This window comes from Acinonyx jubatus, chromosome C2, assembly GCF_027475565.1.
Source record: "Acinonyx jubatus isolate Ajub_Pintada_27869175 chromosome C2, VMU_Ajub_asm_v1.0, whole genome shotgun sequence".
NCBI classification, from domain to species: domain Eukaryota; kingdom Metazoa; phylum Chordata; class Mammalia; order Carnivora; family Felidae; genus Acinonyx; species Acinonyx jubatus.
Window position 1 is genome coordinate 144,151,704 of NC_069384.1, and position 113,146 is coordinate 144,264,849.

At 43.9% G+C, this 113,146-nt stretch overlaps 1 protein-coding gene and 1 long non-coding RNA gene across 3 annotated transcripts; one reads left to right on the plus strand and one right to left on the minus strand.

The window, feature by feature from the left end:
- Window positions 1–22,583: 22,583 nt before the first annotated feature.
- On the plus strand, window positions 22,584–112,253 carry TGFBR2 (transforming growth factor beta receptor 2). Of its 2 annotated transcripts, XM_053221554.1 has the most exons (8): window positions 22,584–23,246; window positions 59,799–59,967; window positions 65,172–65,362; window positions 79,421–79,531; window positions 92,148–92,947; window positions 94,642–94,783; window positions 106,454–106,581; window positions 109,589–112,253. In XM_053221554.1, exons 1-8 carry the CDS (start codon window positions 23,153–23,155, stop codon window positions 109,766–109,768), a joined length of 1,815 nt encoding a protein of 604 aa, XP_053077529.1. In that variant the 5' UTR covers window positions 22,584–23,152; the 3' UTR covers window positions 109,769–112,253. The 2 variants fall into 2 exon arrangements, with proteins under 2 accessions (XP_053077529.1, XP_026896657.1); XM_027040856.2 differs by lacking the exon at window positions 79,421–79,531 and having other exon boundaries at window positions 22,595–23,246.
- Window positions 39,501–41,632, minus strand: LOC128315320 (uncharacterized). The gene is made up of 2 exons (XR_008298040.1): window positions 41,473–41,632; window positions 39,501–39,870 (listed from the first exon to the last, which is right to left on the minus strand). It is a non-coding gene; the product is annotated as an uncharacterized LOC128315320 (long non-coding RNA).
- Window positions 112,254–113,146: the final 893 nt, after the last annotated feature.

Here is a 113,146-nt window from a genome sequence, read left to right on the forward strand (position 1 = left end):
TTCTCCCTCTCTTGCTTGTGTGCACGTGCTCTGTCTCTGTCTCTCTCATTCTCTCAAAATAAGTAAATAAACATTGGTAAAAACAAGAATGAAATCTTTCCATTTGCAACGACATGGATAGAGCTACAGTGTATTATGCTAAGTGAAACAAGTCAGTCAGAGGGACACAATGATTTCACTCATATGTGGAATTTAAGAAACAAAACAGGTGAACATAGAGGAAAGGGGAAAAATAGAGGGAGGCCAACTATAGGAGACACTGAACTATAGAGAACAAACTGAGGGTTGACGGAGGAAGATGGGTGGGGGATGACTTAAAAGGATGATGGGCATTAAGGAAGGTACTTGTTGTGATGGGTAATGAGTATTGTATGTACGTGATGAATCACTAAGTTCTACTACTGAAACCAATATTATGTTAACTAGTATGTTAACTAGATTTTAAATAAAATAAAAATTTGAAAAAAAAGAACGAAAGAAGATGCTACCTGAAAAAAAAGTAGGAAAAATATGTATGTATGTATGTATTGCGATGGAAATAAAGAAAAGGAAATTCAGACAAGTTAAGTCAGTTCCCCAGGATTATACAACTACTAAGTAGTATAGTTGGGGACAAAACCCAAGATGTACATTCATGACGCAATCTGTTTTACTTTGTAGAGTGAATGGGTATGAATGTACTCAAATATATAAGCCTACAGTTATACAATTTTTTACATTATAGAGATCGGGTAATCATTGACCATTTCAGTTCATCAACTCTTAAAACTTGCATGTGTGTGTGTGTGTGTGTGTGTGTGTATACACATGCACATATATACATAATAATAATATATTAATGTAATAATTATTATTATATATAATATATTATGTAAGTTTTCCTTTTTATCTATTTCTTTTACTAACTTGTTAGAAACATAAGGTTGTGGGGCATCTGGGTGGCTCAGTCAGTTAGGCATCTGACGTCAGCTCAGGTCATGATCTGGCAGTTCAGGAGTTCAAGCCCCCATATTGGGCTCTGTGCTGACAGCTCAGAGCCTGGAGCCTGCTTTGGATTCTGTGTCTCCCTCTCTCTCTGTCCCTCCCCCATTCAGGCTCTGTCTCTGTCTCTCAAAAAATAAATAAACGTTAAATTTTTTTTTAAAAAAACAAAACATTAAGTTGCAATTTGTACTATGTCACCAGGTCACATTTGTACTATATGATGCTAAGTTCCATGAATATATTTTTAGGCTGAATCCTCCCCTTTTTGTGTGATAAGAGAGAAAATTCCCTGAAAAGACCACCTTCCTAGAAACCATTAACAGTTACTTACATTTCGACAGAAAGTGATTTCTCAGGCTCTCACAGAGTGAGTTGTGTGCCTGGAGGCTAGTGTCCCATTATCTATTCCACTGCCTTCAGTGGGGAGTGACCTCGGATCAGGTGTGAACCTGACTGGTTTCAATGTAATCTCACTCTTCTTGCTAAGGAAATGTTCAGGAATGATCATGTGGCTAGATTCTGGCCAATAAACCATAGGAGAAAATTGGTGGGGGCTTCTGGGAGTTTTCCTAACTCATTTGGGAGACTCATAGGGATTCCAATACTCTGCCCTCCCCGCCCCAGGAATAAGAATTGAAAAGCAGGTTTCCCCAGGGGTTGCTGCAGCCATCGTGAAGCCAGGAGACAAGAAATGCTAACGGCAAAATCCATACACAGAGGAGAGTCTAAGGAGAGAAGCATAGACGAATGCAGCCGTAGGAGATGCTGTGGGTACCCTGCCCTGACCCCACACTGACACATGCCACTGCTGGGAGTGTTGGCTGCAGAGAGCTGACAGCTGCTATTTTCTCCTGAGAATTGCTGTCTGTGGATGAGATGCCCGACTGCCCCCTCCCAAAAGGTATGCACCCTTCCATCCCTAAAATAACGGACAGCAAATGACTGACTAGCACAGGAATACAAGAGGCTACCTTCCTAACTCACAGTTGAGACTGGCTATGTGGTACCATTCATGCTACAGAGGATATCATGTCTCTGCTTAGCTCCTCTTTCTGCCTCTTGATTTATTCACTCCCTTTCTCCTGAGGGTTCTTCCTCCACAAACCATTTGGACTCAAACCCCTGTTTCACATTGTCTTTCTTGGGAACCCAACAGAAGACAGTGCCTGAGAGCATGGTTAAACCGTGCCTGACACCCGCCCTCTCTGTTCTTCCAATTGTGTGAACCAGTATGAGCTCTTGTGTTTGAATACAGTATGGTTAAGATTTTTCTACTACTTGTAGCTGAAACTTCCTGAGTTAGGACATGGAGGCTAATGGATTTTACTGGGAAATCTGGGTCAGAAAACACACACAGCATGAGCTGCAGGTTTTCATGGCTGCTATAAGACCTAGAGCAAAGTGATCTTGGACTCAGGAAAGAACAAGGGTATTCCTGGGATAATAATTTCTGAGGGTATGTTGAATATGAGAGATCTTATTTGCATATGCTAGGAAGTTAAGCCAGGTGAGTGAGATTTGTATCTACCGACAAAATTGTATGACCATTGAGACACATGGGGGGGAAGGGGAGGAGTTGGGTCCAATGTCCAAATATCTTCACCACCATCTTACATTACAATAGAGAAACAGCTTAATCCTAAAGGGAATTACCTGAGAAAGGTATTCTTGAACTGACCTTGAGATTAGGAGGTTACAGGACCCATGTCCCCATCCCCAGGATATAGCTAGGTGTTTATCCCCCATGTTACAGGCCTGTGCTGACCAGTACACTGGCCATTTGTCACATGTGGCTATTGAGCATTAAAATGTAGTTTAAACTTGCATGTGTGATAAAACCTGAAATACACAATGAAAATAAAATACTTATATGAAGTATCTCATTAACAATTTTTATTAAATTATGCTTTGAAATTATAATATTTTAGATCTACTAGGTTATTACAATTAATCTGACATGTTTATTTTTATACTTACTAATGTGGCTCCTAGAAATATTAAAATACAAACATGGCTTCTATTAAATCGCTGTTAGTACTTATCTGAGCAGTTGAAGGCATAGGGCTGTGTCATACTAATAACATAGGAGCCAGACTTGGAAGCTCATGCCAAAAATTCATTAAGGTGCAGGAGTTTGGGTTTAGAGCTAATATTAGTATGAAAACATGACTAACCAGACAGCTAAAAACTAAATATCCAGGATATCCAGGGAAGTTTAAGTCACCGCATGCTCAATCTAGTGTTTTACAAAATGCCGCTCAACAATTATAACTGCTTATTTTTTATTTCCAAAATAAAAATGGCTGAAACGACATTAAGGTGCAACGTGGCAACAGACTAAAAGGCGTTTGCCAACAAACTTACAGGAAAATGCACAGAGCACAGGATGGAGAGGATGTGAAAGAGACGTGAAAGAGACAACCGTTACAACGAATGATACAACGTGGGAAGGTGCTGTGCAGTTGAATAAAAATACTTGTCTCTGTTTACACTATTTACTAAATCCCTTTGTGACACAGAGATCCATGAAGAAATACATTGTGGGAAACTATTACAAGAGATGATACATTGCTTAAAATGTTTTGGAGAGGAGCTGTGGCTGTTTTGACTGGAAAAAAAATAGATTCCAAAGCAAACTGGCAGGAAACCTTTCTTTTCTTCAGTGATATTTGTTGGCTGTGGTAGTGTGTCCCAGTAAGGTACTACAGTCCCCAGCCTCCTTTGCAACTATGTACAGTCAAGTGACCACATTCTGGACACTTAGATGAAGACATTAGATGGAACTTCTGGGAGGCTTCCTTGAAAGAGAGAACAGAAAGCTAGAAATACAGCCCTTTGGATCTTGCTCTTCCTTTTATTCCTTCTTGGGCCCAGATGTGATGGCTAGAGCCACAGTAGCCATCTTGTTGCTTTGAGGATGGAAACCACAGAAAGGATATGGGAGCAGAAAGAGAAAAAGCTTATGACACTCTCGAAGGTGAGTCTCAGGGCTTTTTCTGTGTGCGATAAAATTAGTGTGTTTCCACTTTTTTTTTTTTTAACTGATAAAGGTAATTAAAATTTTTTGGAAATCCCTGGCCTCTGGAAGAAGATAGAGTGTCCAGGATTGGAATTGGGGAATGAACTGAAAAGGGAAAGTAAAACAGACCACAGGAGGATAGGAGGGGGTTTGGGGAGAAGGAGGACTCTCTTTTAGAACCGCACCAACCTCCATTAAGGGAATAATCAAACCTGACCACACCAAGGGGCTCTTTCTTGTTTCAGTTCCTTGGAGGCACCCTAGAGGTATCTTGATAAAGATAAAATAAAAGTCCTCCATGATCAGGCCTGGCTACCTCTCTGGTCTCATAACCTGCCAATCACTCTTTCTTTTGGTCTGCCATTCCTTTTGAAGACTCGCTCAAACATTAATTCTTTATCAAGAGCAAAGTCAAGTGGAAGAATCAGAGAGATAAAAGCAGATAAAAGTAGATAGGCAGCATTAAAGCCATTTAGCTACCCGCTTGCGAGCAAGACCGAGAAGTCCTATCACTGCCCTATGGTTAAATTTTGATTGTGAAAGGTTATAAAACTCTCTTAACAGTAGAGCCAATAGAAAGAGTCCATTTATTTCACAGCGTTGTGCTGCCAGCTTCAATAGCAGCCTCATCGCTATTGAACTCACTTTCAACACAACAGTCAAAGAATGGATTTTTTTTCCCCTCTTAAATATCAATTCCTTGCCTGTGAGCTTTACATATGGATTTCAGTTTTTGAACCAGAACAGTCAAGAAGCATCTCCATATCATCGCCAAACAAATCCCTCAATTTTTCCAAAGGCAGATCCCCCAAATAAACTGAATTTAAGGCTGCTTGAACTCTTTATAAAATCTGAACCAGAAATCTTTGTCAGGTTTCAGTAATCCCTTCCACAGATATAGTATCAAGATCTCCAAACTGCAAACTTCTGCCTTCGTCAGGAAAACATAAATGAACCTCATAAGTATACATGCACGTGTGTGTATATGGTTGTGTGTGTATGCATATAAATGCTTAGAGGTAAAAGAAAAGGCTCCCTTAGAAACATTTCGTTTCTAAGAAAAGGAACAGAGCTCCACCGGTTATTGGATTTAAGTTTCCACAATGAATAAGAGGGTCATGTGTTCAGAATCCCAGCTTTAGCTGCAATTAAATACTGACCTTGTTTGTCTTTCTTATGAAGGATTTGTATTTATGCCCGAATCCTGACTTGACAGATACGCAAAGGAGAATTAATTGTACGTAGATAAAATTTCATTTTTCTTCTTTAAGGTTAATATTCACACCTCGCTTCCTAAAATTCTTAAATGGTTTATAGCCAAGAAACACAAAATTAGATATAAAATTATAATACTTCAGGAATGTAACTGAAAAGGAGCACAAGTAATAAATCCTATTATTGTAGCTGGATAATGCAGACGAGGGTCTATATTTACACTATTTGCAATGTGATCTTTTATTTGGAATAGGTTTTAATTTAAAATGTAATTAAGATTATATCAGTAAGGACTCTTTATATTGTACACCATAGGAAGCCCAACTCAAATGTAATGAAAGACTGTATTGACTCACAAAATTGGAAAGTTCAGAATTAAGGCAAGCTTTGGGTTTTGTTTGACCCAAAGACTCACAATATCATCAAGCCTCATTTTCCTTCAGTTCTTTCAGCTTCTCCCTCCTTTGTGCTTTCATTTCATCCTTAGGCTGGCTTGCCTCATGGTAGGAAGATGGCTGCCAGCGTTTTCCAGAACTCCATACTGGAGTCTTCATTTCCAGGTGAGGGATACTGCTTTTCCCCAAACCATGAGTTAAGAGTGTTAAGCTTCACATTGTATCATCCTTCAGTGTTTTAGCATCTCTAAAACTATAAATGTCACAGGAAGTTAGAATTATCTTGATTGACCTGGGCCAATTCTGACCTCTAGACCTAGGGGCCTGGTTAATCTCACATAAACCTTATGTCTGCTATTCAGGGGAAAGGGAAGGGAACAAATTTTCGAGAGGCCACCAGAATATTCATTACCAAAGAAGATAAAAAAGATATATATTTCTAAAGTGCAGTATTTACTTGCCTTAATGTCATGTCCAGTCATAAAACCATGACAATGTAAGGTCCCAGCACGGGAAAAACTCACAGATTTGATGGTGTAAAACTTACCCAATAAGGAATCGCAGTCTGGGGAGGAGATGGTGAAGTGACCAATAAATGTACCATTGTGTGGTAAGTACTGTGAGCAATAGAAACACAGTCTTGGAATTATCTGGGGCTTCAGAAGCTTGGATCTGAGTTGTGGATGCCTTCGACACATTTCCTCGGCAACAAAATGGGGATAAGATCTTATTATTCGTGGTGAGTTCAGCTGCAAGTAACACGAAACAAAATTCAAATTCTTTCACCGTAAGAACAATTACCTCATGTTACAGAAGACCAGAATTGATAATTCGGTCACTTGATGGCCTCATTAAGGACCAAAATTCCTTGTGTATGTTGGTATTTTCCTTCAGTATTAGCCTTCTGTGTTTGCTAGATGACCAGCTCCTCATGTAGCCACACCCATAAGACCAAAAAGGAAGTCACGCATCTCTGTGGAGAGCAACAAAACTCTTGGGCAGAAGCCATTTGTCACCTTGCCATCAGCAAACATCTTGTTTGGCCAGAATTGTACCATATGTCCACATCTTAACTTCTGTCTGCTGGAGGTAGTAGAATGGTATCCTTGGCCCAGACTCATCAAGGTTCATCCTCTTGAAATACACAGAGAAAGGACTTTATCCCAGAACATGCGGATAAACAAAACTTTTAACCAAAATTCAGGAAGGAAAAGTTATGTAGAGCTGGAGGTGGAGACAAGCATGGGCCAGACAGATTTGGGAAAATCTACCCAAATGCCCACTGAACCAAACTCACAGTTAGTGTATGAAAGGAGCTTATCCCACAGTTAGTGTGCAGTATGTGCAAGGGCTCAATAAATAGTTACTAATGCTGCTATCTATAGAAGATTCGTGTGATGTGGAAAAAAATCACACTAGAGGATGCACCAGTCTGAGTGTTGAAAACAGAAGCGTTGTGAACTTTCCTAGATGACAAATGACAAGGGAAGGAAGGGGGCCAGAGGCTATGGGGCTGGAGATAGTAGATAATTAAGTAGTTGCTAAGGACTTAGTTTCCAATTGGATCAGGAAGTCTAGAAAGATTGAACTTTCTGGTATGACACAACAGTATCTGTGGATAGATGTGTCATTTGCTAGGACGAGAATAAAAGGGAAGTGTCTGGTTAGATTGTAGGGTAGAGATGCCAAGTTCAGGGATGGGAATTATGAGTTTAAGGTGTCTTCAGAACATTCCAGTACAGACTTAATTGTAGTACAATCTGCTACTGTTTATTTAGTAGTATGTCATTCATTCATTCAACAAATATTTACTGTATACCTACTGTGCCCTTGGGTCTGAGCTCAATCCATTACAAGCATTGTTGCGTAATCTTCTTAAAATTATTTATTTATTTATTTATTTTTGAGAGAGAGAGAGAGAGAGAGAGAGAGAGAGAGCAAGCAGGGGAGGGGCAGAGAGAGAGAGAGAGAGAGAGAATCCAAAGCAAGCTCTGAGCTGTCAGCGCAGAGCCTGATGTGGGGCTTGAACCCACAAACCATGAGATCATGACCTGAGCCAAAACCAAGAGTTGGACTTTAACTGACTGAGCCACCCAGGCGCCCCATGTTATGTAATCTTCCAAACCCTGCTACAAGATAGTTGCCCAGTGATCTCCAACCATTGCTTTTGAAGCCAATTTGGAATCCATTCACTGGCGCATCACTGATAGTTAATTACATTGTTGGCAGCAGCATCCTCAAACACAAAAGCCACATTGTTTATGTTAACTCAGGAGTGAGGTTTTCTCTTGTTATCATTAGAATCAGACCTGCAAACTCATTAACTTTGTCTCATTTATATACGCTAAAGAACCTGAAAATTAAGTGCATGAAAATGCATTGAGTGAAATAGACTGATAACATATCACATCCAAATACATGCAAAAAAAAGCTTAATGTTGGTGCTATTTTGATAATAAATTATATATATATATACACACACACATATATAGAATTTATTTTCTGTATATTTATTATATATATAAAGTTAACATCTGTCAGAGCTTTATAAGTTATAAAGAGTTTTCATAGACATCATGCTTGATTCACAAGAAAAGAGAGTGAGTGAGACATAACCCCCCCTTTTTTAATGTATTTATTTTTGAGAGAGAGAGAGAGAGGAGAGGGAAAGAGGATGCTAAGTGGGCTCTGTGCTGACAGCAGAGAGCCTGATGTGGGGCATGAACTCACAAGCCACAAGATCATGACCCCAGCCAAAGTCAAAACGCTTAACCAACCGAGCCACCCAGGCATGCCAAGACATAACCCTTTAACTAAACTTATATTTTAAGATAATTGTAGATTCACATGGCTATAAGACATAATACAAAGAGATTCCAGGTACTCTAAATCCAGTTATCGATCAATGGTAACATTGCAAAGCTATTACAATATTTCAGCCATGATATTGACGTTGATGCAGCCAATAGTACTAGTCCATGGTATAGATGTATCACAATGTATTCAATCACTCACCTGTTGAAAGGTATCTGTGTTATTTCCACTTTGGGGCTACTACAAATGTTCTTGCCCCTTTTTCTTTGTGAGCGAATATCTTCATTCATATGGGATAGATGCCGAGAAGTGGAATTGCTCAGTTATGCCGCAGTTGTAGATTTAGTTATTTAAGAAACTGCCACATTGTTTTCCAAAGTGGCCATACCATTTTACATTCCCACCAATAATGTTTGAGTGATCCAATTTCTCCATGTCCTCGCCAACATTTGGTGTTGCCCCTATTTTTTATTTTAGCTATGCTCACAGGTATGTAGTGATATCTCATTGCGGCTTTAATCTGCAATTCCCTAATGGCTATTGTTGTTGAGCATCTTTTTATGTGCTTATTTGTCATCTGTGGGTCGTCCTTGGTCAAATGTCTTCTGGTTTTGTTTGCCCATGTCCTTACTGCTTTGTAGTGTTATACATTCTCAAATAACTTTGAGAATTCTTTATATGTTCTAGATAGTTGTTCTTTATCAGCTATGTGAATCATAAATATTTTTACTCACCTGTAGCTTATCTATTCATTTTTTCAAAGGGTCTTTCATAGAGCAGACATTTTCATTTTGATGAAGTCTAATTTATCAACTCTTTTCTCTTATGGATGTCCTTTTGTTCTCAAGACTAACAATACTGGGCTAAAGCTACATTGCAAAGATTTCTCCTCCTATGCTTACTTTTCCAAACTTCGCATAGCTTTACCCTCTACATTTAAGTCTGTGATCCATTTTGACTCAGTTTTTATATAAGATAGGGGAGTTAGGTCCAAGTTTTGCTTGTTTTCTTTCGGTTTTGGTTTTTACATAAGGAAATCCACATGCTCTAGCATGATTTGTTGAAAAGGCTATCTTCTCTCTGTTCAATTGCTTTTGTATGTTTGCAACACATCACTTGGGCACATTTATACGGGTCTATTTCTGGGTTCTGATTCACTGATCTATGTGTCTTCCTCTTTCTGCCATTACCATGCAGTCTTGATTACTGTAGCTTGAAATCAGATAGACTGAGGCCTCTCATTTTATTATTCTTTTTCAAAATTGGCTTAGGTATTTAGGTTCCTTTGCCTTTCCGTGTACATTTTAGAACAGGTTTTTCTTTCAGGACATTTTTCAATGCTAACAAAAGATCATGCTAGTATTTTGACAGGAATTGATTTAAAAGTGTATATCAATTTAAAGAGAATTGGTGTCTTCACTACTTCCAGTATTCCAATCAGTGGATCTTGTGTGTCTCTCCCTGTATTTGGGCCTCTCCTAATTTCTTTCATCAATGTTGTGTAGTTTTCAGCATACAAGTTCTGTACGTGCTTTGTTAAATTTATACCTATGTGTTTCATTTTTGAGCTATGTAACTGGCATTGTAGTTTTCATTTCAGTGTCTACATGTCCATTGCTACTGCATAGAAATATAATTGATATTTATGTGTTTATCTTATATCTTGTGACCTTGCTGAACTCACATTATTTCCAGGAAAGTTTTTGTAGATGGGATTTTCTACATAGACAATCATGTCATCTGAAAATAGGGACAGTAATTTCTATTGTTCTATTCTAATTCACTGATTTCATTCTTCCATCATTTCTAATCTGTGGAATCCATCAAATGAGCTTTTTATTTCAGTTATTATATTTTTCAGTTCTAAATTTCCATTTAATTCTTCTTTATATTTCTCGTTCTTTGCTGAGTTTTCCTGTTTTTATTTTTCATTATTTATTTTTAGGTATATTTCTAATTTCTTATTGAAGCATTTTTATCATGGATGCTTTAAAATCTTTGGTAGATAATTGTAATAGCACCATTTTCTTGGTGTTGGCGTTTGTTATCTTTTCCCATTCAGTTTGAGATCTTCCTGGTGTTTGATATGAGTGATATTCTAGAGAAACCTGGGCTTTTTAAATTATGTTGTGAAACTCTGAATCTTGTTTAAATCTTCTGTTTAAGGGTTTTGTTTGTTTGGTGTGTGTGTGTGTGTGTGTGTGTGTGTGTGTCTGCTTGGCTTTCAATACTGCTCCAATAGGTTGAGGGGCACCACACTGTTACTGACAGGTAGAAGTCAAAGTCCAGGCTGCCCATTTGACCTCCACTGACACCTGGATGTGGTGTGGGGAGACTCTCATTGCTGGGTGCAGTTAGGAGTTCCAGCTCCCATGTGGTATCCACTGACGGGAAAGTAGAGGTGGCCTTCTTACTCCTGGGCAATAGTAAAAGTCCCGATTCTCCATGAGCTCTTGTCTGATAGCACCCCAACGGGAAATGGTAGAGACACTTTATCACTGCAGGATAGGGGTAGAAATCCAGGCTCTCTACATGGTCTCCACTCACAGCACAGAAGCAGGAAGGGGCAGAATGGGGCGCTCTACTGGCCAGTGGTGATGAAAGTCCTGTCTTTCTACTTGGCCTTCTCTGACCCCACCTTACTTAGTAGGGGGGGTTGGGATCCCTCATTAAAACTACACAAGCATGGAAATCTATGCTCCCCTTTTGGTCTTTGCTAGTATGGGTGGAACCACAATATCTTATGTGGTATTTTGATGGAGTATAGCAGTTACCGTCTACAATTTTTCTGTTTTGCTGGATTGCCTCCTTTCTAGTCTTTTGGCTGGGGTTTTGTTTTTGTTTTTTAGCCTTACCTGTTGATGTTTCCTGGTTGTTGGCTTCTTTAGCTCCGAGTATGAGCTTTTGGGGAGGGGCAGAGGGGAGGACTGAGAAACTCACCACCATGTGGTTCCTCAGGTTTGAGGTCCCTAGTTGGTTTTACTTCTTTCCACCTTCCATAGTCTTCCTATGTTTTCCTACATATAGAGTCCAAGGTTTTTACTTGTGCTAATCAGGAGGTATAGGGAAAAGTAGCTCTAAGCCATCTTTGAAGTGGAAGTCTGATGTGATTATCAACTTGACTTTAAACTTAAAATCAATCAGGCTCAGAAATGTTGGATAAATTGCTCAGGGTCTCCAACCTAGAAGGTGGAAGATAGGAAAAAAGGGTCAAGAATAAGGACTCTGACGTGAGATGGATTGGGTCTGGTTCCCAGATCTATCATTCACTCTAAATATTATTAGTAAACTTTTTTTTTAATCAAAAACCCCTTTGAAAATCTGATGGAAGCTATGATCCCCTCTTTTGACAAACACGTGTACATGAATTCATACAAATTGTTGCACATCATGGTAAATTCCATGAATTCCAGATTAAGATCTCCTGTTTTGGAGAAAAGTATGCTATAGGCTTGCATGTAGGGAAGAGAGAGGCCACACTTATGAAGCAGCAGCAAAGAATCACATCCTAAATGGTTATTCACTGGTCCAAGAACTGACCTCAGGATCAGACGGCTGTGAGGCCATGCAGCAAGGAGAGGGTAACCATGGGGGCATCATGGGAGTGCCAAGAGTAGGGGGTTAAACTGGATGGTATCCCCCTACCTTACCAGCGCTCTACTGTCTACCCCCACCGCATCTCCCATCCCAGGAGTCTCCAGGGATGACTCTCCTGGACAGGCAGTTCCACTGGGCTCCTCTGTGTGTGAAGACACTGTCCACTAATTGTCAATCACCATGATGCATGGGCTGTAGAAATGCTCCCAGGGCATTCTGGCTCCAGAGCACTCTGGCCCCTTCTGGATAAGGAGCAAGTGACAGTACTTGAAATTTTGGTGTGGACTTAAGCATATCTGTATACCCTGAGCCAGGAGCAGACGTGAAAGCCCAGTGTAGGGACATGTAAGTAAGCAAAAAAGAGAGCTGAAGAAGTCCCTGAGGAACAGAAGAAAGAAAAGTCAGGTAACCAATTGGTGTTCTGGCTCTTACTAGCTGTGTAGCCTCAGGCAAGTCACTAATGTCTTGGAATCTCGCTTTCATCGTCTGCAAAATGGAGTTCATAATTCTCGCCCTGTCAACATCATGTGGTTTTCGTGAGGCAAAAATAAGATCTGGTGTGTGGGGACTCTTTGTGAATTGGAAAATACTACACCAGCATTATTTTTAGGTCTGGCTGGAGATTGTACACTTCACCCAGAAGTAGAATTTTATCTACAGAATCGTTATTTTTCTGTAAAAGATATTCATGTAAAAGCCCTGATTTGAAAACCTATAAAAGGTCTATGGTAAAACCAAGATCGAGTTTTCTTTACTTAGAGAAAAATGTCCTGGGGAATATGGGTGTTCCCCATGAAAGAAACAGTACGTTTCATGGGAGCAGATGGTTGAGATGAAGGAAAAGTAGAGCATAAAAAAGGTGTCTATAAAATCAGTCAAATAAAACATGAAGTGTTGGGAAAATAGCCCAATGTTTTAATTGTCTTTCGGGAGTTAATTTTGTGTGTGGAGGCAAAAGATAATGATAAATTTCAAAGGCAGCCTCTCTGAACTACTTCCTCTGGAATTCTAAAGAACGAGTAGCATTCTGATAGCCTGTAGGTGAGGAATGACTGCAAGAAGCAGATGGTTTGATGTTGTTATGACTTGGCGATAAGCATTCACCATGGCAATTCTAAACAAGAACCAGTGGGTCTATTGTCAACTTCAGGAAGGAGGCACCCCTTTGAAATGCCCGAAGGCACATGTAGCACATGCTTTTCCAATGATTCAGTGGGTTAATAATTAATCACCTCTTGAGACTTTTGCAAATGATTATGCAAGAGCGCATTTCACACCGTGAATTCTTCACCTCTGATACACTAAAGCATAAGTGTTTTGTTACCAAATATTCTTTGCAATTGTTCTTAGCTGTTAAACTAAAGCTTCTGCGTTTATAGAACTGCTGTGAACTGACTCAAGGCATTTTGTCATTGCCCAACAGTTGCATATGTTTGGTGGATGGGGGAAATTAGAAATGGGTTGAGACCCCAAGGTCTCCCCATATCCTTGCCACCAGGTTAACACTTAACACTGGAAGCAAGTCTCAAACTGAATTCTGCTACACGTATGTATATTTATTAAGTAAACCAATATCCACCTCCTCTGTGGAAAAGTGAAGTCTCTGCTCTCTGTCCTTTCACACACTCTGCAAGTATTTTGCAGGAAATAGTCACTCCAGGAAAATGTGACCGTTTTCTAGCAGTAGGATTCAGTTAATCTGAGATCAAGGGTCAGAACCTTCCAACAGAAGCCAAACACAGGATACTGGGTTAGGCCTGGGGCTCCCTCTTTAAGCCAATTTATATGTCTTGAGCAACAGTCATTTCACCAACAAAAATTCATTTCTGACTTGCACATGACACTTAGCAAACCGTCTGGAGTTGATCTAAGATAAATATGGCAAAAACTGCTTAGGGGTGCAGTCTCGATAAGAGCTTTCTAGATGCTACCGTTACTCACAAAATATTTCCCTTTGACTAGGGTACAAAAGTTTTATCAGAAAATCTCAAATATTCATCGAGTCTAATTAGCACACATGCGTATTGCATGCTCTGAGATGTGTAATACCATGAAATCAAAGTATAAATTAAATGTAGCTCTTAATATGGTTATATCATTATTTTTCTGAGACCAACTAAATAAACTCACGTTAAGGTATGATTTTGTAAGCCGATGAACCAGTACCACTAAGTAATTTTGTATTTCTGTGAAATGAACAATTAAACAGTTTGTTGTAATTCAAAGCGATAACTTAAGTTTGACTAAGTGTCTAACATTCAAGTCTTATAATATCATTTGGTTAATAACAACTTATTCAACTGAATGATAATCATAATAAAATCTTAAAAATAAAAAAGGAAACCTCTTTTGTTGCACTTTTCTTTTCTTTTTTTTTAAACTTAAAAATCAGAGATGAACATTTACCAGGGTGAAATTGATCAATGTAACTCTCAAAAATATAAACGTTCTCTTGGGAGATAAAATCTATTTTCATTTATTTGTACCATTTTCACTTATGGGAAGCATTTTTCAACAACTTAAGAGGAAGTTTATGCTGGTGTTTAAATTCCATGGCAGGTATTTCTAGCCTCATTTGGTAGTCAGGCATTGAGGGTGTTATGGATTTTATCTCCCAGATTCATAATCTGTAGAGTCTCAGTTTTTTAATATTACAGATTATGGAGTCTATTCATTGCATCATCTTATCATTCACGGGTATTTATTGAGCAACAAACATAAATCATGCACAGGAAGCTAAAGATGTGACAAACACAGTTCCTGCCTCAAGACTGCCACAGTCTATGGGGAAATCTAAGGGGTGGCCACTGTAAGGACAGTAGATGACAAAGTGGCTTAGAGCCTGGGATATGCAGCTGGTCTCTACTGGGCTGGAATTCTGGCTCTGTTGTTACTTAACCCCTGTGTGGTTTAGTATCCCAACCTGTAAAGCGGGTATGATAATACCATGTACCTCATAGGATTGCAGTGAGGGCTATGGGCATTTATTTATATTAAAAACTCAGAACAGTGTGCAACATAAAATGTGCTGGGCGACCAATGTTGGTTACAATTATTAAGCAGCATGTTTTGGAAACCATCTTCTGCAAGACTATCCCTCTGCTTCATCCCATGTCAATTCAGACACCAGTTGCTGCCAAAATGAGCTCTTTATATATTTCTTATCCATTGATTTCCCTCCATTCCCATGCTCCTTTGGCTCAGACTTGTTATTTCACATTTTTTTTCCTGACATAGTCTTACACCTTCAGATGCATCCTTCAGACTTTTAATCACTATTTTGAAAATCTTATCTGATTAGTTCTGATCATCTCCCTCCCTTGATCAAAATTTCCTTCAATGTTTTCATCACCTGACATATGAAATATAAACTCTTTAGCTTGACATAAAAAAAAAAAAAAAAAAAAAAAAAAGGGCTTCTCCAAGCCCAGGCTACTCTGGGCCACTATTGGGTTTTGAGATTCCCTGTTAATGTCCGCAACTAGATAACTACTAAAATGAAATAACAAAATTTTGGTTCACTTACACGTTTGCTACGTATAAGCAAACATATACACGTAAATATGCATTTCTTTATGAATGCAAATACATAAAAAATGTGATTGTGTGATTTCCAAGATAATTGGAGAAATCATACAGTTAAGGCATAATTGATGTGATTCTGTATTTGGTACACAGATTGACAGCCATGTGGTGACTGGAACATCTCCTTCCTTCCATTTCATTAGTGGACTTCTCTGTATTAGTTAGAATTTTGACTGGAACTGACAGTTGACATGATATCAGTTACGATGTCTTGTGATTCTGCAATCTGGACTGGGATCACCTTGCTGATTTCTAACCCCTCTGGCATTTGCTGGGGCTGGGAAGTCCAAGATGGCTTCTTCACTCATGTGTTTGATGCCTACCAGGAGGATTGGAAGAGCTGGTGGCTGGTTGGGTATCTTTCTCCATGTGGCCTCTTATGGGGTTCACTTGGGCCTCCTCACAGCATATGGCTGCAGGGTATTCAGACTTCTTACCTGCTAACTGGTTTCTGAGAGAAGTCTCTCTTTGAGGCCAGCCCTAGAACGGGCACTGCATCATTTCTACCATGTTCTATAGGCGAAAGTAAGTTATAAAGCTAGCCTGGATTCAAGGAGAGGGAAAAGAGAAAATAGGATCCATCCCACCTCTTGAGGAGCAACCGGAAGCCAGTGAGGAAAGGAAAGGGTCATAGCCATCTGCGAAGACTACCTACCATACTCAGATAATGTCTAAGTTGAGGTGGTTACTTATATTGGTTCCATAGTTCTACTTTGGGATACTTTTGGCCTTCTGTCATTGTTGAAAGGTGACTGTATCCCTGTAACTGCTTCAGCCTCCCCTAATTATGTTTAAAGGTAAGAAACAGGAGCGGGAAGAGTGGCTTTCCTTGGAAAGAAAACTTTCTCACAAGCCCCAGTAGTATTCCTTTTTATATTTCTTTGCCCAGACAAACCAGGACAGGCTCTTTCCCTAAGACACAGTTAAATCCATATCCTAAACAAAATTAGACTCTGATAACAAAGCAGGAAGGGGAAGAATAAATTTTGTGCAAGCCAGCCATGGTGTTGGCTGTATTCTATAACTTCCTAAATAATCAAATGTGTAGATGATGCCAAGAATCTAAATTAAAGCTGCCTTGCCCTCCTCACCTCCAGCCCCATGATGGACCCCATGATGGTTTTTGCCTGTGAGAACCCTTTGCCTCTAGTGGGAGGAACTCCACACTCAAAAGGCAAAGAACATGAATTCAGGGAGGGGGGCAGAACTGGGGCCAAAAAATACAACCTAAAATCCCTTCAAATCTGTACTCTGGGCATTTTAAACTCCTTGTATTCCCCGGCCCAGTCTACGCTCGTACTTCCCCTTGTCTTCTCATGGCTGATCTGTGTATCTGCAACATGCTTCCTCAGGCCTTCATGGCCTGACCATGCTTCAGGATTCAGCTCAAAAGGCACTCCTTCCCTGCGGTCTTCTCTCCCTCTCAGGCTGGTTCTTGGACCCTAGTGCCTGCTTCTGTCGTAGCCTGAGCTTATCACCGTTGTGACAATTATATTATCAGGGCTATTCATATTATTTTTCTACTTATCTATGTTTCACATCGGATGATAAGGACAGCCTCCTGCCCTTCAGTTAAGGCTGGGATTACATTTTCTGAGTCCTCATGCTTTCAGTGCTTAACACAGTATTTGGGTCATAGTACAGGATCGAATGCTGGCAAGATGCATAAATGGATGGACACCAGGTTGAAATTCTGTCCTGAAGGCAATGGGAAGCCATTGAACAATTTTAAATGTGATTGCTACTCTGGTATCTTTGGAGAAGAATATTTGGTCACAGGGGAAGATGTAGTGGGATGTGGTGAAACTAGGGAGGAAAGCCGGTGAAGAATCTAAAGTAATCCTCGTAACAAGAGGCAGAACTAAAACATGCAAATGGGGGATGAGAACAGAACAGACTCAAGAGATATGCAGAAAGTAAATAGATAGACCCTAATGCCCACTTAGTTCAAGAGGGTAAAATAGAAGTAAACTCTTAGCTGATTTTTAATGTTTCTAGCTTGGGCTATCCATTGGAGTTGGAGCCTTTATACAATTTTCTCTCAATTTCAACTTTAGAAAGAGGTAAAGGAGGAGGGCAGGGTCAGAGAGAGAGGGGGAGAATCCCAAGCAGGCTCTGCACTGATCATGGAGGCTCAGTCCCCTGACCCTGAGATCGTGACCTGAGCCAAAATCAAGAGTTAGATGCTCAGCCAACTGAGCCACCCAGGCACCCTTTTTAACATTTATAAAAAAATTTTTTTAAAGATAGAGCCTTTTCTCCATATGGGGAATGTACCAAGGGGACATGCACTTTGGAGTCCAATTGTAAAATTACGAGTGTATGCGATGCCAGTGGGACATCCGTGAAGAGTCGAGTAGGCAAATGGAATAATGTTAGCTTAGGTGAAATCAGAGCTTGATGATTAGATTTAGAAATCATCATGTATTAGTGAAGCCATACAGATGCATGTGTTCCCGGGAGGAGGGAGAGAGGGGCAGAGAACAGAGTTGGTAAGCACTCGCATGAGACCAATGAGCGGAGGAAAACACACCTGTCAAGATATTGAGAAGGAACAGCAGGAAATTGGGCGCACTCATCTGCTAGCACTCCCATCGCAAAATACCATAGACTGGGCAGCTTAAACAGCAGAAATCTACTTCTCACACTTCCAGAGGCTGGAAGTCCAAGGTCAAGGCGTTGGTGGTTTGGTTTCTCCTGAGACCTCTGTTCTGGGCTTGCAGGTGACTGACTGCCTTCCACGGTGTCTTCACCGGCGTTTTCTCTGTGTGTGCACTTCTGCCTCCCTGGAAACTCTTTTTATGACGATATCAATCGCATGGGGTTAGGACCCTAACCTCATGAGCTCTTTCAATGTTAATTATCTCTTCAAAGCTCCTATCATCAAATTTAGTCATATTGTAGGTTAGGGTTTCAACGTATGAATTGGGGAGGATATTATTTAGTCCATAACATAGGAATGGAAGAGCAACACTGAAGTCAAAGGAGAGAGAATGCCAAGGGAGAGAGGTGAGCAGGCTCCTACTATACAAGGTAATAGAGCAAGAAGGCAGGTAAGCCCCTGATTGGAATACGCCCATCCGTGGCACCAGTCAAAGACAAGATGTGAGCTAAGCAAAAGTACTTTCCAATGGAGGGGTGACTGCCATGGGCTGACCAATGAGTAAGGGAGGAAGTAGTGATAGCAGAGGTGGGCTCTCACCAGCCCATAGTCACCCAAAATAGTGTGATGATCAGGCTGGTCAGGTGGTTGGGATCGACCACTTGATCAACTTATTCTAGAGTGTAGACTCTGGAGCTAGCCAGGCGTCAGTGTAAACCTGGGCTCTGTCCCTTACTAGCTACGTGAACTTTGCCAACTCTCTAATCTCTCTAATCCTCAGTTTCTTCACCCGTAAAGTGAAACTCAGATCAGTACTGCAAGGACGTGCTCCCCAATGTTAACAAGTGATTATATTTGGGTGATAGAGTGAAGGATCTTTTCATTGATTTCTGCCTTTGGCTTATCTCTATTTTAGGTTTTTTTCCACCTAAAGTGAGTATACATTATTTTTGCAATTTAAAACACAACTATGTTTTCTCCAAAAGAAACAATTCCTGCTTTCTCTAAACATGTGGTATAATAGCAGGTTTTATTAATATCTGTAGAGAACTTCAAACAAGGGGATGGGTGAGAAAAACAGATATTCTCATTTTTTTTCCATTTATCGAAGACAGGAAACATACATGGAGTACTGCAGGGCGCAAAGTGTGGTTCAAAGTTGAAAAATGAATAATCTATGTTTCCAAGGGTTTTACAAGTATGTGTGTGTGAGGGGGGTAGAATTCCAAAAAAAATAATGAATAATTATAACACACTCCGTGTCAGAATGGGATAAACATTACAAAATAGGTCAAATAAACGAAATGCTCCTCAGGTTCCCTCTGGGAGAGGAGAGATCATTTGAAGCTGGAGGAATCACAAAATATTTGCTGGAGGAGTTAACATCACGTAAGATTCTGAAAGGGGTGGGTGGTTCTCACACATTCAGTATTGTCTCAATGTTCATTGGCCTGTTTCACAATAGAAGGAGAATTGGTCAAGAGATAAGAGCTGAGAATGCAGAATATGATTGATCTCTATGAAGAGCAGTCTTCTGTCAACTGCTCTGGTTGCCAGTAACCTCAGCAGCTGTGTGTCAAAAAGTTGAGGGGAGTGGAAAGTTCTGGCTTATCACAACTGGAAAATGCAGGGCTTAAATTAACCATTTTGATTCAGTGCAATTGTGTGTGTGTGTGTGTGTGTGTGTGTGTGTGTGTGCGTGCGCGCGCGCACTCGTGCTCAGAGGTTGTGAAACTGGAAATGTGAAGACACTCAAGCCGTTTAACTTTGGTTCAACTTGGTTTTTATTGTTTTTCAAATTGGTAAGGGCCTAAAAATTACTCTTTGTTTTTTAAGTCCCGAGGAGTTGGGGTTTTAATTTTTGCTTCTATCTGCAAATGGCCCCAAGTTTTGCATATGTCTATTAACTGAAAATTATATTGAGTCAAATATAAAACTCTGTGTGAAAGCAATGTTTTAACTGAGAGTATCAGACTTCTTTTACGGGGAGAATCCCAAAAGGAAGGTCAAACTGACAAATTTTTAAGATGGCCAAATTGCAGTATGTGTGAGTTTACAGGCCTCTGATTTCATCGGGCTGATGGTTTCTAAAGGATGAGTTTGCATTTGGCAATGCTGAATTCAGACTCTCAATTTCACAGGAGATTGGGGATTAAATCAGAAATGTTAAAGGCAAACAACATTAAAGTCAACATTACTAACACATGATGGCAAAGGCCCTCCAGTTAAATTCTCTGCCACGGAACTGAGTATCTTAAACCTGGCCTCTGACAATGTAAAACATCTGTCTTTGCATTAAATATAGGGGGAAAAAAGCCTTTGGGATCACCTGGGCATTTATTTGCTTCTCAGTATGTCTGGAGGAGTAAGGAGGTATATGTAAGCTGTCCAGAGGAACTTGGGCAAATTTAGAAAAAAAAGAAGAAAGAAAATACCCACACACTTCTCCTTTTTAAAGAAAAGGAAGTAATAGTGACATCACCTGTAGCTAAAAACTAGCCTGTTTACATCTCAATTTATTAGGTAATAGAATGCCTTCTCCAGAGTTGTGGAATAAGTAGGGCACTGAAGTCCAATTTTCTTCTAAATCTTTATTAACTCATTCTTTCGTTTATCCAACAGCTATTTATTAAACACCTGTTACATGCTAGGAACTAAGCTCACAATGGTGAGCAGAGGGAAAAATTTAATCCCTGTCCTCAAAAAATTTGGACTTGAGCTGGGGAGAGGAATAGAAGTGAAAGAGTGACACCGATAATGACACAACGATACCTGTAGTAGGTGTTAAAAATGAGAAGCATAAGGGTGCCAAGAGAACATATAATAAAAAGTCTATTCTGAGAGGTTAGGGAAATCGTGTCCATCAAGGAAGTTGGGATTTACCAAGAAGACGAGGAATTGGCTGGGTGAAGGAGAAAGGAAGAACAGAGAGAAGGAAGGGGGCCCTAGGGGTGGCTCTGTACAAGAGGAGTAGTGGACATGCTCTAGGGAATTTGGAGAAGGCTCTCAGCAGGAGAGGAAGGGAATTGAAGGATCCAATTTCTACCCTCTCTCAAGAGCCGTGGGAAGCCACTGAATGCATTTAATCAGAGGACTGGGATAATTAGGTGTGCACTTTGAAAAATGGACGTTAGCTCTGATTTGAGAAAGTGGGTGCCCAGAATGGCCAAGACTGGGGATGGGTGGTTGGGAGACTCCCGCCCAAGAAGCAGATTTTGAACTCCACTTTCCTTGGTGGCTCAAGAGGCACCAGCTTTGGCGAGGCTGTGGTTGAGCAAGAAGATGCCCAGCCCCTCCTGGTTTCCCTGCACTTCCAGCATCTGGAACACAAGAGGGCTGGGAAGTGGCCTTTTCCTAAGAGACATTCAGAGGCAGCTTCCGTGTTGGGTGGAACAATGGTGACAAGGCTGACGGCTTCAGGATCAAGCAAATGAACTCTTAGATTGACAGGGAGGTGTTCCGGCGTTCGGTTTCCTGGGAGAGCTATTTGCTTTTATTCCCAATGAACCTGGCCACCTGCCTCTGCAAATGGTTCTCTCAGATAAAGAAAATAAGTTCATTGTGTAACCTGCTGGAAGATCTCCTGACCAGAGAACCGGACACGGTTGGAACTGGGATGAGCATATAATTCCCTACCCAACCAAGACGCTTGGGAAAGGAAAAGGGGCTCCTTGAATGATCGAACTTCAAAACAGGTGTGCACATGGATCTTTTCGGGCAAACCTGGTCACCCCAGCAAGAAGGGAGGGTCAAAGTTGCCCCAGCTTTCCCTTTTGCAGAGGCGCTAAGGATCGTCCCTTCACAGGCAGTATTGGAGTGCAAACCCTGGCACTTCTCTCACTCCTGGGCCACTTTGATATTAACATTTACTGCCATACTCCATCCATTCTGCACATGAAATGTCCCACCACTATCCCTCTGTGGTGGCTGCTCCCTCCCACTCACTGAAGCGCCCCCACCCCCACCCCCCAGGAAGGGGCAGTTCAAAACGGGAGGCAGCACCCCAGAGCTCCTCGGAAACGCTGCAGCTTGGGGGTCCTGGATCAGAAATTTTACATTTTAGCAAGATACTCACTTGGTTAACACGCACATTAAAGCTTGAGGGAAAAAAAGGGGGGGGGGAGGGAAAAAAAAAAAAAACTTCCGGACTTGGACCTACAGCAAGGAAAACATTTCACAACGAAACAAAAGTTTCTCGAGGCACTGCTTGCTATTTTATTTGAAACAAAACTGCGCTCACGCCTCAGATTTCGGCATCCGCTCGCGGGGGCCGCACTTGGGGGGCTGAACACACGAATCCGGGGCACCCGGGAACAATGCAAAGGGGGGTGTGCGGAGGGGGAGGATGCTTGGTGCCGGAGCTCGTGCAAAGCGTGCAGACTCGCTGTGTTCGGCTACTTTCTGAGACGCGTGCCCTTAGTCACGCGGGGGGGGGGGCAAATGCTCGGAGCCAGCACTCCTGAGGGCGGCGGGGGCAGCTGAAAGTTTGCCAAAGCCCTCGGAGGGGCCGGTCTCAGGGACGTGATTGGCAGGCAGCAGAGAGAGCGAGGGCTGAAAGCCGAGCGGAGGGAGAAGGCTCTCGGGCGGCGAGAGGTCCTGCCCAGCTGTTGGCGAGGAGTTTCCTGTTTCCCCCGCGGCGCCCGGGCGAAGTTGAGTGAGTCACTCGCGCGCACCGACCGACGACACCCCCGCGCGCGCACTCGCCGGGGGCAGGAGCCGGCCTCCTGCGCAGCTCCCCTCGGCCGCCGGGGGCCTCCCCGCGCCCCGCCGGCCTCCAGGCCCCCTCCCGGCTGGCGAGCGGCGCCGCATCTGGCCCGCGCATCTGCCCGGCCGGCCGGCGCAGGGTCCCGAGAGGGCGCGGCGCGGGGGCGCAGCCGGGGCTCCGGGAGGCGCCGTCCGCTGCGCTCCGGGCTCGGTCTATGACGAGCGGCGGGGGCTGCCATGGGTCGGGGGCTGCTCCGGGGCCTGTGGCCGCTGCACATCGTCCTGTGGACGCGCATCGCCAGCACGATCCCGCCGCACGTTCTGAAGTCCGGTGAGTGCCCCCCCCCCCCGCCCCAGGCGGGCTCGGCGGGGCGCCGGGGGTCCCCGCTGCGCTTGACAGGCGGCCCCGGGCGCCCGGCGCTCGGGCGGAAACGGGAAAGTTCCCTCGGCGGCACCCACGCAGCCCGGCTCCCCGAGGGGCGCCGGGGTGTGCGTTTCTCTTTCAGAAGAGGAGGAAAGTTCGAGGGGAAGGGGGCGCGGGGCACGTCGGGCCCCCTTTGTGCGGGCAGGAAAGGCGTTGCGCCGGCCGCGTCCGAGGCGCGCCCCCACCCCCGGAAAGGGAAGTTTGAGAAGTTGCTTGGGCATCCGAAGGAGGCAGGGGAGCCGCGCGGCCCGGAGCCGAGGCCGCCGAGCAGCCAGAGCAGCTGGCGCACCTGGGGTCGCCGCCGCCCGGGCCGAAGCCGCGCGCCCACCCGGGTCTGGCCGAGCCACCCCCCTCAGTGGCCAGCGAGTCCAGCCTTCGCTCGGGGGAGGCGCCGCACGTCGCCCCAGGCCGGCTTCTCGGCCCGCAGTCACTGTCTGCAAGTTTCAAGGAAAGAAACAATTTCCCAAGGAAAGCTCTCTGGCCCCGCTGATGGCTGGGCGTGGGCGGGGAGGGGAGCAGGGATGGTCAGGTGGAAGGCGGAGAATTAGGAACTCAGTGCCTACTAGGTGCTGGGCGCTGGAGATGGGGCCTGGAGCAAGACAGCCCTGCCTTCCCTGAGTTGATGGGTTCTGGAAAGGTTCGATTCTTGACCGTCCCTAAGCTTCCTAGAGGTTTCTGAAGGTGAAAAGTGCAGGAATTGAGTTCTTACTGACTTGCTGCGGAAAGTGCGGAACCCCCGGGACCTTAAAAGTTAAAGTTTTTGCAGCTGTGATTCCGACAACTGAGTGTCTGCAGCTGGGGTCAAGGTGAACTGAGTATTTGGACCTTTCAAGGCCTCAGTTCCTTCATCTGTAAAATGGTTACATTGGGATAGTTTTACATCCCTTTCATTGGTAGCGCTTGTCGCTGCCTTTCCCCTTCGGTGATTTGGAGATGCCTTGTGTAGGTAGATTTGGGACGAAGTGTAGAGGATCTCACAGGCCACATCACCTTCAGGTACTTGCTTGTTTTTCCCAAGGGGCCACAGGCAGCCTTGACCTTTATGTTTGTCCAGAAGAGAGAAGCATCGGGTTCTACATGGTACCTTTCAGAGGATTTGAAGTGGATTGAGAACTTTTTAAAATGATGCTTCATACGGAACGTGGCATGGAGATGGGAGTTTTCAGTGGAATAAGGCAGAAGAACTGTTGTAAACATAACGTCCTAACGCGCATTTGAGTTTAATAAGATCCTAGTATTTCATTCTTGGATGTTTTCCTACGTTGCAGCACCACAATGTTCAACTGTCTCTGATTATATTCCAGACACTTAAAAACTGAACTGTATTTTGCTAGTAAAGATTTGAAACAGCACCCTTCATTTTCCGAGTACGTTAAAAGTCATTAAAACTCTTCGTTTCAGATTACGAAAGAAGGAAATCAGCAGGCCCTTATTTCGTTATGTTTTGTTTACGAGGATAAGATTTATGAATTTTCAGATTCCAGACTCAGTACTTCATGAGTCCGTTTCATTTCATCTGTATACACATTTTTAAACAATTAGCTTAAGAGCCTAGTGGCTTTTCATTCGGGCTTTTGAACAGTTTTGCAAAACCCACAGGTTTCATATTTTGATGGAATTAAAGTTTCCGAATTTGAACTAAGGAATCACTTTGAATTTGGATTCATTTGAAATTAAACTTTCAAGGATAGTTGAAGGTTGAAGGTAGCTATAATGAAAACAAGAAACCTACCTTCCACTTGCATTTTAATTTTCCATGTAAGTAAACGGTTTCAGGATTTTTCTAAAATAACTGGTAAACTGTCCAGGCTTTTTCAGAGCATCTTAATGTGTGATAAGATGGGAGGAAATGAGATTGTTTACCGTGTCTTGTTAGGTCACCTAAGTAAGTCCCATCTTCTGTTTGGCAGACTGATAAGTGGGCAAAGGATTTCAGTGTAAGAACAAACTTCTCGAAGAAATGTTCTTAAATCCTTTTTTGTTTGTTTGTTTGTTTGTTTGTTTGTTTCGTAGACCCACTCTTCCCGAATGCCCCAAATTAAGTAATTACTCTTTAGGGGAAAATCTTACATGTCAAAAAACTCTTCAGATCTGAAAAATGCCACTTGTGCTTTTCAAATACCTAACAAGAGATTTCTGTGGCAGTCTCAGTGTTGGTAAAAGTGTCACACAGATAAACTTCTTTCCTAAAATCATATTATGTACTTACTTGGTCAAGGTCAGAGACTAGAGATTGCTAGGCCCGGAATTTGATCTTTGGTCCTATTGCTTTTCAGAAAACACATTTATACCCCTAGGCCACTTCCTTTAATAACAGCTTACTTTTCACCAGTTACGGTTTATACAAAAAACTCATCATAGTTTGGATTTATTGCCTTTTATCAAGGTAGCACCCCATGGTGATGAGTCCTCATTACAGTTTGTGTAGCTACCATAACTGCTACAAGGTTTCCATTTTATTTTTTTAAATGTTTCTTTATTCTTGAGAGAGAGAGACAGAGACAGAGAGTGTGAGCAGGGAAGGGACAGAGAGAGAGGGAGACACAGAATCTGAAGCAGGCTCCAGGCTCCGAGCCGTGCGCACAGAGACCAACACGGGGTTCGAACCCATGAACTGTGAGATCATGACCTGGGCCGAAGTCGGACGCTTAACTGACTGAGCCACCCAGGTGCCGCACATGGTTTCCATTTTAATTTACCAATCCTTTGTTATCAATGCTACTTTAAAATTTTTTCTTTATTTTTTTTAACCCTAATTTTCCAATTAAGAGTGATACCTCATTGGTGCCATTGTAAAAAGTGGCCAGTACTCATTCTGCCTTCTCAGTATTTATGGAGTATGTTCTTGTGCCAGGCTCAGACCTGAGGACACTGTCCTGAATGAATAAGATGAGACTTGGTCTTTGCTCTCATTGAGTTTAACGTTTGGGAGGGTGTGAAAGGCCTCGTGCAAGGACTTTGAAAGGCCTCCATAAACAAGGACACATAGTTTAACCCTGTGCACTTAGAGGCGTTAATGAACCCTGGTGGTTTATTTCCTAGACCCCTCTTTCAAAAGCCCGTTTGCTTGTTGAATGCTCTTATAGGAGTGCCTGTTGAATGTTTGTTTTTTTCTCCGTCCCTCTGAACATCTTTTCTTTCCATTGATCTGTCCTTTTCTATACCTGCCATGTTGTAGGTCCCCACTTGGGCCACCCTGGTTCCCCACTCTGTAGCCATTGTGGTAGACCCAATGTGCCCATCCAGTCTTTCTTTTGAGGACAGGCTTAGAGATACAAGCTTTGGAATCGAGGCCTCCTGGGTTCCAGAACCACCTCCTGCTTACTGGCTGTGTTGCCTGATGTAGAAACCTTCCTCTCTCATCCTCAGTGCCCTCCCTCGTTTGTAAAATGGGGGTTATGGAGCCATGGTAAAGATGAAATGAAATAAAGCTTTGAAGTGCTTAACACAGTGCCCACAGCATAGTAAATGCTCAATAAATAGCAGCTTTCATTATTATTATTATTAAGTCCTCAATCAGGCCTCACAAGATGCTCCATGATCTGGTTGTCCTTTGATTCTGAGACTTTGCATCCCACCAAGTGTCACATTTTCCCAGTGTACCCCTGTCATCCTGTATACACACGCCCTGAATAGTTTAGCCCTTTTAGTTAGTGTCTTTGTTCAAGCTGCTCTCTGCTCACACCTCCTGCTCCCTGAATAACTTTTCCTTGTCTTTAAGACTGCACTCAAGTGTAGAGGTACCTGGGTGGCTCAGTCAGTTAGGCGTCTGTCTGACTCTTGACTTCTGCTCAAGGCCTGATCCCAGGGTCGTGGGGTCAAGTCCCGTGTTGGGCTCTGTCTGATGGCACAGAGTCTGCTTCGGATTCTTTCTCCCTTTCTCTCTGCCCCTTGCTCATGCTCTCCCCCCGCCCCTCAAAGTAAATAAACTTAAAAAAAAAAAAACAACAACACTTTGCTCAAATGTCAGCTGCCTAAAGAAACCTCAACCCCAGGTTGAGCTAAGACCTTAGCACCCAGGAAATGTTGAGCTGAGCTGCTGGTACAATCCAGGCCAAGCGTTTTAACAACCAGGCAATCACTATGTATTGGGAGTTTGTCTGAATGGTAAGATCTTACTTTTGGTTAGAATAGTTTTGGCTCCGGGGTGCCTAGGTGGCTCAGTTGGTTGAGCTTCTGACGTCGGCTGAGGTCAGAGTTTGTGAGTTTGGTTCATGAGTTCAAGCCCCACATCAGGCTGTCTGCTGTCAACACAGAACCCACTTTAGATCCTCTATACCCCCCTCTCTCTGCCCCTCCCCTGCTTTCTCGGTCTCTCTCTCTCTCAAAAATAAATAAACATTTAAAAAGGAAAGGAATCGTTTTGGCTCTGATCTAAGTGGGCAGTATGGCTGTTTTTATCCTATGTTCTTGTTTTCTTATTCTGGTGAGATATGGAATAAGAGGCTTCAACTTCTGACAAGGCATGATGGAAAGTTCTCATCCAGTCCCTTTAGCTATGCATTTTGAATTAGCATTAGGCATTCTAAGCCCTTCCAAAACATTAGGGTTTCCACCGAAGAAATTCTCCAGTAAATCCTGAATTCTCTCTCCTTTTTTTTTTTTGTTCTAGAAGGTTGTCGAAAGGAGACTTTCATTAAAAATGAAGTGCTGAAATCTAAATATAGCTTTTAAGTTTCTTTTTTCATCAGGGTTTTATGTTTTGGTTTATAAGCAGTGACGCAGAGTTGGTCTAAGGGCAGAGTGGCCCTCGAGCAGTCTCTCTCTGCTGCAGAGCTGTGTGGATGTTATTTAGGTCTGATGCAAACCACCAAAACAGTTTAAAATAGGGTGCAGAGGAAACCTACTTCCTGGCTAGAGCATGGCATTATTTAGCCAATTTCCACATAAAAGCATAACTCTGCCACCTTGTTACCTTCCGCTCTCTGGGTCCTTACAGCTTTGGCCGATTTAACGCATGATTCTCAGGGGAAGTGACTTAGCAGAGAAGCATTAGCAGTAAGAACACTCACCACGTGTTTTGTGCTACCTGTTTTCCGTGTAATGTTGTGTCCCGCCCCCCCCCCCCCCCGACCTGGGCACCTCCTGGGCACCTCGATCATTCTCCTTCCTTGCCTGGCATGTCAGGAGGGTTTAGAAGGCCGAGCGGGCACATTAGCTCATTTCAGGGAGAAGTGGGGAGAAGGGAAACCAGCATTTGAAAATCTGCTCGCAGCCGGCTGCTTGACATGGCTGATCTAATTTAATCTTCAGAAGAAGCCTGCTATCTTTATTTATAAATGGGGAAGATGGAGTCTGCTCAAGGTCACTCGAGGTTTGTGTGTGTGTGTGTATTCAAAGTTTGCCCGGCTTGCACTCTGCTAGGCTCTTTTACGTGGTGTATCTGTGAGTACAGAAGTTGAGATGGAAGTTCGGGAGGGGGTGAAGAGTCCCCGTGTTTCAGCAAGGGGAAACTGACCCTCTGATAGGATCAGTTCAGTGCTTCTGATTTCATGATTTGCTCTGCTTACGTGATCTGCCTCCTTCCTGATTCTCTTTGTACTACAGAAAATCAAGATAGGGCAGTCTCTTTGCAAGGAAACTCTACTCTTCTAGTCTGATCACAGAGGCCTTCATGTGACCCACGGTTTGACTGTTGGCGGCGATTGGACAAGCACCATCCAGGCCTAGCGTGTGGGCAAAAGGGGCCTCTGCCCAAATTCCAGGCACATAGGGTCAGCCTCTGCGTACAGGCTGCAAATGACCGTTGGTGAGAGCAGATGGAACAGACTTTATCAGGCATACCAAACGGGGAAGATTCGACTGTTGAGGTCCACCCAATCTGAAGGCTTGCAGGTGGTTAAGATTCTTCTCCTCATGATAAGTTCTGGCCTTTTACTTGCTATGATCAGCTTTTTAGATCTTGGCACTCAGCAGGAAGCAACTGCCTCCTTACATGTAGTCAACTCAGCATGGCTTGCTTAGGCTCTCATGGGTTCCCTAGCATCTTTGTTTTGTTTATGGGGCTGAAGCACAGCTCTTTAGGATGGCTTTAGCTGCAGACTAAGTGCCTATGACTAGTGAGGCTGTGAGTGGGAAAGACTGTCTGCTCTGAAAATATGCAGCTCACTCACACCCTCCCTCCCTCCTTCCCTCTCTCTTTCCCTCCCTCCTTCCCTCCCTCCCTCCTTCCCACCCTCATTCCTCCCCTCCTCCCCCCACTTCTTTCCCTCCTTGCCTCCTCACCTCCTCCTCTTCCTTCCTTCCTTCCTTCCTTCCTTCCTTCCTTCCTTCCTTCCTTCCTTCCTTCGTGATGAGATCTCCTCCCCCTCCCAGTTTATTTCAGCTCAGTTAAAATATAGGCCTAGTGTATGTGCAAAAGGGTCCTCTGCCCTTGGTTGTAGAGGGCACTACCTTTATTCTTCTCAAGTCAGACCCCTTGTCCATGGGGTGAGGAGACTCTGGGCCTCTGAATCCAAACTCCTCCCTCTTTTAGATCACGTTTCAGGTACCTGGGAACCACAATTTGCTGTCCAGATGGCCCTGTTAGCTTTGACAGACTACAAAGACCTTTTGGTCCATTTTGGTGAGGGCCCATATAGCCACTAGTCTGCGCACCTGAGCAATGGCTAAGGAGCAGCTGTGTGTGTATGGGGTGTGTTCAGGGGAGTGTTACAGCTTTGTGTGTCTGTACATATCTTACAAGGTCCCTCTTGATGTAGGATGGAAGGGGCAGTGGAAAGAGGAAGCTATGTTGTTGGCCAGGCCCCGGACAATGGTTACCCAAAACACCCAGTTCTAGGGAGGGATTTGAGTAGTTCAAGAGTTTTAAAATGATACTTGGGCCTGCAAAGTGTTATGAAGATATATTTTGTCAGTGGAAGTAGGACAAAACCTATTTTACTGAATAGTTTCTCAGCTTAATTTAGAACTTCCAGTATTTTGACCTGTGGTGTGTGGGCCTCTATTTGTCCTGGCCCTGGGTCTTCCAGTGCTGGGGATGCATCTGGCCTCAAGAACATTCCTTTGCAGAGGTGTGGGGTACAAACTTAGTTTTTGTGGATTGTATTATATTTTCTCTGGAGAGACTGGTCATTCATGAAAAAGCTAAGACTCTGTTTGTAATTATAACGTATTTTTTTTTTGTGCAGTTCAGTTTCTCATAGTATTTTCTTGAAGGAAACCTTAGTTCTATTCATTTGACTTGTTCTGTGTGCTATTTCATGTATACATTTTTTTTTTAAAGATTTCCCAATGCCTAGTTGCATTTCCTCCATGTGTTGGGAACACTAGGGCAGGGTGAGACTTATCTAGATGTTTTCTTCCACTACTGTAAATATTTTTACATGAGTATCCGTGGCCCTCTCAAACCTCTGTAAGGAAAACAAGAACAGTAGAACAGTGCTAAGAAGGAAGAAGCCCTTCTGACCCTATCAAAGGTATAGATTACCCAAACTATGCATGTTGGGGAGCCGGGGAGTTGGCAGAACAAACAGGAACGTTTCGAAGGAGAATATGAAGTCTGGTACATACTTAGAGCATAGGCCACATTAGGTCTTATCTGAGAAAGCTGTAAATCATTACAGAGAATTCACTGACTTGGGAGGAAACTCACTCGGCTGTTTGTGGATACGACTGGCCATCCGAAAACTCTGTGAAACTTTTCTACACAGGGATATCGAATTGGCCTCATGCTCCCTGTGAGTGAGGAAGTTCTCTCTCTCCAGGAAGCTTTATTCAGGAACCTTCATGAACAGGTTTCCCAATAATGTGTGTAGCTCGCTTCTTGAGATCTTGCTACTTCCTGGATCATGCTGAGCATCACATCTCTATTAGTTAACCTTCAAAAAAATTTTTTAATGTTTATTTATTTTTGAGAGCGGAAGAGAGAGACAGAGCACGAGTTGGGGAAGAGCAGAGAGAGAAGAGATACAGAATGTGAAGAAAGAAGCTCCAGACTCTGAGCTGTCAGCACAGAGCCCAATGCGGGGCTCAAACCCACAAACTGTGAGGTCCTGACCTGAGCCAAAGTGGGATGCTCAACCGACTGAGCCACCCAGGCGTCCCTCTATTAGTTAACCTTCAAAACAACTCTATGAGGTAGATTTTATAATGCTCATTGTAAGTCCTCCGGAGTTTGGGAAACTTAGCGAAGTCTACCTGGGTAGCAAATGATTATGCTGGGATTGGAACCAAGATGGTTTGGTTTAGACACCTGGCTTCCCAGTTGTTACATTACATACTATACGAAGGCGAGGCTGCCTAAATTGACATAAGTAGTTTCTCTATTGTAGCAGGGGTGGGGGGGGGGGGCATAGAGGCTGAGAAAAATAATGATTATATCCAACATTTTTCGGATGCTTTAGTTTTTTTTTTCATTTATTATCCCATTTAATCTCTTTAGCTAAATAAAATAGTGCTTGATTCATACGCCAAGTAATCAGACATCATGCCTGTCTTGTGACCTCAGTAGGAAAATGAAATATATACATCCATTGATGCATTGTGGAATATTTATGTCATCAAGGAGCAAAACCGGCCCTTTATTTGGAAGGACTGGGGGGAATTCAAGGATGTGTAAGTATGTAGGGAATATATATGGTATGCCAAGGTGGGATGTAACTTGCAAGGCTTATCCTTGGTATAGGCCCATCTCTGGCTCTGGAAGGGGGACTGGCAATGTGGTTAGCGAGTGTCATCAAGTTGAAGAATATTTAAGAAATCTTGCGGTGCCCTAAATATCACAGCTCACGTATAAAAGAAACTTGATGGAGGTTTTCCCAAATTTAGAGGCAATTCAAATATTTATAGGATATCACTTAAAATGACTTACGAAGCTGAAATAAACTTTTTCCAAGCTATTAAACAATAAATTACAGGGGTGCCCAGGTGGCTCAGTCTGTTAAGTGTCCAACTCTTGGTTTTGGCTCAGGTCATGATCTTGTGGTTCATGAGTTCAAGCCCTGTGTCAGCCTCCGCGCTGACAGTGCAGAGCCTGCTTGGAATTCTCTCTCTCTCTCTTTCTCTCTCTCTCTGTCCCTCCCCTGCTTTTGCTTTTTCTCTCTCTCTCTCTCAAAATAAATAAGTTTAAATATTTTTTAAAAAATTACAAATTCTGATCAACAGTTCTAGAGCAAAGATTGAGTTCTTTCTTTCTTTCTTTTTAATGTTTATTTGTGTGAGAGAGAAAGAGACAAAGCATGAGCAGGGAAGGAGTAGAGAGAGTGGGGAGGCACAGAATCCTAAGCAGGCTCCAGCCTCTAAGCTGTCAGCACAGAGCCCGAGGCGGGGCTAAAACTCCTGAACCGTGAGATCATGACCTCAGCCAAAGGTCATGCTTAACCAACTGAGCCAGCCAGGCACCCGTGAATTATTTTTCTATTATCTCTATAGAGAATATTGTAAAATATCATTGGAAGAGGTGATCAAAGAATATGCAATCAAAAAAGGTAGCAAAAATATTTCAAAGGTATGTCAGTTAATAAAAACTGTTTTTTTTTTAATTTCATGTTTGTGGTATTTGTAGCTTTTTAAAATTTGTAACTTGTAAGATGCCATTTTAAATCCTAAATATTTGCTTTCATACCTAAATTTCTATTTTTAATTTTTGTATTCTTTTCCTTAAAAAATGCCCTGAAATTTAAAAGCTTCACAAGATCCAACTCTATGCTTAATGGTAGGATTTGCTTTTTGGCCTAAAACGTAAATAGAAGTGCCTCCTTCCCCACCCCCACCCCCATACAAACAGAGACTGAAGTCTGCATTGTTACATCACCAAACCCAAACTTCCCCCCACTCCACGCTTAGCTAAACCCTTCATCATTTCCCTAGTTTGGAGGCCCCATGCCAAGTAGAAAAGAAATTGTAAATATGTAATTATCACAGAACCTTGATCTTGAATGAAACCCAGATCTGACCGTTAGTTTGAGTGAAGATTCTGCCTGGGAGACAGCTGAGAAGGACTAAAGTGTGTTATGACAACCAAGGTGTCTGGGTGACTTGCCTAAGGCCCTCGGCCCCACTAGGTCTAGTTTTTTTCTACATACAGTGGCAAGAATTGGACTAGATGATATTTCCAGTTTTTTTCCGTTCTGAAATGTTTCATTTTGTAGCTTAGTGGAGGAGATCATTGAAACTGACTTAGAAAACATAATCCTTAACTAATCTAAGCAGAAAACTCAAAAGTCATGACAGGTCAGAACTGACAGATAAACATCCACTTGGAGTTTGTTGGAGGTGACTACTCTTGAAAAAAGAAAAAGAAACCACAGTTATTTTGAAAATTTCTTGGTACAGGTGCCTGAGCATACACCCTGACTAAATAGCATGTTTACTTGAACTTAGCACTTCTTCCTTGCTGAAGAAAAGGCTTACTTGGTTTTGGTGGTAATACCATTTCTCTTTGGTTAATTATGGCGTTCTCATTCCCCTTTTCCCCTGAATTGGTTACAATGGCTGGGAAGGCTTTTCCTGAGGAAGAGAATTATGAAATGCTTTGCTGTGTCTAGGAAAAGAATGTCCTAAAGGAGCTTCTATGGGTTTTTTGGGAAGAGAAAGGAAACTAGTCTGAATATATTTAGTCTTCTCCTGCCTTTCACAGATTTCTCTACCACTTTTCTTAACATAGTCTCAGAAAAGACAGAATTTGCTACGGATTGGCAGATTGCAGACTGCTTTTTTTAGGCCGAAGAGTAGCTGTGAGCCCCGTAATTGCATTTCTGTAGTGTCTGCAGACACCAGTTAGCACAAAAGAGGAATCTTCTAACTATTCCTTTGAATGACTATCTTATTACTACATCTCACTTTTATATGTTGTTCCCCAAAACCCATAGGATTGGGGGAAAATGTTGATAAAATTTGACCTCAAATATGTGAAAAGCAAAAAAAAAACCCCACGGTCACATTGTGGAATCCCTTAAATCCTATTGTTGTAAAATACTAACAGTCTCAGCCCATCCTGAGCACTCTCTTATTCTTATCATTTCTATTATAATTAATCATATAATTTTTATTGCCTCTTATCACCTGTTTATTTACTGCAAGGAGCCATAGGCCAACCAGTCTTTTCCTTTTTTGCTATTTTCTGTTTTCCATCACCTCCAGTGAGCCCTGCTTGTCCTAGTTGCTCACCCCTTCACGAACCTCATTTAACATCTACTTTTCATGTGTTATAGTACAGGTTGAGGTTCAGATCTTGAGCTCAAGCATTCTGACACCAAAACATTGCTTTTACATCATCCCCTGATAACAGTAACTGAAGATGTTCTAATACCTGGCTACTCAACGGGTGGTCCAGAATCTGCATTTTAACAAGATCCCGGGGTGATTCATGTACATACTTGAGAAGTCCTGCTCCGGTAGCATTAAAGCATTTTGCACAGAGGAGTCAAAGGATCTACAGTGATTTGGGGAGATCAGATCAGACTTGCTTCTGCCACTGAGGAGGAGAAGGATTCCAGGGGAGTAGTAGCTCCTGGTTTTCGGAGGGTGTTTTGAGTCCTCCCTAGCTACAAGGCCCCCTTTAAACCGTATGTAACTAATGCTCCGAGGCTAGCAGTAAAGTAATGAATAAATGCCCGGTTTTTCGGGACATGGTTTTCCTCTTCAACATTAAAAAAAAAAAATTCTTTTGCCTTGAGAAACTTATTTGGTTGATGCTGGGTGAGAACTCACTAAATTTTTCTTGAATCCATCAACATTTATTTTAGATGTTCTAAGCACCACCATGGGCTTTTTCTGTGATTGCTGTCTGTATTTTATTTACCATAAGGCAGGTTTTTTTGCACCTTGGTTTCTTTCATCTTTAAGAATTTTGGGTCACTAGCAGTTACAACAACAACCAATTCTCATACCTCTTCCTGATCTTATTTTTTTCAAATAACTTTATCTTCTGACTTTTTTCTTCTTCTTGACAATTTGACTGTATTTGGCAAAAACCAAAATAAACAAAAAACTGAAAAAACTTTCCATTGAAACTTGTATCTCATGTTGCTGCCTTTTATATCAAATGTCAACTTATTCAGCAGAATAACTGTAAATCTTAATACCTCGAATCTCTTAAGCAGATGTTTATTTACAACAGGAACCTAATTACATGAAATGCATAACCATTTGCTTTCATATTTGCTCTTAAATCATGCTACCATAATGAAAATCTGAACTCTTACCTTCTGCCGTCTGTAAGAAGCTCAGTGGTTTCTGCCCATGGACACCCTCTGTCCCTTTTCTCTTTAATAAATATACATGGCCATCAGTTAAATCTTCTCCCCAGACTTCATTTTGAACAGGTGACCCCTGCTAGAAAGCCTTCCATGGATCTTCTCTGTCGATCTCGGGGATTGATTACATGGCCCTTGCTTTCTGTTTGAGGTCAGGCGCTGCATCGGTATCCTTGGTTCCTAAGACTCACTGATGGCTCCTAAGACTCATAGGATGGGTTTGATGATTGCGTGTGTGAATGAGGCCAGTCCTCTCCCCCATTTCCCCTTCTTCTCTCAAGCATGCTATGGACCCTGGTTCCATTCAGACTGGGTCTCCTCACACATCCTTTTGCTTTTAGATTTTCTATGTTTGACTGTTCTGCTCCCCCACGTTTTCCCATTCTCTACCCATGTCCTACAACACCTCCACCATGCTGAAACAATGCCTGACCAAATGCCACTCCCTCTGTTGGGTTTTCAGTTTATTATCCCGTCAGATCTCCTTTCTTTCTCCTCTTTGCAGCCTCTGTAACAGGCCTGGCTTCCACACTCAGGTGGCTTTGGTGGCCAAGCTACTCTTGGCTGTATTATGTGCCCCTTATTAGAATGAAAATTCTTTGAGGGAGAACCTTCTGTCTGATTTTTCCTGGCACTCAGTGTGTATTCTCACTGAAAGGTAGTTGCTGTTTAGAATTTATTACTTTTAAAGACCAGGGAAACTGCTTATAAATCCAAGATGGGATGGATAGATCTATATCTATAATATTAACTATAGATATTTTTTTATATAAATTTAAAGATTTTTTTCTAGACTGTTTACCCTTTCACCACCAAGCGTGTCATCAGTGGTCTTGTCATTTATTGCCACCTTGAGGGAACCTTGGGCTTGTGGGAAATTTTAAACCATCTGATGCGTGTAAGTTGCTCTTTGCAGTGGAGGATCCCCTGTCTTCGGTCTTTAGCTTCTGTGAACTTGGGGGAGCTGTAGTCTGTGGGTGTTATAGCCTGTTGTTTTTCCGTCCGTCACAGACCGCCTTTGGTTCATTTATCCTCTTGTGTGTGGATCTTTTGTAGAGGGCCCAACGTGTTGTGACTGTAGAAGCCAGAAAAAGTCATAAAGGAAATCATAATACCATCAGACTCAGGACAGGTTTTTATTTATTTATTTATTTATTTATTTATTTATGTATTTATTTATTTATTTTTGCCACTCCTGCCTTTCATTTTTATGAATTGTGGGTTATCTCCTGCCATTGGGATAGTTGGGGAAGGGACAGTTGAATGAAGGAGTCTTAGTGCAATGGAGAGTGTCTGAAAACACCCTTCCACCTGCCCAAGGGACGACATCCCATATTGCAAAGATGACTCCTGGCTGCACCTTCTGGAAAGGCTGTAGACATGGCCCCTAGGTCTCTTCCAGCTGGATTGTCACCCATAGACCCCCCTCCTCCAGGGAAATTTTGGAGCTACCCATGAGTTCATAACATTAGGCATGGCTAGCAATGCCCTTTCTGTTCTATCTAGGGAGAAAGGGAGATGAAATCAGAATTTTATGTCTTAATATTCCATCGCACTTACAGGAAATGGCTTTTATTTGATGAATGTTGGTTAGCTTTCAAAACTGCTGAAAACCTTTTATCTTTCAAGATTTTGATGATGAAGTTGGTGAGGATGTTTGTGGCAATTATATAATCGGTTATGCAGCACTGTGCAAAGCATTTTGTCAAACTCAGAGTGTCTCCTGTTACCAGTTTATTAATGAAATACTTATCTTCAGGGCCAAGGAAGGAATCTAGTTTCCTAATAGTTTCATATTTACTTGTTGGATAACTGTTGGAGCTACAGTTAACTCTGTTCGGAGCTCACTGGCTTTGTTACTCCTCAGGGTATAACTCCTCTTAAAAGCAATTGACTAAATGTTAGATGCCTCTGTTAGTCATCTTCTGCTAATCAAAACAGTTTTCTTCTTCTCTCTCTCTTTTCATAGAGAGTTCTGTAATTCATCTTTAAGTTCTGGGAAGGGAATCTTCACCGTGAGCTCTGATACAAAGTACTGTTTTGATTACAATCAGTACTTTAATAAAACGTATGTGAAAGTGAGTTACGGTGAGCATTTGATAATGTATATAATTGTCAAATCACTGTGTTGTACACCTGAAACTAATACAATATTGTATGTTGAGTATACGTCAATTAATAATAATAATAATAGAGGAGTATTTAGAGGGAGCCCCTGAATGTCTGATTGATCCTGTGTCCCTGAACTTAAATCTACTTCCCTTGTTACACAAAGTGACCATAGAGCCCACCTTGGCACTCGTGCTCTCTGAATTGAAGTGTCTTTGAAGTTAGGGGAAAATGAAGGGATCAGAGTGAGCAGCTGATGATTGTGCTGGTTGAGAGCCACTCGTGTGCCCTTTATCAGCAGTGACCAGGGCTGCGGTAGAACGTCCTGATTGTAGTGAACATTTCTGCCCACAGCCCTCCCTGGTGCATATCTCTTGGGAACACGTAAAATGTCTTTTGTTGTTCAAATAGCTGTTAAATGAAGATGAAAAGCACAACAGACATCGTAAAAATAGTCATTTGCCAGCTTGTCCAGGCAGATAAAAAAAACTAGCGTCAGGAAAACAGAAAAGAGCAGTGATTTGAATAACTTTATGAGTTCGGAGACTTATGGGGGAAGGAGTACCAGTGGGGAAAAGAGTCTAGTCTGATAACTTTGAGGAAAACATATTGACCATGTCTGGTTATAACAATTTTTAAATAATCCCTTATGTTAATAGAGTGCTTTATTATCTGTAAAAGAGTTTCACCTGGATATCATATTTCATTTTGGAAATGACCCTCTGAGTGGGTATAATTACCCTGTTTTACCAATAATATGGAAATGGAAGCCCAGAAAGATGAAACCATCTAAGGCATTGTAAAGCATCACAAGTGTGTGTTTTTGTCATTTTACCATCTTTTAGTCATCGTACCCCTGGCTGCTTAATTTCTAAGAAAATGTGAGACAAACGCTATGGTCCTGTCATGTTTTTATATTTCAGTAGCCAAATTGAGGAAGACGGGATCATAGGATTGACTTCAGAAGCCTTGTTTTTTGCTTCAAAAATTGGAAACCATATTTGGGACTGGCGAAAAGCCTCCTTCAAGATACACTTCTTTGAGGGCTTTGTCACCGGTCTTCCTAGAGCTGAAGCTGTATAATGAGTTATTTTTCTTGTTCTCCTTTTCTTGTAGGGCAGTTTTTCTCTTAAACACCATGCGGTCTGCCTTCCTGAGGGTTATATCACCATTGCCAGTAGGCACATGTCGCCATTTATAAAAGACTATGGCTTTGCCACAGTCTTGTAGTTGTGCTCGTCTTCAGAGTTTCAGAATGCTTCCCATAATCACACAGGAAGGGTGTGTCTTCACCATATAGGCATAGAGGTCAAGTATTGTCCTTGGCTTCCTTTCCCAGAACTTCTTAGAGATGAATGTCTGAGTAAAGATATGGAGAAGAACAAGATTGTTTTGACTGGCAGAACACAAGAAACACAGGCATCCAGTATTACTGGATATCCTAAATTACTTTTGTACCCTAAAACCAAGAGCACACTGTATACACTGTATGCGAGCCAACTTGACAATAAACTATTTAAATAAATAAATACATAAATAAAAGGAAAAAAATAAATTGCTTTTGTATACAGTAGCTTCTATCTTGAGGAGTAGCAAAGCCGACTTATTTGACTGACATTTTCAAAGGATATGGTAAAGAATGACCTTGATTGGCAGAAACTGCACTCAGCTTGCGAGCTACACAAAGCTAACGGATGCTCCTGCTTGCCTGCAGTTTGTTCTAGAAATGTCATTTCCCCCACAACATAAAAAGAGAAGTTGAGTCATGATGTCGTTTTACTTAATTTTGGTTAAGGAAACAAATCAAATCAGCTCCCACACTATAGTATGGGCTTCTTTCTCTTCTTTTCTACCATTCTTCTTTTTTTTTTTTTCCAGTGGACTTGGGACGAAGGATTATTCTGATCTTTCCATCTCTGGGAAAATTTCCTAGAAAAGATGATCTTCCTTAAGTAATGACTGGGTTCATGAATTTATATTAGAATCAGATCTTCTTCAAATTAGAATGGATTTCACTGTTACTTTTCATGTACTTCTTGTTTAAAAGGGATTTCATAGTAGATCTTCTAGAATACTACCTATTATATAATCCTTTTAAAAATGGTAATTTGTGCATACCGATTCCTGTTAAGGCAGATGTAACTGTATTTAGAAGAATATTCAAATTGTGAACATCTCAGAGGTGATCCTTCTTCAGATCTGGTAAGATAATACTCAGTATATATCTGTTAGATGGAATAAGAAAGAAAATGTACCACAGAGACAAGGAAGAGAAGTTAAGCTGTAGGACTATATTGACTTAAAACTTATTTTTTTGTGTGTTCTATCTATTTAGCTTTGTGATTATCTGAAGGCAAAACTTGTCCACAACCACGAACTCTGATCTAGGAGCTATTTATCTTATTAACTCCTTTGGTAGTGCATCTGAAAGGAGATGACACTTTCTTATGTTGGACTTTTTGAAGTCATTATTCATTTTGCCTTGTGGAGTCAAAGCCCTTTAGAAATTCAGCTTTCTCAGGAAACCTGCCCCTTAGGTCTTCAAACAGATCTCCCTTCAAACTCATGCCCTTGGTGATTGACCAAGGATTTCCACCCTTTAAAAACATAGGAATATGTAAAATCCCTACTAAAAAATTAACCTAAAAATGACCTTCCAGGGGTGCCTGGCTCAGTTGGCTCGGATGACTCAGTTGATTGAGGGTCTGACTCTTGATTTTGGCTCAGATCACAATCTCACGGTTTGTGAGTTTAAGCTGGGCGTGGGGCTCTGTGCTGACAGTGTGGAGCCTGCTTACAATTCCCTCTCTCCCCCTCTCCCCTGCTCATGCTCTCTCTCTCAAAACAAATAAATAAACATTAAAAAAAGAAAAACAAAAAATAAATAAAAGTGACCTTCCAAGGGAGAATTTGTACAACAGCAACCAAATGCCTTGGGACCGATTATGTTTACGATCCCTGCCCTATCCCAAAACATTACTGGAGTTTGAGTCACGTAAGAAAATCACTTGGGTTGAGTTTGACCCAACCCGTGTACGTTGATAAAAATGTTCTGTTACTAATGCAGTGTGCGACTTTCCCCGCAGCCAGGCCAAGTTGAGAGGCATGGTTTGCAGGCAGGCCCTCCTCTCTCGCAGACTGCCTTGCTCCCTATCTCTAACCCCTGAGCTTGTTCCTGTTTAGCTCTTCACTCCATACACAATAAATCCTTTCCTGAGCTGTATTTACTTTTTTTTACTTCTGGCTGCACATTAGAATCATATGGGGAGCTTTTAAAATAATCCCAGTGCCTGAGCCAAACGCCTGAAGTTCTGATGCATTCGCCCTGGTGGAGGGCCCCAGCATCGATAATTGTTTTAAAAGATCCCCCGATGATTCTGTTGTGGAACCCAGGTTGAGACAGACTGATTTCTACAAATGGAGAATTTGCACAGAGAAGTCGAGGGGTTCACTTAATGTCCCGCAACAAAGTAGTACCATTTATGACTCCTGACTCTAAATCCAGTATTAACAAATAAGGGCAAGGCTTTGTTGGAGAATGAGGGGAGAATCAAAATCCCTTTACTTCTGGAAACTCATCAGCAGAGTGGGGTTAAACACACACCCATCCAAAAGCCTGTCTTACAGCACAGGTGGTTAAAAACCAAGGCCGAAGGAATCGGAGCGCTGGGCCCTCCTCAGGGGTTGTATTCGTGCACCTGCTTCAAGGGAACCAAGGGAAGCTGGGGGGATGCCTGCTTGCAGTGTATACCCAGCAACCACACCCAGGAATCTTCCGGTTCTCCCGAGCGACTCCACCCTCCAGAGCCGACAGTTGGCACACTCACTGAGTTGGGCCTCTCCTTGGGGAAGGTGTCAGATGCCAGGTGTCCTTGGAGAGGCCATTCTCTGAGTTCCTTTCCAGCTGCTGGAAGAGGCACTGCCCTCTCTCTGAGGCCTGGGCAGACCACGTTGGGGATGGTAGATGTTATGCGGAGGCGGACACGCTGGGGGTGGAGAAGGAAGAAAGGGTGAACATATCATGGGGGTTCTGATAAGACGTCGTTCTGAGCAGAAAGATGCTCAGATCATCAGGGCCTTAAACGCCAGGCCATGTAGTTGGGCTTAATTCTCCGAGTCACTGGCAGATTGTAAGCAGGGATGTAATCGAACCATCCCCAGGCCAGACATTTGTGATGGGAAGGCTGTGAATGCCTTTCTTCTCTTTTCCTCTGATGCCTCTGCAGCTAGCAGAGGGCAGCGGAACCCATCCCAACCTGCCTGTGCACCTGGTCAGCACCTGCACCCTTCTGGATTCTGATCCCACATCAGGGTTAGGGTGTCATCACTGGCACATAATGGTTTTTTAAAAAAAGAACAGTTCTTTGGTTGGACCTCAGGAGATATAGGCGGAAGCTCTTAAACATCGCAGAACCTCGACTGTCTCCACCTTATCTTTAGGTTCTGTGCTGATCTTGCTCCATACAAAGTAGTCTGCCGACTCTTCTGGAATGAGGTATGAACAAACCAAACAGGGGCACAAATTCATTAATTCCAAGGGGGCACTTTCTTTTGCCAGACCTCACTTATAGGTGCTTTCCTGACGTGTTCACACCCCAAGTATCTCAAACATATGCCTCATACTTTTAGAAATCTGAAGAATTTAGAGTTTCAGTTGGGTAGAGCCTCAGTGGAATACTTTTATTATATCTAATGCCATTTTAATGGGCTTGAGACTAGGGAGGTTGGATTGATTGGACAACGTATATAAACCAGTGCAAGGAATTTACTAGAGTGGAGAACGATGCCAATAGCTCAGAAATGTGGTATTTAGGGAGCTTTTTACTTCATAATCACCATGACAACATTGGGACAAATTGTATAGCCCTCTTAGAGAGCAAGCACTTGTTTGCTGGAACTTTCTGCAGTGGTGACAATATCTAATGTCTGTGCTCTCCACTGTGCTAACCATTAGCCACCTGTGCCTTCAAATGTGGCCGGTGCAGCTAAGGAACTGGGTTTTAAATATTATTTTATCTCAGTTACACTTAAATGTAAATGACCGCCTGTGGCTATTGGCTTCCATCATGGACAGAACAGTTATAGAATATCCTTAAAATCCTCATTCCCTTCAAGTCCTCTGATGAAGCACAATCAGATAATTTCTTAGCACCTATAATCATAAGCAGATTACATTATTTATACCTTTCCAGTCCTGTACTTTGGAATTGTAGCTGTTTCTGTCTTGGATATATGATATTCTAATGTTTACGAAAATACTCTTTAGTGTAGTACGCTTTAATTATAGTACTTTGTTCTAGGAGGATCCAGCCGGGGCCTCTTTTATCATCTGTGTTTTTAGTTTTAATCTTAAAAGGGCTATAAAAATAGTATTATTTTGTGGGAGAAAAAAATATGCTTAACGTCAATGCCTGTGGAGCGGTAGGGATTATGAAACATTCAAACTCCTCCTGGAAATACTGGATAAAGAGAAGTTAAAGAGGCAGGTAGAAATCTCCAAGGAGAAAACTTGCCCTGGAGGAATGCTTTTAATTAGATTTAGCTTCCATCAGAAGAGTCTAGCAAGGTGGCTTTCCCTGAGGGCATTGGGATTTTCCCTTGTGAATAAATTCTCTCCGCCATTGGTCACCTCTCTGCTACGTTCTTCTAGAAACTCAGCCTTACTTGGCATGCCGTGACTTAAACCCTCCAAAAAACCTTGGAAAAGAAGCCAGTATTTTTTCTAAAATGTTAATTTCCTTGCTTTAGGCTTATGTAGGCTTTGACTGGAAACTCAATCTGTGCGCCTCGGCTCTGCATTATGTTTCAGTCATTGAAATGGGGCTTAATAAGAATTACTTGATACCTTAGGAGTCAGATGAGCCTCACTTTTTTTTTTTTAAACAGTCTTTTATCTTAGGCACAGGGATTTGCATTTTGAGAGGTCGTGCCAGCTGACTTGAGCCTCTACAGGTTTCAGCTTGTTGCAAACCTAGTTTGGTCCATTTTTCTCACTTCTGGGACCTCCTGTTGCTGCCACTCATGGCTTATGGGTTTACTGAGGAGATCTAGTCCCTGTCCCTAATTGTCTCCTGTCCCTACCTCAGCAGTAATACTACAGATAGCCAATCATTTCATATATAACACATCCCTTAAGAAGTCGGGATGGAATGTTGGGGCACCTGGGTAGCTCCATTGGTTAAGCATCCGACTCCTATTTCCACTCAAGTCATGATCTCACAGTATGTGAGTTCTGAGCCCCGCATTGGGCTCTGCACTGATAAAGCAGAGCCTGCTTGGGATTCTCTCTCTCTCTCTCTCTCTCTCCCTCTCCCGTGTGTTCTCTCTCTCTCCCTCTCTCTCTCTCTCTCTCTCTCTCTCTCTCTCTCTCAAAATAAATAAAATAAGCTTAAAAAAAAAAAAAAAGGAAGTCAGGGTGGACCATTAATTACAAACGACATCCAAGCCAGTCTCTTCCCCATGGGACTTCTTTTCTGGCTCCTACTTCTCCTTCCATGTCCCTTGCAGCTTCTGATTTCAGAGCTCCCTGGAAGCTGAGGAGCCCAGGTCTGTTCGGATTTCTTCAGATCAGTGTTTGTCCAATAGAACTTTATGCTGTGATGAAAATGTGCTGGATCTATCCTGGCAATATGTGGCTACGAAGCACTTGAAGATGGCTAGTGCTACTTGAAAGTGAATATATGATTTTATTTAACTTCAGTTATTTACGTGTGTTAGTTTAGTTATTTAAATTTAAATTTAGAAAGCCGCATGGACTTCTGGCCACCATATTACACAGTGCAGCTCCAGACTGAGCCCTTGACTTCAGAACAATGTGCCTTGACGAGAGCATCTTGTCTTGGGTGCCCCGTGGTCCTCTCCCTTCATGAACGAGCTCTTCCCAGGAAGGAAACTCTCTTGACCTCTGAACTAACTTCTTTATACTGCTAACTTTGATTATTGAAATCTTGAGCTTTTTATTTTTTATTGTTTTAGACACTGCACAGACGATTCACACTCTCTACACCTGGGCTCTGGGTTCAACATGCCAATTTTTTTTTTCTATTGTCTTATTTCCTCTGTGAGTGTATCTTTATTCCTTGTCCAACAGCTACAAATATGCATTAATTTACTTTTTAACAAATAAGAGGAATTTGTCAGAAACAGTAGAACTTTTCTCCGGGAACCTAAGGAAGGGATGTGAAACTTGGTGTTGCAGGATGGAGGGAAATGGAAAAGTGGAAACAAGTGTTTATTGCATGCCAGCTACTACGTGCCAGGCAGCGTTGAAGATTCTAGAGGACAGCAGTGAACTAAACAAAGACCATTATGTTCCAGCTAGAAACAGGATTTTACTAATATGTTGGGATAATAAGTGCAGAGTAAGGAGCAGAGGCTGATGGCTGAGTGTAATTTTAGAAAAGGGCTACCATAGTCCTATCTGAAAAAGGCATCTATCTTCAGAATGTTCTAGGTGGAGGGAATAGTATGTCCAAATGCCCTAAAACCAGAGCGTGCTTGTTACCTCTTCACACCCTCTCGGTTTCCCCGTGGTCTCTCATCTTTGCTGGTCTCTCTTTCTCTCTCTCTCTCTCTCTTTTTTTTTTTTTTTACATTTATAGACACACATTTTTACATTGGACTCCTCAAGAAATGAAGCCAGTCCACAACCCGATTGGTGTTGGTAAAAAGATTAGACTGAAATGGTTGAGAGTCGGTGAAATGTAGTCAAAATGTGCTTTCTCGGTCACCACTGGGGCCATGCAGCATTTTACACATCTTGCCGCTCACTCCATTAGGTAGTTTCCAGCACTAGTTAGGTTTAATGAATAAGATTATTTGAGTTGGGGGGTGGGCGAGGGCAAATCCAAGGTGCAGAAGTTAGCTGCCTATGGGAGTTGGCACAAAAAGTCTTCTAAAGAACTAAAAGGTGTTGTAATTTGATCTCCCAGTCAAAGACAATTCAGAACATTTCAAAGTTGAAGTTACTTATTCCACACTTAGCCCTAGCAGTAAATGTTATTGCCGTATGCAAATATGGCCGTTCCCATAGATGGAAGGAGCCCACTGTATTCCAGTACTCAGTGGGAAGAGCCCTCAAGGACTGTGGGTGTGGTTCTCATTTTCTGTACTGAAATGACTGCTGGGATCTATCTTGACTCTGCCACAGCCTGTTGACAACAGTGAAAATATCCTCTGGTAAATGGCTGTTCTCTCTTCTTACCAACTGCAGTGGGCTTGTTACAGCGTGGAGGGCAGTTGGCTTTTTACCTATCGGAGGACAGCATCATACAGATCACAGCTACTTACCTTACGAGAACGCTTTATGCTGTTTACTGTGAATGGCATTAATGACAAGGGTGAGGAATACCCAGGAAAGGCATAAACCCTCCCCACACGTTCTCATCCAACTGTATTGCGAGAAAGCGACAGAGTTGCTCGGTTCAAGAGCAGATTCTCAGAATTCATTTCAAATTTCCTGCCCTGTGATGTCCCTCCTTGAAGGCTTCCCATTGCTTAAAACGTGTTTCTTTTTTTTTTTTTATTTCACTTCCTCTCCTTGAAAAATATGAAGGGAGGCTTCAAAGTGTTTGTTGTTATCTTAGAAACCAAAGTGAATCCGAACGCACCCTTTAGTTTTCTCGTGCCAACTAGTCGAAGGTAGTTTGGCAGCTGCTAGTCAATGAAAAGCCTCCCCAGAATCTTTTACAAGTGGGTCACAGTTTTAAACATAATGCTGAAACTATACCAGAACTGGTTGTTACTTTCATTTTCTTAAAATCGACGATATTTCTTTGCCTTAATTTTCATTTGAGGGAAAATTCAGCCTCAAATAGATGGCCTAGTAGAAGGAGCTTGGTTTTGAATTTTGGCTTTTACTTCAACATTTATTGAGCCCTGTCCTGTGACAGACCCTGGGCCAAGGCTGTCCATCTTGGAACAAGACAGATGATAGTCCCTGACCTCATGATGCTGATATCCTGCTGCCTGCCAGCCTCAGCAAGCTACTTAAACAGTTCCCTCTTCTGTAAAATGGAAGCAATAATCTAATCTCTCATAGCCACTTGCCAGACACAGTCAAGGCATAGATCAAGTAATGGGATGTTTTTGTACAATTATACATGTTATTATTACTTATCATTCAAGCTGAGCTCAGAAATGGATTCAGAGTAAACAGAGATGTTTCTAATGCTGAAGGTTGTTTTTTTTTTTTAAATGGTTAGAGTGAATGTCTGTGCTGTAAGCCAGAATTTCCTCCACATCCCCCATAAAATTAGAGGAAATGCCTACACGGGCTGAATGGAAAGTGATCCTTTGTCATCTGACATAATTTTCCTTCCTTTTAACCTCGGGATGCACAAATGTTTGTTCCTGCAAGATGGATCAGCTTCAGTGATCGGGGTTAAGCCTGAGTATTAATGGGGGATGTGGACCTCCCAAAGTTGCAGAGAGTGTGGTTTCTCAAGGAGCAGAGACAGCAAAACTGAAATCACACCGCTTGATAGTCCTGAAGCCGTTTTTTCTTATAAGCTGAAACATAGCATCTCATTCTGCTTAACCAGGACTGCCAGGTCAGTGCTGAGGCACGCCTGAATTACTCAGGTTTCTTGACTCTTGGGGGTTGAACTGTGAGTGTTTTCCAAAACGAAAGGGACTTAAAGATCGTCGTGTTCAGCCCACCTATTTGACCAGTCAGAGGATGGGCACAGTGTGGTCAGGTAGTTGCCCAAGAACGCAAAGCCAGGCACACAGTTAGTTCAGCATCTTCTCTGCTGCAACCCGCTTCTACTCCCAGCGTGAATTCTCCTCGAGGGGAAACTGTATAGCAATGTCACATAATTAATTTTTACATGAGGAGACGGCTTCTAGGAAAAGAGATTAAGGAATATTGCTTTCCGTGTATCTGAATGGCACAGAACACTTCTTAACTAGATAGATAGTCACAAATCTAGGAAAATTGTTGCTTATATTCCTCTCCATGTTCCTCATCAGCTGTGAATCACATTGTGCGGGGTTTTTCCTTGAGAAAGAAGGCCAAACATAACTTCATTTCAACATTTTAGAATTCCATAATCTTAAGGCGCCTCATTGCCTCCCCACGGCTGCCCGTCAAATTCACTAATTTTATTAGCATGTTGCCAAATGACACACGAAGTGCCTCAAAGCCAAGGCAGATCAGCTCTTCATGTTGAATGTGGTGCAAGGGTCAGCAGAGGATTTGAAAATCGAACTCGATCCTCCAGTTACTACCTAGTTGCCAGACCTAAGCTGGTTCTGAACAGTATTTTAAAACCAGATGGTTTGGCTCTAGAAGGGTGTTTAAAGATCCAAAGCACTCTTGGGAGCTTTGTTATCAAACAGTGATTGATTCCGTTAGATCTCTTTGAAAGCTTTGGCTCCAGGTCGCTGGTAACAAAAAGTTACCGTATTTCAATTTGTCTATTTGCTCAAATTTCCTGAAATATTTTGTAGAGGTCATCAGACTGCTGCATTCTGGTGATGAGGAGGCATAGATTTACCAGACTTTTAATTATCTTGTGCCTTTCCTGTAATTTTCGTTTGTGAGGGAGTGTCTGCATGCCGTGTTACTTTTCTAACCAGAGTGCTTGTGTGGCACTTTTTATTGTCCAGATGATTTTCTCATGTACTTCAAGCATGTTTTCACTTCATCCTGACCCTAGAGAGTACCATTTCATTGATCAAGAGAAGGGGGTTTCAAGAAGTGGCTTGCCTTGGTCCTACAGCCTTAATAGTGGCAGATCCTGAACTCTGAAGTCTTTGACCTTAAAATCCTTGGACTTCACAAGCTGACTGTGATTCTATATGTCTCCTAAAATAAGCAAAGGAATTACAAAGAACCAAAGCTCTTTTCTAAGAAACATGCTTCTTCCCCTGGCCCTACATGACCCCCTCTACTACTTCTGGCCACACTCAGTATCTTTGCCTTCTGCTGGAGGGACTGTTAAGTGCTTCTCAGGAACCTTTACAATGGGGACATCTGTCACACTGCTAGTGTCAGGGAGGCTGAGGGTTTTCATGTGACTTGTGGCTTTGTTTCTCATTAGCTGTGTCTCATTGACCTTGAATAGTCATCTCACCTCTTTGACCCTTAATTTCCCCATCTGTGAAATGGTGATGACAAAATGCCATGGTGGTTGTGATGAGCAAACGAAATAATCCTCACTCTTGGTACTGGACTAGGCATTTGGTCTGCGTTCAATAAATGGTGTAGAAATAACTAACTAGTATTATTATTATTCTCCCATACAGTTCCGATTTCTAAAGTAGAAAACTTTCCTTTTCTTTTTTTTTTTTCAACGTTTATTTATTTTTGGGACAGAGAGACAGAGCATGAACGGGGGAGGGGCAGAGAGAGAGGGAGACACAGAATCGGAAACAGGCTCCAGGCTCCGAGCCATCAGCCCAGAGCCCGACGCGGGGCTCGAACTCACGGACCGCGAGATCGTGACCTGGCTGAAGTCGGACGCTTAACCGACTGCGCCACCCAGGCGCCCCAAAATTTTCCTTTTCTTGAAACGTGAGTGTCCACGTTAGTGAATCAAATACATATTGGAAAATGACCATATTAGAGAGTTATACGTGAGTTTTTGGCGTTCCAGTTAAACCTCTAATGTTGGAATAGAGAGTTGAACAGATATGTTAAAAAAATTATTAATAGTAAAGCTTCAGGTGGCCGCAGGGGCCGGGCAGGGGGTAGGAGTCATGAGGGAGCAGCGGTGAATGGCAAGCCAGCCAGTGGGTACTCGAACCACCTCAAGGGCCTACCACCCCTCGCTAGCTAACGTCTGACTGTTGTCATGGCAACTCTGTAGGTCCACTGTTGCCACATCTTTTTAATTTTCTTTTTTGCTTTTCATTTTATTTATTTGAGAGAGAACAAGTGAGGGAGAGGAGCAGAGGTGGGGAGAGAGAGAGAGAGAGAGAGAGAGAGAATCTTAAGCAGCCTCATGCTCAGTGCTGAGCTGGATGTGGGGGCTCGATCCCATGACCCTGGGATCATGACCTGAGCTGAAAGCAAGAGTAGGATGTTCAACCAGCTGAGCCACCCAGGCACGCCATCTTTTAATTGTCTTAGTTGGAGTTGGAAATCCAGCTTTTGATGTGAAATATCCTAATTTGAAAACCTGGGGGGCGCCTGGGTGGCTCAGTCGGTTAAGCGGCCGACTTCGGCTCAGGTCATGATCTCGTGGTCCATGGGTTCGAGCCCTGCATCGGGCTCTGTGCTGACAGCTCAGAGCCTGGAGCCTGTTTCCGATTCTGTGTCTCCCTCTCTCTCTCTGACCCTCCCCCGTTCATGCTCTGTCTCTCTCTGTCTCAAAAATAAATAAACGTTAAAAAAATTTTTTTTTAAAAGAAAACTTGGTTCACATTTTTTTTACGTTTATTTGTTTCTTTTGAGAGAGACAGAGAGTGAGGAAGGGACAGAGAAAGAGGGAGAGAGAGAATCCCAGGCAGGCTCCACGCTGTCAAGCACAGCATGGACTTGAACCCGTGAACCATGAGATCATAACCTGAGCTGAAATCAAGAGTCAGACACTTAACCTACTGAGCTACCCAAGAGCCTCACTTGGTTCACATTTTAAAAAGAAAATAGTTTAGGCCAAACAGAACACATCTGTGGACTCTCTGTGGCTCATGCAATCCCTGCTTTAACGTCTCTCAGTCTGGTCTACTCCCAGCTTATTTGGGTGTCAGAAACCAAGCATCTCGAACCTCACCCCTTAAAGAAGTACTTCACCTGAGTGCTATCGTATTTCCAGCCCTTTTCCAGAGCATGAGCCTCTGAATTATCTGCTTTGACCAGTATTTTCACATACTTCACAAAACTGAAGAGCCTTTCCATTTCCAAAGTTTTTTTGATAAAAATCATACAAGTACTGTTTTTTGGGTTTTTTTGTGTTTTTTTTTGTTTTGGTTCCCTACAGGACTGTAAGCATCTTGAAAAGAAAGGGTTATGTCTCATAATGTCCACCCTTTCCATAAGAGTTCTTTTTAAAAATTTTTTTTAATGTTTATTTATTTTTGAGACAGGGAGAGACAGAGCATGAACAGGGGAGGGTCAGAGAGAGGGAGACACAGAATCTGAAGCAGGCTCCAGGCTCTGAGCTGTCATCACTGAGCCCGACACGGGGCTCGAACTCACAATCCGTGAGATCATGACCTGAGCCGAAGTCGGACGCTTAACCGACTGAGCCACCCAGGCACCCCCATAAGGCTTTAATATCCGCTCACAAAGCAGATAGGTAATGCATGTTTGCTTATGTCGGCTAATTTTTCTGGTAATTCTTTGAGTTGAGTTGGAATGCTATAGCACTCCATAAATCGTGTGCTCATTTTGGTGCCTCTGCCAGGCTATTTACCAATGCTGTTTTGACTGTCACCAAGAGAGTTAATCATATTTATTTGCAGTAATCTCTGGGTGCTTTTGCTTGTTGTCACGGTATACCATCCAAGTCACATCAACTGAGGGAGAATTGTTTTCTCAGTTACTATTACTTTACATAAAGCACCAACTAACTTTAAAGCATTTCCCAGCAGAATAGTTATTTTGACAGTATGTGAAATAGTGTCAAATTGTACTCCTTCACTTGGTATAGTATCCCATTTGCATTGTTGTGGCTTAATTTATTCAACTGGTTTCCTCTTTTCCTCAACCCCAGCCCCTGCATTCTCCTGGTGTTGGCTCATTTCAAAGTCTCTAGAGTTAAGATTTTGCCAGATAAACACACTGTGACAATCAGCTTTCTTAATGGTAAACTAAAATTGCCATGTGTGGACAGTGGCATTTGTTGCCAACTGCTCACCCCTGCCCAGCTTTCTGAGGGCTGTTTTTCTACTAGATCCCTGTTAAACATTAAAGAAGATGATTGAGAGAGCTAAGGGTTTTTCAGCTCTTTGTGGCAAAAATTCTAGTATTCGGAAATACTGCCTTTGGCAGTAATATAGATATTTCCATCTGCAAGAGTCATTTAAAATGTGTGGGTTTTGTCACCTGATATGTGGCCTGATTCTGGGACATATACCCGCCACCGCCCCCCCCCCCCCAAAAGCAAATGCAGCAAGTGTTTTCGGAGAACTCAAGCTGCACTTCATCCTCAGTGATCCAAGAAATTCAGGGCTAAGCAAGAAAACAGAGTGTGCATATTGGGAGCTATTTGGAACTATAGGGGTTGGGGAGTGTTCAGTTGAGAAGTTTGCAATCAAACTCTAGCTCAGTTATTTTATGTTTGTCACTAGAAAATGCCAATTACTTTTCCATTCAGCTGCAACTTGTTTTAGTCTATATATGGCTTTAAAAAATCTCCCTGTAAATCAGAATTTTAAAATCCTCCTTTAAAGGTACAGTCAAGTTTTCAATGTAAAATGCCCTATTGGATTAATCCCTTTGAAACATAGCTTAATCCCTTCATTTATTTGTTTGGTGAATACAAGTCCCTACATTGGTTTATGCAGTTTCCTTGAAACAATCCATAGTGAACAATTCGACTCATTTTAGCCAAAAAGGCTAAAGAAAAAAAAAAATAAAGAAACCCAAACCTTCAAAGCTAACTCCCTCCACTGAACAAGTCAAAAAGGGAGGGAACACACACACACGCGCACACACACACACACACACACACACGCACACACACACACCCCTCCTCTCCGATTTATTCACAGTTACCTACTTTTTAGTGAATTTAGGCTGGAGTTTTATTAGGATGGTTGACAACTGTTCAGATTCATTAGTTTACTTGCCAGCCCCTGACTTTTAAGTTTTTAAACCAGGCCTGGAGTTTCTTCAGTTCATTTCTAGATTAGAATATTTCTACTATGAGAGGAGGCAGACTATGCCTGAGATTCAGTTCTTGCCTCCTGTGCTTCTGCTCCCGGGGCTTTTGCTCTGCCTTCCCAACTCTCCTTGCCTTTTGTAAATCTCACTTACCGAGCCAGTCCTGTGAATAGCATACACACCAGAACATGCATGTGCCACTCAAATGCAGGATGCCTATTTGATGAATGATTCTCTGTCTTCAGAGAGCTCATCTCTGCTCAGACTCTCCTGGTCTGAGCTATTTGCGCAGCCCAGAGTGCCTTTATTTAAATTAAAAATTTTTTTAACGTTTATTTATTTTTGAGAAGAGAGAGACAGAGCATGAGCAGGGGAGGAGAGAGAAAGAGGGAGACACAGAATCCAAAGCAGGCTCCAGGCTCCGAGCTGTCAGCACAGAGCCCAACACAGGGCTCGACCTCACGGACCATGAGATCATGACCTGAACCGAAGTCAGACGCTTAACCGACTGAGCCCCCCAGGCGCCCCGCAGAGTGCCTTTTTGTCCTTCCCTTGCCAAAGCCACCCATTCTTCAGGGACCGATCCCCACCCCCCACCCCCCATAAAACTGGGTATTCCTGTGCCAGTCTCTCTCCTTTTTTTGACCTCATGCCTGCATTTAAAGACAAGTCAGTTACATTTGATAATTCTGCTTCTCCAACTAGAAGGTAAGCCCCAGGAGGGCAGATGTTTGTTTTAAATCTCTTGGGACGTGGAGAATATCACAGACGTTTGACAGATCCTTAAAGGTTGGCCATGTGGTAGGCAATTTCAATGTGAAAGGATACATCTTTTCTTATTAGGTTTTTGACTAGAATGATTTTTCCACCATTTCAGAGAGATTTTCGAGTATTGTTTCGGTCATCCTTGGAAGGTTTTTTAAAAGTATTATCATAGAACATTTGCACAAAAAGAATTGATGTATTCAGGCCACTTGTGTCTGTTTCTTTCCTGCCCATACGCTGGTCTCCAAGTTAACTAAGTGATGGTTTCTCTAGGACTCATCCTGGTCCTTCAGAGACCGTGCGGGACTATCACTTGAAGAAGAGCCCACCTCCCCTGCTCTCCAGATATTTACAATTACTTAGGGAATGGCGGTTAAAATACTTTTAAAACTAAAATAGAAGGTATTGTGTTGTGTTACGATTTCCAGCTATGCTGTAGAGAAGAAAAATATTCCTAAAATATCTTCGACTTAATCACGAGGTGTTATTTGTTTGTTTATAGTCATAGGCCGAAGTATTTTATTCCCTTGGAAATGTCTTTCTTCCGTGAAGAGTTATGAAGGGCCTGCTCTGAGGCTGCTTGACTTGCTGCTTTGTTCTGGAGGGAGGACGTGTGTGACGGGCCAATACACTTGTCCCACCTGGTCTCGGGGGCCGTGGGGCATTTGTTGCCAGCATCACAGACCATGGCGGCTGTCTGCCAGATGGTCGCCTCAGTGTCTGACTCCAAAATGCCAACTGCAATTAAAAACCTTCTTTCAGAGAACAAGTCTTTCAATTCTGGGCCCATATGGTGATCAGAGCCTCTGGGCCTGTGATCGTTTAAGAGGCCAGGCTCAAGAGAAAAGCAGATGGAAAGAACTGTAAGATGAGACACGCTTGTAAAAAAGGTGAGGAACGGTATTTAATTTTTCTGGATCCAGTATGAGTGGAGAAGGGGAAATAATGGCCAGGCAAAAACTGGGTTCCCCCTAGCCTTCCTCCTCAACACGTGAACCAGCGGCATCAGCAGAATCTGGGAATGGTCTCCGTTTCTACCTGTAATGCTCAGTTTAATGAGTACTTGGCTAGGTTACAGGGCCCAGCTCTTCAATCAAACATTAACCCGGGTGTTGCTGTGGAGGTACTTTGCAGATGTGATTAACAACTGTAATCAGTTGACGCTAAGTCAAGTCACATTACCCGGGGTAATGTGATTGGGCCTCATCCAACCAGTTGGAAGACCTTGGGAGCAGAAGAGCTTTCCCCGAGAAGAAATTCTGTCTCAGTGCTGTAGCATTCATTCTTGCCTGGGTTTCCAAGCCCTGGCCTGCCCTCTAAATTTTGGACTTGCAAGCCCCACAATTGCATGAGCCAATACAGTAGCCCACACCTGGAGGTTTAAACATATTCCCCAAATCTTTGTGCCCCTCGTAACATCTGAGAAGCACTTCTCAGAAGCATGTGGAGTTCTGTTCACCAGTTGCCATGGATTATTCTTTGAGATGCTGCAGGTAATTGTATCAATTTTAGTGGTCCTGCTCTGAAATAAATAGCACTAAACAAGACCTCCACAGGTGTTTGTAGAACGAATTCATTCTTAAGTGCCCCCCAAAACGCATCACTAGGCAACAAGAGATAGATGCATGAATTCAAACACACGGGAGTGCATTTCTGGCGAAGTGTTTAAGATTATGTGTAGAATCTTGAGATTTCACCTAGTACTTCAGTTAACAGTTGCCACCATTCCAAAGATAACGGTCTAAGAATTCCTATCCGATAGTCATATCTAATATTTATCTGGAATAAGTCTAAGCCTTATTAGGCTGCTCATCACTAACCTCCAAAGACAACAGGGGTGTTCCAGAAATAGACACAGCTAAGCTTTTACTCATTTCATATTCTCAAGACCTGGAACTTGTGTCTCCAGGCAATGAGTTTGGGGAAAATGTGCCCTAAAATGAGGAAGGCAGTATGACCTAGACTGAAGGTCTTGGTATTACTCATGGGTTTGTTTGAAGAGAAGTGAAATGCGGTGTGCCATGTGACCCCATCATATGCTGAAGGAGGCTACCCAGGCTCACTTCCTTTAGCGAATGACTTTCTAGGTGAGAGATGTTCTTATTGGAGCCTCTTTCTGGGGGACATTATGAATAGCTGATTTGCCTGGTATGGGTAGAAAATTCCCTGAAGATGGTCAGCTGTGCACAGAGGGCATAGAGACACTAAAAATGTTCACTAATATGAGAACATATTAACTAAAGATGCAGGAGGGTAATTTAACCCGAATTGGAAGTAATTTGGAAGTTGGTTAGGGTCTACTGTGGGGTTAATTAGGTGGCTTTTGTTGTGGTGTTTAGGGTAATATCTTTGTCCCTGGCGATTCACATATATCCACTCACCTTTCATTACTTTGGCTTCACAAACACGTATTCACAAACCTAAGATGTTTGATACCTGAGGTTGCAATGGTAACTTCTTCTGTTGATTGGAATGCACAGATGGAATCATGCACGCAGTGAATAGCCACTAGGGCCCTTCCTGCACCCCCCCCCCAGGAACCCCCCCCCAACTCTGAATACCGGTGTGCTACTTAGGGTGCTATCGGTGATTCTTGAGGACTCTGAGCTAGTCCTTGGAATCTTCGGCGGTGGGGGGCTTGTGGGTCTTCAGGGAGTCTGTAAGTCAGCCCTCTGAAATGATAGCCAAAACTTCCTAAGTATGTCTCCCCCATCTCTTCCGAGTGACTTCATAAAGTTTTTTAGCAAAACTAGATGACCTCCAACAAAGCTTAAGAGAAGCTTTGCCCCTTACATTTCACTCTATGCCACCAACACACGTATTCACAAGGGAGAACACTGGCTTAAAGCAGAGGCTGATGTTTGCTGGCTGGCTGGAGTTGTCAAGGTAGGGAGCCTCCTGAGGTCAGTGAATAGGGAGTGGCTGGCTGTAGAAGGAGGGCAAGAAATTATAGTGAATATGCCCCGGGTAAAGGCTTTCAAATTTTTCAGAAAAACAAAAACATAAAAAACAGCTGCTCAACCTTAAAAAGTCTGTTCACCTTAGCAGTGGTCGCTTTTACAATAATAAAGAGAAAGATGAGGCCTCTTCACTGGGTACTTACGACGCGATATGTGATAACATCCTTTGGTGCACAGCAGGTGTTTGATGTGTATGAATCCCCACTGTAAACTGTCCCTTCCCCCCCGACACACACACACCTGTACCTCCAAGTAGGGAGTGAAGTTGGCTGTTTGCCTTTTTCCCAGGGTTCATTGCAAAGGCCTTCCCTTTCTGGGTCTTGCCGTAGGCAGCCGGCTTTGTAGACCTGCATGTCTCCAGGGGCCCCGTTTGCACAGACTGCGGTCGGAATGCCACCCCCAGCGCTGTGTGGCTTGGCGGCCCTTCTCTAGCCTTTCTCTTCTTTGATGGCCCTCTTTGGTGTCTTCACTGTTGATTGTGCTTTGTAGGCATCAGATCGAAAGCCCTTCTACTTGTCAACAGGTCTGCGGCTGCCCTGGTGGCTTCCAACAGTGGACTCACTGTTTGCACTCCTCTCCTGACTTTTCTCACACTTCTTAGCTTGTGTTAGAAGAGCACTAGCCATCCCTGAGAAGGACTCCTTTTAGGGGCTGGTACTCCTGGCTTTATGGAGGGGCTGCTCCATTACGGTCACAGAAGTTGCGTGTGTGTGTGTGTGTGTGTGTGTGCGTGTGCGCAAGTGTGTGTGCGTGTGTGGTGGGAGGGTTGTTTGTTTTGCGCCGGTCATGTTGTTTTCAGTTAATTCTAGGTCAGGATTCTCTGCCTTGGGTGCACGTTAGAATCATCCAGGCAGCTTCTTAAAATCCTGATAATCAGGCTGCCTTCCAGCATAATTAAATCAGTGTATCTGGAGGTGGGACCTGGGCCTCATTATCTTTTAAAAGCTCCGTAGGCGATTGATTCTAACATGCCTTCAAAGTCGGTAACCGCTAATACAGGCTAAAATCCTAAAATGCTAGAAGGCTTAATTCCATTTCATGGAGGCTTCATTTTATATTTAAAAAGAACAAAGCTTCTGGCAAATGCATGTTTGTCTGTCTGAAACATACTCTATACCAAAAAAAAAAAATTCACATAAATACAACATGCTCCAGCTTTTTGTTGTTTTACAAATGTCTTATAGGGAAATCTAAAGGGTTAAGTTAGTTATTTCATAAATAGATCCAAATCTAACTATTGCAAATATATGTGTGTGTGTGTGTGTGTGTGTGTGTGTGTGTGTGTGTGTGTATATATATTCATTGTCGTGTTAGTCCCAAATTGAACACAAGGTTCAGAAAGCATTTTAGCCTGTATTTTTAGCTTAGCATAGAGCTCTGGGTCTGGGAGACAAATTTCAAAATAGTTTGTTGCCTAAAAATATACTTCCTGAAATGAACTTGAGGCCTGAGAGGGATGAATGGGTTTGGTTTTTTTTTTCTTCTTCTTCTTCTTCTTCTTCTTCTTCTTCTTCTTCTTCTTTTTCTTCTTCTTCTTCTTCTTCTTCTTCTTCTTCTTCTTCTTCTTCTTCTTCTTCTTCTTCTATATTTAGTGTTACCACAAGAAAGCAAATCTTAAATTTATGTATGTTTGTATTTTTAGAGACCCAGGAAACAGGTGCTATGCCCAAGTGATGAAGAGGGTTTCGTGGCAAAGTGTGGATGACAGAAATCTGAAATTCATGGGACAGGGAGAGACAGGGGGTGGGTGATGAAGTCGTTCCTTTGGCTTTAGGCAGGAGCATGCTTGACACAGGGAGGAGATGGGGAGGCTCTCCTCAGGCTTTTCCAAGGGCGATTCCTGGGAGGAACTTACCTCCCAGCTTCCTAATGGCCAGTGACTGTTATGGTGCTACAGGTGGTCTAGGCACCTAATCTTTCTTAGTCCAGTTGATAAGTGTCTCCGAGCTCATGTTTGTTGACCAAATGCCTAGTAGCCTTGTCTTTATTTTTTATTTTTTTTAATGTTGTTTATTTTTGAGAGACAGAGAGAAAGAGGGAGGGAGAACAAGTGGGGAAGGGGCAGAGAGAGAGGGAGACACAGAATCTGAAGCAGGCTCCAAGCTCCAGGCTCTCAGCACAGAGCCGGATGTGGGGCTCGAACTCACAAACTGTGAGATCATGACCTGAGCTGAAGTCAGACGCTTAACCGACTGAGCCACCCAGGCGCCCTCCCCCTGCAACCCGCAGTAGCCTTGTTTTACTTCTCTCGACTCTCAAACTCATCCATTGAACTTCCACTTTTGCCAGTAGAAATGGATCTCATGCAGGAAAAATAAGGGGAAGGTAGTGTTCTTTGCAAGACACATGCTGCATGTCTGTTAACATGTAGCATGTGTCTTGCAAAGAACAGTCTGTCTTCAATATGTTATTGATGACTGTGAATGAATATTGCATGTATAATCACACCCGCCACCCCCCAATCTGAAGGAAGAAGTTATGTATCCTTTCCCACTTGATACAAAGAGCCAAACGTGAACTCCTTATAGTTAGTCCTTTGTGTATTCATTCTTCACGTAGTCATCTGACAAATACTTTGGATACCTTCTCTGTAGCAGGTCGTCTTCTTGGCACTAGAGATACAGTGTGTCAACAGGGCAGATGAAAGCTCACGGAGCTTGCATCTTGGTGGATAGATTGTAAGCAAGTAAGTGACTGAGATAGTTGTGCAGGAGATACAACAGAATTCTGTGGTAGTTACTTGTGGGTTGCTTTAGGATGAAGAGGTCACATTAACTGGAGACCAGGAAGGTGACAAAAAGCCAGACAAAGGGAATAGCAAGTGAAAGGCTCTGGGGAGGAAGGAACTTGGCTTCTTCCGGGGAAGGCCGGAAGGAGCTGGTGGGGGTGTGGCGGTGGATAAAGTCAGAGACGTAGCAGGTGGTAGATTCTCGAAGTAGAACTCACCTTTCACTCACCTGCGGGACTCCGGCGCCTGGAGCCTTGCCAATTTTGGGGATTCTATCTCAGAGACAGTCAGTGTTGGTTGATTAACTGATTTCCTTCAAGGCAATGGGGAGAAGTTAGAACCAGTCTCTGGCCAAGAACGCCCTTGTAGCTTTTCCCATGCAGGTGAGGAGACTGACGGCAGTGTTCTGCCTCACCTACAGTGTCTCCTCTGAGTTGGCCAACACGCTTTTGTACCGCACAACTCTGCTCCATTGTGACCTCTCTCGGCCCATCTAAGTGGTGGCCCTCGTTAGGATCCTGTATCTTCTGTGTTTCTATTTTGGGTTACCCTACCCTCATTTGTTTCCTTGTCTGTCCACTCAGCTAAATGATGGTTTCCTTAAGGTAGTGTTCTCTGTGCTTCCAGCACCCAGAACTATGCAGTAGACCGATCAGTTCGCTGTTTCTGGATGGCATGATAGTTTGTAGATAGAGTGCCTTAGGTAACCACTGACAAAATCAAGAAGTTACTCAGACATCCCCCCGCCCTGGCCACCACCACCCTGAAATGGCTTTCGTTACGAATCGCCTGTGTGAAGGAAATTCTGATCTGACAAAAAGGCATTATTTTATTTCGTTCGAAATTGCAACACATCATCAGGGGTTCGCTGGCAGGCTGCCTAGCAGTTAGATACTCACTTCATGTGTCCTGCTTTTCCCTCCCCAGTTAACAATGGCATGATGGTCACCGACAACAATGGTATCATCAAGTTTCCGCAATTGTGCAAATTTTGTGATGTGAGATCTTCCACCTGTGACAGCCAGAAATCCTGCCTGAGCAACTGCAGCATCACGTCTATCTGCGAGAGGCCACACGAAGTCTGTCTGGCCGTCTGGTAAGGTGGCCTCTAAAAATCTGCCTTTTCTCTCTTTTCTAAGTGATGTGCGCTGCCATGCATAAAGTCAGGGTGTCCCCTGGCCCCCTGACTTGTCCCTTTCCCTCAGGCAGCCTCTCTTCCGGAGATATTCTGTATGTTTTCAGATACACACACACCCCTGTGGCTCTGTTTACATGTGGGTGTGACAGTGTATAAGATGGCCTTAAATATTTACAGTAAGTCTGGGACCCCTTCCTTGTATGAAGGAGAGACATTTGCCACTTGTCGTTTTAACTGACAACCTCCCGCTCGGTACCCCAGAGTGATACCAGGAGCTTTGTTTCTCTGAGGCAATGTCAGTCTTGTTTTATGGGAGGAGAGGGGATGAAAGGGGGCTGTGTAAAGAGGAAAGACCTTGTCAAAAACAGGGAAGTTCTTAGGAGAACCAGAAAAACAGCCCATTCATTAGTCAGAAGTCCTGGCCATGTTACTCACAGCACCACTGGGCTACATACTCCATCTTGCTCTGGGATCAGAACTGCTTGTTTCTTAGATCACATTGCCTTCATATTCTCTCTCTCTCTCGCTCTCTTTCTCTCTCTCTCATTCCCCCTTCAACACATACACACACACACACACACACACACACACACAAACACACACACACACACGGTGCTCATAAATCCTTTGATTCATTCATAGTTTGGGATTGGGAGTAAGAGCAAGAGATAAAAGGAAAATAGAGATTAAAAGAGTCCTCTTTTATAAAATGTATAAATTCATTAATGAAATACAGCATTTGCAGACTTACTCTGATGTTTTAAATTTGTCAGCCAATTTTTTCTTAAGTAACCTATGCGTTTCCTAGCCAGTTGGCAAATGAGAATATCTTATCTATCTATCTATCTATATATATATATATTTTCTTAGTTTTTTTTAACATTTATTTATTTTTGAGAGAGCGAAACAGAGCACGAGTGGGGGAGGGGCAGAGAGCAGTGGGGGACACAGAATCCAAAGCAGGCTCCAGGCCCTGAGCTGTCAGCACAGAGCCCGACGCGGGGCTCGCACTCACAGACCGTGTGAGATCATGACCTGAGCCGAAGCTGGCCGCTTAACCGACTGAGCCACCCCGGCATCCCGGCGAATGAGAAGATAAACCCAAATGTCTCCCTGCACCACCCCCCACCACCCACCCCACCGCCTTTTGGAGAAAAAGTCTTTTGAGACTTTCTCCAGACCACATACAGTTAGCCTTGATGATAGATCTGGAAAGCTTGCAAATTTCGATACATACCAGGGGATGAACGAGTTTCTTAAGAACTCCAAGAATGTTAACAGCCAGTAGCTGTCGTGACGGCTTGCTCTACCTGCCAACCTCATCAGGTCCAGTTCTGAGCACCGTCTTTGTGAAAGGTGTTTTGACAAAGATCGTGTTCAGAGGAAGAGGGGCCGGTACGCTTGCAGGCTTAGGAAGCTTGTGATGTGTCAGCTGTTCCTCACAATCAGACGTGGTGAGCCCAGTAAAGAGAAGTCATGGGCTCTGTTGAGAGACGTTGGATGGCCGCTCAAGGGGAAACTATAATAAACTCGTTCTCCATCATTCTGAAGGGCAGAAAGAGGATCCGTCAAATGAACAAGGGATCGGCCTGCAGTATAAGTGTGAACATTTTCACACTTGTGGTTTCCTACCAGCAAAACAGGCTTCCTTGTCTGAGGAGTCAAAGTGCAGGGGAGGCTGGGGGACCACCCATCGAGTCGAATGCAGGAAAGATTGAGGCACCAGACTGTTATGGCCTCAAAGCTTCCTCCTTGGCGTCTGGTCTCTGCTGATCACCTTTACTTAAATCTCCACCGTGACGTGAGAGTTTACTTCTGCGACCCCAGACAGGCTCATCTGATAGATATTTTGACCTGTGGCCCAAGCCCCACTGATGGCACGTGAATCGAGTCGCTGTGAAATTCCAATCTCTGGAACGAGGCGTTACTCGCTGTCTCAGAGGATGCGAGCATGTAGCGGGGAGGAGACCTCCCTGTTTCCTTGGTGTGCCCACCATGAAGAGTTAATACAGCCAGTGTTGTTTTTCTACCTGTCTCAGCAAAGACAAATCCTCCCGTGGGGGTGGAGTGTCGGTAAAGAGAAAGGGAAGTGAGAGGTGCTGTCGCACATCTTGCCCACCCTCCTCCGCACTGAAGCCCTCACCCCCTCAGCTGCTGGCACCAGTCGCCGCTGAGGGATCACCCGAGTCCCTCCAGCTAATTTCCCTCCCTCCACCAACTGGAGCTTCTGCCCTCACGTGGCCTCTGCTCAAATTTGCCCCTCCCCATGGGGAGCCAGCCTCCCGTGACTGATTGACTCCAGGGTCCAAAATGCCAGGCCGCGTTGCCTCCTTTGGGACCGCCCTGACTGGCCATTTTAGCTTTACATCTTCTGAGGGATCAGGGAGTCATTTGCTGTGACCTGCATTGTGGCTCAGCTCCTGCTGTAGGAAGTGCTCCTTCCTTCATCCCTTACAGGTGCCTCTCCAGAAACTCGCCGCAGAAATCTCGCCTTAAGGTCCGTTTCCAGGGAAGCCCAGCTAACAGCCAGATGTGGAAATGGAAAGGCTCTACCCCTGCTCGTGCATGCCAGTGCCTTTTTCGTCGTGGTGTTCTTTTCATTCATTCATTGACTCATTTGTTCATTTAACTGATGTCAGCTGCGCCCCCATACCGTGTCAGACGCGTACGTTCTTGCCAAGGATAAAAATAATTTGGACCCAAAGTTAATTTCATTATTGTGTTTCTGTTTTTGAGTGGATGTTGACAAACCCCTTTAGTGGCTCAGAGCACATGTTTCAGCACAAAGAAGTCTGTATTTATTCCATCGTATTCTCCCTTCCTATGCTCAACTGTATCTGAAGATGTTTTTCAGAGTTGGCTTTGCCTGCCAGGGAGCACTGTTACAGGAGTGAGTGGAGAAAGCAGTTAAGGACTTTCCCCAGACTCAAGTATTCTAATTGAATTTCCTCTCTGCAATTTTAGTTCTCTAAGCAGCGAGGAGATGGCAGGCAAGAGGCTCAGGAGCTGCCCAGGGATTATACAGCAGCTTTCCTTCACGGCCCACAGTTCCTTCCTCCTTCCATTTGTTGGGCTCTAGAAGCTTCACAAGGAAGAGACACCATACTTTTACTTGGGGGGCACAGAAGACTCAACCTTCAGTTTGTTACCCGAACCAAAAAGCAACCATCTCTGGGCACGCACACCACACACACACCCCCTCGCGGTGGGGGCAGGGAGGGAGGTGCTCTTGCTTCATGCCTGCCATTTTTGCCAAGACTTTCAGTAGCTTTGGGGTGAAGGATAAGTGGGTTTTTTAAATAGGCATGGTTCGTTGTGTGATCATGCCAAGTTGGGTTTCACTTTGTTCCCTGCTAGCCACCCTAGAGTAAGGATTCTGATTGTGGCATTTCCTTTACCAGGAGGGACCTGCTCAGCAAGGGCGTGCTTCCCTTGTGCCTGCTGGAGGTTAGTTCCAGAACCCTTGAGCTCTCTCGCCAAGGGCCCGTTTGCCTTTGCGGGAGCCAACCCTAGGTTGCGTGGATGCCAGACATGCTGTCTGTATTCCTGGTTGGACCGTTCTATCTGTACCCTTACTTCTGCTCTTCTTATCCTTGTTGACATATTGCCCGTTAGTGTCCTGGAATTTAATACCCTAGCGGTGGTACTGTTAAAGTTGCTCTTCCCCTGTGGACATGGCCTACCTGTTTTCCAGGTGAGGGCTGTACCTCAGCTGCTTCTTGCTTCCAACCTGCCTCCCATTTGCCTTGCTGCAGGCAGTTAGCTTGTTGCCGGGAGGGGAGCAGCTGGTGAGTGTGTGTGGGCATGTGGGCACGCGTGTGCACTCAATTGCACGCATTCAGAATCCTTCCCACGGGAGATTATATTTGCAAATTGATGGTCATTGAGGCCTTATTGACCCTTCCCTAGACAACCCCCGCTCCAGACATAGAGACTACCTTTCAAGACCACACGTATTTTGCATCTGAAGAGGTCAGAGATGGGAGGAAAGAGGTCAAACCAACCTTGGTGTTGGACACAGTCCTCCAAGATGGCAACTTTATGAGGAGCAGATTGAAACAGGCAGAAAATGATGCACATTTTCAAGGATGCCAGAGTTTTATTTTGGCTTTTGCAATTATAACAGTGGACATTAATCATGTCACTTTTATTTTTTTATTTTTTTTTAACGTTTATTTATTTTTGAGACAGAGAGAGACAGAGCATGAACTGGGGAGGAGCAGAGAGAGAGGGAGACACAGAATCGGAAGCAGGCTCCAGGCTCTGAGCTGTCAGCACAGAGCCCGACGCGGGGCTCGAACTCATGGACCGTGAGATCATGACCTGAGCCGAAGTCGGACGCCCAACCGACCAAGCCACCCAGGCGCCCCTAATCATGTCACTTTTAAATGTAATGTACACATACAGCCAGCTGAGCATTTTCTAGGGCCTAAGTAAAATGCCACGTGGGAGATTCTCTGAGCCCTTCGCTGAGTTAGGCTTCAAATATGTGATGTGAAGGGATACTAAATGTAGAAGTAATTTGTTTAAGACAGCATAAACTATTTCACCGAACTGTACATGAAGAACACCTTGCAATTCTTTCCCGTGTGTTTTCTTTTTTTTTTTTTTTTCCTCTTCTTTCCCTTTCTATGAGTCGGGAAACTGCCAGTCCTTCCTCTAGGAAGTTTGTTCCGTTTGCTCAGCCCAGCAATAAGCTGACACGGAACACGCCCTCGCTCATAGTGCTCTGGGGCCCAGTGAGAACATTGTAGAAGCTAGACATGACCCTCATCCTGCCAGATAAACTGGGGATACGGCATGAGCCCGGTGGTGCGTTCAGGATGGAAGGTTTAATCCTGAGTCCCTAGCAATCTTCCGTTTACCGTGCCTTCCTTTCTACTGATTTAATTAAGACATAATGTGTACTATTCTCCAGCAGGACAGCCTCCAAGGAAAGCCTTCGTGCTTACGGACATAAATGGGTTTTGAGACTACGCAATGGAAAAACCAAAATGAGTAGAAAAAGCACAGGGGACTGGAGGACAGCCTGTTAATGCTGGAGAACAGGAACCAGCTGCCATTGTTAGAACAACTTTGTGAAGGCAACACAGGCCAGATTGCTTTTCTGCCCAGAAGACCGTATTTATCCGTCCTCTTTTTTTCTCCCCTTTGCACCCTAGGAGAAAGAATGATGAGAACATAACCCTAGAGACGCTTTGCCATGACCCCAAGGTTACCTACCATGGAATTGCTCTTGAAGACTCTGCTTCTCCCAAGTGTATTATGAAGGAAAAAAAGGTGTTGGGCGAGACTTTCTTTATGTGTTCCTGTAGCACCGATGAATGCAATGACTACATCATCTTCTCAGAAGGTGAGTCTTCTTCCCCTAAGTGTCTGGAGCCCCGCTTCCTCTGTGTCCAGAGTCTCAGGCTCCATCCTTCTGGGACTAGACAGGGAGCTTACGCTCTGTGGATTAGGAACCAGGCACCTGGCGGGACGAGGTGCTTAAGGAGTAACAGGGCTGGTCCTGGCCCAGAGCCAGTCTGGCTCATAGGGCCCACATTCTTCTTGGCCTGCAACCAGTTTCTTCCCCGACAGCAGTGGCTCTCTGTGCGGTCCCTGGAGCAGCCGCGGCAGCATCACCTGAAAACTTGTCAGCGACGCAGATTCCGGGTCCCCACCCCAGACTATGGAAGTAGAAACGCTGGGTGCAGGCCCCGAAATCTGTGTTTGAATAAGCCCCCCAGGTGATTCTGATGCCGCTGAAATATGAGAACTACTGGTCTAGAGATTGGAGGAGGCTGTCTTACTTTGAAGACTTAACTTTGAATTAAGTCAGGAAATTTTGTGTACCTGTTCTCAGGATTTGTCTGAAGGGTACTTATTAATGCCCCGTCTCTGAGGAGAGCTGAAATGCAGACAGAAAATAATGACCCAGGATTTATAGGGAAAGATGAGATTAGAGTCTTGCCTCCATCTTTGAAGTTCAACATTCACTCAGCTTAAAAAGAGAGCACACACTATTCCTTCAGTTTAAACCACTATTCAGTGATTTTTAACCACAAAAATAGTATGTGTTCCTTATCAAAAATTCAGACAATCCACAGCCTGTAAAAATTTTAAATGGAAGTACGTAAGTTTCCTCTCCTCACTCCCAACCCAGTAGATAATCAATATGAATAGTTTGTTGGATGCATACTTGTCTCTGTCATCCATTCATATTATCCTTCCTTATCTCCTCTGTTTCCCTATTTCCTCCCCCTCTCTCTTCCTTCCTTCCTTCAATCCATGCATCTGTCTGTCCGTCCATCCATCCATCCATCCATCCATCTATCCATCCCATACCCTCATTCACCTTTCAGTGCAAATAGTTGATCATACTATAAATATTGTTTGACAGTATTTTTTCACCCAGCCCCCTTACTTCTCCTTTTAAATAAGACAATACATATGGATATAATGCCTGCCTTTTAATTATTGTCTAGAAGTTCCATAATGTGGATGGTTAATCCACATTAACCATCCCAACAGGGATTTAACCATTCCCTGTTGGTAGATTATTTAGTTGTCTCCATTTTTCCACTTAATCCTACATTGAATATCGTTGCAAAAATGTCTTGTACATTTGTGCTAATATTTCTGTAAGAGAGATTTCAGCCCCAAGGAGGTCTGATTCAATAAAAAATCCTTTTAGAACACAAGTTCTGGGTTTATGCAGCATCCCTGCTGCTATGTGTATCGCAGCGATGGAAAACGAGGTCTCATGCTTTGTGTATGGTGCTCATGAGCACTGCTGACCCACCTTTTTCTCTCTCTCTGTCTTTCGCCAACTCCCATTCCCCGCTTCTTGTCTAACCCCTTACCTATTCCAGATTCTCTGTACAGAGTCAGACACGTTCATCTTGTCAGCACAACACTTTCGAAAATCACCCCTCCCTCCTATTTTCTCATCCTATGATCCATTTGTCTCATTTTTCTTGTGTAATTTGAGTTAGGTGGGAAGATATAACTGTGTTAAATCACACTAAAGCATGGTAACACCTGATATACTGACTTAACACATGAACCTTCCCCAAGTAGTTCACCTTTTCAAAGAACTCCCAGTCTAAGGTTAAGGGATTAATCTCTAATAGTAGACTATCCAAACAGGTTTATTGCCATCGATGAAACTTTTCTCTCCTTTTGCAAACTGGTTTATCCACAGTGGAAGAGTTTATTCTGTCCAGAAGGGACAAAAGTTAGTAAATGGCCTCAAAGTTGAATATATAGTTGTATTACTATAAGCTTTTAAGGTATTAATGACTTCAGGGGCACCTAGGTGGCTCAGTCAGTTAGGTGTCTAACTTTGGCCCAGGTCATGATCTCACAGTTCATGGGTTGGAGCCCCACATCCGACTCTGCACTGACAGCCCAGAGGCTGCTTTGGATCCTCTGTCTCCCTCTCTGTCTCTGCCCCACCCCAGCCTGTGTTCTCATTCTCTCTCTCTCTCTCTCTCTCTCTCTCTCTCTCAAAAATAAATAAACATTAAAAAAAAAGAGGGGCCAAAATTCTTCTTAAAAAAAAAAAGAAGAAGAAGATATTAATGACTTCAGTTTGCAGTATATTTCAACTCAGGTGATCATCATGGGCCCATGTCTGTACTTTCCCTCTTATTCATTATCAGACTATTTCTTTCCTTATGAGGTAAGATAATCAGCATAAAGGCAGTTTCTCATTTACAACGCAGGAAATCCAGCACAGCTGATGACTGGATTGTCTGGATGACTTCAAAGTCTCTTAAAATGCTCCAGGGAGTGTTTGCCTTTTAGGCATCTCCCTTCTCTGCAGTGGGATAATTCCTCCATGTAAAACGCCACATAATTAGCAACATTTGGGGATCCACATCCCTTCTTACTGCCACCATCTCTTTCTTATGCTGAGGAATGAAATGTCTTGAAGCAATTTTTATTTCTCCATTCTGCGTCAAATAAGATGTCAAACACAAACACTATAAAGTGTTTTATGCTGTATTTTTATTCGTACGGTGCTCTGTTCTTGTTGCCAGATTTCTGATCTGCAAACGCTGTGAGTGATAATTACTCACATCTTCCATTGTTCTTAAATATTTAAGGGCAAAAGGTAAGCCACATGGTTTTCCTTTTAAATGTAGATCTTATTTCCAGGGCTATTAGCCACGATAGCTGACATTCAGCGAGAATGAATCCTGTCTCTGAAAGATTCTCTCTTGCTAAAAGGTGTTGTGTAGAATTCTGAGAAGTCCCAGTCCGCCCCTGGACTCCCCCAGACCGAAGATTCCAGCTAGAAGAGCGGGTGGTTGTGTTAGTCCTTCTTGATGGCCTCGTGACAGCTGCTAGTCAGAGGAGACCTGTGAGGCTCCAGGACCGAGCATAGAATGTGGGAGGAGGGAACCCTGAGCAAACAGCTGTCCTGTTTACTTGCAGATGACACATCCACTTTGCAGAGACATTATGCGGGGATCGATCTCCCACTGAACCTTTAAGAATCAAACACAACCACTCGGCTTTATTCATTCCATAAACGGTTTCCAAGTGCAGTGAAGACACTCAATTTGCAGCGCTCAGAGCAAGGAGATGATTTTTTTTGCTGTTTTAGGAAAGAGAAACGGTGTAGTGTAATTGGTTAAGAGTGGGAGCCCGGGGTGGGTTCCCTGCATCGATGGCCTGTTCTACTACTTATGAGCTTTGCCACCTTGGGCCAGTTACCTGATGTCTCCCTGCTTCAGTCCTCTTGGGTATGAAATGGAAATTAAAGGGCAGGGTTGGGGGCTGGGGCGGTGTTGTGATGTTGTCAGAATTGAATAGATGCATGCGTGCGGAGCCCTTACATCAGTGTCAGTGCCCAGTACAGCGTGGGGAGTCACTCCTCGCTGCTGGAGTTCGTTGGGCGTTTTGTACAGGTTTGGCACTTTTGGTTAAGACCTGGGCCAGGACTGTGCGGTGCCTAGGTCTCCTCCGGCACTGAGGTCGTGCGGTCGGGTTTTGACCATGGCATGCCAGCAGAGCATTGAGACCCCTCTCGCATACACGGAGGGGCTTGCTTTGCTGGACTCTGAGCCTCATCGTCCGCATGCCTTCACAGAGGAAGGGGAGCGTATTGGGTCTAGGATTTCTAATCAAAGCTAACCACAGCCCTGACATCGCAGGATAATATTACAAATTAGGCACGTTGTTCCTGTTTTGACTCAGAATCACAGCAGGAGGCAGCTAAATAAAACTAGGAAGACTCACAAGTGCCTTTCAGATTAGTGATGAGGGTAATCACACTCTGTCCTTGCTAGAGGGATTCACCCCCTCTTCTTTTTTCCAGCCGAACGCTTGCTTGGGGCCATGTGCCCATCTCACTGAATGGCCTGCCACTGTTGACCGCCTAGTGCTGATAGTGGGGGGCCTGTGGCCTGGGGTGGCTGGGAGTTGCAGGTGGTGCCGGGAGGGCCCAGCTCAGTAGCCAGCGCACAGTAGGTACCTTCTGTTTTACTCCTTCCTCCCTGGGGAAGGAGAACCCCGTGCCAAGGAGCACAGCTCTCCTGCATGGTGGAAACCTTTCATACACGGAGTCTTGGCACACCAGCATTACCAGGGAGCTTGCTAGATGTACACAGCCTGCGGGACCTATTGCATCAGCATCTGCCCTGTAACCGTGTCCTTGGTGATTTGTTTGCACGCTGAAGTGTGAAAAGCACTGGTGTGAACTCACCCAGCTAGGCACGGCACCAGAGATGGGTCTCGTTAAGTTATGCTGGCAACTTGCTGAGCTAATCAGCCCAAGAGGAGTGCATTTGGTCTTAAACCTGGTTCTTTGGAAATGAGCTAAATATACTGTACTCGGTCCATTCATGAATCGCGTAACGGAACTCCCCAGGGAAATGTGTTTTTCAACAGTGATGGTAAAGTTCATTTCTTGATACACCTGATGTCTTGTTCACTCCACAGACTTTGTGCTAGCGTCTGCATGTAGATATCAGGCCCGTTTTAGGTAACATTTCTTTCGTTTCCATGATAATGTTTATGCTAATTTGTCTGCGGGGTTTGTCCCCTAATACTTCCCAAAGCAAGAAGACATTTAGGAATGCTTTTAAGACGTTGTTCTCAATTGGGTCTACAGAGGAGATGTTTAATAGCCCCGGGGAGCCCTGGACAAGTAATAGAGTAACGTTACAAAGAGTTTGCCTGAATCAGTTTGTCCTTCAGTTGTTTGTTATGGTCATCTGCCAGAGTTGGGTACGTGAAAAACAAGAAAGTGACTTATAGGAACTTCTTGCTCTCAGGTGACTGGGCTCCTGGCCATCCCACTTTTCCTCCTGACTTGGAGCTGAGCTGCTCATTCTAGAAATGAGCTCTGCAGGAAAGGGAATTAGCATTAAACTCAAGTCGTGAACTTTGAAAAGTTTGGTTTTAAGGCCGGAGACCCAACGCCTTCCTTAACTGAAGAGCCAGAAAGCTGAAGCCTTGTCCGAGGCCCAGGCCGTGGTAATTCATAGAACAGTTAGAACAATAGCAGCCGTGATCACTGCCTCGGGTTGAGAGTCTACTGTCGGTTGGCCACGTGGGCTACCCACTTGCAGGGATGTTGTCTTGTTTCCTAGAATCCTATTTTTTTTTTCTGCCATCATTTTTTTTTCAGCTTTATTGAGGCATAATAGACAAATACAATTGTAAGACATTTAGAATAGACACATACATTAGGAAAGGATTCCTCTCATCTAGTTAAACACATCCATCACCCCACCTATTTGTGTGTATGTGAGAACATTTAAACGCTGCTTGCAAGTTCCGATTATTCAAGACAGCATTTTCAACTCTACTCACTGTGTTTTACATTAGATCCTCTGACCTTACTCACTTTGTAGCTGAAAATGTGTACCCTTTTATCAACCTCTCTCCATTTCTCTGACCCTCCAGGCCCTGGCAACCACTTTTCTACTCTTTATGAGTTGGACTTTTTTTTTTTAAGAGTCCACATAAGAAGTGATAACATGCGCTATTTGTCTTTCTGTGCCTGACTTTTCTTTCTTTTTTTTTTTTTTTACTTAGCTTAATGCCTTCAAGGTCCATCCATGTTGTTGTGAATGGCAGAATTCTCTTCTTGTGGCTGTATATGGATATATTCCACATCTTCTTTATTGAGTCACCCATTAATGAACACTCAGGTTATTTCTGTATCTCAGCCATTATGGATTTATCCTGCAGTGAATACGGGAGTATAGGTATGTCTTTGAGAGCCTGTTTTTATTTCCTTGGGTTATTTACCCCAAAGTCAGGTTGCTGGATAGTATGGTATTTCTATTTTTAATTTTTTGAGGAACCACCGTACTGTTTTCCATAGTGGCTGCTACCTTCCCACCAGCAGCCCCAACATTTTCCTTCTGTCTCCTTCCTTGCCAGTGCTTGTCCTCTCCTATTTCTTTTGAGTCACATTTTTTTTTAGGCTGAAATGAGTCCCATGAAAGAAGCTTATCTACACTTTTCATTTTACTCCCAAAGAAATGGGTCTCCAGAGAGTAGCATGCATTTGCCAAGATCCCACCGTTGGTTCTCCAGCTTTTACCCACAGAGAATCAGAGAATCTCGTCTCTTCTTCAGGGAGTGCCCTCACCCTTCCACAGTCAGGTCTGGTCGGGGGTGGGGTGGGCCGTGTATGCTTTTTAAATCAGGCTTACACCCGTGGAAGTTTGCACCCTTCACATAAGGGGCTGCCTGTTCTGTGGGCACATGACTGGTCACTGAACCGCAATACACAGTCACCATTCAGCAAGTCCTTGGCAAGAAGTACAACCTCAGGCTTCCACTGTTCATGGGTTTGTGAGAAACGTTTATCACGTAAAGAATGGCCAGCAGGATGCCCATCTCTTGAGAAGCTCATGGTTCCCCCCAGTAAGATGATCCGAGTTTACATCCCAACTAAGCGACTTATAAACTGTCCCTTGAGTGGACTACTTCGCCTCGGCGTTCCCCTCTGAAAAATAGGGATAGAAATAGTGTTTCCTATGACCAGGATAAGTGTGAGGATAAATGATTTCATTCACTTAGGGGACTTAGGATAGTAATTGGATCAGAGCAGGTCTTCAATAAACGTTGTCTGTAAATACTGACTATTACTTATCGTTGGGTTCAGCCAGATGATCAGGGAGCTTTGTGCACTGAAATCAGGGTGGTATGTTCACGGTAAGGAATGCTGTTGGGGAAACTGTTCCCTGCATTGTGGTGGTATCTTTAGGAGGAAGCCGGGAGAAATTTCTCTCAGCTCTTTGCCTTAGAAAGACCGTTCCCCTCTGGGGCCCCGTTTGTGTCTGAACTTATGGACACTTTGAAGCATATAGAACAGAGGTCAGCAAACTTTTTTGCTAAAGGACCAGTTGGGAAATAGTTTTTGGCTTTCTGGGCCACAGAGTCTGCCTCCTGCGGCTGCTCAGCCCTGCCATGGAAGCAGCTAGAGACAGCCTGTAAACAAGTGGATGCAGCTGTGTTCCGGTAACACTTCATTTACAGAAACAGACTTCAACCCCTGATGGAGAGCGTTTTTTTCGTACACCCCCCTTCAGTACCAACTGAGTTGAGCATCTAGCAAGTAATGTGGCTACTGACACCACCCCTGCCTGCCTGTATTCCACATTTATCTTCTGTTTACCTTCATTCCACAACCTGTCTTTTACTTTTGTTGTCTTCTTTCCCTACTGTCTCTATCTGTAGGTGACATGAGATTTTTGTTGTTGTTGTTGTTGTTAAACAGGATGGGACTATCAGTAAACACATCAATTATTTGTCATCAACTTAGAAACGAGGACTCTAGAAACCACTTCTGACTCAGAGTTCAACCGATGTGGTTAAACAGAGAAACAGACCGTCCGATACAGGCTGCCACCCAATGTGTTGTCTCATTGCTGACGTGCCAGCTACGTGCAGACTTTTGCAGTTAGCATGCCCTTGAACCTGAGAGGCTGAGAGAGAAGAGGGACCGGGGCTCCCGGTAGCCACAGAGTTCCATTCCTTCCTCTCTCATTGTAGAATTTCTTTTAAATGAAAACAGCCTCTTCGGTTTGCAAGCCTAACTCTGGCAGGAAGACAAATGATTTTTTTACAGTATCAGACACGCGGTTTCCTGTCTGTGTTTAACTTGCTAGCAGAACATCTCAGCCAGCTGGTTCCCCCCGGACCTGTTGTGACCTTAATAACATGGCCTCGCGCCATCCAGCACACGCACTCCGTGTATCGATCCCATGCCTCGTGCACTTTATTGACTCGTATCTGTTTCTGAGTCGGAGAGGACCTGGGAGCACCGCCCCCTTTCCCTTAAATCCCACTTTGTGTTTGTTCCGTCCCAGCATCACGGGGCTGGCTTCTTGGGGAAACTCTTCATTCTCACGTGGAAGAAATGAGAAGAATAAAGGGGCTTTGGCAGCTCCGTGAGTTCTGGGTGTGCTGCCTTTGAACTGTGCAGTCGCTACTCAAAATAGCTGGCCCGCCAGCTGTGCGTTTTTGTTGCAGGAGAAGCAAACCAGATTTACTTTTTGGTCTCAATGTAGGAGAAAAAAGTTAAGTGTGGAAATATGGTTGTGAAGAGTTGTTAGAAGAGGAAGAAAATTATGGATTAAACTCACTGGTTTCATTCCTGGGAAGAGAAGTCAGTTATTTGAGGTGATGATTCAGTGCTGAAGGAGCCTTTGGTTATGAATGAGCTAGGTTAGAAAGCATCCTCTGAATCTGTGAATACGGCCTATGTCTGGCCAAGGAAATAATAAAGATCGTACATGCCAGAGGGCATTGTGACTCAGTCAAGTGCAGCTTAGAATGTATTTGTGGCGTCTCCGGGCAAAGCAACTCGCCTTTGTAGATTTTTTTTTTTTCCCTAAGCAGCAAAGTAAACAAAGATGCTCTGAGGTTAGATGTGGTTGCTGGTTGTGAATCTGTCTACACTGGAACCTCATTCCACTGTGAATCATGGCAGAGTGGAATCTCGAATCCCATCCACTTGGATGTGAGTGACCAGTTAAACATTTGGTCCAATAAGGTGGGACGTCTATAGTCTCTCATCACCCCCATGACCACCTCCTTGTGCTGTACAAACAACACATGGATGGGTGACTGTGAAAAGGGTCCGTTGAGACCCTTGGCTATTTTACAAGTGTCTCAGCGCCCCACCAGTGGAAAAACACCAGGAAGCTAGCTAACCACCATGAAATTGACTTTCATTTCTGCTCATACTAAACTCCAGAGGCTGTATTTACCACCAGTTGGACATCTGGCTGACAAGATTTTGTAAAATCTTTTCTGATCCTGAAATCACTCCTGCATGGTGCTAATTATGTAAATATCAAATTTACCAGCAATCATTATACATTCATTAAGAAGGAACCTTTTTTTTTTTTTATCTTTTGCTTTAGAGAACGGTGTGAAAACCAATACATGGATGTACAGGAAGTCCACTTTGACTTCATGTAAGGAATAAATTTTTAAATATCCCAGTGTTTAGACCTTATCCTAGATCTATTGGGATTAGATTGTGGAATCATTTACAGAGGAGTGGGGTCCATCCATTGTAACATTTCATCATTTTAAGGACATAACTCATGTTTTTACTTAAAAAAAAATGTACCTTGCATTGCCTCATTAGGATATAGCATGTTCCATTGTCAAGAACGATTGATCCGGAGCACCTGGGTGGCTCGGTTGGTTAAGGGTTCAACTCTTGACTTTGGCTCACGTGATGATCTCACAGTTTGTGAGTTCAAGCCCCACATCAGGCTCCACGCTGACAGCACTGAGCCTGCTTGGGATTCTTTCTCTCCCTCTCTGCCTCTCCCCTGCTTGTTCTCTGTCTCTCTCAACATAAATTTAAAAAATATAGTTTAAAAAAATCCAATTGATCCTAAATGTAGGCATTAAAACTCCTTCCATTCCTTCTTTTTCCAGGTCCCATCCTATTCAGAATACCTATTTCTCCCATCCAGCTGAAGTCGTTCTCTGCTTTGGCTGCACTTTGGAAACACCTGAGAGGCTTTAAAAACCACTCATTAACTGGGTCTTAGCCCTGTAGTTTCAGACTTAATTGGTCTGAGTCCTGGTATCAGGATTAAAAAAAAAAAAAACACACACCTCCCTAAGATATTCTAATATGCAGCCAGTGTTGGGAACCACTGAACTCAAGACAGTTTGTTCTGCCAAATATTTTTCTGTTTTTCATCATGTACCTCATATAACCTGGAAAAGAATGGCAACAATTAGACAATGGCAACCACCACAGGAAGTAGCTAAAATGCAGCCTTGTAGGTTAGAGGAGGAGGAAAACAACCAAACAAAATACCTGTCTTACCACATCCCTGAGGAACAGGAGGGTTCTCTAACACAGGGTAATACCGTGCTCTCTGTAACTTACAAGCAGCTACTCCCGAACAAGGCCAAGCGCGTTACTGGGTGGAGGCATCCGAGGTGTTAGAACTGGTGAACTTGTACAGCATCATTTGAAACCTCAAAGTGTGACTGGAAGGTAGGATGGAAAACTGGGGTACCACTGCCCTGGCAAAGTCAAGGTGGGGCGGAAGGTGGGGAGGTGTGCACAGTTGGAGGAAGTGGAGACCCTCAGGTGGGAGGAACTGCAACAAGCTGTGGTTCACATGGAAAAAGCCAGAAAAAGAGGCAAGTTGTGTTTCAAGTGACCGAAGGGGGATTGATAGTGTGAATAATTAACATGCTTTTCCAAAGTGGTCGGAAGACTAACACGAAGAAAAATGTGGCCCCATAGGCCACATAGGTCAGGTTGAGGCTCTGCCCGGGGAGAAATAGGCATTCATACGATAGGTGATCATTTCCTGGGCAAAGCCTGGCCTGACTTAGGCTCTCTGTTAATGTTGGTTGCCCTCCTAAAGCCACAGCAACAGAAGTAGCAGGAATCTGTATCCCAAGGAGGAACGTGAAGGACGATGAGCATGGTGGAAGGAGTGCCTATCTACCGTAGCAGAAACAGAATCAGGGTTTTAGTTGCCTGGGATGGCCAGTAATAATGAAACTTAACAGATCCATGTAAAATCAGGCATATAGGTCCAGGCGATTGATTGCAGAAAAGTAGCTTACCAAAAGCTGGCTTGGCATCTGTTCATGTGATAAAGACCCCAGGGTTTACAGGTGAGTTAAGGTCACATTAAATTCAGGCTGATCTGACCGAGAGCATCAAAACAAAACCATAGTACCAACTAACCAACGAGTCTTCAACTGTGCTCGTAGGAAGGGGCATGAGAGTCCCAGTTAAACTTTGCGACACAGATAACATTCCAAGTATTGTGGCTGGGTCTAGAGAAACATGGAGAATCATGAATAACAAGAATGATTTCAGAGAATACATCACTTCACACTTAGAAAAAGGACCTGGCATTTCTTGGGTGCCTGCCATATGTTCGGCAGGCCGACTTTAGAGTCTGACACATAGATCTTTTGAAGAGCAATTGAAGGAAGCGGAGATGTTCAACCTGAAAAAGAAATGATTTAGGGAAGTGGGTGACATACTTACCAAGAGTTTAAGAGCTGTCATCTGTCCCATAGAAGAAGAAGCCATTCTGTTGTCTTTTACTCTAGAGAACAGCATGAAAACCAGTAAATAGATGGCCACATTTGATTTAATACAAAGAATAAGCTTAATATAAAGAATAAATAATAAACTATCCCAGTGTTCAGACTTTATCCTGATAGATCTACAGCTGGGTCTATTGGCATTAGATTATGGAATGATTTACAGAGGAGTGGGGTCTCTCTGTTGTAACATTTTGACTAGAGGTTTTATCTCTACCTCTCGAGAATATTCCAGAAGAGGTGGTCATACCCAGCTAGACTACCAATAAGGCCCTTTTGTTGGGGAGAGAGGTGGAAGGAAACAATGTAAGGGAGACCACAGAAGGGGTGCAAGGGCTAGGGAATGGCTTAGTTTTGAAATCTGTGTAATTGGAATAAAACAACCACGTGGCCTGGAGGGAAGACATCTTCCATTATTTTAGGAAGAATTATCCTCAGAGTCTGTCCAGAATGTCAAACAGTCCTGTCAATATTCTAGAAGTTAAATTCAATCGTCTGTGCCCAGTGACCTCACTGTCCTTCTTTTGTTTAATTAGAATGATTTCTTTTTGTTTGCCTGAATCTAGTTGTTTGCTTTTTACTGAGACAATGAATGAAGAATCGTATCTCCTGCAGCAGCTGATTTCACTAGTAAATTCTCAGAGACCCTTTTCTCACTGGCTAGCACTGAATACAGTTCTACGAGGGCTTTGCAAACAGGTCCTTTACGAATTTGCTATGGGAGAGGGAAACCTCTCTGTGGCAGAGGACCAAGGAACTTATTCCATGTTTGCTGAAGCCCCACTTCTCAAAGTCTACTGTGTAAATGAAGCAGGAGGGAACTTTGTAAGATGCAGGTTCTGATTCAGGAATTTAGGACAGGCCTGAGATTCTGCATTTCAGATACGTCCCCAGGTGACGCCTGCCCTGGCTGCTAGTCTGGGGGACACACTTTGTTGTCGTCGTTGTTTTATTTGAGTATGGTTGACATACAGTGTTATGTTAGTTTCAGGTGTACAACTGGAACACCCTTTGAGCAGCAGAGAGCCAAGAGAGTCTTTCTGTATCATGCCACCAGATTTTTTTTTTTTGATACAGAAAATGCTGGTAAGATATTAGAACTCCTCAATTAGGAAGTGTGTGTGTGTGTGTGTGTGTGTGTGTATAAAATATGGTGGCTTGGTGTATGTGATGGGGCAAGAACAGAGGAAAGCTGTACGGATATGCAATGTAACAGAATAAAGAGATGCAATCTGTTTTGCTTCTTATGCAGTCTCTTACCTTGTTCTCTGGGGACCCTGGCGTGTCTGTGCCTGGAGAGTGCTGTGGTTCAGTAATGCTTCCTTTGCATATTGAATGAACATGCACGAAACGTATTCAGTGAATGAAGAGGAGACATCCGTATTTTTGGTTCACTTTCATCCTCTTCTTTATCGTAACCGGGTCCAACTTCCTTAGACATACGGTTCAACCGCGTTATGTCCCTGGGAGGACAACATCCAAACCAAAATGCGCATGCCCCCGTTTTCCCAGTACAGCCAGACTATCTTCCGACTTCCCTAAATAAGCCTTCCACCTTCTTTTTGCTACTGCACTTCAAACTCGTCAGCATACGCTCTCTTAAACTTATTTCTGACAAGGGTATATTGCTTCACTTTCTCAAGAAAGAGAATCTTACAGCTCAGATAGTCATGGGGGAAATGGGTTCTCTAAAAGCAGCATTATCATAGGACATGGTACAAAAAGAAGCCAGGCAAAACTGCAGTCAAACCACAAACCTAGCAAAATGTTAATGCTTCTTTACCAGATGGGGATTTTTTTTTTTCTGGTTGGAAACCTATGAAATATGTTACTAATGAGAACTATTACTTTTTTGCTAGAGTTTATCACAAAATAATACGAACCTATTTATCGAATGTTTTTTTTTTTTTTTTTACCTGACTTAAAGAGCTTGACACATACTTATGAGATTGCCAGAAATCTCTTGTGAGTCTTATAAAGAACCTAGTGGGGTTATTTCTGGGTTGTCTTCATTCTGCAGGTGAGGAGGCAGAAAGAAACAAAGCTGGCCATAAAATCAGGTTCCAGAGTTTTAAAAAACCCAGTTATGCTGCTTTTCATGTAAATTTTTCAGGCTCGGGATCTATTTTGTTTTGGGAGCTTTCTGTTGCCTGGTGAAGTCTTACTAGTTTGAATATACAGCTAGTTTCCGCCCCACCCCCCACACCCCCTGCAGATTGCAAACAAAGTCAGCTTTTCAGTGTGCATCGAAAAAGTCAGGGCACTGGATCCCAGGTCAGTGTGATGTCTAGAAGGTAAAGTAGCGTTAAAGCTACGAGTCCATCGCTTCATCCTGGAACACTCCAAGAACTCCCCTTCCCAAAGCAGCAGGGAGTTCAGGATTTTACATGTGGCGGCTGCTGTAGGAGATACTGCTAAATAGTTTAAGGGAAGAAAAGGGACCTTAAATCCCAGGCAGCAAAGGGCGTGGCCAAGAAAGGTGATTCTGGGTTACATTGGGAGACTTGGGATAAAAATCCCCAAATAAGCTGTTTCAACAAAATGTACTTTGTGTTGGTCTGTTTGGAAATAATAGTTTCTTGACTGGAAGAAAGAGTCCTTTTCATACCATGAACCGCTCGTCCTTCCCGATACCTACAGCATTGTTTGCGTGTATATTATTTCATGAGAAAAGAAGCCACGTGTCCGTGCATCTGGTTGTAGAGCAGATTGAACTAGCATGGGGACACCTGGACACCAAGCGTCACTGAGCCCAGGTGTAAAGGACTGAGCTAGATGAGCCTGTAGATTTATAAAAATTCTTTATCTTGTAACACAGATTCCTCCATTTTGTTTCACTGTGCTGGTTCACATCTCCAGTTCATGCTCAGTAGAGAGAGCTGTGGTTGGCATCCTGTTCCTGTTTTTAAAAGAAATGCATCTACCATTTCCCCGTTAGAATCAAGTTTGCTGAAGACCATTGGTATGTTTTCCTTATCAAGGTGTTCAGCGTCATCATATACTTCCTCTGTGTCCACTGAATTGATCATGTAGTTTTTCTGCTGTAATTTATTAATGTGGTAAATGACAGTAGGTGGTTTTGTTTGTTTCTCGTGCTAAAACATGCTCTCCTGGTAACCTGGTCCTGCTGTCTTATCTTTCTATTTATTTTTATTTCAGTTTAGAGAGAGAGAGAGCAAGCCCAAGCAGGGGAGACGGGCAGAGGGAGAGAGAGGGAAAATCTTAAGCAGCTTACGAAGCCCAACGTGGGACTCGATCCCATGACCTTGGGATCATGACCTGAACCAACACCAAGAATCAGATGCTCAGTTGTCTTAGCCACCCAGGTGCCCCTCTTATCTTTTTATATCCTTTAATGGGTTTGGCTTGCTGTTAGAATTATTTGTTTAAATCACAGTACGTGAGTGAGATTGTTCTGTAATTCTCTTTTCTCATACTCTCCTTGTTTGCTTTTCGTTGTTCTATTTTCATGGAATGATCGAACCATGGTACAATCTTTTCTGTTCTCTGCAAGCGTTATGTGATATTGAATGGGTCTGTTCCTCACAAGTTTGGTTCAGCTGGGACTGGTATGAGTTTAGGGCTTTGGGGGGGGGGAACACTGTTGCTCAAATATTTTCGGTTACTTTTTTCCCCTACTTCATATTTTTCCTTTTTTTTTAAATGTTTTATTTATTTTTGAGAGAGAGAGAGGCAGACAGAGAGGGAGACAGAGGATCTGAAACGGGCTCTGTGCTGACACCAGACAGCCCAATGAGGGCTTCGAACTCACCAACCGTGAGATCATGACCTGAGCCAAAGTCAGACGCTTAACTGACAGGGTCACCCAGGCACCCTTCCCCCACCTCTTATTTAAACAAAATTTAAACTTGTAGGAAAGTTGAAAGGATGGCATAATGTACACTTGTATACCCTGTCCCTTCCTCAGTATTTACCCTGTGTTAACATTTTACTACTTCCTCGTTTCTGTGTGCCTGTGTGCGCGTGCGTGCGTATGGGTATATCGTAGTCAATATTCAAGTTTCCCCAAAGCTGTGGTGTTGCTGCTGTTGCTTAAATTCAGGATCCAGGCAAGGACCACACATTGTATGTAGTTGTTTTACCTCATCCACCTGTTTCTTGTTTTTCACGACATTGACTTGGGACAGGCCGACCCGTTTATTTTATTCTGGATTTGTCTGATGGTTCCTGCTTAATGAGATTCTTTTTGCTGATCGAGATATAATTGACACTTGACATTATATTAGTTTCAGGTGTACAACATAATGATTCATTGTATGTATATATTGCAAAGTGATCATGACAGTAAGTCTAGTTAACATTCCTCACGGCGGCACGTGGTTACAAGCATATTTTTCTTGTGATGAGAACTTTAAGATTTACTCTCTTAGCAACTTTCAAATATGCAGTGCAGTATTTGTAAGTAGAGTCGCTAGGGTGTACATTTTATCCTCCAGACATATTTTATAACTGCAACTTTGTACCTCTTGACCACCTTGGCTCATTTATCCTACCTCATACCTCCCACTTCTGGCAACCACCAGTATGTTCTCTGCATCTGTGGGTTTAGTTTTGTTTTGTTTCTTTAATTCCACATGTAACTGAAACGATAAAGTACTAGTTGTTCTCTGTCAGACTTCTTTCACCGAGCACAATGCACTTAGGGGCCATTCATGTTGCCATAAATGGCAAGATGTCCTTCTTTTTATGGCTTGATAGTATCCTACTGAGTGTGTATTTATATATTTATATAGATATATCGTGTTTTCTTTATAAATTCATCCACTGATGGACACTTCGGTTGTTTCCACGTCTTGGAACATTAAATAATGTACATAATGTTGCAATAAACACTGGGGTGCATCTGTCTCTTAGAGATAGTGTTTCATTTCCTTGAGATGGATTAGATTCAAACCAAACATTTCTGTAAGGATTCTACTGGTGTTTTTATTGTAGGAAAGTTTGGGGTGGGGAGGGGGTTGACAGTTCTGGAAAAATCGAATTCTGAGATGTGTATTCAGACATGTTAATACCAAGAAGCTAATTTGATAGCGAAAGGCTACAAAAGAAGAGAGAGAAAAAAATTCAGAAATTAGGAAAATTTTGAATTACTCATTCAGTTTCTTTAATATTTATGAGATTATCCAAGTCTCATAGTTTTTCTTGGGTCGGTTTTGGTAAATTACACATATATTATTTTCAGGACTTATGACCATTGTTGTCTAAGTGTTTAAATTTATTAGCAAAAAGGTCTCATGATCCTTTGAATCTTTGCTGTGCTTGTAATTACACCCCCTCTGTGCCTTTGCCTTATTGCCTTAACAGCTGCACAGAGGCTTGCATACTGTATTAGTCAGTATCCACAACCAATTTAGGGTGTTGTTGATCCCTGCCCCTTGTGTCTTCATTCCTGCTTCACGATTTCAATCGTTATGTTCACTATTCTTTCCTTCGGTTCTCTAACATCATGCTGTTTCTAGGCTCTTCCTAGGGCTCGTGCCCTCTTCTCTGTGTTGAACCCTGTGTTGGCTGAAGGTCCCCAGAGCTGCCAGGAGCATCCCTCTTCGGGAAGCCCACCCCTCCATGTGCACCACTACCTGCCATCAGAGCTCCTCTGCTTTGATCCCAGCTCACTTCCTGTACATTTTCCCAGTTCCCACTTCTGCGAAATGGAAATAAATACTACATAACTAGCTGTGTGGCTGCAGGATTCAACATAATTTGTGGTATAAAACATAGCGTTTGGCATTAAGTAGAAGCTTAGTAAATGAGTGCTGGGCTTGTCACCATTATAGTGAACAGAATGACTTAAGACAGGAAGTTCTCCCTCCCCCCACAGGCCTCTCTCTCTCTAGCAGTTTCCTTCTTTGGATCTGGGCCAGTTGCATGTATATCCTGTTGCTTTAGACGGTATTGGCGTGTGAAAGCTTAGCGGTTAGACTGCTACCACCAGCTTCAAGAATCTCAGGGTTGTCCTGTGGTGTTCATTCGTAAGCCCATGCAGCAAGGAGTGTGTGGAACAATCATCCTTGTCCCTTTGTATTGCTTGGATAAATTAGTTTCTTGGTAAAGTTGTGCCTGAAACTCCCTCATTAAGTGGAGGAATTGCCAAAACTACTTCAAATATTAAAATAGGAGCCCATCTCTCAAATTCATCTATGGTGATTTGGCTTTTCTCAAGACACGTTAACTGACCCACCTGTGGCTTTTTTACTATATTGGTCTTATTTCTTGTCTCTGTTACGGTTTGATTTTTCTTTTGAAACTGAATTATAGAAGTTTACTTTTAAGTTCCTTTTAGTAACCAGTGTTCGATTGGGGCATAACAAAGGACTTGAAAGAGGCTGGGACAACCTGTTTTCATTGGTGTGTGTGTGTGTGTGTGTGTGTGTGTGTGTGTGTGTGTGTGTTACTAGGCAACTTGTTTACTTTTAAATCACTCCAAAGGAATGTATACCATGAAATTTCCCCTTGAGGTTTTCTGCCAGTTTGTATTTTTTTATGGCATACTAACATTTATCTTTGACATTTGTCTTTAAAAAATATTTATCATCAAGGCTCTGACATTTACAAATGGTTCCTTATTTGCAACTAAGTCTGGGCTCTGTATGTGGGGCACATTTGGTTGGAAATTTTCAGAATTATTAAAGAGACCTCTGGGTTCATTTCTAGGGAGACAGTTTGGTGGCATGGAAAGAACAAAGGCTTTAGGGTCACTCAAAGTTGAGAGAAACAGCCCCCCTATTTGCCCTTGAGTGATTCATCATAACTCTCAAGTTCCCTTCCTTCCTCCCTTCCCTCTCTCCCTCCACATTACAAGAATGTTTCTGGCAACATTGGTCATAGCTCAAAAGGACCAATAGTGGTAGAATGGATAAATATATTATGGTATATTTGGACAAGGAATTTAATTTCTTCACCCCTAAGATGGGGTGAATACTTGAAGGGGTGTTCTGAATATCAAATGAGATTACATATCTGAAATTTTTGGCACGTAGTAAGTGCTCAAAAAAAAAAGAATTTTATCTTCCCTTTTCTTTTCCCCTAATAGCATCCAAAATAATTTACTTAGCCCAGGAGCAAGGTGTCGCATCCACAATTATTCTTCTGATTTCTCTCTTTTGAAAAGAGAAAGAATCTTGCAAAATAAAATAAAATAAAATACAAACACAGAAAAGCACATAAAACAAATGTCCTGCTTAGCAAATGGGGCTAACATTCTTATAACCCCTGCCCAGGCCAAAAATGAATAATTTTGCCAGATATCCTACAAGTTCTATGTGTTCTTCAACTCAATCATAGATCCCTCCTTCCCTCCAAAGTAACCGCTATTTTTCTTCTATAATTATCACTTACTTGCGTTTTCTTAAATAGCTTTATCATCCACGTTTGCATCTGGCAAACACTAGCATAGTCCTACCTATTCTTCTTCTTATTATTATTACTATTATTTTGGTAATTTGATATACCTACAGGTTCTTTTTTTTAAATCTGCTCTCCCCAGTTCCTTTTTCCCCTACATCATATCTATTGAAGAACCACGTTGACCTGTACTATTTTACAGTCCGGATTTTGCTGGTGGCATTCATGGTGCAATCCACGGCATTTCTCGATTCGCTGTATTGTTTGAAAATTGGCAGCTGGATCTGGAAGTTTCATCAGACCCCACTTAGATCTCTTTGGCAAGTCTATAGGTACTCCATCAGGGGTGATGATGTCCGACCATCTCTGATTTTGTTACATTGGTTGGCGTGGATGCTTGTTGCCTAGATCCATTTAATTTATAAAGGGTTAAAAAAAGGATAATCTGTTTCTTCCAACTCATTTGCACTTATTCGCTAGAATAATTTAACAAGGAGATGCTTTATTCAACTCTTTGGTTATCCAGTGCTGTGGTCTGATGGAAATGGCAAGATGCATGCTTGATGTTTCTCTTCATGTTCTAGTTTTCAGTATAATGAGTTGACGTTCTGTTGCCCTCAGAAGTTGATAAATTTATTTGTCAATCATTCTTATATCATAAGTTGAAACGTACTTAATTGAGTCCCAAGTGTGTTGCTTTTTAAAAATCTTCATTATCCTGTCTTGGTCAGAGAGTCTCTTCATGATGGCTTCTGGGTCCTTTGGTCATGACCTGAGTAGTCTTTGATCACCTCCTTGTTATGTGGTATAACAAAATATTCCAAACTTATTATTTCCAGTCCCAGACCTAGAATTGGCCATTTTGCCAAGAAGCCAAGATGTCTTCTGTTGGAAGCCTTGATGAGGCATTTCTTTTTTCCTCAAGTGGGAACCAAGAACCATAGCTTTCCTAGGAAACTGAGTCCTTGTGAGGTGAAATGACTTGCCTCGGATTTCATGGGTGATTAATGACAGATACAGGAATATAATCTCAGTCTCCTGATCTCTAATCTAGTGCTCCTTCTTTCACACCACATTCCAGGTACTCAAGCTAACAGTCCCCACATGCCATGCACAAATTACAGGGAGACTGTATGTGAGCAGAGTCAGGTCTGGCTCACTCATGGAATTTGGCCTCTGGAGAAGAGGCAGTCAGCTTTGCAGAAATATTCCTCATCAGGTTGATTCATCAGATACATTCATTCATTCACTCAACAAACGTGACTTGTCTCCTTATCTTTGTGTCTGGCTGTGAGCGTTATGATGGTGAGCAAAAAACGTGTCTCGTTAATAACTATACTCCAGCTTTGGCTGTGCCAGAGAAAATTGGCAGGAAACTTGATACTAGGGACAACTTTTACTTAGTTTTCTAGGTAAGCTAAAAGAATGTTGTAGAACCAACCAAGGCTCAATAACCTCGTCTGTAAAACAGGGCTATTCAGGGAACCTGACTTGGTTGTTGGAGAAATAAAGTGAAATGGTGCTTATAAAGTGAATTGCTCAGTGCCTAGTTCAATAAAGCATATTTTATGATCATTTTCTTTATTATTGTTGGGATTTCAGTGGAGGGCTTCCCACCATTACCCATTGCAGACCTCCCTTCATGCGGGGCAAGGGAGACAGCAGCTCTGATGGAATTCAGAGTTAGGATCTATCACTGGCACCAGCTTCCTCCCTTAGTAACTTCCTGGAGAAACAGCCCAATCTCAGAATCACTGCTCTAGGAAATCCTGGCAGATACTGGCGCTCCAGTGACTTCCCTCTGCCATGGGCTCCTCGCTTTTTTTGTGCATGTGCCACGGACAAAAGTCCGTAGACTTCCTGGAAGTCCGGTGAACCCAGTGGACCCCTTCTCAAAAGGATGTTTTTAAATGCATAAAATATAATATGTAGGATTCCAAGGAAAATTAATGATATTGAAATATAATTATCAAATGTTTTAAAAACTACATTTGTGATACAGTAATATGTGCTTCTGTAATAATGCTTTAACAAGATCTAGCATCAGATCTAAGACACTGAAGTATATTAAGTGATGAGTATAAATGATATACAAAGACATCTTGTGATAAATGCAACATGGCATGAAAATACCTGTGGTTTCTATTGGTAACAAAGTCATAGCTACAGCTACTTGTAGGAAATGTTACTTTAGCCAATAGTTGGAGAAAATAAAAAGATGTGATTTCTGCCCATTTAAATTCGCAGATCTACTGAATTCTATCCATGGAGCCCAGGCTGATAACTTTTCTATTAGAGTGTAGAGACTTATTTTTTATGAATCTTAAAGAAATTCTCTTATATGTACTCCTCCCCTCCCAGAAGTATATGGTTTCCTCCACCACCCAAAAGCAGAGCATTCCAGTGAAACCTTTCGTAAGCCAAAATGACGTAAAGCAAAGAAGCAATTACCATTAATTTATTTGGAAACATTTTTGAGCATTCCCACATTCCCCCAAATAATCACTTTTTAGGCTTTTCTGATACTGTGGGACACATCTTGCTAACAGATGCACAAAATAGATTGAGATAAAGCACAGATGTTCACAGAGTTCGAAGCTATGGCGGCCTGATGCTGAGCTGCTGAGTGTGGTTCCCAGGGAAGGGGCTTGGCAGGGCTGGTCTCGCTGCTGGGGTGGGGGTTGGGGGGGGTGCCTCCTCTACAACAGCTCACTGCAAAACAAACACTGGATGCCGTTTTCTCTTTTTGCCTTCTTTCATAGAAGTCAGAATACTCTCTGGATTTCTTTCAGTTAGCATAAACAGGTACTAGTGTAGATCTTGTGTAAAAAGCCAGTGACTTAACAGGAACGTTTAAGAAGTAGAGAACACCTGTGTCTAACTGGATGGTACGTGACAAGGGAGCGTAATGTGATTGTCAGGTCTTGGGCACTAGTTACCTGACATCCAGGCAACAATTTATTATGTAGAAATTCCAGTGGTTTCGGCAGTTACATCTTGAGCGTCCTATGTTGTCAAAGGCCCTGGGGTAGACTCTGACAAAAGAGATTTTAGGTTCTCCCTCATGTAAGACTTTTCTTCCCAGGCAGGGAAAAGACACATATTCATGGGGACACTACTCAACTGTGGTTCTTAGTTAAAAACCAAAGAGAATCACCTGCACACCTAGAACATGCCTTTTGGGATGTGTTATCTAAGAACTGCCAATATCACTTAATAGCTGTTTCTAAAATCGCCTAGTGCCCATTGAAGGCAACCAGTTTATCAAGCTAAGGGGTTTTATAAATTCATTCTTCATTGGCTTTCACCAATGTGAAGTGTACAGACAACATGGCGGGGCTCCAATCAGACCGTTCGTTTCACATAGTAGCTTTGCTGCTGCCTCAATTTATGATCTTGGGAAATCATTTAATCCATATAACCCTTAGCTTCCCTATCTGTATAATGGGGCTTATAATAATAGTAATATCTACCTCCTAGGGTTTTTCTGTAGATTAAAAAAAATATGATATAAAATTGGGGCGCCTGGGTAGCTCAGTTGGTTGAGCGTCCGACTTCGGCTCAGGTCATGGTCTCATGGTTCGTGGGTTCGAGCCCCGCGTTGGGCTCTGTGCTGACAGCTCAGAGCCTGGAGCCTGCTTCAGATTCTGTGTCTCTCTTTCTCCGCCTCCCCCATTCACGCTCTGTCTCTCAAAAAATAAACATTAAAAAAAAATTATATATAATATATATATTATATATATTATATATGTAATATATTTTATATTATATATTTTTATTATATATACATATATATTATGTACATACATTATATATATATACATATATATATAAATAAAAGTTAGCACATAGCCACGCTCATACTAAGTATTCAATATCTTAGTTCTTGTGTAATTGAGGGTTGGTGAAAAGAAATACCATCTCCTGGTAGTCTCTGAGTAAAGGAAATGCCAGCTTGTGCCTATACCTGAATCTGCTTTTGTAGCAGCCCAAGGGTTAATACCGAGAGGGTGTGGGTGGCTCCTATTTAGATAAAACCACATCCCAGAGCTCCCTTTTAACCCTGTTTGCTATTGTTAGGGTTTTCCACCACCTCTTTGAAGTTTCAAGATTGACAGATGTTATTCAGTAATTCCCGCCCCATCAAATTTTTACATGTAGGTTTTCAAAAAGAAATCACAGGAAATTTGAGGGGAAAGTAAAACTTTTGGTTTCTGACACTGAACTGGGGGGCGGGGGGGGGGCGCGGTTGGGGATTTCTAGAATCTTCTTCACACATAAATTTCAGGGGATTTCTGTTTTTGTGTTTCCCTTAGCCTGGAAAAGAATAGAAATTAGCAAGGAAGATCCTTTTCATCTATGGCCAGGAATTCTAAAAAATCATCAGCAATAGATAAACAGTTCATTTGAATGTTTTGCACACTTTGATGAATTGAAGACACAGCCAAGTAAATATGCAGTATTGATATTTTTATATTTTATAAAAAGTATCTTAGGGGCACCTGGGTGGCTCAGTCAGTTAAGCGCCGACTTCAGCTCAGGTCATGATCTCTCTGTTCATGAGCCCTGCATTGGGCTGTGTGCTGACAGTTCAGAGCCTGGAACCTGCTTCGGATTCTGTGTCTCCCTCTCTCTCTGCTCCTCCCCTGCTCGTGCCCACTTGCTCTCTATCTCTCCCCTACAATAAACATTTAAAAAAATTGTTTTTGTAATATTTTACATTTTCTAAAATATTTTAAAATATTTTAATAAAATATTTAATAAAATAAAATATTTTAAAATATTTTCTAAAATATTCAATAAAATAAAATATTTTAAAATATTTTCTAAAATATTCTAAAAATTTTATATTTATATTTTATATTTTAATATATTTATATATAATCATATATTTTATAATTTATATATTAATTTATATTTATATATTTTATAATTGTATTGCTGCCCCATATGTGAAACAGAATATATTCACCTTAGACCAAAGTGAACTCTCCCCAAATTCTGCCAATGTGTTACAGGTTGTTAAAAAAAAAAAAAACAAAACACCCACACAAGATGGCCTGCAAACTTAGAGCTCTATATAGAGCGAGGTAGGAAGTATTTTAGGCTTTCTGGGCCAGATATCATCTCCGCTGCATGTACTTGTTAGTCTCTTTCTTTTTCTAAGCAACTCTTTCACAAACAAATAAAGCAACAAATGTTTGTAGCCCACAGGGCTGTACAAAAATAAGCCTTGGGCTGTGGTTTGCCAGCCCCTGCTGCAGAACGGAAAACGTGTGAGGGCTGTTGTCCTGTGAAGTCGTCATCCATCCAGCTTCTATAGCGAACACTTGCTGAGTAGTGTAAGTGCCCCTTCCTCAGCCTGGCACTGGGTATAAGGACGATGATCGATACACAGATTTACCCATAAAGAGCTTACTTTCTCTTGGGGGAAACCAGCGATGCAGGGATCAAAGCGATCTATGATCATAAGGCATCGTGTCGTTACAGACAAGTGGGTGCTTGAGGCAGACACATTCGTGGGATACTTCAGATAAGAGAGGCAGAGTTACCAGGACGGAATGTTGTTTTCCGCTCTATTCCTTCATCTGCCCCCCTCCTTAACCTTGCTCTCCAGGCTCATACTTTGTTGAAAGATGGGGACAGTCTGTAATTACTCCACAGGAACTCTCTTCATTTGCAGTTCCAGCCCTCTCTGCCACTGCCTTGTGCCATTGTCACTTACGGTGTCTCACCTGTCCTTTGTCCTATTCATGCCTTCCAGTGTGAGCAAGAGTTTGGGTTTGCAAGAGTCAATTGCCATATTGTTTCCCTTTTCCTATTCTTTTTTTAAAAATGCACTAGGGGCGCCTGCGCAGCTCGCTCGGCTAAGCGTCCAACTTCAGCTCAGGTCATGATCCCACAGTTCATGAGTTCGAGCCCCGCGTCGGACTCTGGACTGATAGCTCAGAGCCTGGAGCCCGCTTCGGATTCTCTGTCTCCCTCTGTCTGCCCCTCCGCTGCTTGCACTCTGTCGCATCGTCTCAAAAATAAATAAATGTTAAAAAAAAATTTTGTTTTAAATGCACCAAGAGACCTGTCCCCAAAAGAGTGACTTTTTTTTTCCCCTCTTGGTTGCTGAAATTCAGATGCGTGGGGGTTGCTCTTCCAGCGTTTTGTGGCATCTCCTTAAGATCTAAAGTTTTCATCTAGAACATACAGGCAGTTGAAGTTGGTGTTCCCACTCAGAACTGACCTCAAGACTCAGCGGTACATCGTGTGAAACCTAGCCACTCCAAACTGGCTTGCTACAAGCTTCCTTTCTCACTGAGCTTTGTTGACTGATGATACCAGACATGATTTAGGTGACGGATTCTCTTTGAAAGGTAATGGTTCTCTCCCTCGTACCTGGACTGTATTCCCATCACTGTAGTCTCATCAAACGCCTATAGTAGGTGAAAACTGCCATTTGAACAACGATATGTACTCTCTCTGACGTGCTCTCCGGTTCCGTGTCACCTACCCAACCTTTTTTCTTTCTGTTTCCTTGTGTGGAGCTATTGGTTTGGGAAAACTACTCTTCCTCAAATCACATATTCTTACTTTTTAACAGAACATTTCTTCTGGTCACCACTCACTTTTTCCCACTGTTCGTTGACCAGTTCAGAGGTAGTCCTTGCCACCGCGGTTCCCTGTTTCTCCAAGGTTTTCTATATTCTGCCAACACATAGACTGTAGCACACATTTAGCCCCATCCCTGCTTGCTGCATTATCTCTATGCACTTGTACACGTGCCCTAATCTTCTCCTGGGTTATAACCTCTTTGAGGGCAATGCCATGCCCACAGTGGCATCCAACAGTGCTGTGTTCAGTGAGTGAATCTAGTCTCTGATCATGAGGACTGCTTCTTCACAGGTACCTGTGAGGGGAAATGAACGACGTATAAAACCAGTAAAATTCTGGCATTCTCGTCCAGTGGAGACAAGCTGACACAAAGGTCTCGCTGAACCATGACTGCCTTTCTCTGTCTTCTGCCACTGTTTCCATCTTTGCTCTTCTTCCCAGAGCCAGGCCAGGCTAGCACATGACCCAGAGTTTGACATACAAGACATTGTATGTGGTCAGATAGCTGGTGCTAAGGACTCCCCTCCATCAATCCCCAGGCATGCTTCAGTGGTCCAAGCTAGAAAAATGGCTGCCTTTCTTTTTACTCTTCTCAGCTTTGTAGTAATATTTCCACTGTTGTGGGGCGCCTGGGTCCAACTCTCGATTTTGGCTCAGGTCGTGATCTCACAGTCCGTGAGTTTGAGCCCCGCATCGGGCTCTGCAATGACAGCAGCAGTCTGCTTGGGGTCTTCTCTCTCCCTCCCTCTCTGCCCTTTCCCTGCTCTCTCTTTCTCTCTCAAAATAAACATTAATTTTTTTTTTTTAAAAGACTATTTCCACTGTTGCTAGTAAGAATTCCTATTCTAGGAAACTGCACGTCACATGCACGTTCAAAAGAGGGATGTTGGGTGGGTATAAGGTACCTGCCTTCCAAAAAGACCCTTTGCATCGATTCCTCTCCCCACCACCTATGTTTAAGGGTGGCCTGGGTGTCGGTCAGAACAGGACAAGCTAGAGCTTAGAAAAGAACAAAGACATTCTTTGTTTAGAAAAGAACAAAGGTCATTCTTTCTATATTACCGAAGCCTCCTGCTCAGCCTTGGGCTTAGTTAACCCCTCAGTAAATGCTTTGTCCATTTAGTGAGCACTTGCCGAGGACCTGACGTGTGCTAGGCACTGTTTACAGTAGTGCCGGAGAAAGACACGGCCCCTGCCGGCATGGAGTTCTCAGTCCGCTGAGGGTGGGGGAAGTAGAGAAAGGCAGATGTGAAGCCAGTAACCAAAGTCATAGCTATTTAATTCAAATTGTGCTAAGTTGTCGCATAGGAAAAATGTAGAGCGTCATGAGAATATATAAAACAAAATGTTTTCCCACATTTTCCTAGATTTCCTTTAGAGAGTGACATCGAAGCTGAAGTTTGAGGGATGAATGGGAGACATTGAATAGGTGGCCAGAGGCGGGGAAGACTGCGCAGGCGCACCCATCCCTGGAACAAAAAGTCACGATATATTAACCACAAAAATAATGCAGGTGTCAAACCCTGTAGACGCCTGAGGCGTGGACCCGCTCCCTGACCGTGTATACCCACTGAACCCAACTTCTTCTCTCCCTTGTTTTGTTTCCACATCAGAATACGCCACCAACAACCCTGACCTGTTGTTAGTCATATTCCAAGTGACAGGCGTCAGCCTCCTGCCCCCCCTGGGGATCGCCATAGCCGTCATCATCATCTTCTACTGCTACCGTGTTCACCGGCAGCAGAAGCTGAGCCCATCCTGGGATACCAGCAAGCCACGAAAGCTCATGGAGTTCAGCGAGCACCTTGCCATCATTCTGGAAGACGACCGCTCTGATATCAGCTCTACCTGCGCCAACAACATCAACCACAACACAGAGCTGCTGCCCATTGAGCTGGACACCCTGGTGGGGAAGGGCCGCTTCGCCGAGGTCTACAAGGCCAAGCTGAAGCAGAACACTTCTGAACAGTTCGAGACCGTGGCCGTCAAGATCTTCCCTTACGAGGAGTACGCCTCCTGGAAGACGGAGAAGGACATTTTCTCAGACGTCAACCTGAAGCACGAGAACATACTGCAGTTCCTGACAGCCGAGGAGCGCAAGACGGAGCTGGGGAAGCAGTACTGGCTGATCACGGCCTTCCACGCCAAGGGCAACCTGCAGGAGTACCTGACGCGGCACGTCATCAGCTGGGAGGACCTGCGCACGCTGGGCAGCTCCCTCGCCCGGGGCATTGCCCACCTGCACAGCGACCACACCCTGTGCGGGAGGCCCAAGATGCCCATCGTGCACAGGGACCTCAAGAGCTCCAATATCCTCGTCAAGAATGATCTGACCTGCTGCCTGTGTGACTTTGGGCTTTCCCTGCGTCTGGACCCGACCCTGTCTGTGGATGACCTGGCCAACAGCGGGCAGGTAAGTTAGACCTGGATCCCCTTACTTGTAGGGGGCCCCGCCCTACCTCTCCATCCATCTCCCGTGTCTTTTGTCTCCAACGGCCCTGTGCTCTGCACACCTGTCAAGGGAATGTAGCCGAGGTCGGGAGTTGGCCCTGGGAATGCCCCGCTGTCTTCTGCCAGGGTGTCGTTACTAATGGACAGCATTTCTCCTCCTGTTTCTGCAGACTTCTCCCAATTCAAGACAGACATTCTTCTCCTTGAGTCGGTCTTCATTTTTCTCCCGTTTGCAGAGTACATTTCATTGCTTCTAACGCCATTAGTGCTTTGCCTCTATTTTTTCCCCTCTCTTACTCTTCTACTGAGCACTTCCTACTCGGTACTGTTGGTGGCCACATTGTTTTCTTTTTACCATTCTAGAAGGCAACCTCCTTGAAGCCCAAATGCACATCCATTTGGTCATATCTAGCACAAAGCCTTGAACGGTGAAAGTGACCAATAGATACTTATTGAGTGAGTTGACAGACTGAGTGAATATACAATTCTACAGTTTTTTTGAAGCATCTCATAGATGAAAATAGAAACCTTTTTGGGTGAGGAGGTATTGGAAAGTCACTAGAAATTACCAAGCCATCCTTCGCGAATGACGGCGCTCCATGTTTTCACACACTGGAAGCTTGATGTGGATTATAGTAGAGTCTGGAAGGCACCGTTGTTTCCTCTAAGAAAGTGGGGGTATGTGCTTCTGAAGCATTCAGTTACTCCTTGGTCTGGCCTCTTGGGTCCATAGCTGCACAGGCATTGTTGAGGTAAACATATGGAATGCAACATGGACAGATTAATATGGCAGGGTAGTGAGTCATGCAATGACCTATTGAAAAGAAGAATTCCCTCTGATACATACAATTAAGAAACATTCCTTGGGATAGTAATATCAATTCACATGACCTGCCCTAGATTCTTGAAAAGGTAAGGACTTCATTGTTATTTAATTAAGCTATAGATACTGCAAAATCAGACATTTAAGTGATTGCTTCCCTAGAAATATCTTTCTCCTTTTTTCCTGTGTCTACCACTGTTTTTGCATTATCAGCCATTGTCCAAAGAAAACTGCATAGCATGCTCATCACAATTCTACAGTGATCTAGATTTGGCCTTCTACTATAGAAATACTTTCACGCAGCTTAGTTTAGTAGAGATTTTATGAAGGTACACTACATTCTTGGCACACTAGAATGTACCACGGAGTAAACAAAAGATATTGAGGCCGTCCTTAAGTGACAGAAACTAATGGCAATTATTCTTACTTTCACCATAAATCTTGGTGTTTCAGGAATGAGAAAATAGTTATTTGCAAAAGCAAAAATAAAGTTCTAACATATCACAGATGTCGTCTCCCCAGTTATCTGTGAGGATGTTATTGTATAATACAATGACATATATCACGAAGTGAGAGAAAGCAGCCCTGGGGTTTGACATTTCCTTATTTTGGCGTGCTTTGTTTATATTTTTAAAAGTGTGTTCAGGGAGAGAAAAACTATTTTTAAAAACAATTTCAGAGGCTGTCCCTTTCTGTACCAGTCTCATTATTTAAAAGAGCAGTGTGCTTTTCAAAGATCATCTGCATGTGTAGAGAACAAACATCAGTTATATTTTTAGAATAAAAATGCAGCTGGATTACACGATGGGCCTCTATGTCTATTTTTGCTTTAGGTGGGAACTGCAAGATACATGGCTCCAGAAGTCCTAGAGTCCAGGATGAATTTGGAGAATGTTGAGTCCTTTAAGCAGACGGATGTCTACTCCATGGCTCTGGTCCTCTGGGAAATGACATCTCGCTGTAATGCGGTGGGAGGTATGTATGGACCACTCTCATACTGTGGGGGTAGACGTGTCTTCAAAATGATGTCACGTTGTTCGCTTCAAGCGTGATTCCAGGGGTACGACAGAGTTAGCCCCACAGTGAGAGCTAGCGGAGATCGGTTAGTACACAGCCGTTCCAGAATGACTGAGAATTGTGCTAAAAAGCCTAGATTTTTCAGCTGAAAACCATGTTTGGAGCAGAAGGCTTTCTATCCCCTTCTTTACCGTATAATTACTTTTCTCTCGACACATCTCTCCACGGATATTTAAATATCTGGCAAGAGATGAACACTAGTAATATTTATAATAATTCCTCCTGTTTGTCAAATAGATCATGTTGTTAGGAAAAATATCGGATTTTTGTTTGTTTTTATATTTGAAGGTTTTTAAACCCATCACCTATTTGCCTGGGTCCCTGTGTGGGGACGGCACTTCCTGTCTGGCCGGCCCCGTTATTTTCTGCTGCTTGCCTGCCTGCCTTCCCCCCGTGTCACATCCAAAACTAACTAACTTGGTTTTTCCTTGCACAGTGAAATTTGTTTAACCAAGTTTCAGCCACTGAGAATAATTTTCTGCTTGAAAGCTTTGACAGTTCCAAAACGAATCCTTCGACCAGTATGAGTTGTATAAGAGATGGTGCTGTTGTCACCGTCAGAATAAATTTACCTAGATTTCGGTATCTTTTCTATCCTTTCAAACCCGTTATTCTATAAACATGAGCTGGAGATTGTGTCTCTGTCTTTCCCTCTGTCAGCGCAGCCAGCTTATTAAGGCCCTATGTGAACTCTCTGCTTTCATTGTTATCAATGACTGAAGCCCTTTCCTGTTGATATTTGCTGAGTGTGGAAGAATTCGGGCTAATGGGGAAGAACTGAGTTCACCAACTTTTACGAGGTCTAAAAATGGATACAGTATAAACAAGTTTTCCCAAGGAAGGAACAGGATCTCATTTGCTCAGCTAGTCTCAGAAAACCTTTCATAACCTTTAGGATAAGAACGGATGGGTTTTGGGGAACCGGAAAGAGGCCATCCCGGTTCTCATTTTGTTTGATCTTAAGCCCACAGTCCTGCGTCTCTCATCTCCGCTCAGGCTGCAGAAACTCAAGTTATTTATCTCTCCTCACTTGGATCCAGCTGAAAGCCCTTCACTTGATTTAGTGTGTGAATTCACGTATTAAGCCCTTTTCTTTACCTTCTTTTGGAAAGCATTGTGGATATTTTTGGTTTTTTTTGGTTTAGAGGTTTTTTTGTTTTTTGTTTTTTTCGAAGGGGGTGGAATGTATCTTAAAAACATTAAAGACAGATTCTTCGCTTCATCTTAATCTCAGAGACTTTTCCTTTTTTTTTAATATTTTTTAAGTTTTCTTATTTTGAGAGAGAGAAAGAGAGAACATGAGGGCTTGAGCACGGGAGGGGCACAGAGAGAGGGAGAGAGAATTTCAAGCGGGATCTGTGATGTCAGCACAGAGCCCGATGCGGGGCTTGAACTCACAAACCATGAGATCATGATGACCTGAGCCAAAGTTGGATGCTCAACTGACTGAGCCACCCAGGTGCTTCTCAGAGACTTTTCTTCTGTATTTCAGGAGTCCCATGGAAAGAACATAGAGTCGGCAGATAGACACATTCCCTCCCAGCTGTTGTAGAGACACAGGTAGAAGGACAGGTCTTGCCCTCAGGAAGCTTGACTGATGAGACAGACTTTTTTTTTTTTTTCTTTAAAACAAATTTACAGATTCATCAATTTCTTGCCTTAGAAATAAAATCAATTATAATTCCCCCCAGTTGATGTTAGGCTTTAATTTTGAAGGTCTGAGAAAGAGGGTGGGATGTAGAAAAAGCTTTCCTTAAGCTTAAACCTTCTTTTCTCTCACTGGAAATGCAATGTGTGTAATTACTATCTTTTATTGACCATCTGATTTCAAAAAAGGAAATGTGGAATCTGAAGCTTAACTTGGTATGGCGAATTAGAGATTGAGATTGTATTTTGCCACATAGGTCAACTAATATTCCATTCCATCCAGTTTTATTCTGAGTAGCAGGCATCTAACTGCATGCGGGAGGATGCTAACCATTAGGGGACAGTCTTGTAGGGAATGTGAAACCCCAGCTGTCCTGCCGTTAAGGGACGCCATTCTGTTCTTACGGTTGAGCCCAGACTCTTCACGTTAAGCCTGGCCCTCGCTCGCCTTTCTAGCCTCATCTCCCCATAGCACTGTCATTCCACACGGCACGTCTTCTATGAATGCCTTTTAGGTGTCAACCCTAGGCTTTGTCCCGTGCTATTGACTGGGACCGAAGTAGACTTCTAAACATGCAAGTGCAGGTCAGTTGTGACCAGTGCCGCACGAAGGTAAGGCAAGGACACGGGGCCCCAAAAGCCCATGTCAGCTGAGGGGAGCGAGACAGTAGGGTCGGGCAGGGAGGGCTCTGGAAGGATGCGTAAGACTTAGGACCGTCCTCTTGAGTTGCTTCTTTATCAGCCTCTCTCTGCGAGGCGGCTCGAGGGGAACAGAGAAAAAGCACTACCACCCCACTGGACCAGTCAAGTCTTTCTTATCAGATGACAGAATGGCAACAGTTGATCACAGCACTCTTCCGAAGCCAACTGGTACAGCCCCCTTCACACGGAGGAGCTCGAGAGGTGGGCTGCAGTCATTGAAGAGGGTGGTCCAAGTGGAAAGGCGTCCTGGTGGAAGCAGCTCTGGTCATGAAGAAAGCCACGAAGAAGTAGTAGCCACCATTCCCTGGGCACCTGCTTCATGGGTCAGCTCGTCCAGCCTACCGAGCACTCTCAGGCACTGGTATTAAATGCTGCATTTTACAGATGGGAAAACTGAGGCTTCGGGAAGTGGGAAAGCCGTGTGGCCACGACAGTGCTGGCCTGACCAGTGGAGGACATCGTAAAGAAAGGACATCATGGATTGGGCAGCCAGTGCTACCTTGTGCATCTGGCCTCTAATTCAGTGTCTTTCTGGAAGTAGCCAGCAGGACTGTCACACTTGAGGAACGTTCGGTGATGGCCTCACTCGTGAAAGTCTCCAGGGATGGACTTTCTCGTCTCCTCTGGGTGCATCTCTATTAACAGATTCCTAAAGCTCTTAATTTCTGAGCATGTTACAGACTCAGTGCCTTAAAGTCTGAGATAACTTCTTTATCCTTATTTCTCTGAAGATCCGTTTATTCGTTCATTCCTTCTCTTAACAAATATTTATTGAGTACCAGTTGTAGGGCAGGCATTATTCAAATGCTAAGGACACAGCAGTGGGGGGCAAAAAAAAAAAAAAAACAACAGAAAAAATGCTGTCTCTGTCCTCCAGAGACAAGGAGTCTGTGAAGAACTAATATTGTCGAAAGAGGGGTAATGAACAAACAGATATGTGATTACAGCACCGGGGTGGGAGTAGGCAGATATGAATTTAGAAAGCAAAATAGAGAGTCAGGGACAGATCATGACAGAGCGCATCATCTCGGACACTCGGATCACCTGAAAGAACACGGAAGTCAGGAAAACAGGTCTTTCAGAGTTGTTTGAAGAAGGAGCTGATCGCAGGAGGTGATTGGTCTGTGACTGTCTTAGAAAGGAGGAAAGTCGTGAAATCGTCCTTCGGCAAGGACAGACCAGGAGACGGGCCCTGCTTTACAAAGAAATCTCTGTCCGGCTTTTGGTTTATTTGGTGTTCATGCAAGCGTTTGCGGTGCGTGGGAGGCAGAGGACGGCGGGGACCCTTTCGGGGCCCCCCTCTGGCGAGCACAGCAGACCCAATATGCACATCACCCCCAGCCAAAACGGACCCACCAGAAAACCGACTTCCAAATAAATCCCTGGCCACTGAGGTCTTTGAATAGAAACTGACACACGGCAGCCCGCGGAGCGGGCGTTTAACAAGGGGAGAGACGTAGCTCTTAAGCATCCTGTCTGCCTGCCACAGGCCTGGAAGACAGAAAGTCACATGAGTCAAAAAGAAAGGCAAAAGAGAAAAACAACAACAACGACGAAGAGGGGTGGGGGAGGAGGGCTGAAGAGAGGATAAGAGGTGCTCGAAGTTTTCCTGGGTTTCAGGGGAGCATCATTTAGAAGCAGATACAAAACTCAGGGGTGCTGCCTCGAGGACCACTGTCAGCCTGCTCTGTGAAGTTGGAACTGCATCAGAACAACAGCTGTGTTCCAGATGCCGACTTGCAGAGGAAGAGCATCGTGTCCCAGAGACTTGCCCTCTGCGTGCGCAAAATCTGGGGGGGCGGGGGGGGGAGAGGCAAGGGTGGTGTTTCTCTTAAGAGCCTCCTGAGAGACATGAAAGGAAGCTGCCAGGGTCTGGGAGGGATGGCTTCCATCAGTGGAAAGACTCTGGGGAAAGCCTGGGAGAGGGGAGCCGGAAAGGAGAGCAAGCCGTACGCGATAAAGAAGTTGCGCAGACAAGATGTTGTTTGAGGCAGCCGGGCAGATCCCGAGGTGTCCTGTCGGGCCCTGGTGCGCCCGGCGTGGGAAGAAGCCTGAGGGTGGGACAGAGACTGGGTCCGAGTGAATAGTTCTGTCGTGCGGACGTCTGCCTGGGGTTGGTTGCCTCAGAGCCTGGAACAAGAATTGAGCCTGAGTGGTTTATTTGGGAAGAGATCCCAGGAAATGCCAGTAAGCGAAGGCAGGACCGAGTCAGGAAAGGGGAGGAAGCCGGGAAATGGCAGGTCATCAAGCAGGCCATCGCTGCGGGCAGCTGGAACAGTCCTGCTGGGGACGCCGGGAGCAGACACACACACGCCCTGGGAGCACGCCATCCGACCCACGGGCAAGCTGGCCGTTTTCCTCCCAAACCCCATCCATCGTGGGTTCAAGGTCGCTCCCAGGACGAGTCGGAAGGACGAACACAACCTGCCCAGCGCGTTCCACCTGTGTTGGGCCAGCGGGCATGGACAGCCGCGTGGCTGGCGGCCTTTTGGGAGTATATGGAGTAACGGTGCGGGGAGCCCACTCCCCCCTTGACTGGCGTGATGACAGTTCCTCGCAGAAGGGAGGCCTGAGCCGTGGCATCGTTTGTTCAGATGCACAGACGGCACCTCCAGAAAATCACGCATTAACGCCGCGGCCAACACTGCCCTGATCTGGTGCTCGCGGCACAGGTTGTGATGGGGTCCTCTTCCCCCACCTCTACTGCCACCAGCCCACCTGTTTCGCCAAAACCCAGAATGGACCAGCGTTTGGGTTTCATGCTGGTCAATACAAGCAGGGAGAAGGCTGCTTGTTGCCATCAGTGAGGGGTTTTCTCGTTGGCTCTTCTGTTTTTTGTGTGTAACTCGTTGAGCAATTACACACCGTAACGGTCCGACAGATTTCCATAAGGTTCCCCTTCTCGGAGCCATGCGGTGCGGAGGGGCCGGCCAAGGCAGGGAGGGACACGTTTGTCACATTTGTGACAGGCATGTTCCCACCTGGGGCTGCCCCAGCTGGGCTTGTTCTGGCCAGGCGGGAGAAAGAACTCACCGAAACACTTAGCAGAGAGGAGAAAGCATGCAGGCTTCCTAAAAAGGCAAAGCCAGTTCATCAGAGGAACAGTAATACAGCCCGCGATTCTGAGGGTTCTTCCCGGAATCCAGCGTGCTCTCTGGCCTCGGTTTTCGCAACTGGAAAATGAACTGTTGGATCACATCTCTCAAGACTCTTCTTCAGCATTCTCTGACTCATTTGAAATGTTGAAAGTATGTTTGATAACTTGCATTCAGTTCCTCTGTCAAGACGCAACTCCCATTCCTTGCAAAACACGTACAACAGTCCTGCTGAGAGCATGGGCTGCAGAGGGTGCTGGCCCCCGGACGGGTTGTTTCAGATTTGCTACATGATGAGGACAGAGTGGGGGTGCGGTGACTCTGATAGCAGTCTGGGGTTGCCCGGGACACCCAAATGGCATTCCTTCTTCCTGTAATTTTCTACAGTGTTTTACCCAAGCTTCAGTCCCCAGTGAATTGGGGGGGGCTGCAAAACATCTATCTAGTCTTTTATCAAAAAGAGATAGATTGAGACGCACTCATCATAAACAGTAAGGGGCAAATTTAAATCACTTTTTTGGGAAGTTTGTTTTTGAGAGAGAGAGCATTTGCGTGAGCAGGGAGGCGCAGAGAGGGAGAGAGAGAATCCCAAGCAGGTTCTGTGCTGTCAGCATGGAGCCAGACTCAGGGCCTGAACTCACCCACCGTGAGGTCATGACCTGAGCCGAGATCGAGAGTCACATGCTTAACCGACGGAGCCACCCAGATGCCCTTAATCACTTTTAATCCCAGCATTGCACCTAAGCCACTTTTGTGAGACTAAGGATGAGGAGTGGGACAAAGATTCGCTTTTGCCTATATCTATCTACTTAGTAATTTTGGGGTTTTAAACACATGCATTTTCTAAAATAAAAGCATTTTAGGCACCAACACGAAAAACAGATAAGGACAAAAGATAAATAGACAGGGATAAAAGACATGTAACCTGGACGGAGCAATTTTGCCAGAGTGGATGAAGCATCTCAGCCCCTAGTTGCCTGAAACCATGGGAGAAAGTTGGAGCTGAAAACCAACCTCTGGTTTGGCCAGTCACCACGTCTGCTCGAGTCCCCGGACCGTTTGGGTTTCAGTGCTCGAGGTTTCATCCCAGGAAGGACCATCGGTGCCCAACTGGCTGATAGAGGCTTCCTGCCCTCAACCACCTGCCCCAGGGCTTAGGCCTCCACCTCGGTCTCTGTGGCCGCCTCCTCCTGCTGAAGCAAAGAAAATATGCACGGTATCCTGAGGGCCTCTGAGCAGACCCGAGGAGCAGTTAGCACCTGGCCTCCAGGAAGAAAGAAACAGCCTCTCTTACGATGTCTGTCCGCAGTCATCCTCCACAACCTGATTAGAGACCTGAGAAGGCATTGCCTTCACAGCCACAGAAGGGAAAAAAAGGAAAAGAATGTTGGCAGACAGTGGTCTCCACGATCAGAGATTCAAGCCGGTGACTGACAGGCAGAGGGACATATGCTGCCAAGCACAGGTCATCTTTACATGTTATAGGGTATGATTTAAAAAACTGGGTGGGAGTGCGTACGTTTAAACTGAGGGCGAAAAGCAAAGAAAGAGGAATTGCAAAAATCCTCAAGACAAAAAGCCCGCTTAGCTGTTTTGAAAAATATATGTTATGTAAATATGACATTCACCGGGAGTTGGAAAAAAGTCAGCTGAAAATATGCATACACTTTAGTTTTTTTTTTTTTAACATGCATATACTTGAAGTCTCCATCCCGTTTCCTCACTGGAAAGACTACCTCGTTATTAAGGGATGGGGGTGTGCCAGTGTGGGTCACAGCATGGTCACCCAGACTTGTCTAATTTTTTTTTTTTTAGTGTTTATCTTTGAGAGAGAACGTGCAAGTGGGGGAGGGGCAGAGAGAGAGGGGGACAGAGGACACGAAGCCGGCTCTGCGCTGACAGCAGCGAGCCTAGTGTGGGGCTCGAACTCACAAACTGTGAGATCATGACCAGAGCTAAGTCAGACGCTTAACTAAGCCACCCAGGTGCCCCAGACTTGTCTTATTTATTTATTTATTTATTTATTTATCTAAAATGTTTTTATTTATTTTTGAGACAGAGACAGAGCATGAGTGGGGGAGAGACGGAGAGAGAGAGACAGAGACAGAGACACAGAATCTGAAACAGGCTCCAGGCTCTGAGCTGTCAGCACAGAGTCCGACGCGGGCTCAAATTCACGGACTGTGAGATCATGACCTGAGCTGAAGTCGGACGCTCAACCGACTGAGCCACCCAGGCGCCCCCAGACTTGTCTAATTTAAACTGAAAAGGAGATTCATAGATCCACACTCTCCCAGTTCAGCTCAGAGAATCCATTCCTTTGCCAGCCACCTTCAGACTGCCCTTGACCTCACCTGCCTACGTTACCTCCCACAAGTCACAGACTCCTACCCCTCAGGGATACCAGGGAATCTGACAAATCTCCCAGCTTCCCAAGGCTTTAGGAAAAGTAGGAAGTAATCCAGTTAAAATTCTCTTCACTCTGGGAAAGGACTGTCGCCTTTGTCTTCTTTTCCAAAGGGGCATTCATTACTTTTTCTTTAAGCAGAAAACAAGCCCGTGCCTAATGCCCTCTGCCATCGTCAGCTCGCCCCCATTCCCCATGGAAACCTGCGTTAGTCCCCACAGAACTTACAAAATTAGACACTGTGGTTTGTGGAACTTTGAAGATTAGAACTGGAAATTAAATAAATTGGCCCTGGGTTATAACGACCTCAACTCTGGAGATTTTTTTTCTTTGTTCTCTAGGAATCTTAGCCATGAGCTCAACACCTGGGATTGATTCTGATCCCGCCATTTTCCTTCCCTGACTGCAGTCATCCCCCGCCCCTTTCTGAGCACTGTGCTGTGGGAATTGTTGATGGGTTAGTACATTCACTTTCTAAAGAAGAAGCCCTGTGCAGGCTTCCTCAGGGTGGCTTTGCAACCAGGGTCCGGTGGTGCAGTTTAGCTGAGAGATTGACCTGAAGAGAAAACAGTTCTTTGACTGCTGTCTTAGGCTGGCTTTCCTAGAACTAATCTAAAACAAAGAGTTTTGTGCAGTGGTTTACTGAGGATGAGGTCTCAGGAGAAGGGAGGAAGGGAAGGGGAGAACCTCTGTAAGCCTGAAGTTTCAGGAGAGGTCTAGCCTCAGCCTCATCTCATGGGGAACTCTAGAGTATGAACTGTACCATGGTTATCTCCCTGCAGAGGCAAGAGGGTTAGACTATTAATACTCCCACGTTAATTTATCATTGGCTGCCGGCTGTCTCTCAGGGTGAGGCTTTCTGGAAAACTCTAGGCCAGGCAGCTCTCATCAGCAAAGGGCAATCCTCCAGAGGAGGGTGAAGTTGTGGCCTCTTAGGACTCAACACCTGTGGCAGCTGGGGGCTGGTGCTCTTGGCTTGGTTAAGGTATAGAGCCAGGGAGCCAACAATGCCAGCTATGGCAGCCAAAACAGTTGGAAATGGAGAGTGTGTGGACTGATACGTTATCTAAGGAATACTTTATATCATATACAAATCCTATCCCATTATATTGTATTAGAATATGCATACCTCAAGACATGGAAGTAAGAGGGCATCATATTATTTGACTAGGTTGGATTACAAGATAATCCGGAGGGCGACAGGGAGGTCATCCACTTCAGCCCCTTCCTTTTATAGAAGACAATATTTAGATCAGAGTAAACTGTACTGAGAACCAGCTCTGATTACCAGTCCTCGGCTTCTAGAATTCGACCCAACTCCTATCTGTCGAATGCCTGCTATGTGTATGGCACAATTTTTAGCACTGAGCAGAGAATCAGAGGACACTAGACTCAGCCTCTGCCTTGGGCCTTAGGAATGTACAGTCTGTAGAAGAAGATAAGGGAATGGAAGAAAGAAATATTATGCAGATCAAAATTCAGGTCTCACCTCGAGAACAGTAAGGGTTTAGTGCTGTGGCACTGGAGGGGCAAAAGTGGACACACCAAAGGATGGTCTGTGCTCACCTCAATGTGATGGGAAGCCTTCATCACAAATTTCCTGAAAAAAGATCTTCTATTTGGGGGCTAGAGGAGGTGCCACAGAAGATGAATCTGCAAGTGGGGGTCTGGGAAAGGGGAGAAAACAAACAAATAAGAACAGGCAATCCATTTTCAAAATGGCATTTGCCTCAAAAGCTTCTTCAGTTCTTAGCCTGGAAGGACAACTTATTGAAAGTTTTACTCATTAAACAAGATTGTTTTGCTAAAAGCCCAAGGTCCTGGTTTCTGTAGGGAAAATGTTAGATCCAGCCCATCCTCCATTTCCAGCACAGGCATGTTTTACTTATTTTTATTTTTTGACATTTATTCATTTTTTTGAGAGAGAGTACGAGTGGGGGAGGGGCAGAGAGAGGGGGAGACACAGAACCAAAAGCAGGCTCCTCCAGGCTCCGAGCTGTCAGCACAGAGCCCAACACAGGGCTCGAACTCACAGGCCACGAGATCATGACCTGAGCTGAAGTCAGATGCTTAACCCACTGAGCCACCCAGGTGCCCCCAGATATGTTTTAGTACAGGAGTGTTTTCAGTCTTTTAGGCTGTCCTGTGCCATACTGACATGTAGGGGATCCCCACCCACTTACTGCGTTGTTTTAGTATTCACTTAGAGTTTAGGCATTGCCACTTTGGACAGGATCTAAGATCCATCCATCCATCCATCCCTCAACAAAGTATTAATTGAGAGCCTCTTATAGAGGAGGCCCTACCAGGGGTGCTGGGAATACAAGGATGACCAAAGGGAGTCTGAACCTACTCTCAGATGCACACAATCTTGTTAGATGAGACCAATAAATTTGACTACAGCAAAATATGATACATGCTAACATAGAGCTCTGCCCAGGACATCTAGCCAGGAATGTCTTGAAGGATATTCAAGGAAGTTTCTATAAAGAGATTCACTTTAGTTGAAATCTGAAGCCCTAGGGAAGGAGTAACAGCATATCCTCTCTGATCATCTTTGTCACACGTACCGCTAAAAGAAAATTACCTTTTAAAATTTTGTTTGTTGATGTGTTGTCAATCTCTCTCCTCTGCGATCCCACTAAACAGCATTGCTCCATGTTTTTGTCATCATTGCTGGCCTTAGGAGTCTTTATAGACATTTTTTTTCTTTTCTTCTCTTTTGTGTGTGTGTGTTTTAATTTTAAGTAGGCTCCACACTTAAGGTGGGGTTTGAACTATGACCCTCATATCAAGAGTCGCATGCTTTACCGACTGGGCCAGCCAGGCGCCCCAACATTTTTTTTTTTTTCTTAATCCTTACTCTGCATCAGTGATTTTCCTTCCGGGAAGAACATACATAATCTAAAATTCACTGTCTCAATCATTTTTAAGTGTAGAATTCACTAGCATTAAGTACATTCACAGTGATGTTTAACCATCCCCATTACCTATTTCCAGAACTTTCTCATCTTCCCCAACTGAAACTCTGTACCCATTAACCAATAACCCTCCATCTCTCTCCCACACACACGCACCCTCCCAGTCCCCAGCAACCACCAGTCTACCTTCTGTCTCTATGAATTAGTCCATTTTAGGTGCCTCATGTAAATGGAATCAGATGATATTTCTCCTTTTGTGATTGCCTTCTTTCACTTAACATAATATGCTTGAGGTTCATCCAGGTTGTAACTTGTGTCAGAATTTCATTCATTTTTAGGCTGGGTATCCCCATGAAGTTTGCCACCACCTATTAAACCTGTGTGTGTCCTAGGGACCTTTGTAGGGCTACAAACCATCGTAATGTGTAAGATTTCTCCACCTCCCAAGAACCAGTGTTGCCCTCTTGGGGCAACATCATCCCCCTGAGAATGCCTGCTTGAAAATGTAAGCTGAGGGACCTTGTTGGTCCCATTCTTCACTGTCCGCAGCCATTAGCACAGTCCCTAGCAGGTAGCAAGAGCTCAACAATTATCCATTATTTCTCTGGCTCTTTCCACAACTACTCCTTCTTTCTTATTTTAATCCACTCTTCTTTAAGCATTGCTCTCAGAGGAATCACAGGTATATTTTGATGCTCGGTGGCTCAGGGTACTCAGCCAGGCTGCTCACCTAGTTCTTGTCCCCAAGCTGCCCACGCCCTTCTCAGCGGCCTTGTTCACCTGCTCTCTTTAACAGAGGTGAAAGAGTACGAGCCTCCATTTGGTTCCAAGGTGCGGGAGCATCCCTGTGTTGAGAGCATGAAGGACAATGTGCTGAGAGACCGAGGACGACCAGAAATTCCTAGCTCCTGGCTCAACCACCAGGTAAGGAGTTGCTGTTTTGAAGGGAGAAGCAGATTTGTCTGAAGTAGCCTCTAGTAGGGGAGAGAATTTTAGGATATTGGGCTTCAGTCGGAGGGCGGGTCGCTTGGTGCTCCACGATCCTGCTAGGTTTTGTTTCTAGAGAAAATGTGACTAAAGTGGATTCACACGGCAGACACGCCATTCAAAGAGGGCTCTCCAGTAATCATTTGCAGGCCGTCGTCCCATTACGCAAGCCCGCTTGGGTCTGGCGTTAAAATATTTTGTTTGCAGCCTCTGCCCCTCACCCCCCAAGCCTTTACGTAGCGTGTTTATGTTTTGTTCCCTTCTGGGTTCCAAATATCGTCTCCTGGGAATCTTCTGCTCTAAGAGTGAGAAGTAAGCAGAGTCTGTCCCCCAGTGGGACTGGGGGGCGGGTGCCGTGTGCTCATGGCCGTGTGCAGGCCGCACACACTGGGTTTGGAAGGACACCAGCTCTGCAATAAAAGAAAGCCGGGAGACGTAGGAAGGTCCAAGTGAACAAATAGGAAATCTGTCTGTGGGGAGCATCCTCAGGGCTGCTGCTTTTTCTTTTCTTTTTCCAAGAGATGGTAGGCAAGGGCATCTGTGGAAGGGCAGCGGTTCTGGACTTTCGGGGTGAACTATCCAAATTCTCTGTTTGGGGGCATTTTGACGAGAGCGGAGATCAGAGAAGAAGAAGAAAGTGAGTGATAGGTTGCCAGGGCAAGAGAGCTGTGCGACATACTCGGGAGAGAGCGTGAAGGAAGGACGAGAGGGAGCCGTGTGCTCCTGTCTCACGGACAGAGCTGATCTTTCTCCTGGGTAGACCCTCTGATGGCCTCCTTTGGAAGAATTCCCTTATCCAGTGAAGGCTGGGCTAAGTCGTAGGTTTTCCGAAGGGCAAGGCAAATTGAGATAAGCAACAGAAACAACAAATCACGCACAATCAGGAAGACAGATGGAGCCGGAAGCCTGGTCGGTGCCAATCCTGGCCCGGAGCCACTTCAGCAGACAGTCCCTAATAAAGTCGGGGTAGAGCTTGAACCAGGCCATGGTAGCCCAGGGCTTCCCCGGGGTTTCGGGCAAACCCTCTTTGGCTGAAAATGCAAGGCTGTTTTGTGTTCCTTCCGAAGTCAGCAGGCACTGGGGTTATTTCTTTCAAACCCCGTTGCCTCCTCTGCTGTATGGTTCTTGTAATGAAGCCATTATTCATGATGATAAAATTCTGGAAAGAATTTGCATAATACATTTTTTCTTTTAATGAGATTTGTTGCCCTATTGATTTCACGTTAATGCTTAATATTTAATTTAATTTACTGCCTGTAATTACAGGGCCAGAATAAAATAAATGTTACTTGTGTACCAACAGTACCACTGCACTCTTAACAGGCCATCAATCAATACTGTCAATTAGGTGAATTTTACAATTAATTCAACATCATGAATTCACTCACAGGGCAGGAAGGGAAGGAGAGGCTCCTAGGTGTGTTGGGAAAGTTACCTGTGGTAGATGCTCAACAGCAACGTGCCGGTTCTCGGGGCAGGTGCTGGGGTATATCCGTCCCACCTGGGCCACTTGTATCAAAGATCACCAGTGACCATGGGGAGCCTCTAACTGTCGGACGCACGCTCTACGTCTGCCTCTCTGTTTAACCCCTGCCTGCTTGGTTGCCAAAAAGGACTTGAAATGATGAACGTGTTTGCACTGCAAAATAAAAATTACACCCGTGAGAGAAGACCCTTGCCACCGTACTGGGCAGCATTTCCTGAATGTCACCCCCTCCTTTTTTTAAATTTTTTTTTTTTTAAGTTTTTGATACAGACAGAGTGCGAGTGGGGGAGGGACAGAGAGAGAGGGAGACACCGAATCTGAAGTGGGCTCCGAGCTGTCCGCACAGAGCCCGACGCGGGGCTTGAACTCACGGACCGTGAGATCATGATCTGAGCCCAAGTCGGACGCTTAGCCAGCTGAGCCACCCAGGCGCCCCCAAATGGCCCTTTTGAACGGCGTGTTTATGGGGCTGGACGAAACCTCTGACAGAGCCTGGAGTCTAGCACGGCCGACTTAAAAAGACAGCTGCTTCCTAGGGTGCAGCCTGATGTCGCTGGGAGGAGCGGGGCACGAGGGGTCATCCTTGGCAGCTGCCGGAAGCTGTCCAGAGAACGTGGGACTTCACAGGAGGAAACCAGCCCAAGGTTTGGACTTCACTCCGACTGGGGTATTTAACCCTGTTTAAATAGAAAGGTGTCTGTGATTCCAACTATAAGATGCTCTCAAAAGGCAAAACCATAGACGCAGGAAGATCAGTGGTCTCCAGGGGCTCAGGGAAAGAGGAAGGAGGGGTGGTGGGGTACAGAGGACTTGTAGGGCAGGGAACTTACTCGGTGGGCTATGACCATGTGCCTCCATGCCGTTGTACATTCAGCAGAACCCCCAGCACGTCCCCCGCTATAAACCACGGACTTCGGTTGGTAGCGATGTGTCCGTGTTGGTTCCTTGACTGGAATAAACGTACCACACAATGTGAGATGTCCATAGTGGGGGACGCTATACGTGTCAGGGGAGGAGGTGTTCGGAAACCCTCTGTGCTTTCCACTTAGTTTTGCTATGAACCTAAGACCACCCTAAACAATAAGGCCAAAAACTGCTCTAAAGAAATAGGAAGGCGTGACAGGGTGTCAGGGGCCACTTCATGGGAATTTTCCGGTATCGGGGATGCTACTGCACCTCAGAGGCCTCCTGGAGAGTCCTTGTCGCGATCAGACGTGCTGGCTCTCCATCTCACGACCTGTCGTGATGCCATGGCGCAGGAGCGGATGGGTAGAGCAGGCTTCCAGGACGGCGCACGCCCCTTTGGTCCACCGGCGAGTGGCCGGCCCCGCCTCGTGGGTGCTCAGTCGGGACGTGGGGCTGGCACCCAGCCAGCACCGCAGGGGCGAGGTCAGCAGGAGCCCCCCAGACCAGCAGCTCCGCGTGACTGTGACTTCTGTGGCTTCTCTCCCACCGCAGGGCATCCAGATGGTGTGCGAGACTCTGACCGAGTGCTGGGACCATGACCCGGAGGCCCGGCTCACGGCCCAGTGCGTGGCAGAGCGCTTCAGTGAACTGCAGCACCTGGACAGGCTCTCGGGGAGGAGCTGCTCCGAGGAGAAGATTCCCGAAGATGGCTCGTTGAACACTACCAAATAGCTCTCTCGGGGCAGGCTGCGCTGATCTAAAGAGGCTGCCCCTGTCACCAAAGAACAGAGGCAGCGGGAAGCTGCCCCTGACCCTGAACCAATGCTTCCTGGAGGCCCCGGGGGCCACTCCCCTCCCCTTGAGCTGTGGGCGTGAGCAGAAACACCAGCGGCAGGGAGTGGGTATCATGAAGCATTCTACGCCTTTGACATTGTCATAGGATAAGCTGTGTTAGCACTTCCTCAGGAAATGAGATTGATTTTTACAATAGCCAATAACGTGCACTTTATTAATGCCTGTATATAAATATGGAATAGCTATGTTTTATATATATCTATATATGTCTATATCTATATATATATACAGCCATACTCTGGAAAGAGACAAGGAAAAAAGATCAAACATCCCAGGAAATTGGTTTGTTTGGAGCGCTCCGGAACCAGGCACAGAAGGAAGGGATCCGTGACAGCATTAGCATTTGACAATCACACGTGCGCTGGTTCTCTGACTACACAAGGTGGGGGCTCTGCATCAGGAGAGGGGCTCCGAGGCTCCGAGCCAGCCGTGGCCACGCTGCACTCGCTTTTGCAAACTAATAACTCCGTGCACGTGGAATTAGCTCCTTTTCTGGCCATGGAGCTAATTAGAGTCACGCTGTTTGGGGACCAGATCCTGGGAGACTGGGTCTCCTGGACTTCTCACTTGAGCTTCAAGCCCACGATCGGTTTGTGAGTCACCTTCCTCGACCAGCACAGAAACCCTGTCCCATCTCCAAGAGCTTTTAGCTTCCCAGGCTTCACGGGCACAAAAATCAGAACAGATTTCCCCACTTAGGAAGTGGCCGCATAGTCTACTAATGACAGATCGTTCTTTCTGTTTGTTAATCCCCCTGCCATATCTATGTTACTCTTCTCTCCTCTCACCCAGATTCCCTTTCCTTAAAGGGAATACGTCTCCTGCCGAGGGTTCGTTGTGTTCATTTTCTCATCAGGCTCGGTTTGAGTCTCCAGCTTTCTGTGCAAACGCCAAGAGTTTCCATCTCTATGGGCTCCTGGATGCTTCAGTACTTGTTGGCCTAGTCAGAAGGATTCGAGCTGCATGACACTGCCATGGTCAGAGCTGTTTCCTCAGGCACTCTGAACATGTGTTTTGCTTGGCCAGCACAGCGTTGAACAAAATTGAGCCACTTTTTAAATATTTGGAGATTTTGCAAAACAGAAAATCTGGATCCTCCCAAGTGAAGACAGATAGCAGATGGTTTCCAGTTCTCCCCAGTCCACATTATTCACAAGACAAAGGTGTGGACACACTTTTAAAGCTGCTTTACTTCTCGCTGTAAACGTTGGCATTTTCCACTGCCCACCCCATCCCAGGCTAGGAATGAAACCTGCCCGTAACCAAGGCCCCTTGTAAGAAATGTGCGTTACGTCAGCCATTCTCTGGTTAGATCATATGAGTTTGATTGCCTCTCTCTTCCTGGTCTGGTGTTAAGATTTTAAGTTGGTGCGTTTTTCTGGACTGAAGGGGACTCCCTCAAGTGGTCCCAGTTAAGCCAAATCTATTTTGCCTATATGTTAAGAGCTTTCCCCTGCGCATTACGGAGGGGAGCTCTTACCTAGAAGCTTTTGCCAGGGTTATCAGTCTCTCCACCATACCAGCCTTCCCCGCCCTTTGCAGGATTTGCTAGCAAGGACTTGAATGTGGGACACAGTCCCTTTTGCATTTAGGAAGTCTGTGTCCGAATGGGCAAGAACAAAGAATGAGCTTTAATACTCCATAGGAATTTGTTAATCCACAAACACATGTTAATGCTGCAAATAATCTCTTTTTTAATGTTGTTGAAGCTACCTATTTTCAGCCAAATAGGAATATTAGGACTGGCAGTGAGCAAATCAGTTCCATTTGGATTTTGGAAGGTCTCCTCTCATTGAAGTTTTAGCAGATAGGCTGAGATTTGGGATTAGATGAACCTTGTAGGCACCCTTCTCAGTGGGGGTGGGCTGAGAGAGTTCGGGACAGTCTGTCTGCAGTACCTTGGAAGTGCCCGGAAATTCCTTTGCACCTTAGGGCTTAGATGCTGTCCCAATAGCTGTTGCTCATTGACCTCTAGTGGTGAATTTCTAGAATACTGGTCCATTAATGGGATTTTCCAAGATTCAAAAGAGCTTTATCACTTCTGGGTGGTCATCAGCATAAACTGGAATGTAGTGTCAGATGATACTGTGGCTTTTTTTTTTTCCTTGTCAAGAAAAAGACCAAGGAATAACATTCTGTAGTTCCTAAAAATACTGATTTTTTTTTTTTTACTACTATACATAAAGGGAAAGTTTTATTCTTTTATGGAACACTTCAGTACTCATGTATTAAAATAGGAATGTGAATGCTATATACTCTTTATATCAAATGTCTCAAGCACTTATTTTCATTCTATGCATCGTTTGTCTTTTATATAAATAAAATGTTTATTAGATGGAATAAAGCAAAAATACTCAGGTCAGCTTCCTACCTTTTGATCCTGTTCATCGTGATTAAGCCATTTAACCACACTCGGTTATTGTGGGAAAAGTCACAAGTTTTCCAATTTGTCGTCTTCTTCAAGTGGCAGTCTCAAGTCCTTTTTTTAAAAAAGCAATCACAAAAGTTCCATCACAAGAGATGCACCAAATGTCATTGGTGACCGGGACGTGAAGTCACTACGTCTCCTGGCTGCCATCTTGCCTGGAGGCCCAGAAACTGCCTCCATTCACATGACTTTGTCTTCTAGGCTCTTTCCCTCGCATAGCAGGGCCTTGACTATCTTTTTGACTATTGTCACTTATGCTTCCTCCCTCTTCCTTTCTACTCATCCACAGCATCTTACTTAGGGCTTTTAATCAGTTTATCTTCATCACCAGATGACTACGCCTTAGACAGTTGGCTCCAGGTCCTTGCTGGAAGGATTTCTGGTAACAATGTCTGTGATTTGCTGCCCAACCTTTGGCCTTCCAGTTTTGGAATCTCAGAGATTCAATGGCTTCTTCTAAGTTATTAACTGAGTTCTAAATAGTTACAGTTCTAAATATTGGGCTTTATTTTTTTAATGTTTGTTTTTGAGAGAGAGAGAGAGTATGAGCAGGGGAGGGGCAGAGAGAGAGGGAGACACAGAACCAAAAGCAGGCTCCAGGCTCTGAGCTGTCAGCAGATGGCCCAATGTGGGGCTCGAACCCATGAACCGCGAGATCATGACCTGAGTTGGAGTCAGTTGCTCCACTGACAGGGCTACCCAGGTGCCTGCCCTCTACGTTGGGTTTCTAAACCTCAGCACTAGTGATGTTTTGATCAGATAGTTCTTTGGGGAGTGGGCCTGTCCTGTGCATTGTAGACAGCACCCCTTACCCCCACCTCCCAGCT

Excerpts from the sequence above, each read along its gene's own strand:
- TGFBR2 (XM_053221554.1), top strand. The coding sequence starts at position 23,153 with ATGGGTCGGGGGCTGCTCCGGGGCCTGTGGCCGCTGCACATCGTCCTG. Across the intron at positions 79,532-92,147 it reads AAGTTTGCTGAAGACCATTG|AATACGCCACCAACAACCCT; the intron begins GTATGTTTTCCT and ends TTTCCACATCAG. Across the intron at positions 106,582-109,588 it reads GCTCCTGGCTCAACCACCAG|GGCATCCAGATGGTGTGCGA; the intron begins GTAAGGAGTTGC and ends CTCCCACCGCAG.